Raw genomic sequence first — 144,179 nt, forward strand, 5'->3', positions numbered from 1 at the left:
GAAAACCAAACACCACATGTTCTCACTCATAGGTGGGAATTGAACAATGACAACACTTGGACACAGGAAGGTGAACATTACACACTGGGGCCTGTTGTGGGGTGGGGGAATGGGGTAGGGATAGCATTAGGAGATACACCTAATGTAAATGAGGAGTTACATTTACAGCAGGGAACATGTATACATATGTAACAAACCTGCACGTTGTGCACGTGTACCCTAGAACTTATAATTAAAAAAAAAAAAAAGAATGTGGAGGAAATAATAAGCAAAAAAAAAAAAAAAAAAAAAAAATGTGGTGGAAAAAAAAAAAAAAAAAAAAAAAAAAAAAAAGAAAGTGTGTCTTCATTTATGCTAAGTTATACATCTAATAGTTAGGCAACTGTGGTAAGAATGTATTCCTGGTTAAGTGTCATCCAAAATGCAACTCCATGTTTGTGCTAAGTTCATCAATTCCAGAGAAGCACTAAAAATAAAATACTAATATTGAATGCAGGTTACCTGCACTATGCACATCTAGATTTTTGATGTTGCAGAACAAGGCCTCCGGTGGCCTTGCAACCCAGCTTTTCCTCTTTCTCTCACTTTAGAATAACTATAGAATGTGCTGCTGGGAATATAATATCTTGGACTAAAGAGGAATTGACTAGAATAGCTTGGACTCTGTTCTCACCCTCCTAGAACAGGATGGATGCTTGCAATGCTTTAGCTTAGCTAGTCAAGTTACCCCTGGGTATAAAACCCAGGGTAGAGTGCCTTTCAGGGTACCTCCGCTGTGCTGTGACATATAGCCCATGCATATGAGGCTCCATCCACCCTGGACAGTGTTCCTCAGCCTTAGGAGACCGGCTCACCATGGATTTTAGGCTTCTATTGTCCCTTGCTGCCCATCTCTGAGTAATAAAATTGCTTCACTTGTGTGAGTGTTTTACTGGAATCATGTGGATTGATACCAGTGGATGTTATTAACAACGTGTTTAGAGCCCTCCCCTAAGATTGATGCCAGTGCACAGTGAACCTGCTTCACAGGTGTCCAGTATGGTAGCCAGTAGCCACATGTATCTATTAAGGCACCTGAAATGTGGCTAATCCAAATTGAGATGTGCTGTAAGTATAAAATGCACACCAGTACAACAAAAGAAGTATAAAATATTTTGTTAACAATTTCTATATTGATTACTAAGAAAACAATACTTTGGATATATTGTGTTAGATAAAATATGCTATTAAAAATAATTTTACCTATTTATTTATTTATTTTCAGTTTTTTTTTTTTTTTTTTTTTTTTGAGACCGAGTTTCACTCTTGTCACCCAGGCTGGAGTGCAATGTCGTGATCTCCACTCACTGCAACCTCCGCCTCCTGGGTTCAAGCGATTCTCCAGCCTCACCCTCTCCAGTAGCTGGGATTATAGGCACACCACCACCATGCTTGGCTCCTTTTTTTTTTTTTTTTTTTTTTTTTTGTATTTTTAGTAGAGATGGAGTTTCACCATGTTGGCCAGGAGCTCTCGAACTCCTGACCTCTGCCTCAGCCTCCCAAAGTTCTGGGATTACAGGTGTTAGCCACCGTGCCCGACCTATTTTTACTTTTTAAATGTGACATGTAGAAGTTGAGGTGCCTGTGGAAGTTCAAGCCAACAGGAGATATCTAGTAGGTATGCTGCTATTTAAACCTGAAGCCTGCATGAGAATGCTGTTGGCATTTTAAATTTGGATGAACGTAGCCTTTAGGGAGCAGAGTTGAAACCATGTTGGATAAAAACACACAAGGAAGACTGAGAGTGATGAGAGCAACAGGAAACCTGCATTTTAGAGATATTTGGAAGTTGAGAAGCCTTCTACATTCACTGAAGGGGACTTATCAGAAATGAAAAATTGGGAGAGTAGAGTGTCTCGGGGCCAGGAAAACAGAACAATGATTTTTACACTGTGCTCCCCGAAGTCCCCCTGGGGATTACTACATTTTGTAACAGCAGAGAGGAATGAATAGTTGAATAGATGTGGCTCCACATCTCTCACCAAAATCAGAGTAAGGGTGCTTTTATTGATCAGTTTTCACTTGTCCATAGAATTTTGTTTAAATAAGCAGTTTATGATAAAATTACATTTAAATTTTGAGTAGAAACTATGATGTAGAGTGAATGATGAATGTCACCTGGTCACTTGACTGGAGCACACTGTAAATGTAGCCAAAAAGATGCAGCTACTAGGCTGGGCAAGATGGCTCATGCCTGTAATCTCAGCACTTTGGGAGGCTGAGGTGAGCAGATTGCTTGAGGTCAGGAGTTTGGGACCAGCCTGGCCAACATGGTAAAACCCCGTCTCTACCAAAAATATAAATATTAGCTGGGTGTGATGGCACGCACCTGTAATCCCAGCTATTCAGGAGGCTGAGGCAGGAGAATCGCTTGAACCAAGGAGGCGGAGGTTGCAGTGAGCTGAGACTGAGCCCCTGCACTCCAGCCTGGGTGACAGAGTAAGACTCTGTCTCCAAAAAAAAAAAGATTCAGCTACTAATTATGTTCATCAATTCACATAATTTTTGTTCTCTGTGTTCCCATTGCCTCTATACAGTGCTATATGGTGGTGCTTTTCATATCTATCTTCATTTTTATTTACCTTCCCTGTATCCCCCTCTAGACTGTGAATACACAAAAAAATCTCTCCGGTGACTTTCATCTTTGTATTGCAAGTGTAAAAAGATGAAGAAAACTTTATTCACTAGACCTGATCTTAAGGAGAAAACTGCCTGATTTCAGGAAGAGAGACAAGTCTCAAAAGCATGCTCAAGCAAAATAAGACGCTTACTGAACTACTTAGCAGGAGAAAGATAGTTTCTTTTGTTTCTCAGAAGAAAGAAGAAAAAGAAGAATGAATAAAGAATTAAGGGAGAAAATGGGTAGCGAAAGAGAAGGCAGAGCTTATGATGGACTCTGTGATTCATATATTGTCAATAATGTTTCTACACATACGAATTTTTTTCTTTGAATAACTGATAAAGCTTCTAAATTTTATATTGGTACTAATGTAAAGCAAAACACAGACAATGTGTGTAGGGCAAATATTTGGACGAAGTCCCATGAAAATAGACTATCTGGGAATTCAAAGAGATCATGAAGCGGCTTTGAACTTTCATAGGCCAAAGGTATTTGGAATAGGACTTTTTAGACTAGTGCTGGCTAGTAAAAATCTAATGTGAACCATGAAATGCAAGCCAGATATGTAATTTTAAATGTTGTAGTTGTCACATATAGTTGTCTACATGATTCAACATTATAGTCTTCACGCCTGAATGAGTTTCTTTCTAATATGCTTTGTCTCAGTAGATGAACACTGTCATTTTTTTTTCTTGTTTGTTTACTTTTTAATTTTATTTTTATTTTATTTTACTTTAAGTTCTGGGATACATGAGCTGAACATGCAGGTTTGTTACATAGGTATACATGTGCCATGGTGGTTTGCTGCACCTGTCAACCTGTCGTCTAGGTTTTACGCCCTGCATGCATTAGGTATTTGTCCTAATGCTCTCCCTTCCCTGGTCCCCTAACCCCTGACAGGCCCCAGTGTGTGATGTTCCCCTCCCTGTGTCTATGAAACACCTCTTTTCTTAAAATTAAGTAAATTAAATATGTGGGAATACTTTACTGTCTCCCTCATTCATTCCACACCATCTTCATAAATTAATAAATTCTCCCAAATACTTTTTGCATGTACTCCCTATGATAGACACAATAATGGCCCACCAAAGATGTCCACATCCTAGTCCCTCAAGCCTGTGAAAGTGTCCTCTTAGGTGACAAGAAAACACTTTGCAGATGTGATTAAATTGAAGTTCTTGGGATAAGGAGATTATTCTGGATTATCTCAATGAGCCAAACCCAATATAATCACAAGGATCTTTGTAAAAGGAAAGTAGAAGGATCACAGTCAGAGAAGGAGATGTGACAACAGAGAAAGAAGCCAGAGGGACTCAGGAAAGAGGCCTTAAGGAATGCAGGAAAACTGGAAAAGGCAAAGAAATAATTCCCTTTCCCAGAGTAATGAGAAGAAACACAGCTCTGCTGATACCTTGATTTTAGCCCCATAGATCCATTTCAGACTTCTGACTTCCAGAACTGTAAGATATAAGTTTATGCTATTTTAAGCCACTAAGTGTGTGGTAACTTATTTTAGTAACTATAGTCAACCAATACGTCCCCTCATTACAGTCTCTATGTCCACAGACTGGGTTTGGTGCTTATCATGTTGTAACCACCCAATGGATTCACCTTGCCCACTACCTATGGAGAACCGATTTATCAAGACAGTGCGATTGCAATAGAGAAAGAGTACTTCACTCAGAGCTGGCTGTACAGGAGACTGGAGTTTTATTATCATTACTCAAATTAGTTTCTCTGAGCATTAGGGGATCAGAGTTTTTAAGAATAATTTGGTAGGTAAAGGAAGGCCAGTGAGTTGAGGGTGCTGATTGGTTGGGTAGGAGATGAAATCATAGGGAGTTGAAGCTGTCCTCTTGCACTGAGTCAGTTCCTGAGCGGGGGCCACATATCAGATGAGCCAGTTTATCAATCTGGGTGGTGCCACCTTATCCATCAAGTGCAGAGTGCAAAATATCTCAAACGCTGATTTTAGGAGCAGTTTAGGGAGGGTCAGAGTCTTGTAGCCTCTAGCTGAATGACTTCTAAACTGTAATTTCTAATCTTGTGGTTAATTTGTTAGTCCTACAAAGGCAGTCTAGTCTGCAGGCAAGAAGGAGGTTTGGGGAAAGGCCTGTTATTTTCTTTGTTTTAAAGTATAAACTAAGTTCCTCCCAAAGTTAGTTCAACCTACACCCAGGAATGAACAAGGACAATTTGTATGTGAGAAGCAAGATGGAGTCGGTTAGGTCCGCTCTCTTTCACTGTTGCAGTTATAATTTTGCCATGCTGGTTTCAATGTCTTGCCTAGAACAATGGCCACACACCTCTTTATTGTCGCCCTTCTTATGTGTTGATCCTCTATGATCTACTCTGTTCAAATACTCAGGGTTTTTGTAGAGATTTTCCTTGCTTGTCACCCAAAGAAATCATATACAGCTTCCTCACCAAGTCCTATATGGCGCCATCTGACCTGGTCTTCGCCTGCATCTGCAGACTATGTCTCTCTCCTCTGCCTCAAACACTGCTTAAGATCCCTGTGTACTTTGTACGGTATTTTCATTCTAACTTTTCACGTGTTGTGCCCAGCACGTACAACAGCTGGAATGCTTTTCACAATCCTAACCCTCCCATACCCCTTTGCCTGGTTAGTTTTTAATGCCTTGTGTATAAATCATACCTCTAGAATCTCATCTCTATGCTCCCTAGATAGGATGAGGTATTACTATACGATGCCCCATTCATGCCACTATCAGGCCCTTAAAGCACTGTCTTATATCTGTTTACGGGTCTCTCTTTCATCAGACTGTTAATTACTTGAGAAAAACTGCTTCATGTTTGAATGCACAATACTCAATCTGGGACACAGTAGTTTTTTGTTAGTTGAATGAGTTAAATTATTGAATTAAAGTATATAATATGGTACATCTATTAAAAAGTTTGGTTTCTAGGAAAAATAAGGAAATTCTTTACCAGTAAATTCTAATAATGTTAAGAAACAGTGAGAAAAACATATCATCAGTAAAAGAAAAGTTAATGCATGTTATAAAACATCACAAATTATTTAGTTATTGATAATCTGGAAAATCCATTTATAACAGGAAATGTTATATAGAGCAAATCAGGGTTTCAACGGTACATTTCCAGTTTAAAAATACAAATTATCATTGGGTTTGTATAATGCAGATAAGAATCAGGTTGTTAAATGAGGGAAAACAATTTTATAGGATAAACCAATGATTTAAAATCTATATTCATGTTGAGATTCAATGAACATCTCTGGAAGGATCTTTCATTGCCACATTCATTTTATTATGTAGCTAAAAAGCTAATAGGCTCATCTCAAGGCTTCTTGTTGTAGCTTTATTTACTAAAGAGTTAAAGGTGGCTGGGCGTGGTGGCTCACGCCTGTAATCCCAGCACTCTGGGAAGCCGAGGCGGGCAGATCACGAGGTCAAGAGAACAAGATCAGCCTGACCAACATGGTGAAACCCCGTCTCTCCTAAAAATACAAAAATTAGCTGGGCGTGGTGGCACATGCCTGTATTCCCATCTACCCAGGAGGCTGGGGCAGGAAAATCGTTTGAACCTGGGAGGCGGAGGTTGCAGTGAGCCGAAATCACACCACTCCACTCCAGTCTGGGCAACAGAGTGAGACTCTGTCTCAAAAAAAAAAAAAAAAAAAGTGTTAAAGGTAAATTGTGGAGAGTATCTTATTTAAAAATTACACTGCCTGGACACTGCAGATTATTAGGTTATAGATTCTGCTAGAAAAGCAAGAAGTGAGAGAATCTGTCCTATACTTGTTTATTCTCAAACCTAAAAAATAGTAGTAAATTCTCTGGACAGTGAAGCAGGGAATTGCAGTACTCTATGGACGAGACAGACTTTTCTTCCTAACGTGGAATACTAACCATCGTTCTTCTTTTTCTTCATTTTTCCTCTCTCTCATTTAAACCTCAGATGTATAAATAACTGAAGAAGTTGTGCTATTTTAAAACATGCCGTGATGATTTTTCACTGGTACATGCATTTCTATCACAGTCTTTTAGCATCATTGTAATTTGCTGTTTAATAACTCCCCTTTCTAAAAACTGACTTTAATGGAATACATTATTGCATTTAACTTGTTCAAAATTATTATTTTTTAACACTATTAAGCATTTCCTCAGTTCATGATCCTTCTTCTTGCTGAACCTGTGCAGCCCCTTGCCTGGTTTTGTTGCTGCTTTGTTGTTTGTCATCGTTATTTTCCTTCCCGTGGCCACAGCTCCATTCCCTCTACCTTCTAAATGTCCCTCTAAGAACTGCTTTAGCTAGAACCTAAAAATGTTGACTTGCTGTTTTTTCATTATCATCCTCTTCTAAGTATTTTGAAACTCTTTTTTCCTACCCTAAAGTTTTACTTTTTTTTTTTTTTTTTTTTTTTTTTTGATGGTGTCTTGCTCTTACCCAGGCTGGAGTGCAGTGGTGCTATCTCGGCTCACTGCAACCTCTGCCCCCTGGGTTCAAGCGGTTCTCTTGGCCCAGTCTCCCTAGTAGCTGGGATTATAGGCATATGCTACCTAGCCAGGCATGTAACACCCGGCAATTTTTTTTTTTTTTTTTTTTGGAGACAGAGTCTTGCTCTGTTGCCCAAGCTGGAGTGCAGTGGCGTGATCTCGGCTCACTGTAACCGCCACCTCCCAGGTTCAAGCAATTCTCTGCCCTCAGCCTCTCGAGTAGCTGGGATTACAGGCACCAGCCACCATGCCTGGCTAATTCTTTCATATTTTTAGTAGAGATGGGGTGTCAACATCTTGGCCACACTGGTCTTGAACTCCTGACCTCGTTATCCACCTGCCTCGGCCTCCCAATTACAAAAATTTTTGTATTTTTAATAGAGATGAGGTTTGGCCATGTTGGCCAAGCTGGTCTCAAACTCCTGACCTCAGGTGATCTGCCAGCTTCTGTCTGTCAAAGTGCTGGGATTATAAGTGTGAGCCACTGCACCCAGCCAACAATGTATTTTTAAGATGGCAGATATGCAGGATTTTAAACTATCCTTTTGTTGTTGATTTATAATTTTACTATAGTATTGCCACAGTCTCTCAGATACTGAATTCTTGGAATTTAATTAGTTTTCACTGAGTCCCAAGAGAAATTCAGTTTTTGTGAATGGCCCGTGGTTATTCAAAAACTATATTTGCTTATTAGGTATTAAATATATATACTAATATATTAGATAAATATATATAAATATGTATATCAGTAAGCTTAATTATGTCTATACATGTTAAAAAATTCTGTACTTACATGTTTTGTCAGTTTGATCTAAACCATTTTTGAGGGAGTGTTAAAATCTCTAACTGAAATTGGAAATGCATCCCCATCTGCCTACTGTTCTGCCCACTGCTCATGCCACTCCTGACAAAACAGAAACTTCTGAAACCAAGGGGAAAGGGGAATTGTTAATTAGAAGTAAATAGTAGCTAGTAATCATTTTTACTAGCTATGACCTCATGGCAGGATTGTTGAAATGAGGCCCATTATTTGTCTTGAATTGCTTTACTATTTGCTGGATTTTCCCTTGGTGAGAAAACCTCCCAAATTGTAATTCACCCCTAACATTCATCTACAGCTAGGCGAGGCAAATGCCAGTATGCCCTGTGGTCAATGGATAGCATGAAGAACCAAGTAATATTCATCATCAATTCTCCCATGATGGCAGTTTCTTCTGCTTTTGTCCAATAAGCAAAAAAATTTCAATATTTATGAATAGATGAACAATAAAACAATTGGTGGACAAAAAACAGGAATAATTTTAAGAGGCTTTTATGTAAAGGCGTCTAAAATGTGCCAGACACTCACTGTGTGCCTTTAGACAAACTACTTAACTGCATCTTGCTTCATAGCAGTGTAGACCTCATAAAGTGGCATGAGGATTGAACAAATTAGCATACTGTTCATGCTTAGAATGATAGTCATTGGATATTATTGGCTGCATTTCACTTTTCATATTCTTTCCACTTTCTTGATTTATTCATGCTTTGTGTAACTGTGTATGTGGTGTGTGTGTATGTAGAAGAAACCTTTTATAGGCATTATGTTCTCTGGGAATTTTACTTCTTCAAAATCATTCACCTATCTACTTGTGCAAGGAACTTAGAACAATTTTTAGACTCTATTTGGGGTTAGAACTTAGTATCTGTTATTGTGACTAAAGATTTGAATCTTTGAGTTGTTCTCTTGATTGGGGAAGCTGTATAGCCTAAGGCATTGCAGAGAGAAAGTCAGTATGAGGAAGAATAGAGGTATAATACAGTCACCCAGGGACATAGAGATAAGAAATGGAGAGAGAATAATGCCTGGTTTCATATTGCTTTCCATTTCCAGATTTTCAGCCCTTCTGAGGCCAGATGGCATTCCTGACAAAGGGTTTTTCAATACATTACTATATTCTTATCATAACTCCTCTTTTGCTTCAATTACTTGAATTGGTTTCTATTATTTGCATCTAAAAGAGTATCAAATAGTACAATCTAATAGACCATAACAAGCTTGGTAAGGCTGAAAATTGTGTCCTTGACTGCTTCTGGGATCCGAAGATAATACAGAGATCATTGTTTGACATCTTTTCACTCACCACATATCTGAAACACAAAGCTCAGGATGTCTGCCATCCATCCAACTTGAACAAATTTGAGAAATAAAAGATGACATCAATGAAGGTATTCTGAAACTACAATAAATTGTTTCATCATCTAAAATAGACATTCATCTTAGATCCAAAGATTCTTAGTAGATGCCCACTGCTCTTTTCCCTTTTAGTTCTTCTCCTCATTTCATTTCCTACCCAACTCATGCAAGCTTATTCCATGGGGCTATACGCTTCTCACTGATGGAAAACCATCAATTCACATCATTGTCAACTGGCAATTTCATTTAATCAAAAAGTATATGTTGAGACTAATATTTTCCAGACAGCCTATTGAGTTAGGTTGTGGCTACAAAGTGCAATAGACATGGTTTCTAAACCCAAAGTATCTCTCTCAGAGTATGCCTAGGTGTGATAAGGTGGGGAAGAGGAGACGGTTCTTTCGCAAATAACATGCCTGTTATTTATTTTCATTAAGAGCTACGTTAAGGAAATACTCTTGGCCTCTTTTTAGAACAGTAGTGTCTTAATCTTATAGATGAGTTTGGTAGAAAAAAACAACAACTAATGATATGTATTTTCTTCTTGGGAAGCAGCCTGACCACAGAGGACATCAATTCTGCTGGGCATTAATTCACACTATAAGTTTTACAGGGTCAAGGATCCGTGGGAAAAAGCTTGAATGGTACAAGGCTGCCTATAGTTAGACGGGCAAATTTTTTTAACCCTAGAGTTCAATATTAGAAAGTCCACTTGTCCATAACTATGAGTCATATTCTCCTGTGTTAGCTATATCTGCGTGATGGTGGTATTTTGTTCTTCTATCTGCCTTATAATTTCGATGTATGTCTTAATTGATTAACAGACCCAGTGGAAAACCTGAGCTTTTGCCCTGTAATCTAATAATCAAGGCATATATCCAGGTGGAACTTTTTTTTTTTTTTTTTTTTTTTAAGATGGAGTCTGTCTCTGTTGCCCAGGCTGGAGTGCAATGGCAAGATCTCGGCTCACTGCAACCTTTGCCTTCTAGGTTCAAGCAATTCTCCTGCCTCAGCCTCCTGAGTAGCTGGGATTACAGGCGCCAGCCACCACACCCAGCTAATTTTTTGTATTTTTAGTAGAGACGCAGTTTCACCATATTGTTCAGCCTGGTCTTGAATTCCTAACCTCAAGTGATCCACCTGTCTTGGCCTCCCAAAGTGCTGGGATTACAGGCATGGACCACAGCGCCCAGTCCCCGATGGAATTTTCACCACCCCAAATTCAGCACTTCACAAATGAAAATGTGTGCCACTCTCCAATCATTCCATAAAGGAAAATCAGAAGTTTATCACCAAGCATGCCTGTTTCAGTCACACACTTCTCTAATCATCAACTCATTCAGCTGAAACCTCAGAGTCCCAATGACTCCTCCTCTTCTTATTCTAGTAAGTTAGGCATAAAGTCCTGTTGGTTTTTGCTTCACAAATGTTTCATTTATCTGCTTTCATCACTAATCCCAAGCTAGACTTCTTCATACCTGCTCATTGCAAAAGCTCATCAGCTATATTTTGCTGATTCTAGATTTTTTCCTTATAATCTCTCTGGCAGAGCTGACAACATAACCTTGCTTAGTTGCCACTTTGACCACATTATTCCTGCCGAAAATACCTTCAGTGACTTCCGTCTTCAGATCAAATTATTTTTCTTGTTTTAAAGGCTCTGTCATAAGTGAATATAATACAACCAACTTCTTCGTATTTGTTATTCTCTGGTCTACTTGGACTTAACTCTTTTATAAACCAAACGCGTGGTCCACTTTTACTATATGTCTTTACTGAAATTGTAAACCACACATATATCATCATCCAAAATTAACTTCTACCACCCTGCCAATCACTTCCAAATATTTAAGGACTAAAGCAAAGCCCAGCATCTCTTATCCATTAACTTATTTACAATTATAACCTAAAGTTTCCAGTTAATCATACACTATATTAAATTGTTTGTGTATTCCTGTAGTTTTATAGATTCATCTTTATCCAAGCTGTATTACTGTGAGTTCCTAGGGCTGAAGAATCATGGTACATTTCCTACATCATAAAATTCATTGTTAATCATATAGTAGATAAAAAATAATATTTAATAATTGATTGCCTTATAAATAAAACTAAGTAATTGCCTTCACCTAAGAGATGGCTTGATTCAACACTTTGAAATTTGAGTCATTTGATAATCAAAATCTGCTCTGACCTCTGATTTTCTCTTTTGCTTTAGGCAAGCCATTTTACTTACTTTGGACTCATTTTCTTAATCCAAAAATGGAAGTAGGGCTTGTCATCTGTCTTATTCATAGTCACAGGTGAGGAGTATCCTAGTCAATACAAGGCACATAGCTAATACAATGTTTAATAAAAATGATAAATAACATCTATTACAAAATTGAACCATTGTTCAATTTCTTCTGCCCTTTCAGTTCTTTGATTCAATATTCTTTCACTGAAATCTGAAAGCTTTAATTTGAAAAAGTGTTTTACTAATAATTGTAGACTTTCTACATTAGCTTTTTCTTATCATTAGGCACAACTGGATGATATCAAATTATTCTTTTAAGGAAATCAATATATCACTAAAAATGCATAGAAAAACATCTGGCAATAACATTTCAGGTAAGAGAAATTTGGGTATGAGATAACTATATCATAGCATTCCCTGTTTTCCATGGAAACTTTCTTTAAATAATTTAAAATAATATTTTCTCTATTTTTTAATCCCTTAAGCAAAATTATTCTTCTTTTGCTACAGGAGCCACTTTTATTGTAAATTATGAAGAGCAGAAAAAAATGAAAAAAAATCATTCTCTGGGTCTCTAAAGAATCAGAAAAAGCTTTAAATAATTTTATTATATTGAAGATTTTCATAGTAAACCATTAAAATCAAATAAATGCCTTGAGAGACAATAACTTTGTTAACAGCACATCATATTAATTAGATTTTTTTTAGTGTTTTCATGTGTGCAAAATATAAATTTTAGGCCGGGCATGGTGACTTGTGCCTGCAATCCCAGCACTGTGGGAGGCCGAGGCAGGTGGATCACTTGGGATCAGAAGTTCCAGACCAGCTTGACCAACATGGTGAAATCCCGTCTCTACTAAAAATACAAAAATTAGCCAGGCATGGTGGTGCACACGTGTAATCCCAGCTACTTAGAAAGCTGAAGCATGAGAATCCCTTGAACCTGGGAGGTAGAGGTTGCAGTGATCTGAGATTGTGACACTGAACTCCAGCCTGGCCAATAGAGTGAGACTGTGTCTCAATAAATAAATAAAGAAATACATTTTAGAAGTTAAAATTAGATTAAAAAATCAAAATACTAGAAGAGTATTTATTTTTTAAAAATCACAAATATTAGAGGTAATAATCAGTGAGTGTTTAACAATGTAGATCAGATATAATCTAACTTGGAAGAGAGGAGAGAAACACGCTAAGGAGAAATGATGGTAAAATTCCTAGAAATAAGATTTCCCACATTTCTTAATTATATAATTCCTTCAATTATTTTCTCTTTCCAAATATGTGTCTTAAGCCCGTTGCAGTTTACAAAGGTAAAATGTAAGAGTTTTTAAAAATAAATAAAACTTAAATCTTTTTTTTTTTTACTATTTAAAAAAATTCTATGTACATGTGAGAAGGAAATATTTGAAATTTTGATAAAGTTCAGTTTATATTAAATGTATATTTCATTTGCCTATGCTATCTCCATTATATTGGTAAATACTGAACTCTAGACTATTGCCTAATAAGTACTCTATGCTTCTCCTCCTAGAGTGAACCCTGTACTTTGCCCCTATACTCTAGTTGTGCTGGTCTTTCATTTATTTCCTTAAACAAGCCTGGATTATTCTGGCTTGGGGCTATTGTCACATCATTCACTTTGCCTGTAACACTCCTCACCCTGCCTCCTATTATCTGGTTAATGCACTCATCCTTCAATAGCAACTCATACTACATCTTCAGGAAAGTCTTTGCCAACTTCCCAGGCCAGATCATATCCACCTGGCTGTACCATCTTACAGCACCTGAGACTAATCCTAATTTGTGACTACACATTTGACTGATTAAGAAAAAGCACCTCTCCCCGCAACTAGATGGTAGGTTCATGAGGCAGAGGCACTACTTAAACTGTTAGTCATTGCACTTACAATATTCGTTTGGCATACGGGAAGTGCTGAGTGAATTTTTGCTGAATTAATGAACGAAGAACTAAACTTTGACTGTAGATCATTGAGTAACAAATTATGAAAGGAACATGGCAATGTGAGAATTAAAAAGAGAACATTCAGAACATGAAATAAATTTTTATGGTGTCCTTAGATTTCAGGAAACAAAATATATGACCATAATGACATGTTCTATAGTTACAATGTTAATTACATAAAGTAAAATTAGTTTATCTTATTTTCAATAAAAATGAAAACTAGTGGAAAATAACTTTCCCATACTTCTCTTAGGGTTATCTTCATTTACACTTACTAAGTTATTTTATCATAGCTGGAGAGTTATTTCAATGTTTGTAGTGTTTAGCCTGCATTAACACCTCCAAAATCCTGTTTTATGCCTTTCAGAGATGAATAAATGTTAGAAGCTAAAATTCGTAAGGAATTGAATCCTAATTATATTTTTATTTCTGAAAGCTTTCAAACATCACATGTTTTTTAGATCATAGTTTTAGCCACTGCCCACTGATGACCAGGTGTTCTTAAGCCTAAGAACATTGAAAAAAAAAAAAAAAAAACCGGCCGGACTTTCAAAGTCAGATCTCTAGGGAGTCTGCAAATGTAATTGTTAGGGCATGTGGAGACAAAAGCAACAGTACACTTACCCATCCAAAGCCTGCTTGTCCCGGCATGCATAATCATCTCAAATCCTTATAAATTAGACATTGCCTAAAAGTTTAAGAAAAAATGTTTAGATGTATTCCAATTACAAAAGTCTATCTGAACCTGAACCGGCATGTTTAAAAGCCTAATGACAATTTAAAAACAAATTACTAGACATTATATATTTTCATTCAATACATGCCATATTTATTGATTTTTAAATAAATATATCTACATATCTCATGGCTTGCATTTATTTTCAAAACTGTAAAAATTTAATAGGTGCCAGAATTGTTGGTTTCTTTTTTCATTGTTCTCCCAAAACATTTTACCCAGGGAAAGTGCTATTTAATCTCCCATGTCTATTTCCAAGTAAAATTTGGTCATCAAAAATTTAGGGTTTTTTCTGTTCTACATATCAGACCATTTTTTTTTCAAGATATATGAAAAAGATACTGTATCAAGAATGTAGGGACCTAAATGATTCATAATAGGCTATTTGTCTGAGTATTTCCCTCATCAGGACCTGCCTACCTGGGGTGGTAGAGAAAAAGAGAGACTGACTCAAATTTCCCAGTCAGCTTGCTTTTGTTCTGCTGGTAGGTTTTATAGAAAATCTATTTCCATAGAATCCAATGGATTGCTTAAATTTAGGAGTAACAAAACCTGTTTCTATGTGAATCATGAAAAAGCTTATCCTGCAACCTAATGAATGTCATTTATTCATGCATGCACTTACTGAATTTATACATTTAATAAACATTGAGCACCTACTACGTTTCAGTTGGCAAAAGACAAAAATCAGCAAATTCAGGCAGAAAAGTGAGTCCAGCAAATCAATTACAGCAGTATACAATGAGTTCTACAAAACAGATGGCCTCCAGATGATGAATGAGTTCAGGTGTCAGGTCTTAAAGCAACTTGGGGAAGGCTTCTGGAATAGATTACTTTTGAACTTAATTTTAAATGTTGGGTAGAAGTTGTCTGTGTGTGGAATAAGGAAATGGGAGTTGGGGAGGAAAATATAATTCCTATAAGAGTCTTCACTGTGTAAAGAGAAATAATGGCATCATATTTTGTTGCTGTTGAACTACTGTGAACACATTTAGTATGGCTGCCGAGAATGTGGAAAGCTGGAAAAAGAAAGGGGGACAGGTGATGGAAAGCCCTATGTGTTATATGGAGGAGTTTGAATTTTATCCATCCACAAAAAATAAATATATAAATGTGAAACCATTGAAAATTTTGACCTCATTTGAGTTTCAGGAAGAACATTCTGGGGAAACATGTGAGAGTGTAAAGAGACAAAAGACAAAATTCTTGTTAAAGGCATGAAATGAAAAGATTTTGAACTTGTACAGGTGGAAATAGAACAGGAGCTAGATATTTCAGACCAGAGGACAGACGGATGTAGACCATGAGAAAGAAGAGTGTTTCCAGGAGACTGGGTCTGCCAACACTTTCAGTTTTTAGTACGGGAAACTGGTGTGAAGTAGGATGCTCCAACAAATTCATGGAATCAGTGATAGATAAATTCGGTCACTAAAACGAAGGCCTTCAATTTAAATGAATATACACTACTTAAAAAGAAAGCAAAACATGATATTTATTATGTAAACTAACAAATGTTTATTTAAATTTCCATTTAAAATATTTTCAAGTAAAAATATGTACAAAAATGGTTATAAAAAGGTTGAAGCAACTAGAAGCATGACAGGTATAATACATATAAATACAACCAAAATTCAATTCAATGCAAAGTTGAATGACATCATATTGCACCAAAATTTATTCCATACAAAAGTACATGCATCAAGAGTTTCCATAAGATGAAAACACACTCATTTCATAGTATCTTACCACTTACACAAATAGCCCATAAACACCATCTGGCATTGTGATTGCGGTACCAGAACTCTCCCCAGAGGGGAATCATTTAGCTATAGAAGAATCCATTTTATTCACATATCACATGCTTGCGCAGGCATCAGTGCCAAGGAACCGTAAGAAAGAACGCAATCCACAGATGAAAGTCTCTCTGCACTGTTTATATCTTCATAGATAAATATCTTAGTTCTACTAATATGATTGGAATGTAGATGCAGAAATAAAGTGCAGTTTCGCTCTTTAAGAATTTATCAATCAATGTAGGACATTGTATTAAATTTGTATAAAATATACACAATCCCCTTTACTAAGTTTCATGATCGCAATGCCAGAGTGAAGAAACTCTGCCTGAGTTGAGGACCAGTCAGGATATTGAGCATCACTCTTTCTCAGCTGGATCTCTCTGTTCTTCTGTTTTCAATCATTAGACCAAACCCACGATGCCCCTGAAATTCTGGGAATGGTACAAGGTCATAGCTAATGCATTCCAGATCCAAGTTAGGGATTTAGCTTGTCTATAAATTACAGTTTAAGCACAGATCAAAGAGATGGCTGCCAGCATAACCCTCAAGGGTAACCTGAGTTCCAAGACTTTCCCACTGGGCTAAATGGACTCCACTGTTGCTAATTATAAATGCTTGTCACAGAATATGAAAGATATTGAAATACATTCATAGATAGTACCTAATAATATGTTAATATAAACATAACAACACACGTATTATTATTCTACCCCTTGGCAACTGAAAATGAAGTCACCATTCCTAGGTCAAACTTTTAGACAAAGCTTTCTAAAACCATCTTCATAAAGTAAATCCAGATATGCTTACAATAAAAAGACATAAAAGATTCATCCTGAGATGAATTCTCAGTCAATAACTAAAAACCATTTCTACCAGTGCATCACTACCATGTAATCCATTCTACGCAAGCTCTACAAATATTGAGTCAAATCCTGTCAGAAAATTAAGACCCAATAAGTTTGCCCAAGTATTCAGTACAAGAAGCCATTTGTCTTGCCTTTTTCTGACATGTGCATACTATAAAATCACAGGTAGCCAACATTTAGTATCAGTAAAAAACAACTACGTTTGTTCACCTGTTTGGCATAGGGAGAAAACAATGTATCTCATAGCATTAAATGATACAGTCTTAACACATATGATGCTTATATTTGCAAAGTTCCCAAATGTTGAGAAGTTCTAGTGAAAACTCATTACTATTGTGCAAAGATGAAAATTTGGAGCCAATGTCTGTATTCAAAATAACCAGAATATATTTTAAAGCAAAATATATCCTGATACTACTATAGATTCTAGGAACTGTCCTAAAAGAGTAAAGTGTTATTTCCTTTCTGAACATGAATAACATCAAAGGAAGAACCCAGTTCTCAAGACTTAAGTAGGAAATTTATAGAAATTTGGTTTATACCAGTAGTAATAACATTCATGAGGAAAAACTATTAGGTAACAATTTTCTCCAAGAAGAGGATCAGATTACTTAAAATTGTTGGAGAATTCTGGTGATTTGTGCAATAATCATAGTGATTTACATTGCTTTTCTTCTTTTCAGAGCAACAAGAAAGTTCTTTGGGGTAGTACTTGAAATAATTCACATGCACAGTCATTTAACATAGATCGTTTCAAGTGTAAGCATACATTCATGGGAACAATCTGTTTCCTTCTTCAAAGTATGTTTCTACTTTGGAATGAAGGAGAAATTCTGGGGAAAAAATTAATTCAGAAATCCTTTGAAATAAGACAGTTCAAACCTAGGACCAGGGAACCGCATTGCATTGCCTCCCAGTGTGATATGACTGTGCTTCTAACTATGCATCTAATAAAGTTCATTAGAAGGAACATTTGATGTCTAAATTTTATAATACACACTTCAGTCAGACCACTCACAACCCAACAAATTATACAGCTTTAATATGCAGAGGCCTAATAGGTTTTCCCACAAGATGCTGTATGAAATACCCTGTCACACAAGGTACTCAAAATACAGTCACCATTGCAAAAGAGATACCTGTGCATTACTCTTTTTTTCCCCTTTGGCTTTCAGCATGGCTTTTTAAGGCTTCAACAAGAGGTAATAAGGACTTAGCAAGCAGTTCTCCTAACCAATACACTAATTCACTTGAAAGTCATACTTTTAAAAAAAATCAGTAGTGTATATGTTGAGGAAAAAAAAGTATGTTCACTTTGGAACAAGTGTGGCCCTCTGTATGGCTCTCAGATGCCTAATGCTCTACAGTTTTGTGACAGAATTGTTAGCTGTAAAGCTGTAAAGGTGGTTATTGGTACTATAAATGTACGCTTGATTCAAGTACGCTGAAACACACACATGTAACAGATAGCTATTAGGAGACTGTAACGATCCTCTGTGTGTTTTAAGGCCAATAGTAACAGAGAGGAGAGAGAAAAATAACTACCAAGAAAATAAAACTAATTGGTAGATTCACCCTAAGAAAATCTAGGTAATTATATAAATTCATTGTTATGAGGTTGTAGAAAGGACAATTATCTCATAACATATGGAAAATTGGTGAATTTCCTGTGAGACCATGATTTATGCTTTTGTGATCTAAAATTAGACAAAACATTATTTTTAGACACCAACTAATTTGAAAATACAAGGAAAGAAATAATTACATCCCAAAATTGACTATTAAAAATCATTTTTAAGTAGAGTACTAATAAACTAAGGACTACCTAGAGATCATACTTTTAGCTATTATTTAAAATTTTTTTTTTTTTTTTTTTTGAGATGAAGTCTCACTCTTGTCCCCCAGGCAGGAGTGCAATGATGCAATCTCAACTCACTGCAACCTCCGCCCCCTGGGCTCAAGTGATTCTCCTACCTCAGCCTCCCGAGTAGCTGGGATTACAGGCGCCTGCCACCATGCCTGGCTAATTTTTGTATTATTTTTAGTAGAGATAGGGTTTCACCATGTTGGCCAGGCTGATCTCGAACTCCTGACCTCAGGTGATTAACCCACCTTGGCCTCCCAAAGTGCTGGGATTACAGGCATGAGACACTGTGCCGGGCTTATTTAAAAATGTTTTTAAAGTACAGTACTAATAAACTAAGGACTACCTAAAGATCACACTTTTAGGTATTATCTATTTTAACATAGATTAAAAATACTGTTTATGGGAAAATTAAGCTTAAATACATGTATAGGTAATCATTATTTTGCCTATATACAAGTAATGTAAACAGAAACTATCAAGGTGACCCATTATCTACTCTAATTTATATACACTATGAACTTCTTCCCAGTTATACAATGCCATATTTTAATTCCTGACTTTGAATGGTTAGGAAAGCAAAATATAACTCTGTAAACTTGATCAGCACTAATGTACAACATGTTATGGAGGGTAAAGTGAAGCAAGAATATATTCAAGTAAAATTAAATGTCTTTCATGGGCATTCAAATCCCACATCTCTCTGTATTTCTTTCCAAATTAAGAAAAAGAGCTATAATTAAAATCCCATTTATTATTTTTCTATAGTTCAGAATCAACATATAAAATATGATGAAAGTGAGACTATCTCCCTATATATCACATCATATATATTATGAGAAAGTCACTTGTTATATATGGACATTCAATTAACTCGTAACTTACATTTTAAAAAATATATTCTCCATACTTATTTCTAATAGAAAAAAAATAATAGGAATTATTTTACTTTACTCACACGGACAATGCAGATTTTGTGGGGGTAGAAGTATACACAACCTTGCTGGTCTTCTTCAACAAAATTAATACAGAATTCCTAATGCAAAGTTAGGTTCAGGACCTCGAACGGAACATGTCTAAGTGAGAGGCACTGAAGCTTAGGTTTCATTAACTTCTTGGGAGATCCACCTATGCACAGCAAACAACTAATTTTTAATATTTCTCTGACTATATTGCATAACATTAAAATATTGTTACCTTCAGTCACATACTATCTTTCATTTCCTGATTCTCTGGCCTTCAGTTTTTTATCTTTTCATAACTTATACCTCAATTACAAAAGGTCAACTTTAACAAAGGTCAGCGTTGCTCCCTTTCTTAGCAGTATATTCAGCTGCAGAGCGAGATAAAATAATGATTTTCCTGTAGACTGATCACAGTTGATGAGGAATTCTGTTATGTAATTATACTCTTGTTAACCCTCTATCGATAAGTCAGATTGTAACTGGGGAAACAATTTTACCAGACACATAAGATGAACAGGAAATCTGCTTCAACGTGAATATCTTAGTGTTGGAGAAACCACCATGCATTGATAATGTGACCTATTAAACTGTCCAAATTTTGTGTCCACGGGGCTGAGGAGCTACAGTCTAAATGCATATGCGTATTTTGAACTGAAGTCAGCCATCTTCCCTAGGACAAATCTTTACTCTTCTAAAGAAGGACAAGAATAGGGTCTACTTTCAGCTAACCATCTATAATGGTTCAGTTTTCATTTGATCAAAGGAATATAATCTAATACTTTTTAAATGGGGTCAAAATAGTACTATGAGGAAAATATTTACTGCAAATATTTATAATTGTGTAAGGAGAATCATTCTTTTTAAAATCAAATTGTGTTTTAGCTTTAGAAGTCTTTACTGGATCTTTTAAAATCACAATTAAGTATTTGAGAATCCATCCCCACAAAAATTAAAAAATGCTATATTAGTTATTTTAAACAGTATTCTTTTTACTTTTTATGTTATAATAAACTTATATATATAAACATTTGAATATGCATGGTACAAAGTACAAGTACAGCGCATGTAGTAGTATGTGCATGTGTGTGTGTGCATATTGTATAAAAATATGAGAAAAAATTTACTTATATAAAAACATACATATATATAAATAAGTGTGCAAGAGAGTTTTTGAATGAGAATCTGCTTTACATACTACCATTTTGAATGAAAATTATGAATATTAATTTCCTGATTAAAGGAACTCTGTGTCTTCTCATGATGAGTCCTAAAAATAAGCCAAAATACTACTTAATTTCCATCACTTTTTTTCTTAATTACTGGCTGACTTTTTTTCTGCTTGAAATGGCATTACAATGGCAGGGAAATTTCATAATGTAAAAATCACTTTTGAAAATGAGAAAGAATAATTCTAGTTACCTTTTAAATCAATACTTTTAAAGAGAAATTCAAATCAAAAATAAATAAATTAAATTCTGAGACCAATTTGCCGCCGTGAATATTAAGCACATTAACCCCAGGAATAGCCAAGAACTGCACAAACCTCTCTATGAGAATTTACCAGTCTTCTTTCATTTGGCAAGAAAAAGCTCAGGAAAAGTTTGCTTGTTTAAATTCTATGAGCCTAGTCTATGGGGGAAAAAAATAGGAATATAAAAGAAATTCTTACCTCCGGCAACACATGATAGGGAGAGATGTGGACAAATGAACAATATTTACTAGAAATAGGAATTATAGATCAAATTTTGAAAACTCTATGCTAAGGAAGGAAGGAGTTATTATAAATTCACTTAGAGACCCAAACGTTAGGTTCAGCTAAAGAAATGTCAGTCTTCGATATATATTAAATATTTTCAAGAGCAAAATTGAAATTACTGAATTGGAAATGCTCCAAATTATAGGTCATCATTTATACTTTGGACAATTTTCTATGAACTCTATGTTTGCCTTTAATAATTTTAATTGGTATAATTCTTTCAAAAATCCTTATTTTCAAATGGACAAAAATTAAAGGATGAAACATACTCTGGCCATGACTAACCATTCTACCTTACATGTTTATAAATAACAGTTCAAAATTTCATCATTATATTGCTCTCATTTGTAAGTTCCACCATACACACACACACACACACACACACACACACACATACACACACACATATATACTTTTTGGAGATGGAGTCTCTCACCCAGGCTGGAGTGCAGTGGTACAATCTCGGCTCCCTGCAACCTCTGCCTCCTGGGTTCAAACAATTCTCCTGCCTCAGCCTCCTGAATAGCTGAGATTACCAGCATGCGCCACCATGCCCAGCTAATTTTGCATTTTTAGTAGAGACAAGGTTTCTCCATGTGGGTCAGGCTGGTCTAGAACTTCTGACTTCAGGTGATCCGCCTGCCTCGGCCTCCCAAAGTGCTGGGATTACAGGTGTAAGCCACCATGCCTGGCCCACAATATTTTCTAATACTGGCATAACAACATCTTCTGAACACAAACACTCATCCACAGATTCTGATTCTTTCAATTTTCTTCTTATCAGTTATCTCTTTTGCAAGTTGAATGATAATTAAGGTGTGGAAATTACTGACAAAGACTAGATATAGAAGTGGAAATTTTCTAGAAACATCAGTTGTAAATCTTATTTAGCGGTGACATTTCTTTCTCAATTTTTATGTTAATATATGCCTTTTCCTAATTAATCTGGACAGTTTCATCTGAAGAGATATTTTAACAGAATATAAAATGTATAAAGAAAATGCACAAACTGTCAAAATTCATCATGATGTAAAAATAGCCATAAATTTAAAAAACTGTTCAGAATTACTAACATTGCATGTAGATATCATTACAGATGTGGGACTATTATTTTGCACATTTTCTTTGTTGGTGATTTCTCTCATGTTGACAATGTAATTTGAAGGTTTAAAAATGCGTATGTTTAGATATACTCATCAGGGGTAAGTTATTAGTGAAATAGGTGGTTGTTCTTAAGAGGATTTAATACCAAACTTACTCTTGCTCTAAGATGTGTTATACACTTTCCTGATCAAACTGATGTGAAAAAAAATGACAGATAACTAAAACTTCCTGATAATGAATGACAAAACATCTGACATAATAAATTCTCAAGGATTTTTTACTCAAACATAATTCCTGGATGTGTCTCATAAACAGTAGCCCCTAGAAACTCTTCTTTAATGTATTCAATAATCCCCTCTGACCTTTGTTCAAAATGCTCTGGGTATAATCCATTAAAGCATGAGTGTTATCTAAATTGGTATCTAAGGGGAAGCAATGCAATGTCAATGTAAAATAAATTTCTTTCTCTCCTCTTGGTCATAATCATGATGTATGCTTTTTTTCAGAATTGAAAACACTTTTCACAGTATAGTCATCTGTAGTGTGTAAAACCATGTTTACAGAACCCATATATACAGAAAAATCTCGGTCTTCAATTTGAAGGTTATTTGCCATGCTAATATATGTTGTAAAGAATGACCACATAGTAACTGTCTAGTCTTTTCTCCTAACCCCAATAGGTAGGTATCAGAGACTCAAGAATTGTGACTCATAGAACAACTGCATATTCTCTTTCTATAACTACATAGAGTTGTAACTAAATTTCTTAGAAATTAGTTTGAATATGCTAAAATATATGAATAGAAATAACTGACTCCTTTTGTTTATCACCGAAGTTGTAATTCTCTGGATTTTCAGAAAATGAAGTAAAAATCCCTATTATGTGTCTCCCGTTGGGCAGATTGCCAAGATCTCAAGTCCATTAGTTCATAACTTATCTTCTTCTGGTACAACTTCCAGTATTATTTGTAATGTTCTGGTTATTCTCTCTACAAAGAAAGAAAAATAAATTAAAAATGCATGGAAATCAGAAATGCATAAAAACAACAAAATAGGAATTATTTTGGGTTGAATACCAAAAACACACAACTGTCTACTTCATAGAGCACTTTCAAGAATTTTTTACTTCATTAGAATCCTATCATGCTCAATTAATTTATTTGTCACTTCTGTAACTTCCCATGATGGCTTCTCAGCAAGAATACATTAATATTTTGCATTCTAATAAGGATTTTTATTCATGGACCCAAAGGGTGAAAATATTTTGGGACAGTAGGACCAACATATAAATAAATGTTTAAAAATACACTTCATATTCAGCTTAAAATTGGTTTATTCTTTTTGCACCTATGAGATTACAGTCAGTTCCTCAGAAGAATCAGAAGGAGAATCAGAATATAATTTTCATTCTCTAACTTGTAACATATTATTGAGAATATTGTCTTATCTCCTAGGGCCTAATATGCCTAATCAGTAGAATGAGAGACTAAATCAGTGATTCTCAAAGTGTGATCCCTGTACCAACAAAATTAGCATCACCTACCATATTAGAAACGCATCTTTGCAAGCTCAATCCTAGACCTACTAAATTAGAAACTGAAGATGGGACCTAGTAGTCTGTAATTCTGATAGACACAAAAATGTAGGAACTGAGGACATCTCAGGAGAGTCTGACTCCAGTATTCAGAAGGAGGCCTACCTTTTTTCCTTCAGAACCATTGAGTTAGATAATTTCCAAGGTCATTTTATCTCAGCAGTTCTAGAACTCTATGACCTTGGTTTCTGGGGACATTAATTATTGTTTGCCTCTTTTTTTTTTTTTTTTTTTTTTGAGATGGAGTTTCACTCTTGTTGCCCAGGTTAGAGTGCAATGGTGTGATCTCAGCTCACTGAAACCTCCACCTCCTGGATTCAAGTGATTCTCCTGCCTCAGCCTCCCAAGTAGCTGGGATTACAGGCATATGCCACCACACCAGGCTAATTTTGTATTTTTAGTAGAGACAGGGTTTCACTATGTTGATCTGGCTGGTCTTGAACTCCTGACCTCAAGTGATTTACCTGCCTCGACCTCCCAAAGTGCTGGGATTACGGGTGTGAATCACTGTGCCCAGCCAGTTTGCCTCTTATCTTTGTAATGAATTCCTACAGAATCTTTTCAATGTCCTGCTAGTCCTGGAGCCGTTTAGAGCCTGACCTCTTGATGGTTTCATACCCAGATAGTCTTTCATCTGGACGTAGAATATTTCTCCTCATTCATGGCTTGTTATCTGTAATAGCTCCTTTCAAGCCATATTTAATGACATTTAAAAAGGTGTTTTTTTCAGGTAAGGCACAGTGGCTCATGCCTGTAATCCCAGCACTTTGGGAGGCCGAGGCGGGTGAATCACCTGAGGTTGGGAGTTCCAGACCAACCCCAGTAACATGGAGAAACCCCGTCTCTACTAAAAATACAAAATTAACTGGGTGTGATGGTGCATGCCTGTAATCCCAGCTACTTAGGAGGGTGAGGCAGGAGAATCACTTGAACCCAGGAGGCAGCGGTTACGGTGAGCCGAGTTTGCGCCATTACTCTCCAGCCTGGGCAACAAGAAACTCCATCTCAAAAAAAAAAAAAAGGTATTGTTTTCATCCTTTTCTTTCTGTGTTTGTCAAAGATGTTGTCCTTAGCGCATTAGTTTTACAGTCTACATTAATTGTAAAGGGCCCAACACAGTCTTGGTAAATTATAAACTCCATGTGAATGTTTCCTAAATAAACTGTATTTTACACAGCCCACTCTTTACATTGAGATGTAAGTGCAGCATAAGGGAGCACTCAAGAGCAATTAAAGCCCATATTTTCAGAAAAGGGAAATGACAAAATTATTCTATAAAAATAGGCATTTTTGGGAAAAGGAAATATTAATAAATTGTAAAGAAAATGTAGCTTAAACAGAGAAGGGGCTAGGGATATGTGACAGTAGTTTAAAACAAACGAACAGAAAAACAAGAGATCTCAGGCATCTGCAACGGCCAAATGAAAAGCAATGATGTTAAAGAGACATCATCTCCAGCCCTGCCTCCCTAAAGAGATCCTGCCCATAGCCTCCTGAACTAATCTCCATGACTGCCCTCCACACCCAACACGAAAGCCTTTTCCAAAAGTGTCTCTCCATATTCAGGGATCCCCAGATGTCTGCTATCTTAGACATCTTGTTTCCGCATGTCATAACACTGCCTCCATTCAGACAAATGAGGAGCAACTTAGATCCTGCTGCTTCCCTAATGTGTCATTCTCCTTCCTAAAAGCTTGGTTTGGGTCCATTATTCAGTAGCACATGGTCATAGAATCTCTATTCCGGTTTTGCACACTTTCTGCTATCTTTCCTCTTCCTTTGTGTTCAATCAGCCCCGTTGACAATATCCAATGTATCTTGCTTATGTGATCTCTCTTGGAATCTCAGGATTTGAATGACTTTCATCGTAATGAAGGCTTCTACAGAGTAATTGATTTTAACCATGAGTACCTGTTGGAGTGACACCAACTTTTCCTCCTTCTAGATTTATCTTACAGCAGTGGACCAGACAGCGGTGCTCAAGAGAGTCAAGTATGTCTTTAAGGAAGCTTCCTGCATGCCTGGGAAAGCTGCAGAGCATGTGGCATTCAAGTGCCATGTCTACATCCATGTTCAAAAACAGTCTTTCGGCTTTAAGGATAATCAACCCATGGTACTCTTTCTTTAAATAAAGGTGTGTTAATGAGTCTGCATTTGGTGTTTTCAGTAACTGTAAGGTACAGGACCAAATAACAGTTGTAGTATTTTTAGCTTTACCTTTCATGTTCAGTGTTAGTCTTGAAATAATTTGAAACAACAACTGGCCCTGCAAAATTTGATTTACCCAACCATACCTGGTACCAGCATGGGAACTACAGCAAAAATTGCCTACATTTTTGATGTAGCACAAGTCTATTTTTTTTCTGGACGTGTTCATAAGAATAATAGTATTTTTTTAAGGCTACAAATATTTTCACAAGCATGATCTCATTTTATACTTACAATGAAGATAGTTTGGACCCCTAAGAAATGCAGGCAAGCTTAATTAATTTGCATATCACACCACAGTATTTGTGAACAGTCTGTTAAATGCATTATTCAGCTTTCAGTGACTTAACATAAATGAAGTTATCTTGACTGACTGTATGCAGCATATGCTTTTAGGACTCTCGAGTTGCAAACTCGCTGTCCACAAAGATGCATTACAGTCATTCTGCTGGTGTTTCCCAATCTGATTTTTTATAATTAAAGATTTTGTTTAAATAAGACTGTCCTCTATCTCTCTCCCTGAGCCAGAGGGACCCACTTCCAGTCACCCTACTCAACCCCGTGACAAGGTGTGGCTGATAAATAGAGACAGCCAAGTAAAACGGCTGCTGTGAGCCCTGGCCCAGGTTTGCTAGGTCTTGCTATCTTTGTGTATTTGCATATGTCATTGGGGTATCTGCCCCTTTTTCCTCGCGTGAGAAGCTTGTGTTTCTGTAAGTAAATAAATAATATAACTAACCCACCAGAAGAATAAACCACTCTGTCACAGACGGCAGAAAAAAGCTTTCTGTGTATCTCACCATTCCCTTAAGAGCATGTTTTCTTTTCTCCCTAGAAATGCTATCAAACAAAAAGTGGTTCAATACTGGCATCCTGTGGCTGGAGAGATTTATCAAATCTCTGAAAATCTCAGCTCCTCGAATTCTGAACATTCCCTGGCTGTCAGTTCTCAGCAGCCTTTCACCATTTTCTGAGTGCTATTTGGTTACCTCTCATTTTTCATGGAAACAACCTAGGTAAAATGTATTTTGATAGACTATCATTTTCACAGAGCTAATCTATTCATGCATTATCAGGGTAAAAATAAATGATAATATAAAAGTTATGGAATTTTACCAAATGAAAGGACATGATATTAAATCATTGAAAAAACTGCTCCAAGCACAGGCTCTTGGTCTCTAAGTTCACACTGAGTTTCTCTCTAACAAAAAGATCATAGAGTAGTTGGGAGAAGGGTCAGGGCACTGCCTCAGGATTCTGTTGTTTGTGTGTCTGTGTGTGAGTGTTTTGTTTTGGCCAAAGGCTAAGAAAATACTTCCTATTGCAGCAATAAATATTATGAATTTTCTTTATTTTACTACAAGAATGCTGCCTCAGAGAAAAATCAAACAAAATTACGGAGGACTGTTGCTTTTTGCTACTCACTTTCAAGGCAGCTATAAAGATAAAGAGTTACAATGATCGCAGTTTAAAAGCAGAATTGCCATGCTCCCCGGTAAGACTTAATGGCATTTTTGAGAACCAAATAACCATTATGGGACTACTCCATTGCTGCTAGTTTCACGAATGGCTAACACTAAATTTGGAGGCCTTGGAAATGTTCAAAACATCATTAGAGACAGAAAAATAGGAAAAAACTTTAAAATTACATGAACACCAAAAGACATCAATGAGGGATCAAGCACGAAAACTGCTTGTTGGGATGAACTGACAAAAAAATAATACAAAGTACACACGTGTTTGTTAGCAAGAGGAAAGGACTGTTAGATTTGGCTGACTCCAAACAGGAGGAACAAAATGCCTGCTAAAGTGGGATGGAACAATGGCTTTCCTCTTTAATCATACTCCCTCTCGTTCTAGTCTAATTCTAGGACCACCAGCTCTTTCTTCCTCAATTCTGTTAATTTTCTGTGCTGCTCAGGGGTTTTAACTGTCTCAGTTAGTATGGGAGACAGACATAGATCTCACAGCAATGAGTGCTAATCTGCCCTAAATGTTAGCAATGAATAAAGCAATCCTAATGGTAAATGGTATTTAGTAAGATCCCTTTTCCCTCCGAATAGGCTCTATCTTTAGTGTTTAGAACAAAGAGAACTTAAAAACATTCCACAGAAAACTAGTGTGATCTGAGAAGAAATAGAGATTAAATACTCAGTTAAGGCAATCAGTGTGCCTGTGTCAGCCATAAAGCACCTCATTTGTATAGTAACATTTCTTTGGGGAAATGAAATCCACATATAAATAGTAGTATAAGATCTAAAGATGCAAAATTCCAATTGAATGCTAATAAAAGGTATTAACAAAACTGCTTTAAAGGACTGACTTCTCAATGAGTCTGCACAGCACACTAGAGATTCAATATGCATATCAAGGTTTTTGGTTGTTTGTTTTCTAGTAACACTGCCATTATTTATTAATAATTTAACCAGAAATCTCCCTAACCTTTTAACTGGAATTTAAAAAATTAATTATGGTAAAGTAAGTAAATTAAAACAAAGAAAAAGTATGAAAGCTATGTTCTAAACTCACCAAATTCAGCAGCGAGCACAGATCTGCCCTTCTGGCTATATTTGTGACCTATCTGCCCCCCTCCCTTCCACAAGGGATCCAGTCTAGAAAGAGCATGAACTTAGAAGTCCAGCAGATGTGGGTTCAATTCCTAGTTCTATGGTTTAAAATACGTACACTCAAAAATAAATTATCCATTTTTCTGAGCCCTGGTTTTCTCATCTGGACTTGGGAATAACAACACCTAACCTTGTTGAGGATTGCTTGAGATGATCATGTAGGGGAAAGGACTCAGGAGTGCCTCTGACAGAGAGACAAGCTTGCAACACAGGCTATTCATAAGCACCCTTCTTACCTAATGATCTACTATGATTTCTCCTCCTCCAATTTAACTGGTCACCAAGTCTTGCTGGTTTTTCCTTTTAGTATATTTCACTTTCTCTCAGACCCTGCTGATACTGCCTGTCTTCAGAATCCCCCTCAATTCTCAACAGGATTGCTGCAGTAACCACCAAAGTCGATATTCTGTCTTCAGCCCCAACCTATCTTAATCCATCCTCACAACCCCCAGGGTGACTCTCCTAAAATATAAAACTGCCTGAGTTTGACTTTCAGCTACTCTACTTTATATCTGTATGACTTGGAACAAGGGACCTGAATTCTCTCATGCTATAATTCAAAGCCTATTAAATGGGGATAATAATTTTTCCTACCTCAGTAGGATATTATAAGAATTAAATAAAGTCTTGTTCCCCTCCCTGTGTCCATGTGTTCTCACTGTTCAGCTCCCACTTATGAGTGAGAACATGTGGTGTTTGGTTTTCTGTTCCTGTGTTAGTTTGCTGAGAATAACGGCTTCCAGCTTCATCTATGTCCCTGCAAAGGATATTAACTCATTCTTTTTTATGGCTGCATAGTATTCTACAGTATACATGTGCCATATTTTCCTTATCCAGTCTATCATTGATGGGCATTTGGGTTGGTTCCAAGTTTTTGCTATTGTAAATAGTGCTGCAATAAACATATGTGCACATGTGCCTTTATAGTAGAATAATTTATAATCCTTTAGGTATATACCCAGTAATGGGATTACTGGGTCAAATGATATTTCTGGTTCTAGATCCTTGAAGAATTGCCACACTGTTTTCCACAATGGTTGAACTAATTTACACTCCCACCATAGCACATGTATACCTATGTAACAAACCTGCACATTCTGCACATTTATTCCATAACTTAAAGTAAAATTAAAAAAAAAAATTAAATGAAGTCATACACGTGCACACACATGTGGAAGCTGCTATTGTTCTCTTCATTGTTCTTGTTATTATAATCCTTCATGAGGCACCCTTCCTTTTAAGGTACTGCACAGTCATAATGTTTAAGGCATTTGCAGGCCACTGCCTAACTCCCCAACAAATCTCATGTCACTCATCAAGTTACATGTTATGATATAGAATCACCAAACTACATTCAACCCAGAAGGAAAATAATTAGGTTAGTAAGGGATTCAAAGAGAGATTAGGTCGTTTAGAGAACTACTGATAAAATTTCATCTAAAACAAAGCTGTTTCTCCTAAGAAGTGATTAAGGAAGCCCAAACTAATATCCTGAAAGGATTCAATGGCTGTACCCTAAATGTCCTTCCTGCCAAAAAGTAGTTCCAATTAAAACGCCATAATGTTCTCAAATCATCAATTATGCCACTTACATTTTTAAATGTTAAGTATATTATGTATGTACACCTTTATGGGTTTTCTACATGGTGTTGCACAATGTCCTGAAAGTATTTAAAATTCTTACCTGACATTATTCTAAACCACTTGGGTTTCTTGTCCCATATAATAAAGAGATAATATGCAGGCACTCCAGTCAGAGTGATGATAAAGCCAATCCCTGTACTAAATGGGTCTGAATAGAGGGAAAGGGCAACCATGAAGAGGCATGTGAAGGAAAACAAAGCTGGGATGAACAGTGGAACCTGGAACACAGAACACAAAAAAAGTCACTTCAAACATGTTCAAGCAACAGAAGTTGGGTTTGAGATGAGCATGTCAGTCATGACATATACTTTAGTGATATGCTGTAGTCATGCGACCAGGTGATAGGCACCAACGTGCCTTACCTTAGTAGCAAAGTCTCTTTCATGGTGCACAGATAATGTATTAAATGTACTCCCGGCCGGGTGCAGTGGCTCACGCCTGTAATCCCAGCACTTTGGGAGGCCGAGACGGGTGGATCACGAGGTCAGGAGATCGAGACCATCCTGGCTCACACAGTAAAACCCCGTCTCTACTAAAAATAATTAAAAAAAAAAATTAGCCAGGCGTGGTGGCAGGGGCCTGTAGTCCCAGCTACTTGGGAGGCTGAGGCAGGAGAATGGCGTGAACCTGGGAGGTGGAGCTTGCAGTGAGTGGAGATCACGCCACTGCACTCCAGCTTGGGTGACAGAGCCAGACTCCATCTTAGAAAAAAAAAAAAACACACACACATTAAATGTACTCCCTTAAATGTCTTAAATGTAATTCAACTTAGTTTAAATTGTTTTTAATTCTTTGGATAGAACAAAATCTAAGGACAAAAAAAAGATATTTTATTAGAGATGTTCTGTTGGAATTATTTTACTAGTTAAATGCCATGATGATTATGGTTTTGATTTTAAAAGACTGGCTCTTTGATAATTATGATTAGAACCCACTTTAATGTGGAGTCAAGAGCACCGGCTGCTTGTTACATGTTAAAGTCTTCCAGTGCATATTGATTTTCTGTTGAGATTCACAATAAGAACTGAGAGGAATAAAACAAGCCAACTCCTATTCAACCGCTAATAAAGATGCCGCCAGCATTAGGCAATGAATATTATTAGAAACAAATCCTGACAACATGACTGACAACATTATCTATGCCATTTCTTAAAAACAAATAAATGATGAGGTCAAATCAATCTGTGAGTCAAGTCTGAAGAAGATGGCAAGCTTCTTCTCCAGTCCTCCAAAACGGAAATGCTTACTTATGGGAAATAGGTATTAAGTGGTAACTTCACAGATCTTCTCTTTCCCTGTATACTTTACATTTCTATTCCTTTTAGAGTGTATAATATAGAGAAAGAGCAATGTAACAAATCACAACATTTAAGTACTTAAAATGCCTATTTTGTAAGGGCAAATTCCTTTTTGGAATTGGCATTAATGAAGTATCTCCCTTACTCTTTCTCACCACGGCTGTCCACAACTCCAGCATAAAGACAGACAGAAGTAGCCCATACTTTGAGTATACCAGGTCATTGAACACATTCATGAAAAATCAACATACCAAACATTCATTCATACTGTCATTTTTCAAAAATGTGACATACAAAGTTCAGCACGTCACATAAAAAATTGGATGAACTATTTTTTTCCAACTTAAAATAAATCCAACAGGAAAGCACTGCCTGCAAGAGTTAAACATTTTTATTCCACAGATGCTGCCCCCATCCCAACCTCCCCATCAGTAAGTTATGACAAAGGGAGGACTAGGTATTAGGAGAAAGATTTATGTAAACCCATCAAGATTGCTGAGGTTACCTTGAAAGGACGATGCATATCTGGGCATTTGTATCGAAGATAAATCAGCCCAGCAACTGCCAGCCCAATAAAAAGCCACCTGGCAAAACTGAGGAAATTCAGAAGACTGTCGAGGTCTCCAGAGAAGAGCATTATCATTGTCAAAGGGTGCTGAGGGGGGAAAGGGAAGCAAGCTTGGTGAATTCAGTGAAAGCACAGATGATTAACAACAAAAACCTCACTAGGCATTATGACCGTTTTCAAATAATTATTTATACCAATAAATTATCATCATAGTTAAAACCTGGATTTGACTAATCTTTTTCCTATAATCTGCTGTCATAATCCATTTACACACCAGTAACAGTATGAGAGTGATATGGCCATTATATTTTATTCAAGTGGAATTCTGTATGAATGTTGTGTTTTGTTTTTAGTTCCTTTTGCATTTGAGAGAAGATAATATGTTTTCAAAGAGTAAAAGAAAGGGTACTCAATGACTCAAAATTGAAAGACTCAAAGATTGAGATGATTAGTAAATAACCAATAATAAACAGTAAAAAAGACCCAACTGGAAGATTTACAGAAAGCTCTGCAAATGCTCTGATGAGCTCTTGGCTATCCACACACAGGAAATACAGACACTCATGGGTGATTCTGTTGGCTCTTGATTGCAAAACATTGAACTTTTTTCCTCCACATTTACTCTCCTGGTGTGCTTGTTGTGTGTGACCCTCAAGACCACGGAGAAGAATGAAGCACAGAGATCAGCTTAGCAAGTCTCTGCAGCTGCACATGCCAAGGACAGCACGACTGATAGCAGAGGCTTAAAATGAAAGCCCTCTTCACGGAATAATACATTCTGTTCCCACAAGTGACGTTAAAGTCCAGATTCTGCACAGAGGGTACGCATACTTTTAAAAGAAATTTCAAGGAAATGTTCTGAAACAAATTAAATGCATGCAAAAAAAATGTTCAGTGCATTCTATGGTGCTCCTGACAACAGATTCCAGTTGAGAGAAATGTTACAAAATCACCAGTAAAAATGAATATAACATTGCCAATGGGTATTTGAGGACTTTTACACCTTATACAGTCTTTTGTAGCTCACATTTCACAACACTTTGCTCTGCATAAAGAATTTTACAACTCAAATTTACCTCATGGTGCTTTTATTTTATCCTGTAGGATAAAAGACATTATTTGCTCTCAAATGTCTCAAATGAATAATGGCACTGTCTAGGATTTTATCAATTCTTTCAATAATTTTGTGTGCATTTCATGATAAGGTGCCTAGATGGTATATCTGGGTACTTTTTGGGCTGTAGCTTTTTGCTCTACTTTCCTTAAGTAGTTGGGACTTAATACTCTACATTCTTTTCTGTGAGGTGCTATGTCGATGAGAGGAACCAAGCTAATCGTTTTCCTTAGACCGTACACATTTTTGCAAAGACGAAAGAGAGATGATGTGATTTTTGCCCCAAAGCATCAAATGGGCATCAGAAACATGGAGTAAAGGGAAGAGATGGAAGATATCCTGCCTCCCAAACTCCACCATGACATACATTAGCAATGAATGAGAAAGTAAAGTACTATCTAATGTCTGGTTGGAATTCCTTTTTGCTAATCTATTATTCAAGGTTATATCTAGATACACTTGTTAATATGCATTACCAAAACAATAACAGCTGGCAGAGGAGTGTGCTTGCGGACATGAATCATGGAGAGGATTTCTGGAAGGTGACCCTCTCGAGACGCAACATAGAATAACCTGATGGGAGAGAAATGTGGGTGGAGTTGACTGTATGATTGATCATTTCAAAGGGAAAATCCAGAAATCCCAGAGAAAACTTGCATCTTTTTCATACCAAATGGTCAGGCATTTCTCAGGTGATTGCCTAAGTTCACTTTTCAAATAAGGTGAAGAAACATCATAGGAAATCTAAATCTGAATTTTACAAAATCTGCCAACATTATATTATTCTTTGAAGAGAAAGAATAGCAATATCTGATTCGGCATAGCGCTCTCTACATATGAATAGCTGATGGGAGATCTAGTTCTAAATTCCTGGTATTTATATGTGTGTTGTCCATCCAATTCAACAAACACACGCACATGCACATCCACAGGTACACACACATGTATGTAGCATTCACATTTATCTGATCGGGTTTTAATCTTATATTAAAAGAAAAAGACTTTTGCATCAAACTAAACAAAGGAAATACAGATGGTAGGGGTGGTGATTTCTGATGTCTCTTACTTTACTTTTTTTCTTGGCATCTTCAGAGAAACAGAAAATTATATCACCAGAAATAAAATGCCATTGTTAGACTCTGTGGAAATACTATTTTTAAAAAAAGCCACATGTCAGGCTTCCAAATAAGCTATTAATAGGCAGGCAGTGCCCTCTAATGGACAGAATAAAACATGCTGTTGATACTTGGACCATTTCAATCTTGCATGTCCCTTTAAAAACAACAGGTTTGGAGGCACTATTTCTTTTCTTTTTAAAGTTATCCTTATCACATCCAATCTCAAAAACAGAAATGTGTTTCTGGAAATACATGAACTCACTCACCTGGAGACAGCAAACACACCACCATTCATGGAGCCAAAGCAGGAGAGGGCAACAAAGATCGGAACTGCTAATGAGAAATTTCCCAGTAGCCGCTCAGAAAAGGTCTAGTGAAAGAAAGAATGAAGCAAATTAATGCCTTGCCAGAAAGTGGAATAAAATGAAACAATTTAATCCAAACTTGCTCTATGGCTTTCTACTAGCCTGGTGATACTTGTATGTTTTATAATTTCTCTCTTTGGTTAGGGTCAGACTAACTCCATAGACAATAATCAAAAGCAAGGACCATGGCATTGCTTGTTGCAAAACTGTAGTCAAAGGTCTAAACAGGCACCTTCTCTCTACTTTCAAAAAGCAATGATCCATTTATTGAATCTTTATCAACTATGATGTGTATTGTCTCTGACTCTGACAAGTGATAAAAGCTCAAATCAGAATTCTACTTCTGGAGATAGAAATCTTTCTGTATAATACCTTCTCTTTAGCCTGGAAAACCATATTTTATATTGAAATACACTGAGAAGTATCACAAATGTGTGTTTCATATGCCAATCCCATTGTTAGGAGGTAAATAAAATAACTGATGACTTAATAATTTATAGCATATACATGAGTAGCTCTGAAAATCTTTTTCCCAGAAAATCACACTAGCTAAACCTCTGTTTATAAGGTCACTCCGCCCCCCTCATGTATTTGTCAATTTCTTTTGTGGTTTCCTATAAAAAGCCTAGAACACAAATAAAAGTCCAACAAGCCACAGAAACTTAAAAGATAAACACAACTTCTAAAACATTATTTTATGCCATGATATGTGCAATATTGCAAATTTCCATGAAGGATATATTTTCCAAAAAAGAAAATGTGTTGGATTCATTAGTTGTCCTTGATGCAGCTGGTGCTATGTAATTAGTGGGGCACATTATGCTCAAAGAGTAAGTGCTGCCCTTTGTCTCGAAAGATGAGATGACTGACCTGACTTCAATAAGCTTTGTATATTTGATTGTCTGGTGGGACCTAGAGCAGTGGTCAAAGTCTTTTTCAATACAGTGAACTCAAACAGGTTCAAATGAAATGAGGTAATTTATTCCCTGTAGATGTTGCTGATATGAGGTTATACTAACTATTTTAAAAGGAACTGACATCAGGTAATGGAAACTTAATTTTTCACCATTCATTGTTATGAAGTCAAGAGTGAATGGTCTCTTACTAGCTGTGTTATGCAAAATAAAAGTATGAGTCACCAAGTCTTTTTTTTTTTTTTGAGATGGAACCTCTCTCTGTCACCCAGGCTGGAGTGCAGTGGTGTGATCTCTGCTCACTGCAAGCTCTGCCTCCCGGGTTCATGCCATTCTCCTGTCTCAGCCTCCCAAGTAGCTGGGACTACAGGCTCCTGCCACCACACCTGGCTAATTTTTTTTTTTTTTTTTTTTTTTTGTATTTTTAGTGGAGACGGGATTTCACCACGTTAGCCAGGATGGTCTTGATCTCCTGACCTCGTGATCCGCCCGTCTCAGCCTCCTAAAGTGCTGGGATTATAGGTGTGAGCCATCGCGCCTGGCCAGAATAACAGTCTTATAACATGATCGTTGGGGACAAAGATGGTCCTGGTGTCAAATAAATTTTGGAAAATGCTATAAAAGTATGTGTATCCACTTCTTAGGGAGTTAAAATTCATGGTGGTATCTTTAATATTCTGAGAAGTATTATAACAACAATATCTCTTTAACTTTGAATAACCCAGTATTTCCTAAATTTATTAATATCCCAGGACTAGTATTCAAAAGGATATACTAGGAAAATCAAATTTACATGGTCCACATCAAAATTCTTAAGTGACACTTGGGGAAAGGATTTTGAGTTTGCATTTGAAAAGTTTATAAATGGGAAAATGTACAGAACAAATTGTAATTTGCATACAAAAAATGCATTTATTTAGATTCAATAACTGTCCACCTATCTTTAAAGACATGCTGGGAGAATAAGCCTTGACAGATTTTCAAGCATGTTATGTGTGAAATTGTTTTATAAGAAATTAGAAATAATGGGAAATCATATAGGAATTTAGATGTATCAGTTAAATGGAACACGCTAAGGTATGCTCTAAATTTTTTTAAACATTCATTATTATTCAGGTCAAGAAAAGATTACAGAATTTCAAAACACTTTCTGCTAGAGGGAACTACTATAAAATTGCATCAACTCATTAACCTAAATTCCAATTGGCATTTTCCCAACTTGGACTTACCACTGCTACTGCATTTGAAAGCAACAGCTCCTCAGCATTAATGGTTGTAAAGTAGGCCACATTTGTCAGCACATAGCCAATGGTGACAATGGCCATGGATATACATATTGCAAGGGGAATGGTTCTGAAATGCACAAAGGAATCACTTATTCATTATCTTTTGTTAGTCATTCTCTGATACCGAAGAAAATAGCAAGCTAATTCAAATGAAGACTATAATGGTATCTACAATAATTATAGGCTCTGTTGGGTATGTATACACATTTCATCAGGGCAAAGAACCACATATTCCTTTGTAACTTAATAAGGTCCATGGGGGCAGATACTTTGTCTGTCTTGTCTATTGCTATACCCCAGAACATATGGATTTATGTCATTCATGTACTCCGTAAATGCTACAGCAGTGTTTCTCACACTTGAGATGCATCAGAATCACGTGCAGGGCTTGTTAAAACACAGACTGCTGAGCTCCACCCCACAGTTTCTAATTCAGTAGGATTTGCATTTCCTCATATGTTCCTAGGTGATTCTGAGGTTGCTGATCAGACTACACTTTGAGAACCACTGTCCTATAAACATTTCTAATATTAATTCACTGCCTTGACACCTTTCTAACACTAGTCCTTAAAAATGTTTTTCACGTTCAATATTTTTTCCATCAGTAGCTTTCCTTACCAACAAATAAACGCGCACTTTTGAAAGTATGATAGCGGGATATATCTACCTTTCTAAATGTGGCCATAATTTTGTATAAAACACAAGAAAGCACAGAAGTATTCACAATAATGATTTTGTACTGCCCTGCTGTGAGTTCAAAGGAAGCTCAAGATCGTGAGTATCTAATAATGCAACAGCACAGATAATCCCATGAAATTAGAGGTGACATGCTGTGAAGTACAGACGACCGGACAGTGCTGACACTATGTGGCATCAAGAAGTACCCGACACAAATGAATATTATATGTCTTCATTTAATGCACTGGGAAAGCCAGTAAGTTACTGACCCTAATAATTTGATTCCATGTTACCAATACACATTACTTGCTTAACATAATCGCCTCTTCAGACTCTCTCCAGTTCAGGCAGCTTAAACCTTCAACTGCCTGCACAAAGGCTGATCATTTTTCAGCCATAGTGCTTATCAGCCCTCATGGAGCCTTCACCCTGCTGGGTGCCACTAATGAAGACCTCAATATAATTTCTTCAAAGATGAAAATGTAGTTCAGAATCGGGGGGGAAAGGCACAGCCTGTCTCACTACCCAAGCTGGGTGTGTTTACCACACTAAGTCCCAGCACATTATACTGAACAGCGATATCCCCTGTTGAAAACATGAGAGCCTAGCCAGTCAGCAACTGTCATTCATTATGCTGCTTGGAGCCTGACACTTCCCCCGATTCCCAAAGCCTTCAGCCTTGATGGGGAAACACATTGACCTCTAAATGCTGACATCCTAATATGAAAGTAGCAGATGGTCCCCTTCCCCAGTGTGAAGAGGGTCCTGTGGAATTTTCTGCTAACACTATAACATGCACTGCTAGTTGTGATTGATAAATGCTAAATTTAAGTAAAGAATATCACTGAGCCAATCAAATATAAAAGGATGAATGGCATAAAGCAAATTAAAGATGAATCCTGTTTCTTCGTAAGAAGGGCTATTGTAAATGCAAAAGGGTAAGAAGGAGAACATGAAGGTGTACACACAGCTTTTCAATCACTCAGTGTATTATTTTGACCTTGAATCCTTTCAGCTTTTATAACATCCCCATATGGGGAGTAAATTCTTTCTGTGGAGGAGAGGGGAAGAGAGGAAAAGAAGAAGAGAAAAAGACTCCTTGTTCCTTGCAAGCATATGATTAAGGTATATAAAGGTTCCATTAATAAAAAATGAAGTGACATTATTAATTGCAGTGAAGTAACCTGTCCAAAACAGAGAGTACTGTCACATCACATGACGCTGCAAAATAGCAGAAAGAAATAAGTCTGAAATTTGGGATTGTGACTCTCCGAGCATAGAATTTATCTTCCCAGTCCAGCTCCTCCAAGTCAGCCGCCTGCCTGTTTCCTGCCTAGACATTACAGCCTCTCTGAGGGCCGTTTCCTAAATTGATCTAAGCAGAAGGGATCCCAGAAAATCTAACCTTCTAGGTTGGTTTCCCTTCATTCTGTTTGTTAATAACAAAAACAACAGGAGCAGCTGCTACCATTGGGCTGCTATGTGCCCAACATTTCATTAGGCACTTTACATGTGTGTCTCCTTTTGTCCTTAGAAAATTCTGTGAGTTAGGAACATCAGCACATTTTATATGAGAAAATAAAGTCTTCAAGAGCTTAAATAACTATTTAAGGATACAAAATTGGTAAGGGGAAGCCTCAGAATTCAGGTGCATGCACATTCTATGTTGAAATTCGGCCATTTGGACCACCAAAGTGTGTTCACTTTCAAGCATGTGGGTCCCTCAACTCTACTACTTTTAAGGAAAATCATAGTTGTTTAAAATAAAGTTTATTAGAGCTTTTTATCAAGCTAGTATTTCTCATGTATTCCTTGACACTACAGTTTTATCTATCATAAAGAAGGGGACAAACTTATTTCATGAGTTTTATCACTTTTCTGTGTAACATGAACTGTAATGTCAAGTGAATGCTTTCAAATAGTTTCACTGCTTAGGAAAGACAATTTTAAAATTATATATTATTTAAAAGAAAACAGAAGTTTACAATAAATTTCCCTAAAAAACTTTTTTTATAGAAAAAGAGGGAAGGTAAGCATGCCTCAGATAAGCAGAAACAGACTAACAATTTTACTATCAGCCAAATATACTATCCAGATATTAGTGAGAAAAATAACAGCTTAAAATATAAACAGAAGAGAAAGAGTCGAATCTTGCTGCAATGCACAGCATATCCAGTAAATTCTCTGTAATTATTCTTTTTAAAAAAAAAAACCTTTTTTTTTTTAAGACAGAGTCTCACTCTGTCGTCCAGACTTGAGTGCAGGGGCACAATCTCAGCTCACTGCAACCGCTGCCTCCCGAGTTCAAGCAACTCTCCTGCCTCAGCCTCCCAGTAGCTGGGATTACAGGCACCCATCATTATACCCAGCTAATTTTTTTTATCTTTATTAGAGACAGGGTTTCACCATGTTGGCCAGGCTAGTCTCAAACTCCTGACATCAAGTGATCCTCCTATCTTGGCCTCCCAAAGTGCTGGGATTACAGGCATGAGCCACCACTACCAGCTGATAATTAGATGCAATTAAGCAATGGCAAGTTGAATGGGGTATGGCAAAATAGCCACTAACTTCCATTCTTACGTTCCATTTCACTTTGACAGAGGGAAGTGGGTGGGGAAGCTCTCTTGGCTGTCTTGGCATAAGCAGCCATTATTGACAGTGAAGAGCAGTTGACTCCTTCAGAAGGGCTTGGCCCTACACAGTTAACTCTAAGTTTCAAGTATCAAAGTGTAAGAGCCACTGGGTGAGCAGATAAAAGCTATTAGGCCATGCCAGAGCAATTTCCTGGAGGCTTTAGATGCAGAAAGCAGATAGCATTGCTAGTAACCCAAGATTAAGGCAAATGGCACTTGATAATGAAGGGAATTAGAGGAAGGAACCGGTAGGCCATGGATATTTCAAATCCTCTATGTTCTTGTGAGGTATCCAGCAATCCTAATTGCAACAAAAGTATTATTTTTAAGCTGAGTAAAAATGACTCACTCTTAACAAAATTAAGTTCTATTCTTTCTCAAATGTTAGTACATGTTTGTTATGACTAACAAAATACCATTTACAAGACTTACTTAATCCTAAGAGCTTTTTGTCATAAATGCTCTTTTCAATTAACAGGCATTAACTATGTGAGAGTCTGCTATTTTTATTAGTTGTAAATGGTCTTCAATCAAAAAGGTCTTGGATAGCCTTCTTTCCTACAGGCTTATTTTAAATTGGCACTTAAAACCAGTCTATGTCACACATATTTGCTTTATTTGAAATTGTTAAATGGAAGTCTCCAAAACATGTGCTTAGAAGCACTTTTGTTCTGAGTGATAGGCTTCCCCAGAAATGAAGATGGCCCTATACTGACGGCAGGCAACTTATGTTTGTATAATCTACAAAGCACTGCCAAATACATCTTATTTTACCTTTAAATAGATGCATGTCATTTTAAATCATTTGTGGAATGAGAAGCAGCATGAGCAAACAAAATTTACAACAACCAATGGAAATAGGAAGTAATATCCGCAATTTTTTTTTTTTTTTTTTGAGACGGAGTCTCGCTCTGTCGCCCGGGCTTGGAGTGCAGTGGCCGGATCTCAGCTCACTGCAAGCTCCGCCTCCCGGGTTTACGCCATTCTCCTGCCTCAGCCTCCCGAGTAGCTGGGATTACAGGCGCCCGCCAACTCACCCGGCTAGTTTTTTGTATTTTTTAGTAGAGACGGGGTTTCACCGTGTTAGCCAGGATGGTCTCAATCTCCTGACCTCGTGATCCGCCCGTCTCGGCCTCCCAAAGTGCTGGGATTACAGGCTTGAGCCACCGCGCCCGGCCATATCCGCAATTTTTAAACAAGAAAACCAACGCTCAGCGAGGTTGAGCGACATAACCAAGGTCACAAAAGTAGTAAGTGGGAGGTCTGGAACCAGGACCCACATCTTCTGGCCCTGAGTTCCACACACATGGCATATCTTGTCACAATGTCATGGCTGCTTTGTGCCTGCTTTAACTCTAGGTACAATGCCCCCAGGACCTTTACATGCTGACAAACATGTACTATTTTTATATAAATGAGGCAAATATTAGAAGACCAATTGTCATGGTGTGACACATTTTAAGCCAAGTATATTTTTCTTCACACCTAATAGTACTAATAGTAGAAAAAACATTCACACCACAAATAAACTTGTAAATAATGCACAATAAGGTGCGTTTTTTAAAGTATGCTTTGCAACTCTATCATGAAGCATCAGAAATGACTATTGTTTCCAGTGCATCATTTTCACTAAAAGTAACCCTTGCTATGAAAATGAAATGAGTAAACCTAGTCTGATTCTCCGGAGAAGTCAAGGAGACCTGAAGGTTAGAAGGATTTCTGACATACAGCCCACATGAATAGTCTGAATTACATGAGTGATTCTCTAATCACCTGGATTTAGGATATTTCAAGATTATTTTATAACATGAATACAGTCTTCTGAGATTTGTGCAAGTCCAAATAGATCATATACACTCTCCTCTGTTGGACACATAGAATGGAGACTACAGAACTCATGGATCCTGGGGCACCTAAACTTGTCTTTATGCTGTGGGGCTGGGCATGATGATAGGCAGTTCTGTCAAAACCTACAGTTGTGTGTTCTGGAGAAAAATGGTTGAGGCTTCACATTTCTATTTAAAAATTCTAAACATTTTAACAAATATACTTGGCATTCAGAAAAAAAGAAAGAAGGAAAAGAGAAAAAATTAAGAAGAACAAAAACTGGCAAATACCTTAATATATAAGATGCAAAAACACAAAGGGAAACTGGGGACTATTTCTTTACATACAATTGAAATGGAACTGTAATTTATCTCAACATAAAGTACTTATATTAAGTACCTTTTGATTCAAAGCATTTATTTTTGAATCATACTTGTTTCACATTTTCTTTACAGTGACCCTGTAAAGGTAAAGACCTTGAAAGCTTTTCTGTAGGTCTGACCCGGAAATGATGCAAACATCTCTCACTTCTCCCTTTTCGACCCACCAATTTACTTTTTTGCAGAAGTACTCTATTTATCTTATTACCACAGCTGTTAATTTTATTCTACCCTTCAAACTTCAGTCATGTGTTGCAGACAAAAAAAGTAAATGAGTACATTTCAAAGAAAAGCTATCCGTGTTTTTCATTCACATAAGTTTTCTTCCATACATTTTGACATACTTTTCCTGACTCTTGCTCACACTAAACTCTCCAGAGACCCCTTGACATGGAACTGTCCTATCTGCCTCTCTGATTTCTGACATTTCTAGCAGGGATTGAATTATAAGAAAGCATTCAAGAAAACAAATAGTTTTCCAGACATGAAGAAACTTAGACTACAGATGACTGAGAGCATCTGTAGAAGAACACATATTTCTTTGTGTGTTTTCCGTGATTTTGCCTCATTGTCATTTAGTGCTATGCCGGTAACTCTAGTTTTCTACTGAGTGGGAATTGGGCTATTAAAAACATTATAAATGAAATGTATTTGAAGACATATAGCACATAGTTGCAGGTAAGGCATAGGTGGTCACTGAAAAAATATATAGCAAGAGGAAGAAAACATTCAATAAGCCTATTTATGAACATTTTTTAAAGGTCTATGGTTCATGTTCATGCTTAATGATGATTCTGGGCCAAGGCTGAACAAAGTGATGGGCCGAGCATATTGTTACATAAATGTACACAGTGATCTCACTGATTTCCAGCATCAAACACCTGCCCTCTGCTTCTTACTGAACCATGGCAAGGCTATGGGTGTTTTCACTGAGACATTTTAAATTTCAATACCACTGATGTCTAATCTAAATCTCACCATTCTCCATTGTCCACAGATGAAGAACTCCATAAAAGAAGAGAAGACAGAGAGACCTGTAGGGAGATGTAAGAAATGAACAGACAAAGATTAAAAGACGGCAGGGCTAAAGGAAGCTCGTGGAAAAATGTGCAGAGATGCATAAAGGAAGGAGAAAAGTGCAGCAAAGCCACATAGAAAAATGGCCAGAAGGGTCATTCTTAGCCACCACCACATAGAAAAATGAACTAAAATGAAAACTTACAACTCAGAACTACGGAATAATAAGCAATCAGAAACATACATATAAGCAGTTTTATCTATTCATTATTTTTATTCTAGTATTAGAATAAATTCATGACTAAATAAAATTATTCAGCAAAATGTAGCTTGAGAGTAAATTTTCATTTGCTTGCATTTCATACACACAAAAAATTTGCATTGTCTGCATCTCATTTTTTCTCATTTTCTAAAGATTTAGAGTGTGTCTTACAGATATATTACAGTTACCCACATTTATCATGGATAAACACAAACATATTTGTAGGGAAGTTCTAGTGTACAAAAACAAAATTGGTTTTAAATAAAATACTAGCAATTAAATAACTAAGAAGACAACACATTTTAATAGTAAAAAATTAAATTTTACACTGATGTTCAATTCTTCTATCTGTTAGGTTGTTATTAATTTTTTTAAATTTATTATTTTCTTCAGGATTTGGTCTACAGAACACTAAGATAATGCAACATTTCAGTGAACCATTTTTATAATAGTGTTTCTGAGATTCAGATTTACAGCTCAGACAACTACTCACCAAAAGTTTGTGTTCCCTTTCGAAAGTGTAAGTTATTTATGAGAAGCAGCTAACAAAGCAGACACCACATTTCCCAGCCTCTCTTGTGTCTAGGAGGGGAAAGTGACTCATTCTTGCAAACAGAAAGTGAGTAGATGTGTTCATTGAAGACCAAGGTGGTTAAGTGGGTCACCTTGTGACATCCTTTTCCTGAGTTGAAAAGGACCTATAGCATGACAAAGCCACATGATGGAAGGAATATGGGTCACAGAATAAATATGTGAAAGACAGCCTGCCAGTAGCCAGGGACACCAACAATGGACTGTTACATAATTTTTAAAAATTAACTTTTGATTGTGTAAAGACATTGAAATTTTGTGGGTTGTCTGTTGTAGCAATTAGCATTATTCTAACTAATAAGAGAATGAAAGACCTCATTATATCAAGACTTTTCTGTAGCTTTTAGTCCATACAAGACTCAAAATGGTTCCTCATTAAATTTTATTTTACAATATATTACTTGTTTTATAAGAGACAAATATATGACATAAAATTATTAAAATGATGTTCTAAATTATAATATCAAATAAAAACTGATTTCATCTTTAAAAGCTAGGAGAGATAAGCATTATTATTACTCACACTTCCCCAAAACAGAACAGAGATAGACCCCATTGTTCACTATTGTGAAATTTTAAAATATCTTGCACTTTTGAAAATTGCTACCCATCCAACAAAGAACAAAGTACCATTGCCTGTTGTTTTGCTCAAGGACACATAATAAGACAAGCAACATTAAGTTAATATACTTGTATGCTAAAAACAAGGCAACATAAAATAAATATACACACTTTGGCATGGTAAATGGAAATGAGAGTCAAAATTCCCTTAGACAGTAAACACAGGTCTTAGAAGGAACTGAGAAAACTTATACAATACACACACAAACCAGGTCCCATCACATTTCTGCTGCACAATAAGAAATGAAACAAGTAAACATGGAGACATTCAATCGTGCCAAATGACACTGCTTCTACCACCCAAAATTGCCTCCAACATTTCTGACCAATAAAGGCAAGTGCAACAAATGTTGATCATTTCACTGTGACATCTTGTGGTCAACTAAACAGCTGGCTTTCAAGTAGGGTGCTCTGGGAATTAGAATATAAGATGAGCAGTGAGATTATAGAGTACCCTGTTCTCACTCATTTCAACCAGATAAGTCCTCTTTTACTAGCTTCATGTATTGACATTCTGTCAAAGAAAGATGTGCTCCAGTAGTTGAAGTAGGTTTAAAATCACCGTTCTAGATGCTCCAAGTTATGTTTTTACATTGCTTTGTGGACCCAATGCTGGCTTCCTAAAGTATAGTTTAAAATATATATGAATTGGGCCAAGCATGGTGGCTCGCACCTGCAATCCCAGCACTTTGGGAAGCTGAGGCAGGTGGATCACCTGAGATCAGGAGTTCGAGGCCCGCCTGGCCAACATGGTGAAACCCCATCTTTACTAAAAATAGAAAAATTAGCCTGGTGTGATGGTGGGCACCTGTAATTCCAGCTACTCAGGAGGCTGAGACAGGAGAATCACTTGAACCCAGGAGGTAGAGGTTGCAGTGAGCCAATACTGTACCACTGCACTCCAGCCTGGGCAACAAGAGCAAGACTCCATGTCAAATAAATAAATAAATAAAATATATAAAAATTTGTTTTTATAAAATGCCTATATATAAATGATTACATAGGTATGTATGTACACATTTGACCCTAAAGTTGAAAATAATTTTTCACTGCAACAAATCTCTACTTGTACTCTTAGGGTAATTAAGGGAAAAATAACTTTAGCAAATGAAGCTAATGTTAGTAGGAAAAGTATAAAGTTGATAGCAAAGCCAATAGCAATGGCCTGGCTTTAGTAAAAGTAGTAAATACACATGCTAAGGCCACAGAGGACATGACATAGCAGCTGAATGGAGCAGAGGGAAAGGTGGGAAAGAGAAAAAAACAGAGTTGATGGGCTAAGCACCCTGCCAGTTCAGAGAGATAATACGTCACTGTCGAGAAAGTGATGATGAAGACTCCTGGTTGGAACAGTTGACAGCTTCCTGAAAGGGTCACAAAGGCTCTCAGAATGGCAGAACCTCCAGTAAGCCCTGCCTCTCCTCGCCTCAGGCTGTCAATTTATATTCGTATTCCCCACAGAAATGGAAATGTTGTGATCTTTTATCTTTCAGCTCAAAAGTTAAAACTTGTGAAAAATAAGTTTTTGTGCATTCATTTTATATTTACTAATGCCTTTTCTTAGACTACATAGATTCATGTCCCTCTCTCGAGCAACATTTTTCTCAAGTCAAGTGACACTATCTTATGGCTCAGGGACTCTCTGCCCAAGGGAAACAAAAGTGGTTCATACAGTTGTCCATCTCTTAATTTCCCTTTTCTTCCATCATTTCCCTCAGCTTTATACTCTAAATTCCTACAACCAAGAAAAATGTCTATATATACCATCCCAAATGTAAATTGTCTTTTGGTGACATCTTTTCTCTGGAGTTCTCTCTCTGGTATTTGTACTCACTTGATTTCACAGAATTATCGAAAAGTCTGGGTCAAGTTGTGTCCCCATCACTAGCAGAAACACAGATCACTAAATCTCTCTGGACTTACATTTCCCCATGAGTTGACAAGGGTGTTGAATTGGTGAAATCTAAAGTTCGTTTGCTTGAAAGTTCATTATTTAATAATTTTAGCACATAAAGCTAATCCCTAAAGATTGTTTAACAGAATTCTTTGAAAACTCAGTTAAGCCCACTTGCTCATGTAACAGGCATCCTAAGGAAGTTTCTGCATTTGCTTTGCTCTGTCAATTCACAGGAGAGAAGAGGATGCCAACTTTACAATCTCTTCTCCTGTCTTCTGAAGATGTGATTCTGTCCTCAAGCAGCAGTATAGCACATCAAAGTACCTTCCATCATTATAACTTCAAAGTGTCAGCCTGGCTGAAAAATAATGATCATTACAGAAGATCATTTAAAGGATAAGTGATCTGTTCACTCTTCTGCATTCTAAAAAGTCTGTCTGTGGGATCAGGTCAGACCTCTGGAAGGTCACATACATTGACCGTATTATCTTATGTAATGTTTTCATAAGTCACTGTATCTTATAACTTTAGCTTTTATCAAAACCTTATTGCAATAAATGTTTTTAAAATCATCTGAATTTCAGGAGGAGATTTCTCATTGCATTTACTAACATTCTTTATATCGAGTTCATTCATTTAATCAATATTTGTTAAATATCTTCTATATGCTAGACGTTTTAATAAGCAAAGGGATAAAGACATCAGCTACACACAAAAATTCATCCTCTCATGGAATCTAAAATTCAAACAGGACAAGACATGGAAGACCCTCTCTCTGGCATGCTGCTCCCCCTCGATCTTCACATGATTGCCCCATTTTTCTCAGATCAAAGTCTCCCTCCTCAGAGAAACCTTACCTTCTCCTAAGTAGGTCTCCCACCCTGGGACTCTCCATTACCTACTGTTTTTAATATGAAGATAAACTAAAACATCTTCTGACTCCTTATAGTCTCTTCAAATATCTTTACTTATATATTCATTATGTATTCATACTCACCAATTCCATAAAAATATTAAGATTATTCAATGAGCATTATTAAGGGCCCTTGAAGCGTTTCTTCTATATCTCTAGTGCAAACATTTTTGAGAAGGGTTGTCAGGACTGTTTGTCATCCTCAAGGATAACTCTGTTTTTTATGTGGCTTGTAACCACATGCAGAAAGGGTTTCTGGTTTCTTTGGCCTCTTTTGTTGCTGTTTTATTTTTTATTATTATTTTTATTTTTGGCAAAGACTTAAAGAAGACTTGAAAAAAATGGAAGCAGTGAAGAGAAAGGGGAAAAAGGAAGAAAGTTAAGAGGCAGCTTAACAGAGAAAGGAAATGTTTATTCCACCAAATCTTCATGTGAATTCTAAATTATTAAATCTCTGAGAATACCTGATTTATGAACAGGATAACACTGTCCCTAGCCAAAATTATGTACAATAAAAAGCAGGAAACCTCCTGAAGTTCATCTCAGATTTAATATCAAACACAGCAGCCACACATGAACATTTCTCTATAAAATACAAAAACAGCATGGTGTGATCAGCCGGCAGTCACCAGTGGGGAGTTGGGTACAAACAAACAGGGTGTGAGTGACATGGAAAGGATCAGCCTTCCCTAATCTAGAGAAACCAGCCAATGAAAAATAGTCACAGACTGAAATAATGTCAACACTTGGAAGGGAAAGGAGCACAAGGAAGACTCACTTCTAAATGTACAACGAATGGCCAGTTTACATTTGTTGTCAAAATACTGAGCTCCCTCTGTGACTACTGAAGTTGAAAGAGCAACACAGTTGTGTTTTGTGAATGCATATTTAGAATATGCCAAGTGAGGATGAAACACTATGGGGGAAAAAAGACTTGTTATGAAATAGGCTTACATTGATAATGCCTTTTTTTTTTTTTTTTTTTTTTTTTAGACAGAGCCTTGCTCTTGTCACCCAGGCAGGAGTGCAATGGCACAATCTCAGCTCATTGCAACTTTCACCTCCCAGATTCAAGCGATTCTTCTGCCTCAGCCTCCTGAGTAGCTGGGATTACAAGCAACCGGCACCACACTCAGTTAATTTTTGTATTTTTAGTAGAGACAGGGTTTCACCACGTTGGCCAGGCTGGTCTCAAACTCCTGACCTCTGGTGATCCTCCCACCTTGGCCTCCCGAAGTGCTAGGATTACAGGCATGAGCCACTGTGCCTGGTGATATTGCCATTTTGTAAGAAAAGTAGCAAACCTCTAATAATAATTTCATTAAAATTTGATTGAAATATTTTTCTATAGATAATTGGTTCAAAAAGAAGAAAGATGTCAAGAAGGAAAAGGTATCTTATTATTTTTAGTGTACACTTCTTAGGTAATGTGTACATTACCATTTTTATAATATATGTAGTGAAGGATTGTTTCTCAGGATTATCTATCCAACAATTTGAATACATATATAATAATCAAATTTATTCATGTTTAATCTAAGGCAATTTCAATAATTATGAGAATCATAAAGAAATATTTTTTGCATGTTTCCATTAATACTTCCATTAATATTTTGCCATTTGCTATGTTGTTAAGAAGTATTCTGAAAAGTAGAAAATCATATTAAAAAGTCGCTCTATTAATAGGATTTAGGGGGTAAAAAGAACAAAAGACAAAAAGAGGAAGATTAATGTCACTGGTAGGTATTTGGGAAGTTACTTTAATTAGTTAACATTTTTCAAATCTGAAAGAAGAAAAATAAGTCAAGTTAATAAACCATAGTACACAGAAAAATAAATTTTTGGACTATAAAAGACTCAGCCATACACATGGACTATATCTTTATATAGAACAGATTTAATTATGATAGCTAACACTACCAAGATAATTTGAAACACCATGAGCTTTAAATTTAAAAGCACTATACAGGTTTTCTTCATCCACATGAACAGCCAAGAGTAAAAACTACCTCCATGCAAATGTAAGTTATACTCAACGTCAACTTATTCAGAGAAAAATAATAAAAATTGAGGCTGCCTTTCCCTTCAGATTAAAAAAGAGTATTACAAACTTTTAATAAAATTATATACTAATTGGTTGATATATCTATAAAAAGGCAAGTGGAATAGATTACCTTGAAATATGACTTATTATATAATATAAAAATATATTAATATAATGATAAGTATCAATATTTATAATATAAGTATCATAAACTAAGGAGTAATATGACTATTTGCTAATACTGGGATATTGAGAAATTTGGGGGAAAGTCAAGAGCCTATATTATATCAGGTTTAAAAAAAAATCCATCCCAGATAAGGTAAAGAGTGGGCTGTAAAAAAGAAACCAGGAAAACAAACAAACAGAAAATATGGGTGAGATGAAAATGATCTAGGGATGTAAAAATTTGAGGATCATAATAGCAATACAGAAATTAAAAAATGGTTATTATATCTGATTACAAATTATAGAAACAAAACCACAAGTTTTGTAAGCTGGGATCATAAAGAAAATTGAGTGATATGAAAAACTGGGATAAACTTCTTACAAATAATATAATAAAGAATCAACATCCATAATATACAAAGAATTCTGATGAATCACCAATATTCATGCTCTAAAATGGTAACCACATGTAGCTACTAAAATTGCTGGAAGTGTTAAGCCTCACTGGTGATCAAATGAATGCAATTTCAAACCATGAGGTGCAATTTTTGCCTTTCAATTAACCAGGATTTTTTAAAATAATGACACCCAACACTGTAAGTATTCTTAGCTATTGCTGTTGAGAGAGGAAATTAATATACCCACTTTGGAAAGCAACTTGGTAATAGACAAACTGTTTTAAAGTTTGTTGCCTTTGACACGGCAATTCTCTTCTAGCAATCTATTCTAGATCTATTCTATGTAAGGATGTAAATCCTTACATATCCAATATGTATATATGAAATGTATAACCCAGAATTATTATTATTTTTGCACCAGCCTAATACATTAAGAAACATTAGGAATGTTTTCAATGTCCAACAAGAAAATTACCACAAGAATATTGGCACATCCCCCCAAAGAAATATTACACTAGCATTAAAAATGTTCTTTACTAAGATCTAGGTGATATAGGAAAATGTAATAAAATGACATGAAATGAAGATGGTGAGACAGATCTATACCACATAAACAGAAAGCACTGGAATTGAGCTTGAGATGCAGCAAATCTAAAGGGCAGGGCACACTTGGAGGAACTTTCCAGTCGTCAGAGATACAGCTGTAATGGCACAGACAAGGCTCTGGCCTTGGGAATCAGACAATACACGAACAAGTAAATACATTATATAACACCAAAGTTAGGAAGAAAAATGCACATTAACATTTATCTCAAGCAATATAATGCAATACATACATGCACATGCACACACAAATGATGGGGGAAAACAAAATATCAAAATAATAACAATGAGGACTTTTATTTGATATGATTAAGATATTACAGGTGATTTTTAATTTCATCATAATTTTTTGACATTTTAAATATGTCTATTATTATTATTATTAAAAGAAAGGAGGAAATGCTACATATTGTTACTGAAAATACTTACCACAATCATAAAGTTTTACTTTGATTTCCGACAAGGTACAGAATACATATAAATTTTCCTTTCTTCATTTAACTAAATGGATCATCGACCACAACGACTGGGTAGAGATTTGTGTCCCCGTCATTTAAAAATAGAATAAACAAATATGTGTTCATTATGAGAAATACTGAAACAGGATAATCAGGATATCCTGTGTTTCTAAGTGCCCATAGATCAGAGGCAGGGAGTGGAGGAGGCAGGGTTAAGCAGGGAGGGACTTCCACCCAGGTATCGCTATAGAAATGGCAACAATAGAATAGAACTAGCACTATCTTTTAGAGAACAGGAAATACCTGCTCTGCCTAGCCACAGGCTTGCATCATAAACCCAATGGTTTGAAAAGCACCTATGTATTCAAACTGAAGCTTTCTCCCTTGCTGCAGTTCAGAGTCCACGTTGTGACTTGGCATAACGACAAACAATTCCGTAGCTCAGAGAAAGACATCACTGAGTTCAATTTCTAGTGGCTTTCCCCCAACATTTGCCACTTGATCACTTCTCCTTGGCAAGAGGACACTGCACTATGAGGATTAAATAGCTAAACACTTACATATATTTAAAACACATTTAACCTTTTTCCATAAGACCCAGAGCAGCTACAGAATAGTATCTTAAAATCATGACTTCCACTTGCTATCTCACTCATTTCTTTTTGTCATTTTCTGGCTGAAAACAAAGTTAATCTTGTTTTCTATTTAAATTTCTCTTTTACTTGCCTCAGGCCAGAATATAGAAAGTGAGACTTTGTTTGAAAATATCAATAACAGAAAAATTAAATATTGCCTCCACAAATGATATTTAACCTATTTTAAGAGACAGTGTATCTGTAAAGATGTTAAAGACAATAAAAAGCAGCTATTTCCTTATAATATTCTAACATTTCAGCACTTCCTAATCGTAAACTTTCTATTTTAATCTTCTAACCAAATGACCTTCAGTAAACGACCGGAAATGTATTACTTACTTCAACTAGCCTAGCACCCTCTTTCATTATCTATTTGACTAACAGCTTTAGAAAGTCAAACGCAGGCAAATTTTAATGCTCTTACACATTTTTAAAAGCAGTTTTGTTCTATTCTCAAATGACATAGAGGTCACGTCTAATGATTACATTTCCCCCAGCTAATTTCAAGGCTAAAATCTTGCCATAGCCATCTTTCTTAGATTTCTATTCAACAACACTAAGCATTTGGAAAGAGTACTAGAAAAGGATCAAGATTTTAACTTATAAATATAGACAAATTAATCCATCTCTGTGGCTTCTATTTCATTAGCTTCACAATAAAAGGGTTGTGAATTTGAATGGTTCCTCCTCTTCTAACTTTAACATCACAGGCTTTGATAATTTATTTTCTCAAGGTCAAATTAATTGTGGTTTTAATTATGACAATGAGTCCAACACACTAAGCCAAGTCTATGTGTGAATAGAAGAAGGTAACCAAGTAGAGAACTATTTGTACACACAGGTAATATGATAATTGAAACCATTTTGAAATTTAGAGACATTACTATAATAAATCTTTTGCTATCTATCTCTTAGAGAATGGCCATAACCATAGAATATCAGGGAGGAGGAAGAAATAGCATCATGAAAAGCCAATAGAAGAGATTCTTTGGAGGAGGTGGGACTTGGGATACCAAGAAAAGCATTGCGTTAGGGGCAGTCTCCCAGGACCTAGAAGTGACTTTACTCATAAAATCAGACATTCTATTCTTTAATATCTCATTTTGTGCTATATGGCTATGTATTATAAGCTCTAGTTTTTACATATTATGGCATATTTTAGTGCTATGCCATGAACTTGATATCATAAACTATTTTTCATATAGTATTGTACAGATTGATATATAAAACAGTGACCTTTGTATTTGATCACTGCATTCTCAATAATATGTATCGGTATGGGTTATTGTTTAAACTTTTGTCACAGAAAGATGTATTTTTTCCACTTCTATAATTTTAAGACAAAGCATATAAGAAAGGGAAAGAAAGATAATATGGTACAGCACTAAATAGCAAGGAAAACCATGTGACTTAAAAAACATGAGCCTGTCTCCTTAGAAAACCAATTATAAAATATTATATGTTCTTGAAAAACAACCTCCAGCATTGGAGATTAGAAATGCTCCAACTCTGAGACTGAGATAACTGTCGTTTCCCATGGCGGGGTGTTTCAAGTAAGGGTGTCTTTTCCCTTGTGAGCATGAGTTTTGTCAAAGCCAACACTCAAGCAGTACAGAAGAAAAGAAACGGCTTCCCCATGTCCACAAATCCTGATCTGATAGTCCCTATAGGTGACAAATGAACTAATGACATGATGTTTAATATCAATAAAAAGCAAACCATCTACCATTAAATAAGTATCTACTATGAGCGAAGCATTGTCAGACACAGCCATAAATTATATCTAATTCTTACAAAGCTCTTAAGGTAAGCATTAGAATACCCACTTAGTTGGGAAAAGGAATGAATGAATGAATGCAGACTTTTGAAAGTCATGACAAGGATTGCTCCCTCTCTTTCTTTATGTACACAACATATTAGAAATATAGAAATGCAATCCTAACTAAATTATGGGGAATGTCTAATACTGAAATGTTGCAGACCCATCAGAAAAGATTCCTCTTATATAATTGCATCTATGGATACTTATGGGCAATCCCATGTGTCTATGCTATTGAGAAAAATAATGAATCACATAATAAAAGACTAATATAACCTTCTGGACCACAGAGGCTACAGATCATTTTATATCTTCTGTGGGCATATATAGTAAAAGTAGTAAATAGGATTAGGGATTCGTCATTATGCCACATTAATGGCACTCTTAACAAGCATTTTTAAAATCTGTATTTTTCCTGGTACACTCCATATGTCTACAAGACACTCTACTTAAGGTGATCCCTTAAGTAGAATTCAATTCTATAGGTTGGATATGATCCTAGATCTTCAGATCTAATAACTAAATTTCCACTTTGAAGGGATGCCAATTTGGACCCATTTCCTCCATTTACCCATTCAAATTTCTTAACATTTTCTGAGACAGCTGAGGAAACTTTGGTCCTGCCTAATCTCCTAACCATCATGGGATTTGGAAAATGGCCATAGCATCCCTTTCTCTTGATTCCTGTTCTTGACACTTTTTCTTAAGTGTCCCTAAGACAGATATTCTGTTTACATTTCCACCCTTCGGCCATGCTCCCATAGTGATGTACTCTCCTTGTCAAACTAGGTACTCGTGTGTCATTGACAAGAATCATAGAACATGCTAGAGTTGAAGGGAGACTCAGAATTTGCTACTCTACCATTTCTTTTTTGCAGCTGATAACCCAGAGGCTCAGAGAGGACAAAAGATGTAGCTAAGGACATAAAATCAAATATTTACAAAACAAGAGCTAAAACTGTGGCCACCTGACTCCAAGTCCAGAGCTACCTTCATAAGACCAGTGTGATGCTCACTGTGCCTGGAAGTGCCAGTTGTCCCCTGGCTGACTCATATCGTGCACTGGCATTGCTATTTTACTCTCTTCCTTATACCTGCCCTTCACTTAGAATACGAAATGAGTAAAATCAAATCTTTAATACATCTTATTTAAAATATTTAGAAACTCTGACCTAAGATTTCTATTTGACCTTACTATACTTACAAGAATAAGGAAAATCTAACTAAAGATTTCCTTTACCTTACAAGTACGTGACACCTTCTTCCCTCCCCATCCCAAGAAAATAGGCCTGTAGAGTAAGGTGTGCTTCCCTACATTGGTTCCCATATATTCAGCAATCTAAAAAGATAACTATAATATTTGAGAACTAGAAGCACATTTAGGCAATAGTCTGTCATTTTTTCAACCTGAATATCCTCTAAATTGTGGCTAAACAATAATCCTATTTATCTCTATTTTGAGAATTCCAGTGCTTAACCAAATTCTCATTTCAATGCTTTTGAAATATAAATTTAATTTTAAAATGAACTATGTTCTCATTTAATTAAATCCCATTTGTTCTTCCATTGTCAGAGAAAATAAATGATAGTAAGATAGCTCTATATTTTTGCATAGTATGTAAACACTATGCTGATGCATCCTTCTTCTCTAAGCAGTCTAATCCATATCTTTGGGCTTGGACAGTGTGGAGATTATGATGCTGTTTGCCATAATTTCTGCCATATGATTTATCATATTGTTTGACTTTAGCAATGATGCAGGTGTATGAGACAATTAACAGAGTTACTTGCTTTTATTAAAAATAAACATGCAAAATAAAACTAAAACATATCTTCATAGACTATAACTTTTTAAAAACTGCATATGTGTCACAAGATGAAAATCCATTAAAATTGTCATAAAGTTAATTGTCTCCAAGCACTGCCTCCCATACATTCAAAACTTGCAACAGTTTTCCCACCCTCCATCCCACCATTGGCTACTGAATAAGATCCAAAATTCTGATAGTAGAGACTAAGAGTTGCTGTATCCCCTTATCCACATCCTACCACTATCTTGATTTTGACTGCTCTTCACAATCCTTTCCTTTAGTCAAAACAGTCTACATACTATTCCCTAAAACTAAGAATTCTTCTATGGCTGTATCTATGCTCACCCGCTGCCTGAGACATCTTCACTTCTCTGTTCTACTCTTTTAGGTTCTATTCTTCCTCCAACTTTCTCTTCCATAGCAAAATTACTTCCTTAGCCATTTAGCCACCTTGTACCCTCATGGATCAGCTTTTTTTTTATTTCCAAAAGACCAACTGTCATGTTAGAAAGAGTATGAGATCTAGAACCAGGCAAACGTGGATTGCAATTCTGGTCTTCTCATTGGCTAACTACATGGACATGAGAAGTCACTTCACTACTCTGAACTTCAGCTTTCTCCACCGCAGAATGAAGATAATATACAGTATATTATTAAAAGTAATCTGAGGTGCTACTTTTATGCTGCAATCAATCTACTTGTTAGAAAGCAGACACTGTTTGTATTTTTAATGATGGGCTTGTATTTTTAAATTAAACAAAAATTCATAAAAATTATCTGGGAGTGACCTTGTATTTATATTCTTCTGTTTTGTATCAACAGAATAGCTCCTTTTCTAGAAAAAGTAAAAATAAATATTAAAATACATGATGTCAGCCACTCAGATCAAGATCTTATTTGTCAGATTTCATAAAGGAGTTTCTTGGTAAGATAGTAAACCTAAAAATAGGTGACTTCAGTAGAAACACAAACAGTCCATCCATTATATCAGCACAACCAGCCAACAGTGACAATGGCAATAGGAGTGTGAGCATACAAATATTTGGTTAAGAAGGAAAAAAAAAATCTGCCAGGAAGTCATTCTGATTACGATGTGTGAGCATATTGTCACCTGAGGGAGGTTAGTAGACTATAAAATAAATAGCGATTCTCATCATCTTCTGAACCTTTTAACTACTAGTAATTGGGCACTTTGCTGATGATGCAGAACAACTTTTCAAGCTGATTAATAGGTCATGTATGTGAAAAGGCACTCCCCGTTCATAAAACAATTATGTTAATCCTCTAATTTTTTCAAAGATTATAAAATATTCTAATCTTTGAAGAATATAGGTTTTGGTTGCAGATGGTGTTTGTGTATTACTTGTAGAGCTCATTAACATTTTTGAATTTCACATATTTTATCCTCACAACCCCATGAGAACTATAATATAGGGATTATCATCTTCCATTTAAAACTGGTAAACAAAGATTCAGAAGCAATTTAGAGGTCTGTCCAAGGTCAAACAGCTAGTTAAAAAGAGACAGGATTAGAATTTTGATTTCCTGAACCAGTGCTATTTTCAAAGACTCAGCAAGTAGATGTTTTTATAGTTCATAGAATAAAATATTTTTTTCACCGGAAAGTCTCAACTTCATTGGGTTCATTTTAGATGTTTACATTAGTAATACAGTTTTAGCTTGTGCCTATCCAAATTCAAAAGTTGCTCATTTTCCCGAGCAGATCAATAATCTAAGTCAGTGTTGGAATGTGACTAGAATAAAGTTACCAAAATAATTTCAGTGCATGGTGTGTGTAAATATAATAACCTGAACGCATTTTGTCTCTACCCTTAGTGAACTACATGTGACATTATCCTATTCCAGTGAGAATCTTAAACAACATTGCATCTGCATGAATGCCCAGACAGCAGCAGACCTTGGACTAGATTTTAGTTGTCCAAGAAGTTTTTCACCAAGTATGACACAGAATGTAAGCTTTACTTGTGAACCTCATTTTGGGCACAAACACCTAACTTTCAAATCCAGACATAAAGAAAAGAACAAGGGTAGCTTACATGCATAAATAAGAATATGGATGAGGGGGTCGATATATGTGTGGACTCAAAAGCTGGAGACAATCTAATAGCTGACTTACTGCTTCTGATTATGGAAGGTATTTCTTTTCAGATAACAAGATTCTAACTCTGGAATCTCTGGCATATTTTATTTAACTCTCATTTTGGTTGTATCTATTGCAGTCAAACTATTTGACCCATCGTTTATGCCAGCTAACCAAAAATTTATCTAGGCTTGAAATAGTCATAGCAATTAGCAGGTTGCTACCCAGCATAAGGAAATAAAAAAGGCTGATAGCCCAGTTCAAGGAAGTTATATTAATAGTTTCTCAATTTATCATACATGAATTATTGTTGTGTAAAGGTATTATAGAGAAGATCTCTGCATCTGGTTAAAAAGGATTAGATGGACTTCAAGGTACCCTCAAATTTTGAAATTCTGTGATTCTATCACTCTACTCATCATGCCACTTGTATTCTCTCTCTCTCTCTCTCTCTCTCTCTTTTGCTCTCTCTCTCCCCCCACCCTCTTTCTCAGCTCGTTAAAGAGAACAGAAACATAGCATAAAATTAAACCAGCCACCGTTGTTGCTCCTAAGACAAGAGTTTATTATTCTAGCCTCAAAATATAAAACTCAATGAGATTAAAATTAGAACTTTGAAACAACTACTATGAAAGAAAGTAAAGCATTGCCCTTCAAATTTTGCCTCATAGTGGAATTAAAAAAAGAATCCTTACAATTAAAGAAAAAGAAAGAAAGAAAAGCTAAATGGCTTCCACAAAGCACTTGAAGGATTAATATCTGTCTTCTTTGATTACCCCATGATAAAATATGATAATATAATCCTATAATTTCTGCACCACTTATTTGACACTTCAGCCTTATATGAACAAACTGTCTTTGAGCAAAATGTATTTTTTATGCATATGTGATGCTGAGAAATGCAAGAATTTTGATCCCAAGGTACATCAGGCCGGGCGCGGTGGCTCAAGCCTGTAATCCCAGCACTTTGGGAGGCCGAGACGGGCGGATCACGAGGTCAGGAGATCGAGACCATCCTGGTTAATACGGTGAAACCCCGTCTCTACTAAAAAGTACAAAAAACTAGCCGGGCGAGGTGGCGGGCGCCTGTAGTCCCAGCTACTTGGGAGGCTGAGGCAGGAGAATGGCGTGAACCCGGGAGGCGGAGCTTGCAGTGAGCTGAGATCCGGCCACTGCACTCCAGCCTGGGCGACAGAGCGAGACTCCGTCTCAAAAAAAAAAAAAAAAAAAAAAAAAAGGTACATCAACCACATGTTCTATTAATGTGAGAAATTTTTCGAGTGAACAAAAGCAAGGAAGAGCAATTTGGTGACCTTGTTCTTTGAACATAGAATCATCTCTTCTCTGTGACATCTGGCCAAATACCGATCTTTTGTCTGCCTCAGTGGCTCAACTAGCACAATTCTATTTCTACTGTAAAACATATTTAAAAATGGATTCACCAAGCTTTATGTATATTTTCTAAAGAAAAGCAAAAAAAAAAACCCAGAAGGATTCTAATTTAAGTATCAATTATTTCAACAATTGAAGAAAAGCAGTGTCATATTTTAAGATAATTCTAATGATGTCATATTGTCATTAGTACAGAGATGCCTCATTTTGCCCCAGGGAAGATCTTTATAAACTTGTAAATAAATTAATACATATCTTAAAAACATACAATTTGAGTATTTGTAACAGAAACTTTGGAAATATTCTTTAAAATAATATTCAATGTTGTCTAAAAATGTAGATAACATTGCCTTGTAATAAAAAGATTACAAAGTACAATATTGCTGTAATCTGCACATATATAGTTAAGATATTATACGTTATTTTCTAGCAACTATTAAGTTAGAAAACTATAATGCATGTAAAGATGCATTCTTGGCTGGGTGTGGTGGCTCATGCCTGTAATCTCAGCACTTTGGAAGGCTGAGGCAGGTGGATCACTTGAGGTCAGAATTTCAAGAACAGCCTGGCCAACATGGTGAAACCCCATTTCTACTAAAAATACAAAAATTAGCTGGGCATAGTGGCGCATGCCTGTATTTCCTGCTACTTGGGAGGCTGAAGCATGAGAATCGCTTGAACCTGAGAGGTGGAGGTTGCAGTGAGCCAAGATCACACCACTGCACTCCAGCCTGGGCAGCAGAGTAAGTGAGACTCCGTCTCAAAAAACAAAAAGAGAAAGAAAGCAAGTTGCATTCTTAAGTTGTCAAAATGCAAGATACAAGACTTCAATTAACCTTTAGTCTTTAGTCATGTAACTCTGCTACAACACATTTGGGCAAGATATTTTGTCTATTTTGTTTTCTTATGTTTTTTACTCAGGTAACAGTTATAAAACTGTCCTACAAGCAATAGGCCTTATAAAACAGTATCGTAAAGAATTACACAGTCAATAAGGAATTAATATAGACACACTAAGAATTTAAGACTGCAACATCCGAACTGAATGCAAATAACATGATTGTGGACCATTTGTAGACCATTCTGGTTGATCACACTGCATTAAAGGTCTTTGGGCATTTTTCCCAAACCAAGTTTCACTCCTTCGAAGTTATCATTGGTACAAGGTGTGCTGACTTTGAGGCATCAATTAATATAAATTGGAAGTAGGCAAAGTATTAATTAAACATGAGACTCTGATTATTTAAAGCTTCTATTAAAGTTGATAATTCAGAGTGTGTTGATAGCCTGTTTTTCAAAAATGACTGATGATATCAAGGTTTACTGACTTCCTCTAAGTCTACTATTTCCATCTCTTCAAAACAGAAGGGATAAATGAAGTGAGAAGAACACTGGAACAAGGCTAATAGACAAACTGGCTAATCTCAGACCCCCAAGGTCAAAGAAAAGCAATTCATTTCTTGGCTTTCATCAACACAAGACATGATTTATCAATCTAAGAGCAGGATTACCAACATTATACATCTCAATGATATGTTCTTTGCACTGTGTAACTTTTTGAACAATGACAGATTGCATAGTCACCACAAAAGTCACGTCATAAGGCAAAATTCATTACACTTGCACAAGCACTGTGGTTTTTTAAAACAAATGTACACAGTAGCAATTATTATTACTATATATGCCATTTTGGGCAGGAGAGAAGCCTTTTAAAATTCAGTTATTCCTTGGGATTCTATCATCTTCATGGTCCAAACTTTGGACATTCATGTCCCTCAAAATACAATCCTTACTCTAATATATTAATTTGTGGAATCAGCCGTCATGTTATAGATAATTGGTAAAGGCAATATTCTTATGTTATTATAAAAGTTCAATAGCAATTGTTGTGTTTGAAAGATTGCTACTTCCATAAATTCAAAGCTATTCTTGGAGAAGAAAACATTGTAAAAAGATCATGGGAAAATTTCTTAACATTATAAATGTAATCACACAAACAGGAATTTCGCCCACCTTTGTCTCTCATTAGATACAACACTTAAGGAACTGTCCTATACCACCTACTTATGATAGCAGCTCAGAAGCTATTTCATAGAGTAATGGTAGATAATTTGAAAGATTTCTCAAAAGGAAATTACACCTAAAGTGTAGTCAATTGAGATCATGGAAACTTACTCTGCATTCGATATATTTTAATACACATTGGTATTTTCACTAATCTAAATTAATTATCATCTTTCTATTAGGTCACAGATTTAGGAAGATTTTATTGTCTAGGTGGAGGAAGACCGTAAAAGTGTTGTATCTTCAGTGGATGATTCATTTCACCAGCTGCCAGAAAGTTGCATGTTGCAGCACACCTGGACACATGCATCCATGACTGATTAGGAAACACAATTATCTTGGCACATCACAAAGGAGATGGAATCATAATTATTCTCCCTTGTAACTAAAGGTATTTTGGAGCTGTATCTACCTAAAAAATGATGCAAATTACACAGCTGGGCTAGGTCCACATAATTTTACCATCTGCACTTGATATTCACCTATAAATATTTCTGGAAGCATTCTCTGTGTTTAAAACAACTTCAGTAAAGTTTCAAGATACAAAAATCAATGCATGAAAATCAATAGCATATCTATACGCTGATAATATTCAAGCTGAGGGCCAAATCAAGAATGCAATCCCATTTACAACAGCCACACAAGCAACAACAAAAAATACCTAGAACTACATCTAACCAAGGAGGTGAAAGATCTCTGCAAGGAGAACTACAAAACATTGTTGAAAGAAAATGTAGATGATACAAACAAATGAAAAAATATTTCATGCTCGTGGATTAAAAGACTCAATCTCATTAAAATGGCAGTACTGCCCAAAGCAATACACAAGTTCAATGCTATTCCTATCAAACTACCAACATCATTGTTCACATAGTTAGATAAAACTATTCTAAAAGTCATATGAAACCAAAAAAGAGCCTAAATAGGCAAAGCAACCCCAAACAAAAAGAACAAAGTCAGAGGCATCACATGACTTGACTTCAGACCATACTATAGGGTTACAGTAACCCAAACAGAATGATACAGGTACAAAAAAGGACAGATAGACTAATGGAACAGGTTAAAGAACCCAGAAATAAAGTCACACACCTACAACCATCTGATCTTCAACAAAGTCAACAACAATAAGCAACAGTGAAAGGACTCCCTATTCAATAAATGGTATGCTTGGATAACCAGCCAGCCTTATGCAGAAGGATGAAACTGGACCCCTATCTTTTATCATATACAAAACTTAACTCGAGATGAATTAAATATTTCAATGTAAGACCTCAAACTCTAAAAACCCAAGAAGAAAACCTAGGAAGTACGACTGTGGACATTGGCCTTGGGAAAGAATTTATGACTAAGTTCTCAGAAGCAATTGCAACAAAAACAAAAATTGACAAATGGGACCTAATTAAACTAAAAAGCTTCTGCACAGGAAAAGAAACTATCAACAGAGTAAACAGACAACCTACAGAATTAAATAAATTACTCACAAACTATGCATCTGACAAAAGTTTAATATCTAAAATCTATAAAGAACTTAAACAATTCAACAAGCAAAAACCAAGTAATCCTATTAAAAAGTGGATGAAGGACATGAAGAGACACTTCTCAAAGGAAGGCATACAAGTGGCCAACAAACATATGAAAAAATGTTCAACATCACTAATCATCAGAAAAATGCAAATCAAAACCACAATGAGATAGCATCTCACATCAGTCAGAAGGGCTATTATTAGAAAGTCAAAAAATAACAGATGCTGGCAAGGCTGTGGAGAAAAGGGAATGCTTATACACTGTTGGTGGGAATGTAAATTAGTTCAGCCTCTGTGGAAAGAAGTTGGGTGATTTTCCAAAGAACTTATAACAGAACTACTATTTGACCCAGCGATTCCATTACTGGGTATATATCCAAAGGAAAATAAGTAATTCTATGGAAAAGACGCATGCGCTCATACGTTTATTGCAGTACTATTTACAATAGCAAAGACATGGAATCAACTTAAGTGCCCATCAAAAGTGGGTTGGATAAAGAAAATGTGGTACATATACATGTACTATGCAGCCATAAAAAAGAATGATATCATGTCCTTTACAGCAACATGGATGCAGCTGGTGGCCATTATCCCACGCAAATTAACAGAGAAACAGAAAACCAAATACTGCATGTTCTCACTCATAATTGGGAGCTAAAAATTGGGCACTCATGAACACATAGACAGGAACAATAAATACTGGGGACTACTAGAGTAGGGAGGGCAAGACGGGGGCAAAAGCTGAAAAACTACCTACTGGGTACTATGCCCCCTACCCAATAGTAACAGGATAATTCATACCCCAAACCTCAGCATCATGCAATATATCCATGTAACAAATAAAAAAAAGACTTTTATTTTAAATTCAGGGGCTTCACATGTACTCCCTGAATCTAAAATTCACTGTTGGTGGGAATGTAAATTAGTACAGACAATATGGAGAACAATATGGAGGCTCTCAAACCACTAAAAATAGAACTTCCATATGATCCAGCAATCCCACTGCTGGGTATATATCCAGAAGGGAAATCAGTATACTGAAGAGATATCTGCACTCTCATGTTTATTGCAGCACTATTCAAAATAGTGCTGCAATATAAATACATAATATAAATACATAAATATATATACTATATATAAATACCACATTTATATATGTGTGTATATATAGTATATATGTATATATACCACATTTATATATAGTATATATAATAGTATACATAATAATATAATAGTATATACACCATATATAAATGTGGTATATATACATATATAATAGTATATATATAAAAAATGTGGTATATACACTCTATATATGCCATATATAATACTATATATACTATACATATACTATATATACTATATATACCGTATATAATACTATATATACCATACATATACTATATATACTATATATACCATATATAATACTATGTATGCTATACATATACTATATATTGTATATATACCACATTTATATATATGGTGTATATATGGTATATATATACCACATTTATATGTAATATATGGTATGTACATACACCACATTTATATATATTATATATACCATATATACACACATATATATACACGCTAGAATACTATTCATCCAATAAAAGAATGAAATCATCAGTTATTTGAAGCCACATTTATTAACCTGGAGGACATTATATTAAACAAAGTAAGCCATGCACAGAAAGACAAATATTGTATGTTTTCACTCATGTGTGAACTAAAGAAAATTGACCCTATGAAGGTAGAGAGTAAAATGATGGTTACCTATGTTAGAAAGTATAAGGAGAAAGTAATGAAGTTGGTTATCGAAAACAAAAATACAGTTAGATAAAATACGTTCTAATGTTCAGTGGCACAGTAAAGTGACCATAGTTATCAAAAACATAGTATATTTTAAATTAGCTAAAAGAGAAAATTTGGAATATTCTCAATACAAAACAAGATACATGTTTGAGGTGATGAGTATTCCAATTATCCTGATGTGATCATTACACATCGTATGCATGCATCAAGATAGCATAGATATCCCATAAAGATATTTTATGGATCAAGAATGCATAATAGAGATAAAAAATGCATATGAGGTTTGGCACTAAAAGTTTAGAGCAAGCTTCAAAATGGTGTAATTTTTCACATTTCTTTCAAAAGCTCTGAAGAAAAATAATTGCTTGGAATATTGAATTCTAGAAAACACTATTCTAGAAAACACTATAATAAGTTACCTTGTTCTAATAAAGTATATAACAATAACGGTTGTAATGACAACCAATTATATAGAAATTTTAAAATGACAGTTACTAATCTAAGCACTTTATGCATATTAATCATCAATACAACCCAGTGAAATATGTGCTATTATTATTTCCATTTTTGAGATAAGAGAATTTCTTTGCAACAGAAAAAAAAAAAAAAAACACTGAATCAATACATCACCATCACTGTTCCTTAGTATCTGTGTGCACTAAATCATGGACCTTATCAGTGGTGTGCAACTAAAGCCCTTCATTTAAAGAAGAGAAGGAGACAATCCTTAATTGGAACACTAGTCTACTGGAATACACCAGAAATTTGGGTTGAGGTAATAATGGCGTAAGTAGCTTAAAGATATGCTTAATATTCACAATAGTATTACTGTACATGTGTCAAACAAAAATCATGCTTAAACTGTTAAATAATATTAAAGATAATATGAATTATATCTACACCACTGAGGTATCATACAATAAATATTATGTTATAGGTCTTGTCTGCAACCCTACAATTTGCCATTTGCTTATAAAAAATATTCTTATGTTAAATTCTAGTAATTGATGTCTTTAAAATGTCTTTAGACTTAACATTGTTACAAACCATAATAATTTATTCCCATAAAAGAAATTCAATAAATATTTTATATTATATCCAGTAAGAACTGTCTTTTCTCTATGCTGCTGCTTATATACAAGCTATTCTCAAAAACTAAAAAGACAGGCCAACCTATTTATCTCTGTAATCAATGGGTTTACAGTCATAAGGTAGTTTGCCATTTCCAAGTAATGCTTAGAAAGAACTAGCTCTTGGGAAATATGTGTTCTCGACCTACAATTCCAGTTATAAATATGACAATACTGGCATAAATTGGTCATATTTCTTAATAAAATAGACTTTCACATGTTTAAATTACATATTGATTTGCATAGCAGTTGAATCAGATACCAATTGCTGGCTTGTGTGTTCTAAACTCTGACATTCCTGGTACTTGGCCAGATCTAATCAGTTTACCATTTCCCAAGACTCCAGGTTCCAGAATTTCTTAGTCTATCTTAGTGTGAATTGTCAATCCTTAGGCATATTCTTTGATGTCCAGGCTATTTCATACTGATGCACCTTTGGACTTGTTCTTTTTCCTAGAAATCAGTGTGTGTTTGTGTTTGTGTGTGTTTCTCCTCTCTGTCTCTCTCTTTCTCTCTCTCCCCACTGCCCGCCCCATACCCCTCTTCTCTCTCACTTATATTTATATAAGGAACACCTACTCATCATTTGAGACACTATTATAAACAACATCTCTCTAGATACACTTAAGTATTTCCTTCTTTCCTTTATTCCAAATTAGATAAATAATCTATTTTGGTACCAATCACACTGTTACATTTATTTGTTTGCACATTTGACTCATTGACTAGTCAACAAAATACTTCAAGACAAGTCTTATGCATCATGAAAGCTGTTCCCAGCACAGTGACTGGAACATAGCAGATGTTCAATAAAGTAAAATTAATTAAATAACTTTATAATTTAGTCTACATTTTATCCTATACTATAGTTCCTAAATTTTCCCTCTTTTGCCCATGAATTATTTTTCCCTGTAGAACATCCAATGTTTATGAACATATTATAAGAATAATTCATTTTTCTCTAAGTTAGTTCATTTTGAAAATATTACATAAATCACCATCAAATCATCCACTTATCAAGTTGTTACCTGGAAAGAAAGAGTAAAACTTATCCAGCTCCCCAAATTTGTAAGTTCCTATAACATTCTGCAGGTATTTCTAGGTTTTTGTTAAGTAATCATCCAGTAATTACATAACTCACTTTAATTCTATAGTTATGAAAAAAGATTACATGAATTGTTAGAAATAATTAACTTTTTGAGTTCAAGCTATCCTGTGGGTAATTGAGAGTCCATATTAAGTTACATGTATGTGTTTATATGGGATAGGCTACTTAAAATATAACTTTATTCTTTCCTATGTTCAGGTTAAAAGACAACTTAGTATTGAAAGTAGACTATATAATTAAGCTATTTGTATATAATTATAATATATAATTATGTATATAATTTATGATAAAGTCAAATAAATCTTATCTAAGAATTATAGTGATGATGATGATGATAAGATTCACTAGCCCACACTGAATTCCTTCTTCAAGTCTGCTTTTCAAACTATGTAATCTTAAATTTTATTCTTCATAAAAATTTCAGGGTACATCTGGCTACTTACTTTTCAGGGTTTTCCACTTCTTCAGTAACAAAGTTGAGGTAAAACCTAAAAATAGGTAAATAAATTATAAACTATTAATATATTTTACCATTTTCCAAAGTCTCAAATTTTAAATATTTAACATTGAACCCAGAATTATGAAAACTATAACAATACTTATAGTAAGATGAAAATATCTAACAACTAAATACTCCCATAAAACATTTCTCTATTTAGCCATATTTATGGAGTTTTTATCACGTGTCAGAAATAGGCAAGTGGTAAGGCCATAGTCTCAAGGAGCTCATAGTTCATAGAATCTCCCACAGAATAGTGTGATACAGTGCAGATCCAATACTGGAGCAAGCATGTGGGAGCCAGAGGGCAGGTCTAGCCCAACCTGGTAGGTCAAAGGAGGTTTTCTAGAGGAGGCATCACCCAACTTGAACCTTTAAGAATTGCTTTATCTTACCCTGGTTAGGTGGTGTGAGGCCATTCCAGACTGAGAATAGCACACGAGCACAAAAGTGTGGCAGAGGGGTTAGGCACAGGAAAATGAGCACCTGCTTAGTATTCTGCAGTACGAGTGTGACAGAGGGATTACTATAGAAAGAGCCAAACATATGAAGGCAAAGACTTTTCTACCTTTTCGTTGTATATACTTAGAAAATTTTTGCAAAATAAAAAAATCACATACTCAATATAATCTTCTGTTATCTTATTACTATTAAAAGTAACCTTTTACATAGGTATGCAGGAGCACAGATTCATAGGTACAAATTCTCTAAAATCTAAAATCAAGTGGCTGGAATATTAGTCCATCAGCTCTTAACATACTTTAAGTATCTCTCCAGCTAAAACAAAGATGAAGAAACCTGTAGTCAGGCCTCTGAGCCCAAGCCAAGCCATCGTATCCCCTGTGTCTTGCACATATACGCCCAGATGGCTTGAAGTAACTGAAGAATCACAAAAGAAGTGAAAATGCCCTGCCCTGCCTTAACTGATGACATTCCACCACAAAAGAAGTGAAAATGGCCGGTCCTTGCCTTAAGTGATGACATTACCTTGTGAAAGTCCTTTTCCTGGCTCATCCTGGCTCAAAAAGCTCCCACACTGAGCACCTTGTGACCCCCGCTCCTGCCCTCCAGAGAACAATCCCCCTTTGACTGTAATTTTCCTTTACCTACCCAAATCCTATAAAACGGCCCCACCCCATCTCCCTTCGCTGACTCTCTTTTCGGACTCAGCCCGCCTGTACCCAGGTGATTGAAAGCTTTATTGCTCACACAAAGCCTGTTTGGTGGTCTCTTCACACAGAGGCGCATGACACCTGTCTTGCTCCATCTTTATAAAACCATCTAAATTCACAAGTAGTCAGTTGATGTTCAAGGTTAAAGTGTCTACAATTTTAAGGACTGTTTTAAGTAGAAACAATTGAGGAGCTGACAGAACTGTAACAATAACGGTGATCTCAAAAGTCAGCAGCCAAAGATTTTTTTAATGACTAGAAAATAAGTTTCTATAAATAGAGATTATAGTTACACCATGAAAGCAAGTGACAATCAGCACTTAGATCTGGAATATGCACTCTAAGAGGGGTTTGATGTGTTTGCTATAAGCCTGAGGCAATGGGAAGTAGCGGAAGAGAAAAGAAAAAAAAACATAAGCACAACAAAAAACAAACACCACCACCAATGAAAAATCACAACACCAAGAAATATTTCTAGGCTTCTCATGTCAAAAATAGCCAGTTCCTTCCTAATAGTTGTTTTAGAAAGTAGTCTTTTCCAACAATGTTAAAGCAAGAAAGAAAATATTTATGAAAAATAGAACAAAATTTCAAATGTTTGCCATACCTCCAGGGAGTGGAGAAAAGGAAAGGACTTGGAGCAGGGTGGTGGGCAGGAAAGAGAAAGCTTCTTGTTTTAGTCCAAACATTCACACATCCTGTGGGAAATCCACCTTTACGTTCTAGTCTCCAGGAATGAGTCCATGATATTCTCTTTGGTTTACAACACTTCAAGGCCTCTAGAGAATGCTCATAAGATCTGTTCCATCTTTTCCATGATTGTGCATAAAAGATACTGCAATGCTAGCAAAGCATTCCAATACCCAACTATGTGAATTATTTTTAAAAGAAGCTGCTTCTTTAGATTAGATTTGACACAATAGTACAAAATAATCCTAGTAAGTGCTTTAGAAAGACTAAATCCATTGAGGATAGGATTTAAAAGGAAGAGAAAAAGACACTGAAAACGATTTTCTATCACACAATTGAAAAAAAAGAAAACCCTACCAAGCAATGTTTAGCTTTGGATCAGGATATGGGACTGAGTTCCCCAGGGCCACATCGGGGACTGGCAGATGTATTTCTCTGAATGCAGACCTTGGCAATGTTATTAACATTGTTCTGACCCAACTGTGTGACCTGAGTTAATGATTTCTTTTCCCCTACTCAAGTTTCTGTGAAGTAGCTTTATCATCCTAGAAAGCTTCTGCATTCCTCAGAGACAAAAGCCTCCTCTATTCATATCCCCACCCTGGGCTTGGTGGTATCTTTTTCCGTGCTAGCAGAGCAAGGTCTCCAGGACAACAATGCTTTTGCTGCTTTTACTTACAGGCTAACAGGCTGGGCGGTAAGCTCTAATGACAATAGCTGTTTTGCTTCTGACTTATTCATTTTCAATGCCCTCACCTTTTTTAGGGGGGCGTCAAATATTGTCACAGCAGCAGCATAGGGAGTGGAGAATCATTTATAGTTCCCCACTGATAATTCTACAACCCAGTCTTGTAATTTTATGGAGAAAGGTCAGAAAGGCAGGGATCACATCTGGCAAGTGAATAAATGCCCCTCTCTTTGGAATTATTTTAGGCTCCATTTTGTTTCATTTACATCCAGATAATAACTTTTCCTCTAGAACTCCACACCAACAGACTATATTTTTTCTAAACACAGCTTCCTTTTTCTAAGACTGATGACCATAGATTAACAGCCAGATTACTTCTGCGTCTTCACAAAGCAGCATTCAGGTAGCACAACAACCTGTTATAGAAACACAGTTACTTATCTGTCCCCTACATAAGCCACTTGTATCAGATAACATTCCATTTTAAATCCTGGACTTATTTTCCAATACTGTGATTGAACCCTCAAGGAAATAAAGAAATCAATGGTTTCTTGGTCTTTCATATAGGGAGTAGACATGAGGATTATATGGGTAAAAGTATTAAAAAAGGTTCATGTAAACCCCTTTTACCTTGTAATCAGAGTAACATTTTGGGGTCAGCATCAATAAAGTTAAATATTAATACGATAATTCAAAATGAAAAGGGTCTTCATCCATGGAGAAATTCATCGGCCCTCAAAAGCCTACATAAGCGGAGAAATTTTGCTCTACATAAAGCAAGTGACCTGAATTTTTAGTTCTGGCTATTAGAAAAGTAAGGAGGGCAAAAGAATATTTTAAGATTGCATGGGAACAGATCTATGGTACTCGCAGGCAAAAGAAATTTCATTCAACAGAATTAATCAAATCTCCCTTGTGACTATCTTCACATTCCACACTCGTGATTGCATCTTGCCCAGCTCCCAACACTTGGCTGTAGCTGAAAGCTTTCTCTACCTCCCTGCTTTGCTCTGGTGTCTCCCAGTGACCCTCCCAATAGCTTGGCTTCAGCCCCAGGGCACAGAGCTCTGATCCAGGCTGAATAGCCATAGAACAGTTGATTCTGCTTTAACCCTGTGATCACGCTCAGTTCTTTTGATGTCTAGCACCACATTGTGCTTGGCACAAAAGCAAAAAGACTTCAAAAATATTGAGTGATTCTAAACTAATGCTTACATATAATGGGTATAAAAATATTCTGGGAATATACAAATATTTTACACTGATCTCCTTAGAGCTATAATCTTCTAACAATCTTCAAAAGTATTTTGCCTCACAGGCCATGTTAAGATTTTAAGTTCCCATACTCCCTAATTATCCTCTAATACTATATTTTCATAATTCAATGAGATTAATAGGGTAAACACTCCATTCATGTTGAAATATATCTATGTTCCGCGCATTGGCTAGAAGGTAAGATCTTAAAAACTAAAGAAACAAAAGAAATTATATTTGTGTTGGAAATGCATTCATATAATTTTTGAGCTAGTGTAGTTTCCTAATATTACATCATTCTCACAGCTAAAGCTGTATAACAATGAGATTTATAGACAATTTAAAAATAAATATTGCCATGATTTACCCCAGAACAATGAAATTTAATCTTACTATAATTATTTTGATAATTAAATAATACCGTGTAGGTTTTCTTGCAACCATCATCTAAACTAAATCTTACAAGGTCAATAAAATTTACTGAAGAAAAAGTCCCACTCTTATCCATGATTACTGGTTTTCAAGTATCTGAACAAACAAGGTACAAGTACAAAGTTTTAATGCCTTAACTAGAAAAGTAGGTATCACAGGTGGACATACATCAAAGGAAATATATCTGTGGCATCATGATTTTAATCATCTTTATTTTTTAAATTTTCAGATGTTGGGGAAATTTTAAGGGACATGTAAGGTCCTTTTAAATGTAGACTGTCTAGCAGAGTTGACTGCATTATCTTGGTTTCTCTTTCTCTGCCTTTAGATGACCATTACCTTCTGGGAATGTCATACTTATTTCTACATCTGAGTTACTTCTCTCATGAGAAGCTGGAAAAAAAAAATCAATTAATCACTATTTGGAAATACCCTTGGAGCTTTAGCTGAAAGGCCTTTTGACAAGCGAAGTATTATTCTCTAGTACCTTACGGCACTATTATGTCCTTACTGGTACATACTTGTAAGTAATTTTTATTGGATCTTAAGACCCAGCATTTGTTTGTTTTTTATGACATCAGGCTAAATCTAGCAGCCTTGACTGGAAACCTGTTATGTTTGTAGTTGTCATGCGCAAAGTAATTGGCCTGGTGGAGGGGACAATACCTTATTACTATTATGTGGATTATGCCTATTCACATTTGCCTGGCACCTTGGTTGGCACTTAATATGAGTGCATAATGGGATTAATGAACTACATAAACCACCAGACCTGGAGCTATCGACTTACCAGCCAGCATATGCGTACATTCCATAATAAAAAGCCAGTGGCAACCGCGTAATACTTGAATCTCTTCCTGAAAAGGCGTCTTTAAAGTTCTGTGTTTGACCTGTAATTAGAATAGACTGATTTTAGGATTTTTCAAAGAATTGGTTCTTATTCATTCTTAACCAGAAACATGGGGGTGTGGAGAACCATACTGTTTTAAGTCTAGATTTCTTACTCTCTGTTGATTACCATCTTTATCAATACTGTACCCATTCTACAGAAGGGGTTCCAAAAGTATATTGATCATTAACACTATTTCACATTTCTCTTTTAATAAATGTATAACAAAGATGAAAATATCATTGAAAAACAATCCTCTGTTTGAGGATGCCTCTGTTGTGACCATAAAAGAAGACTAAAGGGTTTTCTGTAAATTATAATCTTTATGAATACAATAGAATTCTTAAAAATGAAGATAATGTTTTGCTTGGCAAAAAAATGTGCAGAAGTATCCAAGGTTCTACCCTTAATAAGGAGATGGAAATAAATCCCAGGACTCCTTTCCTACACAATTTACCTTTCTGCTTTCTGTTTATCCCACGTTGTCCATTAGAGGCCTACCATCTAGAACAGAAGCTGGAAAACCCTGGACCATGTCTGCCAACCCAAACTGCAAGCCTTTTTTTTTTCTTTTTTTCTTTTTCTTTTTTTTATTATACTTTAAGTTCTAGGGTACATGTTCACAATGTGCAGGTTTGTTACATATGTATACATGTGCCATGTTGGTGTGCTGCACCCATCAACTCGTCAGCACCCATCAACTCGTCATTTACATCAGGTATAACTCCCAATGCCATCCTTCCCCCCTTCCCCCCGCCTTTTTTTTTTTTTTTTTTTTTTGAGATGGAGTCTCACTCTGTGGCCCAGGCTGGAATGCAGTGGCATGATCTCGGCTCACTGCAACCTCCACCTCTCGGGTTCAAACGATTCTCCAGCCTCAGCCTCCTGAGTAGCTAGGATTATGGGCGTGCGCCACCATGCCCAACTAATTTTTGTATTTTTAGTAGAGATGGGGTTTCACCATGTTGGTCAGGCTTGTCTAGAACTCCTGACCTACGGATCTGCCCGCCTCAGCCTCCCAAAGTGCTAGGTTTACAGGCGTGAGTCACCGCGTCCAGCCACAAGCCTTTCTTGTAGATAAAGCTTTCTTTATCTATAAGTTAAAAATGCATATTCATGAAGTACTGCCCATTCATGAAGTATTGCCTATGGCTGATTTCAGCCTATAATAGCAGAGTTGAGACCATACAGCTTGAAAAATTGAAAATATTTACTATCTTTTCCTTTACAGAGAAAGTGCACTCACCCTATGACCCTGTCCTAGAGAATGACAAGGTTTTTTCCTAGAAATATTGAAAAAATATTATAAAGAATTCTAAAATAAATAGGTTTCAATAAATTTTGCAGCAACATGTGAATTGAACACTTTTATTCATCACTTTTTTCTCTATTTTGTGAATCACAATGGAACTTTTTCTTTTATATCTTTTGAATAGTTTTAAAAGTCAGAAATTCAGATTCACTTTAGTCAGTCAATATTCAAGCTTAAGCGGAAAAAATGTTTCTACTACCCAAAGAAAATATCAAATGAGATTATCCAAATAGGAAGTGAGACTTTGTTTTAAAATAAAACTTCATGTAAATAAACATAAGGGGGACAGGAGATGGATGATGTGTATGAGGCACTCTCTCTTCCAAGTCAAATCTCAGTTTTTCCTGCATTCATTGCCCAGCCACAACATATATATAAATATAATATGTGTGAGTATGAAGACCAAAAGTGGAGAATGTTGAGTTACATACTAAACATTTTTTCCGTCAAAGTAAATGATTCCCAAACATAGCTCCCTTTTTAAATGATACGATAAATTCAGAAATGCCCATTTTACTAAGACATCGTTGTGTCCTTCCAGAAGAAAAATATAAGTAGTGTAATTAAGAGAAAAGCATCTGTTGAATATTCTTTTATCATAATCTGTGGTCTCTTTGGCATAAAGGCACAATATTTCTAAGAGTACAGCACCAAATAATCAATAAGAAAAGCCAAATTCTATAAAGACTGGGTCACAAGCACAGATCTTCAAAAGTGCCATTTTGAGAATATTACAAAAGAGAGGTATTTTGATTCTAGAATTCAGGAATATTTTGGCTATATAACAGAGGTCTCATGAAGATTAAAGTCAATATTCAAAGGACAGTTCAACAAACCCTCATAAGTGAATACATTACGTACAACTACTTTCAGGATATGATTAGAATAGAAATAAAAGCACAATCTGTATTAACAAAGTCTCTTACTAGAGTTTCAGATTAATGTGAAAAATGTGCGATCATGTGAGAGATAAAGAAAATCACAATTTTATAGTAATCGAGCAAATATACCTGCTAACAATGGTCTCTAAATGTTAACATTTACATTAAATGTGGTAATATTCTCAGGGAATTTCTCTGTTGAGTGAGATCTCTGAATAAGCCTGTCACATTAAGCACTGATATCATAATTATTGATTAAAATATCTCTGTATGGTAGCCACCAAAAAAACCTCAAGATATATCATGACCTCTGCTCTCAAGGAGTTTGTAATACAGTAACATTTGAGCAACCAAACTCTTCCTCATATACATATATAAATACCCAGTAAAAAAGGAATATAGTCTATAATGCTACCTATAGTGTCTTACATTACACCAAAAAGAAAAAGAAAGAAAATATATCTTAGTTTCAAGGGATAGCATATAATCTTTTGGAATCTAAACTAGTATTAAAGAACAGCCAATGACCCAGAGATTCTGCACTTTTCAAATACTGAAGAAACTCCTTACAGAAGACTGAAGAGTTAGCTCAGAAAAATAAAGCGCTAACAAAACAGATTATTGTGCCTACATTCCTAATGAATAAGATAGAAGTGAGCAGGCTAGCTCTGTGGAGGCCAAGGTGTATTAGAAGAGCAAGCTCCTGTCTTCTCTTCAGAGCAAGCTCTAATGGTCAAAATCTACATTGTGTTTATTCTGCATTGGCTGCGGTTGCCGGATTTCATAAAAGCATTTCCGCCAGCAGAGCTCTAAAATCTCCCGTTAGGCTTATTAAATGGGCAACAACAGCTCCCTTTCCCAGCTGCAGAGTAGCTGATCTTTCAGTGTTTGTCATTGTTTAATGCTTCTACCAACAGTGATGATTTTACCAAAAGTTGGCATTTCCTTTTGCCTGGTGCAATTCTTCTGCAACATCATTAAATTTCTCTATGAATTCCCTTTCTTGGAACAGACAATATCAATGTAAACATTAAATACTTAACATGCCCAAGTTATGTCATTCCTTTACAATCTCTTCTCACTTTCTTATTTCCTGCTATATTCCTGTTGCTAATTAAATAACACATGTGAATCTCTGTCCTCCAACAATTTCCACTGAATTCAAGCAACTGCACGTGCCTTCTTTCCTAAAACAACTAAAACTCTAAATATCACCTCTCAACTTCTTTTTTTAAATTAAATGTTAAACTCTATAAAGCAAGTAATCACAGAAATGCAAATTTTATATTAAAAATAATGTAACAATAAAAATTAAGTTTTTACAACTATTTTAGTGTGATATAATTTTGGTGTTTAGGAATGCTGTTCCGATATTGACTCCTCTTTTGAGGATACCATTCTCAATTTAAAAGGAATAATAACCAGAAAGTCAAAGAATTATTGATCATCTTTTATTATTTTCCAGATACCTTTTTCTCTTTGATTTTTATTACTATTATCAGACAATTTTAAAGTAAAAAAAAAAAAAGACATATTTATCTGTAATTAAAACTAAATGGCAGGTTTTTTTTTCCACTTTGAGTTTTCACTTCAAACCATTACACCTAGAAAATTCACTGATGCCTTATTTTGTTGCTTGGCCCAGTCTTAATCCTCTTTCTGCCATTCAACTGTAAAAACCAACTCACTCACAATGTAGCAGCCGTTCAAATCAATTAGATGACAATATAGACTTTAAGTTCCACAAGCAGAGACTAATTAAGGATTCTGCTAGTACAAGCAAAAGTTAGTGTTAAAAAAGACCAAAAGCAGATAAGTATTTTAAAAAGCATTTACTTCAGTCCATACCTTTAATTAGCTGCATAACTCCAGGGACTATAATTATCAGAATTGCTGTGAGCTTGCAAAAGGTTAAGAAAATCTGGATCCGGGCGCTCCAGCTGACACTCATGCTATTTAGGACCATCACTACAGCTGCAAACAAATAGATGAAGTTACAAAAGGTGAATCCTCAACGGCACAAAGACATTTTAGGTCCTTGTTACTCAAAGGGCAATCTATGAGGCAGCAGTGTTGACATTGCTGTTTTAGGAATGCAGAATCCCAGGCCCTTCCCCAGACCTAACGAATACAAATCTACATTTCAACAGGTTCCCCAGCTGGTTTCTATACACATTAAAGTTTGAGAAATGTGGATAAAACCTCTGGACAATAGGAATTCTTCTCTTGTTCTTTGTATGTAAGAGTGGGCATATATTGTAGTACTCTGACAATCCTATAAAAATGTCTTCTAACCAAACCCTCATCCAATCAGATGGCTGAATTTGACTCTCTAGCTTGATGTGGCAACTCTTTTCTGTCTCCATGACGGTATGCCTGCCACTGTGGATCACACTCAAGAAAGGGCAAGACATGTAGAAGTTGGTTCAGATCCTATTTTTCATTCTCAGGACTAGCCTCAGGCAGCACTTTTCTTTTGGTTTTCTTCTTTCTAATTAGCATGTCAAGGGGAGACTTTCAACCTACTGTACAAGAATCGTTTTTCAAGATATATTTTAGGGCTTGAGCACAATATTCTAAGTGATGAGTGCAAAAGACTAACCAGTCTAGGATGCACATTAGGTTCAAGCCAGCAGAATTTTTCATTCTTACTGATGCTATCCACAATTTCCCAAGCAGCAATAACTATTCACCTTCGACACCTTGTGGACCATGAAAACCTCAAGGATAGAGCAAGGGTTATTCATCGCTGTATTGCTAGTATCCAGCTCCATGCCTGGCCTGGGTAGCTTAATACATTTTTGTTGAATGAATGAACTGGGTCCTCAGTCAGAAAATCTAAGGCACAAGGGGAATGGTGATGCTCTAAGACCTTTCTCCCCTACTCTGCTGGGATGACTGAGGTTATTCTAGACAGTGGATTTCAACTTTATACTCTTTCCACAACCTTATGCTCAGTTTTAACAACCCAAAACATTACTTTATTCCTGACATTTACAGTTATTAACTATAACCTTTATATTTATAAAGGTATATTCTCCCTAAACAGATATTAAAAATGTAAAGATATTTCTCAAAGAAACAAAACTCCTACAGAATTCTTATTATTCAAATTGCAATTGGAAGTTTTCTTATGTATAGTAATGAGTCCGCCTCACAGTTTTCATTGCCTAATATAGTTACTAGCTCACTTCAGAATTTAACAATCAATGCAAATGTTAGCAACACATAATCTTTAATGGCAAAAAAATGGAAATAGCCTAAACCTCCTAAAGGAAGGCTAATTAAGGTATATCATTTTAATAGTTTATATGTAGCCACTTAAAATTATGAGGCAGTTAAATATTTATTATAAGAAAGGATATTCATGACATATTACTGATCAATACAGCAAGTTAGAGAGATGGATGGAAAGAGGAAGGAAGGAGGAAAGGAAGGAAGGAAGGAAGGGAGGAAGAGAGGGAGGGAGGGAGAAGGAAGGAAGGAAGGAGTAATAGAAAGATCTGGAAACATATTTACCAAAACATCAACAGCAGGTGTTTATAGGAATACTAAATAATTTTCAGTTTTTTAAATTTATTTTTAGGAATAGTTTAATAAATTTTATAATGAATATATACCTTTTTGGTGACTATAGTTTCAAATACTGAATTGTATATTTGAAATATACTTAAATGTTCTCACCACAAAACAAAACAAAAAAAGAGGGGTAACTAAATGATATAATAGATGTGTTAACTCACTTGATTGTGATAATCATTTCACAATATATATATAAATAAAATCATTACATTGTACACCTTAAAATTACAATTTTATTTGTCATATGTACCTCAATAAAGCTGAAAATTTTAAAAAGTAAATGAAGCAATAAAATACATTTTGTTTTTGGAAAAAACTCCAAGATGGGAAAAATAAGGGACCAGAAGATCCCATACCAAGTGAAATAGGGGGTTACTAATGAAGAAATATTTCAAAGGAGTAATTATGAGAATAACCAAAAAGGCCAAACCCCTGAATAAGCTACAGGGGCATCTAAGGGGGCATATTTCATCTGTGCTGGAAGTTGAAAACATGAAGGGATAGACAGGTCTGTCGTCAATCACAAAGTGCATTATTTTATCAGAGGAATCACAAAAATAAAATTATTTATGTCTCCCCAACATAAGGCACTTATATATGGAAAATGTTAGTGTAACTCTGCTCCCCACTCCATCATCCAGTGGTTCCTTTCCTTTTCTATGCAAATGACTGTGCGATGAGTCATTATACGATAATGACTATTGTTTTAATTAAGGAGATTCAACGTTGGTGTAAAAGTGAAAAAACTGTCTCATGTGGCCACCAGCAACAAAAGGGCAGTGTTTTCTTTCAAATAGGGCTCCTAAAACCCAAAGCAGTCTGTATTTATGAAAGTTCTTTCCGCAGTAGAAAAGAACTGTTATATAGAGAGAAAGAGAGAAAAAGAAAGGAGAGGAAAGGAGAAAGATAAAAAGAAAAAGAGTCAGGCAAGGAGGAAGGAAGGAGAGAGAGTGAGACATTCTTATTTTTGGAACAACTAGCCATCTATATGTTTGAAAATAAGAAAGAGGTTTGGTTACTTTCATAAAGAGTATAAGTACCTAATGCCTATTGAAATATTAAAAAAAAAAAAAAAAAAAACCCTGGGTATTTGGGATTTTAAAAAACACTTTGTAAAGTTTTCTTAGGCAAATGGAAGACATAATTCAACAGATACTATGAATTGATCATCTCATCCTGCTTTCCTCTCAGATAGCTTAACAAAAATTCTCATTAAGATGCTAGTACACTGCTGGTGGGAATGTAAATTACTATAGCCACTATAGAAAACAGTATGGAAGTGCCTTAAACAACTAAAAATAAATCTGTCATATGATCCAGCAATCCCATTGTTGGGTACTTGATTGTGGTGATAGTTTCACAAGGGGATACATACATCATACTTTATCAAACTGTACATTTAAAGCATGTATGGTTTATTGTATGTCAATTATACCTCAATAAAATTTTTAAGAAAAAAAAAGATGAATTTTTTTCAAAGAGTTCTCAAAGCCCTGCTTTATCTGAGCATCCAGACATTGTACTCATTATTTGGTACACCAAATTCCAGCTGAGATGCACCTGTACTACCCTGAAGGCACAGCTTAACAAGTAACAAGGCAGCCAGTGAGAGGCACAGTGAAGCATCTCCAGTGGCTATAACTGCTGTTTCATCATGTGTCTTTACAGTGAAATTTATGTCTATATATGTTGCTTATCCAACAATATCGAAAAGGGATTTGGGATTCACTAAACGCAAGAGCTTTCTGAGTTTCTGAAACAAATAATATGTAGTTTTAAAAAATACTACCTGCCCAAACTGCAATAATGAAAGAAATCTGAGCCAGTTCTCTGGTCCTAGTTTTACTTCCTTTGAATAACAATTTGCTAATTTCACACATGAGGAAATAATTATATCAGTTTGGGCATTTTTTGTGTGCTCGCCTTAAATTTTACCAGAATAAAAATACAGGGACATATAGTTTTTATTTACTTATTTATGATGCAGTTTCCTAAGAACTGAAATGTGGCAATGGAAGCTATATCTATAAATCCTGGAGATAAGAAATACATATTTGAAGGAAGCTATATTTGAAGAGGATGTTTAGGGGAATGTTAAGGACTAAAGCTGTGATTTAAGGACTGGCAAGTAGTTCTCTCTGCACTGTGTAATTCAAGTCTATCTTTGGGTTTTGAAGAGTGAGATTACAGAGTCTGGATATATTGGGTTTTCTCCCAGGTTCAGGTTCTTCTTGGCTTCTGAATTCTGAGTACTTTGTGCTAAACTGATAAAATATATGGATACTGTGTAAGTATGTTACACATTGAGATAAAGCGGGTTGTTTCACTGCTGTTTTGTAATGGCTGCCTGGATTCCTTTTATCTTTTTATTAGCATTCGTCTCCTGGATGCATTAATTTTAGAGAAGATATGTAGCAACAAACACTTTAAAAAGCAGAGTGACAGTTTATATCTAGGATCTCACTATTGGGAATAAAAATGTTAAGCAATATATAAATATGAACTACTATTTCATGGCAGACATTCTACAAACACTTTACATGAATAATGTTATTTAATCCTCATATCTCTATGACATAGTCATTTTATCGACCTTATTTTTCAGATGAGCAGCTGAGACTCAAGATATTATTTAACTTGCTTATGTTTGCATAGGTAGTAACAGTGAAGGTGAGTCTGGAGCCCAGGTAATCTAACTCTGGAGCCCACACTTTTAATTAGTTCCCAGGTAACAATGAGGAAGTAGTTCAAAAGACATACATGATTCCATTAGTGTACCTAGTTCTTTTAAACTCACGATGGCTCTTTCTCTCTGCAAAATTTCATATTTATGTTAGCTGGGATTTCAGGACCCTTTGTTTCCACATTTTACTTGTCATCCTCCGAAAGTATATGATAGTTGTTCTGCAGTACTTTAATATTTTAATACTATGTATATTTACCTAAGAATTGGTGGTGCTGGTAATTTACTTATGGTAGAAAAGAAGTAGGTATAGCCAGACTTCAAAGATGTAAACAGAGCCACTTCATATGCTATATTTGAAGTGTTAACACAGAAATAGTCCTAGATTTTCTTTTATGTAATTTAATGGTGCCAGGAAAATATAGATTTCAAAAAGAATATAAAGTAATACATTTGTAGAACTGGCTAACTTTTTTCACAATACAATCAAAAATGTTATTTTTGTTTGTTCCTCCCAATTACTTTCAAAAGTTTGAGAATTAGAATGGGGCTCTTAACTCATCTTTATTTTGTATAGATAAAATAAATTAGCAAGGAAATTGGCATTCAACAATTGATGGTGTTAGGGATGGATCTGGGACTAGATCTCATATCTTAAGGAAAATATTTTTATCATAATATTCTGATATTCAAGTGTATCATTATAAAGGGTTCAATTTCAGGAAAACAGAACAGATAAATATTTTAAATATTGAGCACACTTCAATGCTTATTGAATCTATAAAAGCAGTGAAAATTCATGAACTTCTACAGAAGGTAAAGAAAGTAATTACGGGTCGGGTGCGGTGGCTCACGCCTGGAATCCTAGCACTTTGCGAGGCCAAGGCGGGCAGATCATGAGGTCGGAGATCGAGACCATTCTGGCTAACATGGTGAAACTCCGTCTCTACTAAAAATGCAAAAAAATCAGCCGGGCGTGGTGGCGGGCGCCTGTGGTCCCAGCTACTCAGGAGGCTGAGGCAGGAGAATGGCGTGAACCCGGGAGGAGGAGCTTGCAGTGAGCCAAGATCATGACACTACACTCCAACCTGGGCGACAAAGGGGGACTCTGTCTCCAAAAAAAAAAAAAAAGAAAGAAAGAAAGTAATTACAATATTGGGCTATAAGAGAGCAGCCAAATGTGAATCTATAAGATTTTCCATATAAACTTCCATGCACTTGACATGTTTACTGGAATGGATAAAATTTGTATAAGCAAAAGCTTTTTTATCTTCATTAAATTTGACAGAAATGAAATACAGTACTTAAAAAAATGGGGGTGAATTAGTATTTACTTAACCCCCCACCCTTATCCCATTATCATCTCTCAAATGGTTGGCTAACATTTCACAAAATTTGATATTCTTTTTTTCTATGATGTAGCAAGACCCTTCATGTTTGCCCTTTTTCTATGCTTAACTAGAGATTTCAAATGACCACAAACTGTTTCCTTCCCCAAGGTTCACAGGGGAGCAATTCATGCAATTAAACTCTATTTTCTACATCTTGGTAACCTTCCACCCCTAACAGGTAGAAAATCACCTAGACTCACTTTGAAGAAAGCAGGATGTGAGAGATTTGCCCCTAGACAAATTTCTCCTTCTCTATCTCCATCTCCACCCCCTGTTGCTCCACTAAAGCTAAATTTTTCTTAAAGACAGTTTGACTTTCCCAATTAGGGCATCGATTTACATTACCTACCACTGAATCATAAGGATATCCAGTTTTCTTTTTAATTGTTGCTGATTATGGAAATACATTTCTTTCTCAGAATTTCAAGCTTGCAAAAGGAACATCAAAATTTAAAAATGAATGTAATAACTCATGGCAAAAATAGAAGGAAACGTCTGGGTTCATCTAAGATTTATTCAGGCTCCTTGTTAACTATTCCATCACCAATGTCTACTACAGAGGTTTTGTAAATCCCAACATGGTTATCCTTTCCTAGAACTGTTTTAATGTTTAGTTTGAGCAGTTTTCATTTAATCCTCTGAAATACTAATTTTCCCTTTAAAATGTTTAATTAAATTGGGATAAACAAGAAGAGAGTTATCTAGACTTATAAAAACATAAATATAGCATTATTATTAATGTAATTTTAACTCCAAAGTGAGTAAAGTTTGTGAATTTATAAATGTTTACATGCAATCTACTTAGTCTTCTGGTTATGGCTTTTAATTGATAACTATTATTATTAATTTACAGAGTTCTCAAAAATGCCACCCCTGCTCTTCTCTTTTTTAAAAATAATATTTGTGATATGATTCTGCCTCAGTCATTCGAGGAACAAGAAAATGGTGAATATAACAATGGCTGTTAGTCCAATCCCTTAGTGGAACAGTGGACTTATCAAGAACATTCTATAGACAAGGCACTCCGTTAATGGTCTTAAAAATCTGACTTTGATCATGTCTTTTGCAGGAAGATGGATGGAGCTAGAGGTCATTATCCTTAGCAAACTAACACAGGAACAGAAAACCAAATGCTGCATGTTTTCATGTACAAAATGGAGCTAAATGATGACAAATCATGAACACAAAGGGAAACAACAGTCACTGGGCCTACTTGAGGGTGTTTGGAAGGAGGGAGAGAATCAGAAAAAAATAACTTGGGTGCTAGGTTTAGAACCTGGGTGACGAGACAATCTGTACCACAAACCCCCATGACATGAGTTTACCTATGTCACAAACTGCACATGTACCCCGAACTCAAAATAAAAGCTAAAGAAAGAAAAAAGAAAATATAATGAAAAAGAATCTGACCTAAACAAAAAAATCTGGCTTAGTTTCATCTTCCTTCAGCCATTCAAGATATTAATAGATTATTTTTTCACAGGCATTTTCCTGTGAAATAAAATTGGGGCTTAAACAGGTTTAAAACTTAGCACAAGATCACAACACTAAGAATTGTAACACCAAGTTTCAATTCCAGGTTGTTCGCCTCCAAAGCCTAAACTGTAACCACTATGCTAAAATGGTTCAACCCACAAAAACTAGACTGCTAGATCTGAACATAAGACGAAGCACACTCTATTGCATTTTTATCATTTTCCCACTGCCTGGAAATATATCGAAGATGTCTAATCCTCCAAGTTTAACAAGTAAACAGACGATAGACTTTTCTGCTGGAGAAAAAAATTCTTAGACTTCTCAGAAAATCAAGTCAACAAATACTTATTGAGCACCAACAACATTTTAGGAGCTAAATGAGGGGCTGGAAATGCAGCAATGAATAGGTCTCTAGTCTCATGGAACTTCAAATGATGTTTTACTAAAAGTATAAATAGCTACCATTTTTATTGTGTTCTTAATAAATTAAATAAAATAATGCCTTTGCTGCAAGTAACATGGATGGAACTGGAAGTCACTATTTTAAGTGGAATTAAAGAAAAAGAAAGTCAAATACCATATGTTCTCACTTATAAGTGGGAGCTAAATAATGTATACACATAGACATAGAGTGTATAATAATAGACATTGGAGACTCAGAGAGATGAGAGGGTAGGAGGAGGATGAGGGATGAAAATTACCTAATTTCTACAATGTACACTATTTGGGTGATGGTTACACTAAAAGCCCAGACTCCACCACTACACAATATATCCATGTAACACAACTGCATTGTACCCACTAAATCTATTTTTTAAATTTTAATTTAAAAAAAATGAATTACAGGCAATAAGTAAATTACAGGCAATATCTCAGGCATTGTCCCACTGAAACATCTTAGCCACACAAACTAAAAATTCTTCCATGATTATGCAATTCAGTTAGTGTAGCTTTCTCTTTATAAGTAGCTAAAACTCGGTTAAATGTGATCATATTGATTAAGACAGTGATTCAAATGGCACCCAGAATTAAGTTATCCTTTCCCATATTTAAGGATTTAGTACCTGGCATCTTTTGGGGAATTAGAGTCATATATGGCTTCATATCACTCATGTAATTTTGTTCATGTTCTTTTTGTTTCTTTTTTAAATCAATGAATATTTGTGCCCATTGATAAAAAATGAACAACTTCTCAATTTGGAGACCATAAAGAAATCTAGTTGGAAAACATTATTAATAATCAATCTTGAAAGAAAACTCTTTTCATGACCAACAACAGGTAGCTAACATTATAACACTGGGAGTGACAGCTGCTAACACTACAAAATGTATAAACACAACTTACACACGCACTACATAAAGGTAACTCCACGAATACACATGAGATATAATTCAATATATAGCTAATTTCCAATTAAATAATCTCTAAAATAATTGGGGTTTCCTCTTTAAAAGTCTTGTTCATGTATAATCGACTTAATATTTTACTAGTAAGGTGATTTTTACTATTTAAAAAGATTAGCCATCATATCTATTGGCCAAATACAAAACTGGCATGGAATACAATATTGGATGTCACTCCAAATCCTTCCAGCAGAAATTTGGAACTGTAAGCAAGAAGAACATGATGTGAGAGGCAACCCCACAATGCAAAAAGTCTAAAGACACTTTGTATTCAATCATTTTTGTGTTGTTTCTTCCTTTTTTACATATATAGCTATAATACTCACTTAAGCCCACAGCTGTAATGAGCTTGATCGCAAGTTCAGGGATTTCACATTGAATAAAAAATGGTTCCAGAATGTAGCGTCCAAATGCCAGGGATATCACAGCTGTAGCTGCAGGGCTAAAAAAAAATGTATATATTTAGATTAACCACAGGGGGGAAAATAGCATTTTTATTACATTTAATTTCATTAGATTTTTCTACCTTGAGTGTATTTAGCATATGCAACATGTTAAATGTGAAAGTCTATAGTTTTCAGAATTCCATACTTGATTAGGTTGTCATAGACATTCCAAATGAAATATTTCCTATTAACATTGGTGGCTAGTTTTTAAAATTCACATATTCTTGGGAACAAGGGTAAGTACTACCAACTTTTCCCCTGCTCTCCCATATTTGACTTTTCCTTCAAAATCTGGCTTATTACATGAGATCTTGACAGAGCTAGGCTTACAGGAAGCCATCTTCTTTCTCAAAAAGTCAGTAAATAAACTTCAGCCATATTATGAATTAGTTAATGCCGTACAGATCTAATGTGTCAAGGCATAGTCTAAAGAATGAACACAGGCCGGGCGCGGTGGCTCAAGCCTGTAATCCCAGCACTTTGGGAGGCCGAGGCGGGTGGATCACGAGGTCAGGAGATCGAGACCATCCTGGCTAACATGGTGAAACCCCGTCTCTACTAAAAATACAAAAAAAAAACTAGCCGGGCGTGGTGGCGGGCGCCTGTAGTCCCAGCTACTCGGAGGCTGAGGCAGGAGAATGGCGTGAACCCGGGAGGCGGAGCTTGCAGTGAGCCGAGATCGCGCCACTGCACTCCAGCCTGGGTGACACAGCGCGAGACTCTGTCTCAAAAAAAAAAAAAAAAAGAATGAACACAATACTCAACCTAAAAAATTAGTATTAAGTATTCTCTGGAAATACATGCCTAAACACTTGATGTTGTTTTACTCTTATTTTTTCTGTACAGACAAAAACTCAAAGTCAAGTGATTATTCTTACTCCTATAGTAACAATCAGATATAAAGTATAAATTTAAAAATAATATATTTATTATAATCTTATACAATTAAGTAAAGATAAATGGGACAAGAATATGAAATAAATTCAAGTATATAGAAATATAGGTAATACATCTTTCTATTTTAATTCTTCAAATATTTTTATGAGAAAATTGCACAGACCTTTTCATTTTAGATGTATGTATATATGAATGCATATTTTTTCCATAAACATGCAAGTCTGTACAATTATCTAATTTCTTTTTTTTTTTTTTTTTCTGAAATGGAGTCTCACTCTGTTGCCTAGACTGGAGTGTAGTGGCACGATCTCAGCTCACTGTAACCTCCGCCTCCCGTGTTCAAGCAATTCTCCTGCCTCAGCCTCCTGAGTAGCTGGGATTACAGGCACAAGCCACCATGCCTGGCTAATTTTTTGTATTTTTAGTACAGACGGGGTCTCACCATATTGGTCAGGCTGGTCTTGAACTCCTGACCTGGTGATCCACCTGCCTCAGCCTCCCAAAGTGCTGGGATTACAGCCATGAGTCACCGCGCCCCCCGGCAATTATCTAATTTCTTATGTCAAACTTCCTTTTTAGCTTCTCTTTCTTCTCGTAGTTACCCAACATTCATGCCTGATCCATAGATTATCAGAAAACCAACCACCATTACATGTTGTCAACTTTGGCTGGCTGATACTGGAGAGCAGCATAAGGTTTTTGATTTTCTTCTTTTCCTAGACACCCTCCCATCTTCCCCAAACAAAACTGTTTATCCTATTCTCCATCATTTATACAATTTTTGATGTATAATTTAAAATCTGATCATGTCATTTTAGTGCTTTCAAAATATGTTCAGGAAATGCAAAACTCCTTCACATTGCATTCAAGGCTCCATCTGGTCTAAGCTCTCCTTACTTCTTCAGTTAGCTTCCTCCCACTACAAGGATACGAATCTTCTCTGCCTGCAGCCTCTGCAACTCATTGACTATGCTATAAACTTCAGATCTTGGTTCAATTTTCCTTTGCCAGGGAAAGCTTCTCCAACCTCTGACTGGGCCAGATCTCTTGGAGTATATTCATACTGAAGTCCTTTGCCTGTCTTCCACAGTGCTTATCACAGTAGCAATTTTATATTTACCTATGTGATTTCTCAGCTGATAATGATTTCCTCCCACTTGACTCGGAGCTCTAAGGGTACAAAATTGTATCTATCTTAACCACAATTTTATCTCCAGTGTTTAGCGCAGTGTCTAACATATAGTAGAAACCCAATATATATTAAATATATAGTGAACACGCAAATTCGGTTTAATGACCCCTGCTGTGTACGGATAGGTAATATTTCTCTCCTTGAAATCTGTGTTTTACAGATTATTTCTGGCAATACGAACTTAATCTAAAGGTATAATTTTAATGTGAAGTACTTAGGAACTATGGGTATTAGTAAAAGAAGAGAAATGTTTAAATACTTAGATATCTTGTCCCTCCTCATGATATTTGTTATTCTACATATTTAAAAGGCCAACTCAGCAAAATCAGTATGCTATGACAAAGAGATATATAAGCATATTTTAAATCTTCTAGAATACAAAAGTACTTTCCTCTGTCCACAGACACACACACACACACACACACACACACATACACACAGAGAAAAGTAGCTTTTTTTTTTCTTTTTAATTAAAGTAATAAGTGATTATCAGCTACCTGGGAGCAGAAATCATGACTGATTTCACTTTAGATCTCTTTTTATTGTCATTTACCATTCAGTGGCAGATTGTGGAATAAATAAATTAATAGATGAATATTTTATCTGTGCTACCATAAGATATAAGCTATATTTATATGGAATGATCGTGTTCATCATAATGCCAAGCAATGAGCCAAAGTTACACACTAATACATGGCTGAAGATGGAGCCAAGTCCAACTGTAGTAAGCTCCAAAGCCCACCAGCCTGACAGGTCAGCAGTATAAATAAGGAGTACATGTATTTGAATGCTGAGTATGTTATACACAATATATTGTAACTTTAAACTTTCAATTACTTATTCAAAAATAATTTAATATATGCCTAAAAAAGGGCACTGACCTAAGTGCTATACAGGTTACAAAAAGATCTTATCTTTATATGCTTGAAAGGTTGGCAGTTTTAAAAGGGAAACAAAATATAGACATCTAAAATATTAAGGAAGAATAGAAGGTATCATGTTCAATGTCAAATGTGAAGCAGAGATAGCATTTTCAGAAGAATTTAGAGATGAAAGAAATAACAAATTAGAATAAACAGGAAATTAATTATGAGAAAGATAGGATTTAAGATGACCTTTGAAGAGCAGATAAGATTCAGATAACCAAAAAGCAACAGAAAGTACATTCCTGATACAGGAATTTTAGAAAAGGAAAAAAATACTTACTATTATATCATTATAACAATTTTAAATAATGCAGAGTTGTTTAAAATGAAAAAGACTTCATGAAGTATATACTACTTTGAAGATATTTTTTCTGTTAAAAAAAAGACTTCTAACACTGTAAAACTCATGATTAGTGTTAAGTCAGTACTAACTAGCACTTATTGGCACTTACACTTATTGGCACTTAGCCATAAAAGCTCACATGAGCTCTCAATCATGTATGTTTGGTAAGTTTGATAAGAGCAAGTTTCCCTAGTAATATCCATTAAATTCTGTAATCAGAATGTCCACATCACATTTTATAGAAGTAATTAGCCTTAAGAAACTGTGACACTCTGAAATGCTCATATGACATCATAAGCTTCCCACAAAGTTGAAGGAAATTTGCTATTCAGAGTGACTTGGCACTATTTAGTTTGATTTTAAACTGAGACAAGCAAGAATGTAAACACATTGTTACAACAATAAAATCAAAAAAGGCGTTTGGAACTGTAGTTCCTGATTTGTTTAACATAAGGAAATGAGTCATTTGACTCTGTCATGCAAACTCTGTTTTTTATAAAGTATAAGCCTTGGTGACCAATTAAGTTGTCAGGCACAGAAGGGTCTTCGTCACAATGACTAAGTAAAATTAAATGCCTTAGTGATATAATCTACAATAAGAGAAAATTCCAATTCCTAGTATAATATTTAATTTGTCTAGTTGGTCAAAAGGTATCCAGGTGAATTTTCATGTTCATATGCTTTCAGGTAAGCATCTTTCTCCTAGAAGTGTCAAAGAGAATAGCTGAGGGTTAAAGAAAGGTAGATCCTTTTAATAGTTTGGCATTGCTGGTGAACTGCTTGTCAGTGACAAAAGTGCATCAAAAATATCTTAATCCAGAAAGGTATTTTATCACAAGCTTTATATCCTGAGGTAGACATGTTTACACATAGTCACATGACATGCATATGTTTAACCAGTTAAAAATAATCAACGTGATTCATAAGAATGAATTGGTTTATTTTTTCTTAATTCTTTCTACTATGTTCTTACCGTATTATGAGGAGTTCTACCCAGACTCGTACAAAAGCTGGTAATGGACCAAAGACTTCCAAAATATACGTGTAATGACCTCCGGATTTCTTTATACTTGTTCCCAATTCAGCATAAGACAAGGCTCCTGTGAAATATTTGTCACAAAATGGTACCAATTTAACACATTTTCAAGACACCTAGCATTAAAATGGATACAATAATGTTTATATGCTGCCTGAGATGTAACTATCTCCTTTGGTCTGAATGGCATCCTTATTCAAGACAAATAACCGTCATCTAATTGCTAAGACCCGCCAAGTTCCTCTTCTAACATCCTCACAGCTGAGATTTAGTTCACTCTATTTGAACACTATAATTTTACTTGAAATGACAAAGACACGTGTCTACAACAATATCATGTGTTCCAGAATTTTGAGATGAAAACCTGGAAATAGGGGAAAAAGAGAAGAGAGATGTTAATAATATCGACCTATTTTTAGAAGAACACAACCTCACTCCGAGACAAGGCATTAGTCCAAATGTTTGAGTTAGCTTTTAACTTTTTTTTGAATTATTTTTTGAGAACCCTTCTAATAAATTATGTTTCCGTGGAAAATCGAAATAAATAAGCTGTATCCACTCTTTAGAAAACTATGGACTCTATGCCTTGCAAGATTTCATTTAATTTGTAGGATATATTTTGTCAACAAAATGAATTCTGACTCCTTCTGTTTCTATAAAAGGCTATATTGAATGTTTTTTGAAGTGTACACTCTGGGTTTTTTGTTCTTTTTTTTTTTTTGAGATAGAGTTTCTCGTCACCCAGGCTAGAGTGCAATGGCGCTCTCAGCTCACTGCAACCTCCGCCTCCCAGGTTCAAGCAGTTCTCCTGCCTCAGGGTCCCAAGTAGCTGGGATTACAGGTGGCCACCACCACGCCCAGCTAATTTTCGTATTTTTAGTAAAGATGGGGTTTCACCACGTTGGCCAGGCTGGTCTTGAACTCCTGACCTCAGATGATCCATCCACCTCGGCCTCCCAAAGTGTTGGGATTACAGGCGTGAGCCCTTGCGCCCAGCCAGAATATACTTTTTTTTTTTTTGAGACAGAGTCTCACTCTCTCCCCCAGACTAGAGTGCACAATCTCTGCTCACTGCAACCTCTGCCTCCAGGGTTCAAGCTATTCTCCTGCCTCAGCCTCCTGAGTAGTTGGGATTACAGGTGCCTGCCAGCACGCCCGGCTAATTTTTTGTATTTTTAGTAGAGACCAGGTTTCTCCATGTTGGCCGGGCTGGTCTCGAACTCCCAACCTCAGGTGATCTGCTCGCCTCGGCCTCCCAAAGTGCTGGTATTACAGGCGTGAGCCACTGCACCCAGCCCAGAATATACTTTTTAAATGAGGTGCTATAATTTATATTTGTGTACTTCAGATCGAATTAACTATAAGCTAAATTTTTAATATTTAACGATACAATTCACATAAAATTGGACAAATATGCAATTCCACAAAACCTCAGTTTCACTCTCTGTGAAATGGAGATCTCAGTTTCTACCTCATAAGGGAATTATGTGTATAGATGTGGCAGTGGGTACCTAGGAGAGTACACGGCCTGACACATGGCAAGCATCACATGAAATACAGCTACACTTATTAATTTGAGTAATTAACAAGAAAATAAAAAATATATCCTGTCATTATGTGAAAAGTTCTATCTGTACTGCCAAGTGCTCAAATGTAAGAACACGACTTTTTTCCAAGCTACATCTGAGAATAAAAGTGTAGAGAAGTATTACTGATTAATAATAATTTAGACAGAACTGTCCAACATAAATATAATTTGGATATTCAGTGAAATCTTAGTGTTACATATTTTATATCTGATTTCTAAACTTGTCATGACATCAAAGTCACCTAGGAATAATTGTTTTGTTTTTTTTTTGAGAGAGGGTATTGCTCTGTCACCTAGGCTAGAGTGCAGTGGCACAATCTTGCCTCACTGCAGACTCCGCATCCTGAGCTCAAGTGATCCTTCCACCTCAGCCTCCCGAATAGCTGGGGCCACAGGCGTGCACCACCATGCCCAGCTAAATTTTTGTGTATTTTTTGTAGAGACAGGGTTTCGCCATGTTGCCCAGGCTGGTCTGGAACTCCTGGGCTCAAGGGTTCTGTCTGCCTCAGCCTCCCAAAGTGCTGAGATCATAGGCATGAGCCACCATGCTTGGTCTGGGAATAATTTTTAATTCGAAAACACTCAAATGAAAAACAGACTCTAATCAAGAGAGTGTAGATTGTCCACAAGAGAAATTCAAGAATCTCTATCATTTTAAAACTTGCACAAATAATTCCGAAGTAACTAGTCTGCAGACTGATATGTGGGGAACACTTATGTATTTCATCTACCTATAACTAATTACAACGAGTTGCAACTCACTCTCCATGGGGGAACATTCGCCATGTTGGTAGGCTGTCCAGAAAAGGATCCAATATAAAATGTTATTGGAAAGAGTCTTAAGTACCTCAGAATTTATTGTCAGAGAATTAATACCTAGACCTCTGTATGCTTTGCTGAAACTCCAGGATGGTTGCCCTAGGTTTACACTGAGTTCTGGGGGAATGATTTTCATTTAAAGGTCTAAAGCTTCATAACCATTTTGCCCAGATGAAAAAAGTTCAAAACAAGATGTAAAAATCCATGTATTGACCCTTCACTTAAAAAAAAAACTATATATATGTATTAAACCAAATGTACAGATTCTTTACAGTTGATCCCAGAGTTCTAGAGTCTTTTTAAAAAGAAGGATTATTTTTTCTTTACATTTTGCTTTGCTTACTGTTAGAGAGGCACTCCTGTCCAGAAGCTTCTGGTAACTTAAGTGACAAATGCAATGCAAATAAAGATAAGTAGATTAATACAAGAGCACACTCCCTTCAATTATTAATCAAAGAACACCAGCTCAAGTGTAATGTTAGCTAGTCTCCTTAGCTGTGTCTCTCTTTTTATTGTTCTTGAGCTTCTGCTTAAGATGATATGTAATACTTATGCATAAGCATATTTTCATAGTGCAAGTCAACATCACTTTAACTAGTTCAATACTCATACTGATCTACTTTATTACATCTGAATAATCTTTTATTATGTGCAAAAATTGAATCCCATAGTGGAAGCTGCATGCACATAAGTATGCAAAGTCCAGTAAACTGGTTGTGGTTTTTCTGATTAGATATTGATTTATTCTGAATATATAAAGTGCTGTAGGAAGATTTAAAGACTGAGGTGCACAAAGTCATTTAAGATGATCAACAATTAGGTTTCTCTTTATCTACAAGTGCATACACCAGAGCTATTTTAAAGTTAATAGTGGCTAAGGGTACTATTAGAGTTTCTCATAATGGTATTACTCCAAATTATTTTATAAAGATGGGAAGTAATACTGGGAAATAATGATACACAAATGTTACTGAATATTTAATAAAGCACAAGTTAGTCATGTAAATAATACCACAAACTCTTTCTAAAAACCCCAAATAATTCCTCTATAAATCTTTCTATACTATGACCTTGTTTTAACAAGTTTTATTTAAAATAAATAAATAACTTCTTCCTAAAAATGGAATTTGAGGACCAGGAGCGGTGTCACTGCTTATGCCTGTAATTCCAGCACTTTGGGAGACTGAGGCAGATGGATCATGAGGTCAGGAGATTGAGACCAACCTGGCTAACACAGTGAAACCCCATCTCTACAAAAATACAAAAAATTTGCCAAACGTGGTGGCACACACCTCTAGTACCAGCTACTCAGGAGGCTGAGGCAGGAGAATTGCTTGAACCTGGGAGACGGAGCCTGCAGTGAGCCGAGATCACACCACTGCACTCCAGCCTCAGCAACAGAGCGAGACTCCATCTCAAAAAAAAAAAAAAAAAAAAAAAAAAAGGAATTTGAGTTATCTAGATGAGCGTCAAACCAACGATTTAAAACATCACAAGGCCTGAGTGGAAAGAATGAATGGATTGGTACACATGGGAACAAGAGTTAGTACTTGTTAGTTAGTCCTAGAGTTAGTTAGTACTTGTTAGTGTTAGTCCTAGAGTTAAGACAAAGAGCAACTTTAAAGTATAGAATCTTTCCCAAGGAGAGTAAACAAATCTTCATAGCATAAATCAAATTTAATGTTTGACAGTTCACCAGTTTCTATCATCTTTACAACAAACTCAGGTAGCGCTCTAGTAATTTGCCTATTTCATAAGGGGCATTTATTTATCTCTTTATTATTAATTCTCAAATCAACAGAAGAGACATAAATTTTGAAGAAAAATTCATAATTATACTTCTACCAGTTCCCTTAGGATTAATTCAGTGAACAGGTGGACAAATTATCTGTGTCCCTGGAGAACAAGTGAAATATAAATGATAAAAACAGATCTGGGCAAGCACAGAAAACTGACACCCAACTGAAGTTTTAAAACTTACATTGCAAAAGTGTATGGGTATTGAGAAGAGATGAAAGGTTGAAAAGTAATTTGAAATTTGCTCAGGCCATTGCAATATGCCCCATTATGATAGGGATTGAGTTATGCGCCATCATACATTTCTCTCTCATGCCAAGGACTTTTGAAAGGATATTAAGAGGTGACAAGCATATGAACTTAAAAAATATTTTTAAAAAGACTGCCACCCATTTGTTTGGCTAATAAAAAGTCAGTAAGGCTTCTGCTGAACACTTCGTTCTATGTCTAAATAGGCCATGCCAGGTTCCACTTCACAGGTGTTTCATTCAACATGCCAGCTGCCAGAGTGCCCAAGCTAAGCACAACTGCCCGGCACAGAGAGTGTGCATGTTTTTTACTGGGTCATGAAAGTTAGTCTTTGCTCTCATCCCACAGGGAAAAGTCAGAAAATAGCCTGTCTTAAAAAGAAAGTACAGCCTGTAGGAAACAATTTGAGGGCGTTCCAGATCACACCAACAGTGGATTCTGCATCTGGGTAGTTCACGTACCTGAACAAAAATTTTAAAAATTTGGTGTGGCCTTTGCCATCCATTCACTCCTCAAAAATTACCATTTGCTTTCCCAGAAAGCAAGCTTTCCAGTCCCACAGCCACGCCCCCTCCCCCCCAGAGAAAAAGTTGCACTCACCAAATAGTGACAGGACCCCACACACCGTCCAGATGGTCAGAGACATGCCCACGCTGCCTGTGTTCTGGAGCACGCCCTTAGGAGAGATGAAGATTCCTGCTCCAATGATGGTGCCAATGATAATGGAGATTCCCCTCAGTAAAGTGACTTTCCTCTTCAGCTGCACTTTCTCCTGCCCAGGTGGCTCCTTGTTGCCCAGGGAAGGCAGCCTCCTGTTCACATTTCCCTGCAGGTAACCTCCTTTGGAGATGGTGGACACAACAGGCTTTCTGACCATAGTAGGGGCACACGGGGGAAAAATAAAACAGAGGGAAAGAAAACAAAACTTTCAACTTTGGTGTCTCTTGGTGTTACTGATCGAGGTCTTCCTCTTTGCTTTCTTTGCTTTCAGACTGTCTTTCTCAGCCCTATAGTGTTCACAGGTAAAAACCCAAAGGTGTGCTTTATCCTTCACAGCGGCTAATTACTAATCAGAAACACCTGTGTATGCATCGTGCTCCCAGTTCTCCACCTCCTCGTTCTACCGCTGCTGCTGCTGCTGCTGCCGCCCTATCATTACAAACCAGCTCAGCTTCCTCATGGGCTTGTATTTAAGCGCCTGCCTGTCACACCAACTTACTACAGCTAAATGATGATGCAAATTCTCCAGGTTTGCATCAGCCACATGAGAAGGCTCCAGCATTACTCAGCTCTTTTTTTAAAAAAAAAAAAACAGGAGGAGCTTGTTGCTCAACTGACCTAAGCTTTTTAGAGAACAAAGCACACACTTTAAAGAGACTCTGGCCAATCCAGAAGTAGTAAATTCGGAACAGACCTTCCCAGAGATTTAAAGCAACTCGTAGTGAGCAACAAAAGCTGTTCAAACAAAATGAAACAGGAAATAGTTACTTCATTTTAAGGAGTTTCTTTTTCTTTAATGCATGTATAAAAACATTTTACACGTGACTGTTTTGCGAGTAGAATGTATCCTAAAGCTGCATTTTTTATAACAACACAGTTTGAGTTTCATAATTTGTGTAATGCTTATTTTTATTTTTTATTTTGAGTTTCTTATAAGGCAATACAATCAAATCTAACATTTACAAAATTAAAAAGATTCTACACTTTATACTGTGTCACATACATACAACTGTAAGCCTTCCTCAACATTAAAAGATAAAATTATTTCTTACTACTCATAATAAACCAACATTTTAAATCACATCTGAGTGTGACAAATATAAAATTCACCATGACTCCAGAAAATAGTCATTTTCTGATTCTCATTAGCACAAGGTGATTTTTTTTAACTAATGTAAAAGATACATATTGTTCCTTTGAATTACCAAAAAAAATTTCTAAGTTCAAAATTACACAATTACAATTACATAAAAATATGCATATAGCAAAAGACTGTAAAGGAAAACACAGAATAGTAGTTACAGAAAGTAATGATATTATGTATGACTTTTTCCACATTATATAAACTATTGTTATATTATGATTATAAATTTAAAATGCATTAAACATGTAAGCTAAGATTAAAATATTTACTTTGTAATTGTCAAAAAGGCAAAACATTTTTAAACCCTTCTAACTTTCTCAACCAAGTGTCAAGAAAAAATAAATACGAAAAGAAAAGAAATCCTAGATATCATTTTTGGCTATAGTTACATGTGGTTTTGAATGCAGTGAGAAGAATTGAATGTTATCATTACCCTGAAGCTAGCTTTATACGCACCATTAAATATGCTTCTGAACCTTTGAACAAAAACCACAAACAAAAAGCCTGTGTGCGAGAGGTTGGCAGGGAAAGAAGGGAGTCAAGTATGGTCAGGATGATCAAAGAAGGAAATAAGAAATTGCCATTAGGAAAGTATCATCGAAAAGGTCAGACCATTTTCTGTTGTGTTGGCACCTGAGAAAATGACACCACCTCAATGCTTTGCCATCCAAATAATTGAGGCGACATTTTCTCCTTTTTAAATTATCTATCTAAATTCTATATAATTGGCTTTGGCTACACCAAGTTAAAGTTTTTATTTAATACTTTCTCTCACTTGTTATGTCTTTCAAAAAACAAAAATGGGTCATTTTCCTCATGCAATCTTGCTAAAACTCCTAAAGAAGGAAGCTAAACAGAGATTCTTTTCCTTCCAATTCTCTTCCTCCTCCTACATCTCCTTTCAACTCGCACAATTTTCCTGATTAATGTACCTAAGGGGGAGTGGCTTTTGTTTCCCAATAAGAGAAACATATTAGCTCTGAAGACATATGAGGTAAAAGTAGGACGCTAAGAATCACAGGGAACAGCAACTTTCTTTCTCTAATTAACACAGTGTCACACTTTAATTTTGAATTTTGTTATAAATAACTGAACTAATAAGTTGAGCCAAAGACCCCACTCAGATAGGAAGCTGAATGAATTCTAAAGGACGATTATTCTTTCAATATTAAATAACATTTTCCTCCTCACAGTATTTTTTTAAAATTGTGAAGAAAAATGGCTGATGTTAGACTAAAAACCAAAAGGATTATACTTTCATGTAAGATAGAGGCCACCACTCACAATGTTTGCAAAGCTGCACATTGCTACTAAGGGCAGCAGTGTACCTCTTCTAAGCACCCCAAAATCTGTAGAAAATGCAGTTTATAAAGAAAATGTTGAATTTTCTTGAACTCTTAAAATCGCCATTTCTAAGCTTGTAAACTAAGAGTTTGGATGGTCCTCAAATACTTGTGTAACATAAAAATGTGTTCAAAGCAAATGAATACAGATTCTTCGTCCTGTATTAGGCCTTATTTTAAGCATAGCTGTCAAATTATGAGACTATCCTAGTGCAATTCGCAAAAACTTATTTACTGCTTACTGTGTACAAGAAATAGTCCTAGCTTCCTCACAGCATCTCATAATAGAAATAGACATAATGTATAGTGGTAGCTACCATTTTCTAGTAATAATTTCTGTCCCATGGTTATAAATATAGGTATATAATCTAGGCCTGGCCAAATATAATCCATTGTTCTGGCTGCAGAGTACTGGAATATTACCTGAGCTTGGATATTTCTAAACAGAATTAGAATTAGCTTTTCTCATCTGTTGTTGGAGATTGTAAAGATGTGACCTGAGAACAACCCGGTGGCCATGTTCCTTGACGTGTTGCAAATATCCTCATGGAATAAGATTGAATATGCAGAAATTAGAGATATTCAGAAAGTCCAAGTACTATCATGCCCTATCTTAGTTCCTAAAGGACACAGATTGGCTCGGGATCCTGAAGATCTTCATTTGCTTCTGTAAGCTACCTAGTTTCCTTGCCAGGTATGCTACCTAATAACACATCAAAAGTCAATTGCACATGGATCATGGAGCTAAATTTGAACGGCACATCATGAACGTTTCTAGAAATGGGTCACCCAATATAATAGTAATTAGTCACATGTGGTTATCAGCTCTTGAAATCTGACTAGAATTTGAAGTCTTAAAGAAAAATAACAAAAAAGTTATTAATAATTTGTATTATTCATATTAGTTTTGCCTATTTTATTTTTTATTATGGCTACTAAAAATTAAAATCATATCTGTGGTTCAAAGTTGTGGCTTACTTTATAATTCTAATGGACAGTGCTGATCTAGAGTAAAATGCAGAATATATTTCTAAACTTTGTGTAAGCAGGGATTTCTTAAAAGGGACTCACAAACCCTAATATGAAAAAGAGAAAAATATAGTGTAATATATTAAAATTAAGAATTTGAGTTTATCAAAATATACTATTTGATTATAAAAGTGAATCTTAAAATGGGACAAAATATTTCCAATTTGCAAAGCTCTCATATCCAGAATAAATAATAAGTTTGTATAAATCAATAGGAAAATGACAGACAACCCAATAAAAAATGGCCAAGAAATTTGAACAGATGTTCAATAAAATAGTCAATTCATTTGTGAAAATCTACTCAATAGCGTTAGTTATTGGGGCAATTAAAACCAAAACCACAATAAGCCATCAATTCCCACTGAGAGTGGCTCACATGAGACAGACTAGCAATACCAGGAGTACTGACAGCATGGAGCAACCAGAATTCTTACACTGCTGCTGGCAGGACACAAATTGGTACATCCATTATAGAAAGCTGTTCGATGGTATCTTTTAAAGTTAAACAGACATATACCCTTTGAACAAAAAACACTCCTGGGAATATGCCCAATAAAAATGCAGGGCATCTATATGTCAAAAAGCATGGATGAGAACATTCCTAGTACCTTTATTCATTTGAAAATAACCAAATGTCCATTAACAGTATAACAGATATATATATCATTGTATTTATTCAGTGAAATACTGCAATGCTCTAAAAAAAGGACGAACAATGGTGATATAAAAAACAATATGGGTGATTCTCACATAATGTTAGAAGACAGAAGAAAAAAGCATATACTGCAGGGTTCAATTTATATAAAGTTTAAAAACAGGTGAAATGATTCTACAGTCTGAGAACTCTCTAGTTATCTTTGGAGATAAGATTTCTAGTGATTGCGAGGGGGAACCAAAACAGTTCTAGAGTCTTGGTATTGTACTATTTTATCACCTGGGTAGTAATTACCTGAATATTTTAACTTTCTGACAATTCACTGAGCTTTACATTTATTTTATTTTATTTTACTTTATTTTATTATTTTTTTTTGAAACAGAGTCTCACTCACTGTGTTGCCGAGGCTGGAGTACAGTGATATAATCTCGGCTCACTGCAACCTCTGCCTGCCAGGTTCAAGTGATTTTCCTTCCTCAGACTCCTGGGTAGCTGGGATTACAGGCATGCGCCACCATGCCCAGCTAATTTTTGTATTTTTAGTAGAGACGAGATTTTGTCATGTTGGCCAGGCTGGTTTTGAACTCCTGACATCAACTGATCCACCCGCCACAGCCTCCCAAAGTGCTAGGATTACAGGCATGAGCCACTGCACCTGGCCTACATTTATGTTGTTATACCTCTCTGTATTTATGTCATAACTCAGTTATTTAAAAAAAAAAGCACAATAGTTGAAAATTTGTGATGTTCTTTCAGAAACAGATTGCTCAAGCAAATAAGCAAAACTGTAGAAAATTTGGGGAGCATAATTGATCAACTCAATACAGTTACTTTATAGAGAATTTCCCATCCACCAAATACAAAATAAAAATTATTTTCAAGTATATATGAAACATTAACAAAACTATTCGTATCAAAGACAAAAATGAAACCCCAGCAAATTCCAGAGAATCAACATTATGTAAACTACACACTCTTACTATAAGTAAGGAAGGAGACCACCCTTCATATCATCTTATGCCCAATTTGTGCCTCCAAAGAAAGAAGAAGTAAAAACTAAAAGGCAGAAATGAAATCCACAGGCAGACAGCCCGTGGCCACACCCTGAGCCTGGTAGTTAAAGATCCACCCTTGAGCTAATCGGTTCTGTTATCTATAGATTTTTACAGGCATTGTATAGAAATGCACTGTGAAAATCCCTATCTTGTTTTGTTCTAATCTAACTACTGGTGCATGCAGCCCCCAGTCACATACCCCCTGCTTGCTCAATCAATCATGACCCTCTCACATGCATCCCCTTAGAGTTGTGAGCCCTTAAAAGGGACAGGAATTGCGGGGAGCTCGGCTCTTGAGACAGGAGTCTAGCGGATGCCCCCGGCCGAATAAACCCCTTCCTTCTTTAACTCGGTGTCTGAGGAGTTTTGTCTGCCGCCCGTCCTGCTACATAAATATGCAACAAAATTAGAATTAATAGTTGTAAAACTAATAAAATAAATGTTATATGTCTGGAAATTAAAAATCATACTACCAGCTGGGTGCAGTGGCTCATGCCTATAATCCCAGTATGAGGCTGAAGCAGGAGAATCGCTTGAGCCTGGAAGGCAGAGGTTATAGTGAGCTGAAATTGTGACACAGGGAGACTCTGTCTCAAAAAAAATAAATAAATAAAATTTAAAAAATCATACTACCAACTTATCTTTAAATTAGAAAATAGCCCTGAGAAAAAATTCACAAAATACTTAAAACTGAATAACAATGAAATCCTTGAGTTCAAATTCGTTAGAGTAGATTAAAGAAAACTTAAAGGAAAACTTAAAGCTTCAAGATACATTCATCAGAAAATAAAAGAGAAAATGAGCTCAATATTCAACAGAAAAATTTAAGTAAAAAGCATATAGTCAAAGAAGAAAAAAAGATAATTATGGAAATCAAAAAATTAAGAACAAAAGGGGAATAGAAAACATTCCCAATTGGAAAATCTAATTATTTAGAAAGAATAATAATTTAGATATAGGTTTGGCAAATGTACGTAATAACAAATTAGGAAATACATTAAATGTGAGTTTAAAAAAAGAGAAAATAGAGAGTTAAAGAGAATTTTTAAATAATACAAAGAGTATAGTGATCTACTACATGGAAAATAATTTGAGACTCAGAATAAAATGGATATATTTCTGGAAAATGAATCAATTCTGTTATGTCACTAGAAAAAACAGAAAAAGTGAATGGAAGAGCAACTACTTACGGTGCTAATCAAGGATATTCGTGGCTCAAAAAACAAAACCAAACAAAACTGGATTCTACTTGTTTTACAGGTAAGGTATACCAAATTTTTATGAAATAAATAATCTCCTCCTTAGAGAAATTATTTCAGAAAGTGAAAAAAGGAGGAAAAACTGCAGAACTCATTTTTGTGAGTTTAGTGTAGACATTGGCCAACTTCCTGTAAAAGGCCAAGCAGTAAATATTTTAGGCTTTAAGGCTACACATTGTCTCTGTCCATGTTCTGTGTATCTGTGTGTGTGTATGTGTGTGTGTGTGTGCCTGTGTGTGTTACAGCCCTTTAAAAACATAAATTTTTTTCTTAGCTCCTGTGTAGTTTGCCAACTCTTTGTTTAGCACTATCTTAACTGCAAATAAGGTATTACAAAGTCAGTGCAATGGGCACTGACAGGAAGTTTTATAAATAAAGTTTTATTAGAACATAGCCATGCCCACTCATTTGTATATTGTCTATGGCTGCTTTCATACTACAACAGTAGAGTTGAGTAACTGCAAAAGATACTGAATGGCCAAATAAGAAATTTTTATAATTTGCCTCTTCACAGAAAAAGTTCGCTAACTCTGGCTTAAGAGAACATACAGGAATTGACTATTTCCACTTTGATGTTCTCTGTTACTGGCAACTCTCCTTGCATATTCAGTGCTTGCTATTCCTACAAGATAGGAGTTAAAACAAAAACATTGTAAGGCAAAAACTATTATGTATGGAGAGAATCATTGTACAGATAAAACATCTTTATGCATCTAAGAACACAGCACAAAATATGTGAAGCAGATACAATAAAATAACAAAGAAAATTTGATAAGCAAATGTTGGAAAATTCAACACGCTTCTCTCAATATTAAATCAATAGGAAAAAATATCAATTGTAGGTGATAGTTGATGTTCTATGGAGATTTTCTCATAACACTTATCTTATTTCTGGGCATTTGTTCCTTAGCTTCTGTTTTTGCTTAAAAAGTCGTACCTGCGACTCTCCTGAGAGGATGGCGCTTAGATTGACGGAGCTATTTTTCCCATGGGACAGAGAGATGCCTGGGAGTTTACATCCCTTGTGGAATGTTAAGGGATGTTAACCAGTCACTCCTTGATTTGAGAAAATGACAGTCCAACACACTTGCCTTGAGTTGCGACAATCTCTAAAGTGTATTTTGCCCTCTAGAGTTGTTTTCTCAATCTGCAGGATCAGGCCAGGACTTTACCCGAAATTTCACCTTTCTTTGTCTTTCTCTTCCGTGTTCTGCTTCCTGCACTCCCTCCACAGTCATCATAGAAGCATTTCCTTATTTTGTGGTATTTTTCTAGAGAACTCGAATTAAGACAGTTGATATGGCACGTAGTCTAGAGTGCAGACTCAAAAAAATCTGTAGTTTATTCACTCACCTGCCAAATGGCAGTAACGAGCCCAACTCAAGTGACCAGCAGCGTATGTATAGCTCCTGTCAGGCTGCTGTATTGCAGTTACTAAGACTTTCACCTGGGATGAACTGGGATAGGGTACGGTTGAAAAGGGATGAACTGCTTTGTGCAATCTCTAGTATTTGGAAATATTACAGTACTCTTCTTAAAGTTAGAGATAAGACAAAGATATTGTCACCTCTATCATTTAGCATTTTCTACTGCTAGAATTAGACAAGAAAAAGCGTGAAGAATGAAAAAGAGAACACAAAAACTCATTATTTTATAATTAATTACCTGGAAAAAAATAAAACATTCAACAACAACAACAACAACAAAAATCTCTCCTACAATGAATTAAACTATTTTAAGGTAATGGTTACAAATAAATAAGTTTCCAAATCAGTACATTTTATATATACAAACAAGTTACATGACATAATGAAAGACATCATACCATTTACAACAGTAACAAAGAATTTAAAAGCTAAAAATAAAATCAACAAGACATTTGTAAATTGTATATTTTTTAAAAACAGCTTGACCAGACAGAAAGATATGTCATTTTTTTTTTTTTTTTTTTTTTTTTTTTTGAGACGGAGTCTCCCTCTGCCGCCCAGGCTGGAGTGCAGTGGCGCAATCTCGGCTCACTGCAAGCTCCGCCTCCCGGGTTCATGCCATTCTCCTGCCTCAGCCTCCTGAGTAGCTGGGACTACAGGAGCCGGCCACCATGCCCGGCTAATTTTTTGCATTTTTAGTAAAGATGGGGTTTCACTATGTTGGCCAGGATGGTCTCGATCTCCTGACCTCATGATCCGCCTGCCTCGGCCTCCCAAAGTGCTGGGATTACAGGTGTGAGCCACCGTGCCTGGCCTGTAAATTGTATATTTTTTAAAAACAGCTTGACCAGATAGAAAGCTATGTCATGTTTTTAGATAGTAATACTAATAACATAAGTTGTCAATTTTTTAAGTTAATTTATAAATGGAACATAATACAAATAAAAATGCCAGGAACATTTTTAACTAGGAAAAGTAATTCTACAACTATATGAAAATGTTAACTTTTTATGACTAAAAAACAAAGATTGAGAAAACACAAGGTCATCAAAATATACTACGATTGTTCAGTAGTTAAAACCTGGTGGTGTAGGTACATTAAAAACAGAATCTAAAGACTAGAAATTGGCCCAAATAAATTTTGAATTTTACCAAATGATAAAAGTATCATCTCAAACCAGAGGGAAAAATATCAACTATTTAAAAATGATGTGGGACTTGGTTATACCTCATGGACTACTACGCAGCTGTATAAAAAAGAACAAAATCATGTTCTTTGCAGAAACATGGATGCAGCTGGAGGCCATTATCCTAAGCGAATTAATGCAGAAACAGAAAAGTAAATACCACATGTTCTCACTTATAAGTGGAAGCTAAACACTGAGTACATATAGACATAAAGATGGGAATGACAGGTACTGGGGACTACTTTAGTGGAGAGAGATGGAGGAGGTGGGGACTGAAAAACTACCCATTGGCTACTATCGGTGACGGTTACTACCTGGGTGATAGGATCATTAATACCCCAAACACCAGCATCATAATATACCTATAATTTACCCATGTAACAAACATGCACATGTGTCCCCGAATCTAAAATAAAAGCTAAAATTATTTTTTAATAAATGAAGTGGGAAACCCTAAACTGTTAGAAAAACATAAAGTTGAATTAATTGTTCATACCATACAACAGAAATAAAATCATAATAGATCAAAGGTATAAATGTAAAAATAAAGTCACAAAAGTCCTATAATAAAACATGGTAGAAAGTCCTGTAATAAAACATAGTAGAATTCCTTTAGAATCTAGAGTGCAAAAGGTTTATCTAACTGATACAAACTCTAGAAGCCACGAACAAAAAAGAGATCATTTTAACAAGATAAATTATTGAAATCTTTCTGGCAAAAAGAAAAAATCATAAAGTCAAAACATAAAATCATAATGTCACAAAAATGTGATGTATTTAAAACCAAAGCCAAAGTTCTAGTCCTTTTAAATTTAACAAAGTTCATACAAATTGATAACAAAACAATGAGCAACCTAACTGAAAATGAGCAAAGGATATTAATAAATTCTTCACAGTAAAAAAAGAAATATGGCTTTTACACATATGCAAAGATGCTCAATCTTAATCATATTGAAACGCAATTTCAAAAATCAAGAATGTTCTCATTAACAAATAGAGTTGGTCAAAAGGAGAAGCTTTCTTGAAGCAGCATATTCTGGCCAAACTTGGAATAATTTGAGCACTAAGAAAGATAATGATTGCAATGAATTATTACACATTTTTTTTTAAAGGATGAGTGTAGTTTTATTAGAAGAGAGAAGAGAGAAGGGAAAAAAGAAAAGGGATGTTCTTTAAAGAATCACAGCTAATAAATGTAAAAGGAATGAAAGAATTAGAAAATCAATGATTTTGCAATTCTATTCAATAATTGATTCAGACAAGCATCATAATGAATGTGGAAACCACTGAGTGAAATCTTATTAAAATAGAAAATATTCACATACTTTTGAATTATTCATCCAAAGATCACTTATAAATTTCACAGGAAAATGTACCTTTGTAAAAGGGAGATCTAGTTGTCACTGCCTTAATTAAATGACCAAACCTAACATCACCAATAATGCCAGTTAACATAACCAATATTGATAACACAATATACTTCATGGAAAATTCTTGCCAAAAATGCTTACCCTGAATCCAGTGATAAGAAAACAAAACAATCCGAAAAATCCAGAATATGATAAAATCTATGCCACAGTTGGCCTGGAATTTTCCTCTCTCTCTCTCTCTCTCTCTTTTTTCCTTCTTTCTTTCTGTTTGAGACAGAGTCTCACTGTCACCCAGACTGGCATGATCTCTGCTCACTTCAACCTCTGCCTCCCGAGTAGCTGGGATCACAGGAGCCCAGCACACTGCCCAACTAATTTTTGTATTTTTAGTAGAGATGGAGTTTTGCCATGTTGGTCAGGCTAGTCTCAAACTCCTGACCTCAGGTGATCTGCCTGCAGGCGTGAGCCTCTGTGCCCGGCCTGGTCTGGAATTTTCAAAAACTCAGTGTAATAAAAAATAAAAAGGGAGCGAGAGTGTTCTAGATTCAAAATAACTAAAGGGATGCAACAACCTAATGCAGTTTGTCAAACTTGATTGAACTCCAGGTTTTTACATATATGTGATATATTTTGGAAAATTGAAAAAATATGAATAAGAATTGTATTTTAAATTATATATGGAATTATTGTTAATTTTCCTAGATATGACAATAAAATTGTGATTGCATAGGAGAATATCATTATCTTTCAGAGATGCATGTGAAATATATATGGGTGTCATAGTGTATGTAATTTGTTGCCAGATGATTCAGCAAAAATATATGTAAAGATAAGTCAGATGCAGTAAACTATTACCATTGCATCAGAGTTTATGATGGCAAAAGTTTGGAAAAAAGTCAATATCCATCAAAAGGGAACAGTTAAATAATTATCCAAATATACAATGAAATACTAATCAGCTTTAAAAATTTATTTAAATCTCACAATGTAGTGGTATAGGTAAATTTCTAAAATATAACATATCTGATATTAAGTAACAAAAGAAGGGCAATAATTGTGTGTGTGTGCATAAAGATAATTGTGTAAAATCTCTGCATAGAAATTGAGCAGATGGGGATAAAAGTAGGACAAATAGTTTTAGTTTATACTTCTTTTTAACACTGTTTTTAACCTTTGTGAATGAATACCGATTTTAATAACCACAAAAATGTAACAAACAATGAGGCAAGTGCCAAGAATGTAGAGAAAAGGTAGATAACATAACAGAAATAGATTTAAACATAATGATGAGAAATACCAAATGCGACAACTGTTTTTCTGAAAAGCTAATAAATTTAAGCATGCTTTTGGCAAGATGGCTCAAGATAAAGAGAGGTAGTCATGACTAAACCTTAAGAAAAAAATACAGGAAATAACTAGTAACAAAATACAAGTTTAAAAACCTTAATAAAGGGCCCAAATTTAGAACAATTTATTTTAAAATCAGATTAAAAGAGCAATTTTCTAGAAAAACCAATACTACCAAAATGACTCACAAATAAATAGAAAATTGGAATATATTTTTAAATAGTTAGAACTTAATCAACAGTTAAAAGCTACATTTAACAAAATAACCAACAAAAAGTAGACAGGTATTTTATAGGAGACATCCACAAACAGGTAAAGGACACATAATTCCTAACTTTTGCAAACTATTACCAAAGTAGTAAAAGCAGAAAAACTCCCAATTCTTTTCTATTACACTATTATAATTTTGGTATCAAATAATAGAAAAACACAGTAAAAACATGGAAAAAGGAAGTCCAGCCTTACCTAAAATATAAATGGATGCTAAAGTGTCAACAAAAATACTTAAAATATTGGCAAATCATATTTAATAATGTATTTAAAAATTCATAATAATCTAATATGATATCTTAGAATAGAAAGATAATTGAACAATAGAAAATAAGCATAGTCCTTTGTGTATTATTTATATGCAATTTTCTTGTATAAGTATAGAATTTACAATTCATATACTAGAATGTACATAATATGGAATTTACAATTTTTGAAATCCTTTAATGTGCAATCATGTAACTAAAAGATGGTAAAATGATAAATTTAATATATTTTATGTATATTATATTATTTTTATATATGCATATATAATAAGATGTATATTCACATATGCTATTAAACATTTTATTACAAATTTATTAGAAATTGGCCAGGAGTGGTGGCTTACGCCTGTAATCTCTGCAGTTTGAGAGGCTGAGGTGGGCTAATCATCTGAGGTCGGGAGTTAAAGACCAGCCTGGCCAACATGGCAAAATCTCATCTCTACTAACAATACAAAAATTAGCAGGGCATGGTGGCAGACTCTTGTAATCCCAGGAACTCAGGAGGCTGAGCCAGGAGAACTGCTTGAACATGGGAAGTGGAGGTTGCAGTGAGCCAAGATCCTACCACTGCACTCCAGCCTGGGTGACAGAGCAAGACTCTGTCTCAAAAAAACCCAAAAAACAAAACAAAACAAAAAAAAAGAAATTTTAGCCAACAAAAACAGACAAGAAAGAAAATAAATAAAATGGCTAAGTATTGTAAAAAAAAAGTATATAAAGAGTTTTTGTTATTCACATTTTTTTTGTTAATCACACTTTAGTTTATTGTCTAAATAGAAAGTCAAAGAGACTCTACCAACAAATATATTTAAAATAATGAGGATGCCCTGTAAGGTTGCTGAATATCAGATCATTATACCAAAAAAATTATATTTCCAAAAGCAAAAAAAAAAAAAAATCCTTTAAAAAGTATTAAAAGTTGAAAAATGTAGATTACCTAGAAATAAATGTAAACTTTATAAAATATTAAAATCTTCACTGAAGGATTTATAAGCAGACTTAAATTCATAGAGATATATGCCCTTTCCTGGATGACAAAACTCAATAGCTTGAGGACAGCAATCCTCATTAAATGAATTGACATGTGACAATAAAATATTTTTAAAAATTTTTATAAAACTAGATAAGTTCATACTCAAATATACATTTTAAGATGAAAAGCCAAGAATAATCAGTACAAATTAGAAAATAAAAACTAGTAAGAGGAGGAAAGAGTCAACTGGAAATCAAGACTTACTGCAAAAACACAGTAATTAAACTAGTGATCTCGGTACAGAAACAAATAAGTAGACCAATAGAACAGAATACAAAGCTTACTTTAAAAGGCTGAATTACATATGAAGCCAAAGGTGTACAACAGGCAGCATTACAAAACAGTGGAGATAGAATGGCCTATGTAATCCATGGTGTTAAAATAGTTGGCTTTCTGCATAGAAAAAGTTCAGATTAGATTCTTACCTCAAAATATACACAAAAATATTTTAAACAGATTAAAGACCTGAATATGAAAAGCCAATTTTTAAAATATTTTACAAGAACGTATAGGAGTAAACGCTATGTCATCAGAGCAGTGAAAAAATTTTAAACAAGACAAATATCTACATGGGTTGCTCCCTCCCTCGCCTAACAAGTTCTCTGCTCTAATCAAAAGGGCTTGTTTTTGGCCATCAGAAGTAAACTATGAACCTCCACACTTAATGCTTACCATTCACTATATCATAACCCTGTTTTACTTTTTTTTATATCAATTATTATCAATGCTGAGAAGGGAATAGGCACTTTGTCTATTGTGTTTGCTGCTGTACCCCTAGATCTAGTACCTGGCACGTAGTATTCTCTGAATAGAATATTTAAAGAATTGTGAAAATGAAAAAAGAAAATGAAACTATAAAGTATTTGTAAGTGTATGACATTAAATTAAAAATTTTCTGTACGTTAAAATTACTATAAATATAGAAATAGTCCATATCCAAGAGACCATATTTGTTTTGCATCTAAGAGGAAGTTGTAAAGTCCAGAGTGTGTGTGTGTGTGTGTGTGTGTGTGTGGAAATGTATAAGAAAAGCAAACAATTCAAGATACAAAGGACAAGGATTTAATCAGATTTATTCAAAGAAGAGACAATTTAATTGGCAGAACACATGAAACAGTGACCTTAGGTATGATAGCAACAGGAGACAGATGAATTCCTAGGCAGACAGGAGAGGTTCCCTGATGAAATCTGACCTTCAAACCAAAGACAGCTTGAAGCCTGAGAACCTGAGCTGCCAGTTCTGGGTGGAGTCCACAACTGGAGTGAAAACTTCCCCCATGCCTTTTAGCCAATTGAATGCTGCTTTTCCCAGGCCTGCCCGTGGACCAATTAGCATGCGCTTCCCCATTCTGAGCCCATAAAAATTGTGGACTCATCATCACAGAGGGCTACCCACTTTGGGTCCCCTCTTGTTGTTGAGAGCTTTTCTGTCACTCAATAAAATTCTTCTCTGCCTTGCTCGCCCTCTGATGTCCACCATACCTCATTCCTCTTGGTCATGAGACAAGAACCCAGAACCCGTGGAAGAGCAGGTGTAAAAGGTGCTGTTTACACACACTCCTGCTAATCAAGCTACAGGAGTGAAAAAAACCGCTGGGCACCACACACCCCCATTCATTGAGCTCCAGGCGTTGGGACCAAACGAGATGTGTGACATACCCACCTTCACCAAGTTGCAGGCAGCAGGAAGAAAGAGAGCCATAACACTTCCTTGGGGCTCAGACCTCAGGACTCCCTGAGCAAAAGCTGTAACAACCCTTGGGACTCCACGGTTGCTGGCATCTCTGAGTTTTGGGGTGCCACTCCCTCCCTCTTGTCCAGATGCCAGGGCCCAGTGGCCCTGACAAAACCTGGGCAGAGGTGCCACTGGCCGTGGAGAATTCCGGCTAGTGAAGCAGCATTAAAAAAATTGTGTGTCAGGTACATAACCACTTTGTTGACATTTGTCTATAATAAATATTGACTGGCACTGCTTGTGGAAATCAAGTAGTGTTTACTTACCCAAAGCACAGAGAGAAGAAAGCAAGTGTAGTCAAGGTATACCACAGAGATCTTAGCTACATTCTTCAGCACTGATGGTGTTTCCCTTTCACCACTTGCGGACCATAACATACAAGAAAGCTGAGGCTTTCTGTTGCCGTGACATTCTCTTTCTAGATCTGAAAGCAATCTACATCTAAGCAAATCTGGCATATGCCAGTGTCTCATCTGAGTCAGGTTTACCTCATCAATCTCAAAATTGTACAATCCACAATTCAATTACAAGTTATACGGCATTATACCTAGATATCAACATAGCTCCTCATCTGTTCCCTTGCACATTCCCAGGCTAATATAGTCTCATCAAAGAAAACACTGGTGGAAAAAAACATATTCCTCTCAAACACATATGGAAGAGTTATCACAGCTGACTACATCCTATGACATTTAAGAAATCTCCAAATACTTCAGATAAGACCTATTATACAATTCATGTTCTTTGACTGCAAAACAATTAAGTTAGAAACAGGAAAATCAAAATCCCCATTAAAACTCATTGGTCTAAAAGTAAAATAAATGGTAAGAAATGTTACAATCCTTAGAGGTGAATAACAATAATAATAGTATATCTAAATGTGTGAGGAATACCTTAGGCCACATTGAGAGGGGGATTTACAGCCTTTACTGCTCCCTTTAGAAAAGAAGAAAGACTAAAAATTAAAGAGTAACTGTCCAACATAAAAGATTAAGAGCAAGCAATAGGCCCAAAGAAAGTTAAGTAAAGAAGATAATTAAGATAATAAAATAGATGAAGATAAAATAGAAAAATTCAACAAATTCTAGCTATTTTAAGAGTAGGGAAATAAAAGCAAACTTCTGGTAATACTGATGAATAAAAAGATAGAGACAGAAAATGCAAATATAATAATATGAATGACAAAGGAGACAGTACTAATGATACAACTGAAATTATAAAGAGAACTAGCAAATATTATCAATAACTTTGTTCAAATTAGATTGAAAACATAGGTGAAATGAGCATATTTCTGTTAAAAGTTAACCTGAGAAAACTAACTTGTGAGAACATAGAACATCTGAATGGCACTATCAATAGTAAAGAAATTGAAGTGTTGCTAAAGTCTTACACAGAATTAATACAAGATCTGGATGAGTTTACAGGCGATCTTACAAAACATTTCAAAGACCAGCATAGTAGAAATTTGTATACCCCAAACCCACCAATTCTACTCATAGCAATTTAACTAAGCAAAAACTTTATCCATGTGCACCAAGAGATGTTGACAAGAATAATCAAAAAGCAAAAAATTACAAACATCCCAAATTGTCTTTGACTGGAGAATGTTAAATGAATTGTGTTTTATTCACACAAAGGAGCATGAAAAAGAAGAAACTACAACTGCATGCAAAAACGTGGGAAAATCTTAACATAATAAAACCCCCAAAGCAATTCAATATGATACTGTCTTTATAAAGTTCAGCAACAAGCAAATGTAAACCCCACACATACACACACACACACACACACAAATTCCTAAAAGGCAAACTAAACTTTAGGACTGAGCGATGGAAAGGGAGAGGGGTTTGAGAGGTCATGGGTGTCCACGGCATTATTTATAAACAAACAGATAAGCAAAAATATGGCCATGCCTGGACTAATAATGTTGTGTCATGAACCTAGGAATGTAATGAATGTCATTCCTCATGCCAGAGGTCTTACAGAAAAGAAAAAGAAGTAATTATATCTTCTGTTCTTATCGTAACAAATCTTAACCAACTACTTTACACGGGGAAAGAAAAGTTAAGGTTTCACCTGTCTTCAGTTGACAAATATTTAGGATGATTAACATCCACATGTTGGTGAGGATATGGGGAAAGGAAACCTAAATATTGACCTTCAAATGTAAATTTATACAATGACTTTAGGGAGCAATTTAGAAATATCTAGAATATCTAGAATATTATCTATTATCTAGATATTTAGAATATCTAAAGTCGCACTTGCCCTATGAGTTAGGAATTACACTTCCATATATCTACGTTAAATTTCTTTACAAGTGCTCAATGGAGACAAGCACAAGGATCCTTCATTGCAGTATTGTTTATCACAGCAAAAATGCAGAAACATCACAGAGAAATGAACAAACTGTGATATATTCCTACTGGTAAACTGTATGTACTAAATTTGCATGTATTAACAACTTAAAATCATCAAGTTAAGTGAGAAAAGCAAACCGCAGTCAGATACACAGGGTATGATACTATTTAAGTAAGGTTGAAAAGTACACAATACAATTTTGCATATTGTTTATGAATTCATTCAATACTTACTAAAAGAACATTAGGTTATTACCAATTCCTGAATAGCGAGTAGTTTACCTATGAGGCAAGAGAAGGGAGGGTTCCAGCAATAAAGCTTTGCTGGGATATTTAATGTATTATTTCTTTAAAGTAAAAATAAGCTGTGAACTCAAGAAACATGGCAAAATAGCATCTGTTAAACCTAAATCGCTCATCGTGTGTTTGTTACATTATTTTCTATTTTCCTGTAGGTTTTAATTATTTCATCAATAAAATTGAATTGAATTAAATTCTATTGAATTATGCAACAAAATAGTATGCCATCTCAAACTACCTTAAATGCCAGAGAACACCATCAGTTCCACAGCACAAGAGAATCATCGGAATCCTTGGAATGGTCTGATGTGTCCAGTCTTGCCTGTAATTATTTCACTCAGCTAAAGCCTAAATTCCAACATGAAAAAGGAAAGAGATTTTGGGAAGAGTACTTAGCCTTCTGTAATATAAATTTTTATCAGTTATCAGAGAATGCTGAAAGTGCTCTTTTCTAACAGATAGTTGAGGTTATAGTAAACCTAGACAAACTAAAATCATTCATAAATAAGCAATTTCAAAACACCTTAAATAAAGTCAATTAAAATATTTAATTTTTGTAGTATGTCTCTTTTAAAGAAATGTGTAAACAGCAGAGAAAATATATAGAAGCAAAGTAATAAAATTGTAAATACTTGTATAAATGTAAGTCATATGAACATCTGAAATACCATAATTATGACGCTGTTTCCATTTAAAAAATTCAACCTATCAAAAAAATGTGGTCCTTGATTTCAGTCATGATACTGAGTCATCAAAATGTAACCACAAGCAAGTCTCCACTTGGATTTCCACTCCCTGTTCTTTTAAGAAGCAGGAAATCATAATCTCTGAAAAGGACACACCCGTCATCACTAATGACAGCCTATCTACAGTGTAATTTACGTCAACATTCACTTGAATAATTTGTTAGAGGCCTTGTACTTCACACTTTGCAGTGGGGAAAGTGATTATTAAAGGAATTTGCCACAGGAAAGAGTTCAAATAAAACAAAAATGTTACTGAAGTTGGGGAGGGGGCAAGAATCTTAGTCCATAACATAAACAAATCCATGCATTTTAATCTATTAAACAAGTAATAAGCAATTAGTTCAAATCTAGTTAAATTCAATTATGAGTTATATGAAAATCTCAACATGAAATTCAGGGCCAGAATTCACTAAAACAATGTCTATTACAATGACTAACTCACCATAAGTTGTCACGGAGAACGCTAAATAAATTCTAAAGTTTTAAAAAATGCAAAATAATTTTCCTAAAATCAGATTGTTTTAAAAATCTGTTTATGTTAATAAATATTTGACTTAATTTTAGTAAGCAAATGCTCCTTACACTTGAACATCCTTAGGAGGCATATAAATGATATACAAAGTTGCATATAAATGATATACAAAGTCACATATACCTGATTGACAATTAGCCCTTAGGTGAGAATGTTCACTTTGGATAACCTGGGTCAGTTCATTGACCTCTTTAGTTTAAGTGTCTCCCCTCTGCATCTGTCATTTTATTCCTTCTTTAGGCAAACATTTAATGACTACCATGTTCCAGGCATTTTACTAGGTGGGGATATACAGAGGTTAATAATACTAATAAGAGTATGTAAGTGCCTATCACTGTATAAGCAATTTACAGTCCCTGATATCATAAAATTTACAATGTAGTAGAGAAGACACAACTAATAAACTGATTTCAATTGTAATAAGAGCCAACAAGAAGATCTATAGGAGTCTAAATAACAGGGAAATGGTCTGAAAGGCAGGGTTGGTGTCCTTGAGAAAGGATAAGAACACTACCAGTTTCCACCAATTGCTTATTATTTTGCCTCAGTTGCCCCATACAGCTTTTCTCTGAAAACCAATGCTGTATTTCTAAAAACTTTATTAAGCCCTTTCCTCATTCTTACCCACTTTTCTCCCACATCTGACGAGCTCTTCACTAAGAAGCCTACACTTGCCCTCCATATTTAGGTAAATATACTTCATCCCACTGAAGATTCGGAGACTCATATGAACACTCATTCACAATTAATTTCCTGCATGATGTTAGTAAAACCAAAGAGAATGCAGGTGTTGCTGATTAAAAGCTGCCTTTCTCCAAAATTGTTATATACCATTTCTACTGCAATCTGTTCTCTTTCATTGCCAGGAAGACAATGAGAGCAGGAGGGAAGAAAAGAAGGGAGGAATAAAAGAAGGTATATTAGTCTGTTTTCACACTGCTATATATAACTACCTGAGACTGGGTAATTGATGCAGGAAAGAGGCTTCATTGACTTACAGTGCTGCAATCTTAACAGGAAGCATGACGGGGAGACCTCAGGAAACTTATAATCATGGCAGAAGGCGAAGGAGAAGCAAGGACCTTCTTCACATGGTGACAGAAGAGAGAGAGTGCAAAGGGGGAATGTGCCACACACTTTTCAACCATCAAATCTCATGAGAAGTCACTCACTCTTGTGAGAACAGCATGGGAAAAATCCATCCCCATGATCCAATCACCTCTCACCAGGCCCCTCCTCCAATTCAACATGAGATTTGGGTGGGGACATAAATCCAAACCATTTTAGAAGGGAAATAGAAAATGAAGAAAAGAAAAGAGTTTAAAAAGGAAGGGAGGAGGAAAGAGGGGCAGTAGCAGAAAGTTCATGCTGTCCACATGAAGAGAACTTTGCCACATCTTTTTCCCGTCTTCCTTTTCCTTTTTTCTTCCTCTTCTCTTCTTTACCTCCCTCCTCCTGTTTCTTCTTATCTCCTTTGTCTAACAATACACATAAATGCACAATTTAAAACTGATATCATGGGATATCCTCTGAACTCTTTTCTAAATGCAGTTTATATTGTAATGCAAAAATCAGCTCCTGGATGCAATAAGCACTCCACAGTATTGAAGACATTTTAAATAAAGCTGTCAAATCTCACTTCTCATATTTGCTACAGATTTAGAGTGAGAAGTGGTGGCACTTAAATTTCTGCCAGCCACCATTGGCACTGAAATGTTACTTTTGCTGAAGTTTATATCACTACTCTGCCTTTGCTTCTTGCTTATGCCTTTGATTTTCCTCACCTCTTCACCCACTGTACACCGCCCCCAATCATTTCACACCCTCAAATAGCAACTACTCGGAGTTGTATATTTATCTATGACTAGCAGACTAGTGTGAAGTTTTGGTGCAAAGTGATTGGAGAAGGGTTGTTCCCATATTATAGTAACATAGGCAACAACTTGGAATTAAGAATTAGTTATGTCTGATTTTGAAGCTTCTTAGCCATTTCTGACATTGGAGACTTCACTCTTCTTTAATATAGAATGTCAACCATTGCCTAAGTTTCTAGATCTGTAGTTCCCCACCTACTTTCATCTTCTTTCTTGTTCTCAGGCTGCCTAGAGAAGCTCAAAATGCTTCTCACGTGACCATTCATAGTAATATGTTTCCCTTTGCGTCACTTCTTACCCAGCCTATTCCTATGCTGAAAGACATTCATTGTTCAACCAAACGGATGGTCTACCATGGTGCTGGTCTCAAGAAACATATTCATTTCACCTAAGAGGAATTCCTTCTCAGTTCTTAAATTAACAGGTTATTTTTTTCTTCTTTCTTACAATTTGAAAGCAGAGTTGTAAAAGAAAAGTAAACATTTAAAAAAAAGCACAAGCAAACAGAACAAAGTCTACAAGGAAGAGTACTGAAAGGTAAAATATGCTAGAATAAATGGTTTAAAAGTCCTGACTAGTGACTTCCGGTAACAGTGCTTTGTTGAAACCGTCATAATGGAATTCGCTCCAGCAAATAGCACAGTGCAACTTTCATTCAGTTTGTATGTGCATGTATGTGTGTGTATCCATCAGTTTCCAGAACTGTAGTAAAAAATCTAAGTATATGGTGTAATGCAATGTGAGGATGAAAGAAAAAGAATGTTAAGACTTTGGCTAAGTGGTAAAATCCATTAGCAGAAACCTCAAAAATGCAAGCATAATTATGACCCCTGAAAATCAAATCAATTGTGCATGTCTGTGTGGGGAGTCAGGGTGAGGAGGAGTGGGGCTGAGTTGAATGAAATGGGGAAAATGAATGTGATTGGTGAAAATGAGAAACTCTAAAGCAGCCACTCAAATAACAAAATACATCAATATGGTACATTTGTTCTGTCTTTTTCTAAAACTTTGAACTGATCATTCTGCCAAATAAATGAACAAACTGAAACTTAGCCATCTGTCCCATCCAGCCCTACAATGACTAAATGCACAACAGCTTGTGAAAGAACCAAAAAGGAAAGCCAGGCTGGAGCTAGCCAACAACATATATCATGTGGTAGGAAAGTGTCAATGAATATGGAACCAACATTTTTTTTTTTTGAAAAAGAAATGAAAAGAAAAAAAAGACTTGACAGTTGTTCATGAGAAGGCTGAGAAGGAGGGGGAAGATGATAAGTAAAGCTGACTCAGAGAGCACATGGTACAGTTTTGAAGTACAGCAGGTAGTTATGCAATGCTTGGTGATTACACCCTCAAATACAGCACGACAGGCAAGAACTTAATTTTTCAAACCTCCATGTTAAAAGCAAGTTTTGAATCTGGCAATGAGGCCTTTTCCTTCCACTAGTGTCAAGTCAGAGTGCAGCCATTTCAGTTGAATGCCCAGCTACAACATTCAGTGCATTTATCATAGCTAGTTATTTGGCCACATTTTTGTGACTTATATTTCTTGATAAGAATAGTAGTAAATTGGACAAGTTTTTGCTTTGAAGTCTTCATATTCAACAGTGGAATAAGGGTTCATCTTGTACCTATTAGTATCACATATCTTTTCCTAGCAAACTGAGACAATACTGGTTTGCATTTTAAAAACTGATATAAATGTAAGGGGTACAAGTACAGTTTTGTTACATGGATATATTATATATGGTGAAGTCTGGGCTTTTAGTGTTGACTGTCACCTGAATAGTGTACATTGCATCCCTAATTTCTTATCCCTCACCCCCTTTCCCTTCCCTGCCTTTCCAAGTCTCCAATATCTATTATTCCACACTCTATGTCCCTGTGTACACATTATTTAGCCCCCACTTATATGTAAGAACATGCAGTATTTGACTTTCTGTTTCTGAGTTGTTTCACTTAAGGTAATGGCCTCCAATTAAGAAAAGGAAAGAAGGAAGGTGTATTTGCCAGTGTTCACACTGCTATAAAGAACTGCCCAAGAGGGAGTAATTTATAAAGAAGATTTAATTGACTCACAGTTCCACATGACTGGGGAGACCTCAGGAGACTTTCAATCATGGCAGAAGGTACCTCTTCACAAGGTGGTGGGAGAAGAAGCAAACAAGAAAGGAGCTGCCAAACACTCATAAAACCATCAGAACGGCATGGGGCAACCTGCCCCATGATCTGCTCTCCCCTCACCAGGTCTCTCCCTCAACACTTAGGGATTACAACGCAAGATGAGATTTGAATGGGGACACAAAGCCTAACCAGATCAGAAGGTAAGGAGACAGAGAAGGAAGGAAGGGAGGAGAAATAAGATATATAGGTAGGGAAGGAGCAATAGAAAGGAGCCATTAAAAAAATAGATGTGCATGACTGAGTGTTTTATGGTCATTTTAATCAAGAGTATGCTATGGTCTGAAGTATATATCCTCCTAAAATCCATACGTTGAAAGACTAATCACTATGTGACGGTATTAAGAGGTGGGGCTTAGAGAGGTGAATAAATCATGAGGGCTCAATGGGATTTGTGTTCTTATAAAAGAGGCCCGAGGGAGCTGCCTTGCCCTTTCCACCATGTGAGGACACAGCAAGAAGGTGCCATCTATGAACGAGGAAATGTGCTCTCGCCAGACACCAAAAATGCCTGCAACTTGATCTTGGACTTCTCAGCCTCCAGAACTGTGAAAAATAAATTTCTGCTGTTTATAAGCTACTCAGTCTATGATATTTTGTTGTAGCAGCCCAAATGGACTAAGATAGAGTGCCATGAGAAAAACATCCAATTACAATAACTCATGTTTCTATGACACATTTTCAAATATGAGAGAGAAAGAAATTGGAGCCAACCATTTTATGGATTTGACAAAACCAAAACATTTTTCCTGTTTTAAAAGATAACATACAGGCAATCTGTGTCATGCAAAGTCTTACAAAGAGAAAATTTTCAGTGGCACACTTAAAATGGAAAATTACGAAAAATTTGTTGTTAGTATCATTTGATCATCCTTCCCTCCTCCTTTTTTAGCTGAATATTTTTGTTCTTTCTTGCACTGTTCCACTTCCCCAATTGTATCCAATTTTCATTAAAGTGCCCCATAACACAAAATAATTCCTTCTTCACTGATAACTTATTTTTCTTTACTTATAAAAATTTTTAAAAAGCAATTTTTGTTGGAGAACTTCATGCAAAGTGTGAATGGTTGCTATAAGCCTTAACCTCAAAGAAATACTTTCTAATTAAAATCAATTAGAGGTATATGTAGGATGGTTTTTTGTTTGTTTTGGTTTGCTGATTGTTTGTTTTGGCATGGAAGCCTTCAAAGTATACCTTGCTCATTCTGATAGAGTAGCCTTTTATTTCATGTGTTTTTAGAACAATTATATAACTATTCAGTAGACTTTCTAGTAAGTTGGGGACCTTTGGTTAAAAATTGACAACTTATCCTTTTGTTTGTAGCCTTGTGGCATCTTCTTGACTCCTCCCCTTATTTCTAGATTCACTATCATGGGAGGGTTTATTTCTCTCAAGTCCTACACCAGGGTGATGATGAGAGCAGATAGTGAATGATCAACCTCATTCAGTGACCAGCTTTGATTAGAAAGCTTTCTTACCCTTTCTCCAGTGGTCAGATCCTCAGATACCCCTGCTCACCTACATGCCCAGCCTGTTACTACTGTTCCAAGCCCACCACATGCTAGCCTAGTCTATGCTAATAAGTTTCTGTCTCAGTTTCTCTCCACATTCTCTTCTGGCGCTAGAGCCCTACCATCACTGCATCTCTTTTGTGAGACCTGGACCCTTCATCACCCTCAGGAACCAGGGTCCCGTAAACATTCTGCTCTACCACCTCGAGTCACTCACACACACTCAGCCCAGGTCTTCTTATCTGAACATAGAGCTAACACATCTTTATAAGGCTCTGAGAAATACATAACATAAAGAACCTAAATTACTCAGCCCAGTGCCTGACTGTAAAAGCTGAGTAAAATAGCTTTGACTATTTTTGCAAAAAGAGACAACAGAAGCCTAGGCCAGGCGCGGCGGTTCATGCCTGTAATTCCAGCACTTTGGGAGGCGGAGGCGGGCAGATCACGAGGTCAGGAGATGAAGATCATCCTGGCTAACACGGTGAAATCCTGTCTCTACTAAAAATATAAAAAATTAGCTGGGCATGGTGGCGGGCGCCTGTAGTCCCAGCTACTCAGGAGGCTGAGGCAGGAGGATGGCGTGAACCTGGGAGGCGGAGCTTGTAGTGAACCGAGATCACACCACTGCCATCCAGCTTGGGCGACAGAGTGAGACTCTGCCTCAAAAAAAAAAAAAAAAAGGTGTAGATCTCCTATTTCTCTGCCTCTCTGATCTTCTGCCTCTCTCTTAAAAGGATGCTTATGACTACATTGAGCCCACCCAGATAATCCAGGATAATCTCTCAATTTCAATGTTCTTAATTTGACGACATCTGTAAAGTTGTTTTTGCAATTTGTATGGCAAAGGTAACATGCTCACAGGTTTCAGGGATCAGGATTTGGACATCTTTAGGGTGGTATTATTGAGTCTATAATAAGCTAAGATGAGCCTCTCTATATGAAATGCGAGTGAGATGCGTCTTCTACTTACTTAAAGCTGTGGTTTGTTACTAAGTGCACATCTCCACTAACATTTTAAACTAGTTTTTTAGGGCTCTTGAAGAACGTTTAGTTTTCAAAACAATCACTGCACTTTGAACTTTAACCGTATCAGTGGAACCTGAGCAGAAGACATTTCAAAGAAGGTTTATATTTAAAATCTCTAATCTACTTTAAAATCTGCTGTTTTCCCAGAAAGACTTAATCAGGATTCCAAATCATAAATCAAAATGAAGAAAGGAATATAGTGTACATTTAAAAATCATATTTACCATTCATCTATACCAACTAAACACTGTCAAAATATACAGAGCCTACATTTATGACTCAGTGTTTTAAATACTCTACCATAGCTGATAATTCATTTGCTAATCTAAGTAGTATTTGATATGATTTACAGAAAACTGGTGACCATCAGTCCCTGCTACAAAATACAGTATGTGGATCTGTGAAGATATTTTCATTCACTCATGGTCATTAATACAAAAGGCAATGTATTTGATTAAACACTAATAATTAAACTACATAGTGGAAAGAACTGAATTTTTAAAAATCTATATACACACATAGGTATAAAATATTTAGATCTCATTTAATGTCCTGTGGGGGAAGACATATTAGAGTCTGAACTCTAAAACCAGATCTTCTCAATGTGACTCACTAGCTCTGTGATCTTAGAAAAGTTCCTTAACTCTGTAAACTCTTCTTCCTACCCATAAGATAAGGATAATATATGTACCATATGTCATATTATTGGAGGAAGTTAATGAGATTATATAATATTAAATCTATACAAGATAGATCTATACTTGGTGTATAGTAAAATTTGAATAAATATATGTTACTATTCTTACCATTTATTCTACCATTTCACATGTTAAGATTTTAAACAAACCGTCTTCCTAATCTCCTTTACAGATCACTGAGAACTTGCAACACAGAAGCCAGAGTGAATGTTGCTCTAAAGTAAGTCTTATCAGGTCTCTCCTCTGGCTTACCAACTCAGGCTAAATGAAAGCAGAAGTCCTTACAATGCATGCAAGGTCCCTCAGTTCTTTGATAGCAGCTGCTCCCCCACTCCCCACAGTGCCTTTCGTACTGTTTTTGAGGGAATGCCATCTTTCTTCCTGCCTAAATGCATTTACACTTGTTCTTGTTTCTGTTTGGAATATTTTAGTCCCAGAAATCTGCTGGCTTCCTACCTCTTTCAAATCATGAACATTGAGGCCTTCCCTGACCATGTGGGATAAAATAACCCTTTACTCCTCATAACATTCTCAATTACTTTCTGGTTGATTTTTCCAGAGCACTTATTCCTTTTCTGTCATATGTTATAAATTACCTGTTTTTCTTATCTATTGCCTGTGTTTCCCATGCATTTACAAACTCTAAGAAATCAGAAAATTTTGTCTCCTTTGTTCATTACTGCATCCCCTTTGCCTAGAATGATGCCAGGGAGATATAATATATTCTGGTGCCTTTGTTTAAATTGATGCTTTTATTTTCTTTCAAATGAGGGAGAGCTAGACCAGGGCCCCTCATTCACTGTAAACCTCTTCTACCATCCTTTGAACAGTATGCTCCCCTTTGCTGTTCTCCATTGTCAGGACCAGGTTGTTGATGGGGCTTCCTGTCTAATAATTTTTACACATCCCTGGCTCATTTCCTTTACCCCTCATGTTTCATGTGGCAAGAGCAAGTATGACTGGAATATATGATATAATGGGAACAGCTCCAAACTCTTTGTTGCCATTTGATAAAATTTCCGCCCTCTTTTTTTTTTTTTTTTTTTTTTTTTTTTTTGAGACGGAGTCTTGCTCTGTCCCCGGGCTGGAGTGCAGTGGCCGGATCTCAGCTCACTGCAAGCTCCGCCTCCTGGGTTTACGCCATTCTCCTGCCTCAACCTCCCGAGTAGAGGGGACTACAGGCGCCCGCCACCTCACGCGGCTAGTTTTTTGTATTTTTAGTAGAGAGGGGTTTTCACCGCGTTAGCCAGGATGGTCTCGATCTCCTGACCTCGTGATCCGCCCGTCTCGGCCTCCCAAAGTGCTGGGATTACAGGCTTGAGCCACCGCGCCCGGCCTTCCGCCCTCTTTATAATAGTCATCTTCCACTGTTGATGTTTTACTTTGCTAATCACACATGATTCCATTTAATGTTCATAGTAATCCTGTGACCTATATACTACAATCCATATTTTACAGATGAGGGAACAGAGTCTCAAGGAGTTTAAGGAAATCTGAAAATGGTGAGTAAGTCCCATGAGAAGTGACTTGGACTTAAAGATGTCTCTCTCCAAAATCTGTGTTTTCAGCATTCTGTTATATCGCTTCTTTAACTGTGGAAAATCTGACACCATTTTTGAAGTCTTGAAACCTAAAACTGCATTATTTTCTGGCATCCCCAGAGAAAAACTAGTAGTTGAAATATATATAAATGTATGTCTACTCCATACAAATTCCAATAAAGATAAATGCTTTCTTTTTATGTTTCTTAAATACATGTGAATTCTAGATGTAGTTTTGCAACAAAACATCCTCTGTGTTGTTGTTGAAGGTAGTCATCACTTCTGCTGATAAAGGATGGTATAAGAATAATCAGGATATTCACATGAGATTTAAGTCAGATCAGAGAAGAATCTGATTTATGAAGTTGACTAAGTAATAGAGCAGAGAGCCACGCTCAAAAGAAATAAACATTGAAAACAAACAGAATGCTGGGAAAAAACGAGTCAATACAAATTATCTGTCATAAGAAATAAATTAAAAATAAAACTGGAAACAACATCCTGAGTATGAAAAAAAAAAGTCTTCTGGATGAGTAATATCAGATCGCATATGTGCTCTCAGAGTTAAGAGTTGAATTGCCGTCAACAGATTCTAGAGGGGCTCATTTTCCTGACATCTCAATGTGCATATTGCATCTTCCTAAACAACAAATGCTCACACAGAAAGGACGTTACCTGGAGCTCAGCCAAGGAGGTTTACCAGTTTACAGGAACACAGTCTATATTTTATTCCTGCATTTTTATTGCAATCATTATTTTAGTCTCACAAATATTTTTCAAAATTTATTCCCACCTTTTTTATTTTTTGCCTATCTGAAAAGCATCAGAGCTTAACTCCCCACTTTTGCAATATGCTCTTCAGTTTAGCATATTATCTTTAACAATTATGTCTAAAAAATGCAACCTAATGATAACAGACAAAATACCACCATGTTGAGGTGAATGTGTTGCATAAATAATTCCTAATCATATTCAAGAATATTTTGTAGTTGAGGACTTGTGTCATTCTATTTTTTTAAAAAACTATATTGAAAATATATCCTTAATGTTTGCCCAACCATAGGTTCTTAAGAATCGTGATCATGTGCCTAGTTGACATATGACTGCATCATGTACTTCATATTGCTTCGGTGAATAAAAATTATTTTAAATGACTAAAGTAAAATATACAAATAAAATACTTGAAAACTAGGAAAAGCTAAAACTTTTAAGGTTACATTATATTTAAATCAAAACCCACAAAATCTAATAAAAAATACAGTTCTGTTTCCTCATTACCTAGGGTGAATAATCAGGAGGCATCAATCTTTTGCTCTTTTCTTTAGTTGCAATTGATACAGGCACCAGTTTTGCACGTTACAGGCATCAATATACCAATCTTATTTAACTCTAATTGCTCTATGTCACAGATGAGGGAGGGAGACATGAAAGCAAGTTTCAGCTTTAGCTAAAGTCATTAACTTCCAGTCTCTTAGAAACAGTGCCTGCTCCAACATGTTGAAGAAACTTGGGCCCCACTATTTCTACAAAGCTCTGTTAAGAAGGCTGAAATTTTGGGTAACCCTGGGCACGTGAGAAAAACATTCAAAACTGCTGTAGACAAGGGGTGGAAATTTAAGTAAATTCAACCAGAATCTGAAATTTTGCTGCACTCAATGGATTTTGTTATATTACATTTATTTTAAACAGAAACAGGCAGCCAAAACAAAAAATGTGTTCATTGAAAACCCATTCTCAAGGCATATCTATGTGCAGTGAAAATAGGCACCTCCTGAAAGACAATGAACAAATAAAAATAGTTGATTTACAAATGTGAAGCATCAGAACACTTACAAGATGATTTGTTCTGATCTTCAGATACTAAAATGAAGCTTGAATTCACAAATAACTTCAGCTGTAATGGTTCATTTACTCTCTTGACATTGGTGATATCACTAACAACAATGGTATAACTAGATCTTGATTAAACTTACTTTTTTTTCATTTGAAGAGCATTTCGTTATGATCATCCTAATTGCTAACTTTTGAAGTTCACTTAAGTTCTTGGCACTTATTTGTCCAGTTAATCCTCATAACAAAAGCGTTAAAACTTACTCCAATGGGTTATCCTGATGGCTAATGAATTTATATATGCAAAGTGCTTTGTTCCTGGCACAAAATATAAATTTAATAAGTGCTAAACATTTGTCAAGTAGAATTATTTTCCACATTTTACAGTTAGAGAGAACTTTTAAATTATAGAGCTGAGCTTCCAGGGTCATGCTCTTGTCCACAATTCTGTGTTTCATACAGTATGGACTGTACGCAGTTAGAAGTCACGTGCATACACATCTCTTTAACGTCTAATTCTCTTCCTTTACAGTTCTACACTGTCAATCTCATTTCTCACTAGCCTCTGCTTTATACTTTCTCTAGCAATATGCTTTTCTTGCTTCAGAGTGACCTTTAAATCCCAGAGCTACTTCTTACTTCTGGAACAATTTCCAGGAAAGCATATTGTATCTTATGTCTAAATGTTTGTTTCAGGTATATCTATTTTCTGAAGCTTTTTCAGGTTGACTCCATCTCTTTTCAACTTCTAACTTATCTATATATACCCTGACCTCTTAATATTCTTCATTTCTTTTCTTTGTATAGAGAAGTATGCTTAGGAACACATCTGTTATTCTCTCTTTTGAATTCTGGATTCTTAGGAAGTAGCAACTTTATCTGAAGCCTCTGTTGTTGTTCCATACAAAGTTCCAATGTATTATAAATTGTAACCTTCTAAGGACATCTACATGAAGAAGACTGCATCTTTGCCAACATGTCCCAAAGAATAATACGTCATCAATGATCAAACAAGACTATAAGAAAAATTTGATTATGAAATTCAAATTTTTAATATACTAAATATTGTACTATTATGATGTATATTCCAAAGATTCAAACTACTTCTTTTCCTCCATTTAACAGGTCTGAAGTTCAAAAGCAAAACCTTCTATCCATTAATAAATCATATGCTGTATGTCTAAGAACTGAAGTATACAATTACACAAAGAACCCACAATGTTCAAATAGTAAATCACCTTGGTATTTAGAAAGTATTGTGCCATGAATCAAAACCTTTATTAGAATCATAAGATATTTTACTTACGTTACATCAGAGTGACTATGAAATATTACACAGGTTTTTCAGTATGAAGTTATGTAAAATTTTTTTACGATACGAGATTTACACGATACATATTAATATGACAGTCTTGTATTCTAAAAGCATTCTTACACTTGGGAGTGAGTCTGATAAATTAAGAATGGTCCTCCATGTCTATTCTGTACCAGGTGTTAATGAGACAATAAACAAATGATTTATCTTATCTAGGTCTCAATTTTCTAATCTGCAAAATGGATGGATTGACACAATCCTGACTTATTTCTAAATTCTACCAAAAATTTCTAAATATTTCATACAATTTTTTTAATGATTAGAAATTATTATTCATAAAAATAACTCATTTAGTCATCATATTCTATATTAAATATCTATGGCATTCATACTTCACTATTGAAACTCCATTCTATGGTGCTACACTGCTGATGGAATTATATTATAAGCTGTGCTACTCTGAGCAGTTTTATAATTTATTCTACTTAGAATGTTTCCGTAATGAATATTGTCTTGATCATTATAGGAAAATAATTTCTCTATTAAGACAGCTTTCAGAGAAAAACTGATAAAATACAAATATTGCACATAAATTTTCAATTGGGTGCTTTTAAAAAATTAACTAATTCATTAAAGTAATTATAAAAATTCAACATGTTTTCGGAGAGGGAGAGGTAAGGATGGTGGTATTTTAGGGTGGTTTGTGACATTATTAGGATGTAAATATTCTTGCTAACTTCTCCCCCTCTCCTTTGCTTCTGAACTTCTGTTTTTCTACTCTCAACTTATAAATGCAAAGAGAACTAGGAGACCTATCAAAATACAAAGAAAAAATACATCATCTTCGTAAATCACACCCATTTTCCAAGCATGAACATTGGTACAGTTTTTCTGAAGAGTATATTTCTTTATAGTGATCTCTGTCCACATCAGCTCTGATTATCAATAGTTGTAGAAAACATATTCAGACAGGAGAGACATTCAACACTGAAGACCAGGATGCCAGAGGCAAATAACAACTTAATAGAAATAATTCATTTTAGATAACACCAGGGATTTTTCAAGTAGATGCTCCTGGGTTCTCGTGCCTGACAGCTGTGTGAGGTGCAGAAACGGTAGCTACTTTCTGCAGTGGCTGTCAAAAGTAACAACTTCTAAACTTTTTTTTTTCAAATGGCTTTTTGAACTGGAAAGGAAAATATCAGAGAGAACGGAAATCAGATTATTTTTTGCTCCTCCCTTCCAACAACTTTAAAATAGATTTAGAGGTTGCCTTGCTAAGGAATTTGCTAGCAACATACAAATAAATCCATTTCCAAAGTAAAATGAACAAAGATGGTATGACTATAAATACATCAGCTACCTTTCTGGATTTGTCCTTATTTATCTCATCACTCAGTTCTTTGCTTCACGAAAGCTTGATTATTCCTGTTAGGATATATTAAGGAAAACATCATTTGAAAGGAAAAGGCAGAGCAAAGATCCAAGTAGTAGAGTGTAAGAAGAAAATCTCCATTTGGCTTCACTGTTTTATTTTTTTATGATAGTGACCTTTACTATTTACTTACAGACTTTTAAAGCTAGAAAGGAAATGACACAATTATCTAGCTTACCTCCCTATTTTAAAGTAAATAAATTTTTGTTTCATTAATGAAATGCAAAATTCATTGCTGTACTATAATACAATATTTCCTAATATGAACATACTTTGATTCTGTCTCTACCATGCTGTTTATTCCAAAGAACATCCTTTTCAGCACAGTAACTCTTAAAATTGCAGAGCAATTGAAAACTTTATTTTCAAATATATTTGCAAGTAACTGTGTCCAATTTTGAAGCCCTAGACTTAGGAACATATGTGTAATTTTTTTAAGTTACCTGGTAACCTTAAGATAGGTTGCACCTCATCAAACTGGTTATATTATGTGCAGTTCAATGTCAGGCCTGCTGAATCAATTAGAAAAGACATAAACTGAAATATGAGCTATGCCTTGCTAGAATGAAAAATCAGATGTTATGTCTGTTTTTTAGTTTGATATGTGCCCTTGATCTTCAGCTGTCAGATCAACTTTGGACGTTTTGTTTTTTATGGTTTACAAAGTATTCACAGGTGTGAGACCGCAATTTTTTTCAACAAAGGGATTATTTCTTCACAATTCAAATAATCTTATATATAAAATACCTTGTCTATAAACTACATCTTACTGTTACCACTGAGATAGGATCATGAAATAGTAAAATAGAAATCTAGTCTTTTATGTTTCTATGTTTTAAAAATGTACATATACACACACATATGTATTTAATTATTATATACTTATATATATCCACCAACACTTGAATGTGTATCAGTTATAAGTCACAGAACTAAAAATCACACAGTACGTGTCATCTTTTGTTTGTATTCAAAATCTGTAAACTGAACACAAAGTTTGACAACTTATGGGGTTACAAACCACAAACAGGCATAAACGTGCCAGAAATTACGGTTTTTCCCTTTTAATTCTGAAATTAATTCTATGAAATTTATTCACAGTATCAAGATAAAGTTTGGAGAGATAAGGAATCTGGAACTACTAACAACATCTGTGACCATTATCTCTATGATATGGGGAAAAAAAAGCTTTAATAGAAATTTGTGAAAAAAATAACATTGTCAATATTATAACAATTAGGAAGGAAAGAATAGGGAGAAGAAAGATTAGCCAAGCTAATTATGTGTTTAAGTAGATTTTTATCTTATACTTTATTGCACTGTATTTATTTAAGGGTGCCCAGGAATATGCTTTTATTTACCTTTGCAATATTTTTCTCAATTAAAGATGTCTTCAAACATATGATTCACTAAAATCTGCATTGCTCCAAAGAAAATTATTTTCAGAAAATTGCATTCTATTCAGTGGGCATAATTAGAACCATAAGACTTCCAAGAACTTTTTAGAAAGTCCCCTTAAATCTTTGCAAATTTTTAAAATAAGAATTCCTGCCATGCACAGATTATTAGGTCAATATTTATATTAAAATAGAGAGAAACAGAATTGTAAAACATGAAATAATTATGTTTGGCTATAATAGTTTACATTCTCCAAAGTGTTTTAATATATTCAACCTTATTTAGTTGAAACAACTCTACATCATAGGTACTTAGTTATTATTACACGGCCTAAACTTCATCTGTATATCAATTTATCTCCGTGATTTCATCTTACCATTGTCTTTTGTACCCTTCCCATGGCAACAACAACAATAACAAAAAAACCATCTGAGCTCAACCTGGTATAAAGAATCCATCTCATATGCATCTGTATTTCAAATCCCAGTTGAAGTATTCACAATTTAACGTTAATCGCTATTTTAAATATCTGAACACCAGTATGCCCAGTTACAGGGAAAGACCATTCACTGTTGGTAGAGACATGGTATTGTCTTTGTCTTTGTTTGTGTTTGTCAAAATTCCTCAAAAACTAAGAATACTTTATATGCATTTTATATGTATAGCATACCTCTGTATATATCTGTACATGTGATAACTCTTTAAATTACAAGTTCAAAAGTGCAAAATAAGCAGCACCGGAAATCAATATGATGAAGAATATTTTATTTCTGGACTCAGAAAAATGTCTTTGTGACTTTGGTATACTACCCATCATTTGACAGAGTGGAGAAATACAGATTTTTATCTGAGGCCTTCAGTTGCTGGCTTCATTTAAAATTACAAGCATCAACAGCTCATTCAAGTGTTTTGATAATAAAATTGTCAGTAGTCCAAAAGTGATTTCAATATTTAATTATTCATCGCATGATTAAAAATAAAATTAGTATTAACATGTGAATGTGTAGTTTTCTCAACAATATTGGCCAATATTATTTTAAAGAACATCTCTGAAGGTTTTTACGTAAGAAAACAGACTGTCCCAGAAATCCTGGTCCCAGTTATCCTGAAGTTTCCTCTGATTCATCAAGTATTTAAGTTTCCAGGCCAACAGAAGCCTGGGGCTCAAATATTTGTAGCAAATCGGTGACTCAGGGCAACACAGCAGAACCCTGAGAAACAATCAAGAAGGAATTGCTTATAATCATGTGCTCAGTTACACAAAAGATACTCATTTCTTTTCACCACCACCCACCAAAGACCCCGGAGGACCCAGAGTCTATGATAATAGAATAGGTTACCAAAGGAAATACAAGATGACCCATTAAATTTGAATTTCAGATACACAAACAAAAAATTTAAAGTATGCTACAGGCACTATTTGAAGTATACTTATACCAAAAGAAAATGTTGTTTATCTGAAATTCAAATTTAACTGGGCAATTTTTATTTTTGTTTTTGTTTTATTATTTTGATAAATCTAAGAACATCCTTACCTCCACATACAATTCAAGGCTGATCAGTGAGGGAAGGATAAGAGTTTTAGACAAGAGGCTAGGCGTAGTGGCTCATGCCTGTAGTCCCAGTACTTTGGGAGGCTGAGGTGGGACAATTGCTTAAGACCAGGAGTTTGAGATCAGCATGGGGAATATAGCAAGACACCACCTCTACAAAAAAACCAAATTAGCTGGTTATGGTGGCAAATGCCTGTAGTTCCAGCTACTTGGGAGGCTGAAGCAGGAAGATTGCTTGAGCCCAGGAGGTTGAGGCTGCAGTGAGCCATGACTGCACCACTGCACTGCAGCTGAGGTGACAGAGCAAGACCCCATCTTAAAAAAAAAAAGAAAAGAAAAAAAGAAACTGAAATTCTAAACTAATCTAGGCCAGATTGGATTTTTTTCAATATAAAAGTGACAGGCAAGTTTTAAGTCTCCCATAAATCTCATTAAAGGGTGACAAGGAGAAAAAAAGTAAAACAGTTTCATGTTTTTATGCCCCTTCAATTTCAGATTTTCTCAATAAGACAATTAAATATCTAGAGCTTGATAATTGAGTTCAATTCTGCATTGTCATTAATCCTATCTTAGTCCACACAGAGTAATCATTACCATCCCTAGAAATAGATGCAACGGGCATTTTAGAATAATAGTTGTGACATCCTTTGAGGACAAATGCAAAAGTTCTGATGTGGATTCTCAGACATCAGTGCAGGTTTGGGAAATACCGACAGCCGAAATGGTGCTGAAAATGAGAACTCTCCAGCCTCTCCTTTAAAGCCCCTGGGCAGACATAAAAGTGCTTGGCTGGATGTTTAAAGTGGGAATCTCATGAATGCATTCTTGATAAAGCTTGCTGAAGATGGTGATTCCTGTGCAGTTTCCAGGGAGCTCTTGTGAAAGAGGGATGTCTAGAAAGTGACATTTAAACACAAACTCAGATACTGATTTGTCTTTTAAAAATTGAGCCTCTTCCTATAGAAATAAGGAGAAAAAAATGTATAAAAGTGGCCGAAGTCTTACATTCTGACATCCCTTCCTAAAGGGTTTGGGCATGCCATAAAAGAAGCAGGCTCATCTAGTAGAATGGGCAGAGCAATGTATGCTATCCAGCTACTTGGGGAAACTCAGAAGGCACAAAAATGCAGGGAATTCTGGACCTGTCCCAGGGAGACACTTTTCAGCCTTGATTAGAATAGGTCATTGAGATGCTTAGAAGACTAATAGCTGATATGAAAAAGAAAACATCTTTTCCTCTCTGTCCTAGGGACTGCCATGTGCCAAAAATGCCTCTACGTGAAAAGATATAAGAAATATCATGAGAGAGCTGTAGGAATGAAATGTTTAAAGATACATCAGAAGGAAAGGAAAATAAATTCTCCACATATATGTCATGGTTATAAACTTTGCTCCAAAACAATGTCCAAAAAGTGATTAAAGATAGCAGAAATGGTAATCAGGTCCAATTGACAAAAGTTGTTGGTGTGGCCATAGTTAACATCTTTGAAGTCAGGTATAAACTGCAGGAATAACAAAGGAAGCCTACTGTTATAGACCAAATGTCTGTGCTATGGTTTGAATATATCTTCCAAAAGTGTGTTGGAAACTTAATCCCCAATGCAACAATGAGGTGAGGCCTACTCAGAGGTAATTAGGCCATGAGGGTGGTGTCCTCATGAATGAATTAATGTTGTTATTGCAAGAGTGGATTTGTTATAAAAAGGGGAGTTCAGTACCCTTCTCTTTCTCTCTCTCTCTCTTTCTTTCTCTCTCATTCTCTCTCACCCTTTCTTACCTTCTCACAATCCACCGTGAGATGATGCAGCAAGAAGGCCTTTTCCAGATGCCAGTCCCTTGATCTGGGACTTCTCAACCTTTGGAACTGTGAGCTAATAAATTTCTGTTCATTATAAATTACCCAGTCTGTGGTATTCTGTTATAGCAGCACAAAATGGACTAATATAGTCTGTGTCTCCCCAAAATTTATATATTGAAGTCTTAATGCCCAATGTAATGGTATTAGAAGATGAGGCCTTTGGGAGGTAATCAGAATTAGATGAGGTCATGAGGCTGAAGCCCTGTGATATTAGTATCCTCATAAGAAGAGAAAGAGACACCAAAGTTTCCTGTTTTAATTGCATGAGGACATAGTAAGAAGGCAGCCATCTGTAAGCCAGGAAGAGGGCCCTATACAAGGACCAAATCTGCCAGCACCTTGATCTTGGACTTTCTAGCCTACAGAACTATGAGAAATAAATGTCTGTTGTTTAAGCCACCCTGTCTATGGTATTTTGTTATGGAAGCACAAGCTGACTAAGACATCTACCATTCTCCTAAAGCTAATGAAATTAATTTTGGAAAAGAAGGATAGAGAGGTCAAAGTCACTGAAGAGAGAAAGAGAGAAAAGACCAAACTATGTACAATCATGAACATCCCAGTCAGTGCTTTAAGGGAACAAATGACAACTTCCTGGAACATTGTCCATGTGATGACTTCAGAGACTTGGGAGTAAATCAGACAGACTGACCCTGTTTCCTTGAATGAGTGCTTAAGTATTCAATACCAACTTGGTAGGTCTTCTGCTCATGAACTGATAGGATTCTACCAAAAAGTTAAAAATAATACAGAAAGCCTAACTTGTGCCAGGCAAAGCGATAAACTGGTCAGCATAAGATGCTTAGAGAAGCCCCCTCTAAGAATGCAACATTTAAGATGAGAAGGGGCTAGCTTTGAACAGTGGAAGGCAGAAAAGAAGAGCAGTCCACACTGACGGGACAGTGCATGCAATCGTTTCAAGGTGAAAAAAATCTTGGCATGTCTGAGGTACTGAACAGAAGTCGGTTTAACTAGAGCATAATGAGGGAGCAAGTCACTCCAAAGAATTTAAAGAGGTAAGTTGTAAGTTGAACAGGAAAATAAATGAGTGCATAAATAAATGATTACTATGAAGAATGATTGCATTCCACTTATTAGACAGATTTGTGAAGGAAGGATTATTTAGGTACACAGTGAGTCATGGCAATTTTATAGAGGAAGCAAAACACAATGAATTTCTAAGACCTACAGAAAGAACAGCATTTGAAATCTTTGGGGAAAACAACATGTATGTCAGTGGACATGGAGCTCTGTGGTCTAAAGGCCCAGGAAGTAACAAATGGTAAGACAGACACACTTCTCCTGATGTGCCAAGAAAACTGATGGAGCAGAGATTCCTCATGCATGACCCCACGTTTGAAAAGTGCCAGTGCAAAGAAAAGCTCCAGTTGCTTTCCATGAAATTGCAAGATCATCCCTCGAGACAGGTGTTAAGCGATATCCTGTGTACTTACAATTTTCTTACTTAGCAAAGAATAGCTTGTAAAAACTCATTTTTGAGAAAATGGTGGTTATTCTCATTGACAATTATTAAATATGACATAGTTAACAGTGAGAAGAACTATCTAAATAACCATAACTGTCAATTTCTTGATGCTAAGTAGAATATAGTCTTCAAGAAAAGAGGTTTTTAAATTATTAAGGTTTGCAGCTAGAAAATAACTTGAAGCAAACGTCATTACTCTCTCTATTTTGCAAATTAGGCAAGTGAAACAAAGATGCATTAATTTAAGAATAGCGATAACGCATTCAATATTGACTAGTTTAGTGTACACTTCCCATTGTTCCTCTTTTGTCCCCAAAGTTAGCATAAACAAGATTCCTAAGAACTCAGGAGAGTGCAAATGGTATACAAGCACAAGTTTTTCATTACTAAATTAAGTAAATAGAATGGAATGAAGGTTTTTATCTATTTATTTCTCACAAGAGAGAAATTCGGGGGACTTGACATTTCCTCCTTTGAGAGTACACAGTCCTTTTTAGAAACGATGACCTCTAAATCATGCTTGTGTTGTTGCCTAAGGAGCCATGCCTTAGCTAACTCAATAATCTTGCTGCAAAAGTAATCAGTGATCAGATGAGAAGATAAGCAATACTCCAGTCTCAGAGACATGAGTCTCTAACAATTTTTTTTTTTTTGCCAGCAAAATGTATTTCAGCAAAAGTAATTATTAATTTTGAATTAAATCACTCTTTTACTTAAATGACAAACATATATACTTTTAAAGTATAAACAGTAAAAGAAATTTATCTATTTTTACAATACAAATTATTTTAGAAGGTGCAGTAATTCAGGAATAATTAGTAAAATGAATAATTCCAGAGTTTGGGACCATGTGAATTTTAGGATATCCAAATTTCAAAGAAAAAATTTTGAAATACTGTATCTCAAAGTATACCTACACATTTTTCTTCCTAGAAGGTGAAATTAAAAACAGTAATATATAAAATTTTTCTTAAAAGGTTTATTATTTCTGATTCTTCCTAATCTACTTAATTGTTACGCAACAAAACAATGTGGTAGACGGAGTAACGACCCCAAACAGATTCTTGCAGCTTAATCCTTAGAACTTGTGAATATGTTAGATTACTTGGCAAAGGGGAATCAAGTGTACACATGGAATTAAGGTTGCCAGTCAGATAATTAGCTAACTTTAAAATATGGAGATTTTCCTGGATTACCTAAGTAGGCCCAATTAAGCACAAGGGTCCTTAAATGTGGAAAATGAAGGCAAAACTCGGTGTCAGAATGATACAACGTGAAACAGACTTGAATGGCCATTGCTGTCTTTGAAGATGGAAGGAAGCCAAGAGCTAAGGAGCATGGGCAGCCTTTAAAATCTGGAAAGGGAAAGAAAATGCATTCTCTCCTAGAGCCTCCAGAAAAGAATATAGCCCTGCCAACATTTTGACTTTAGCCCAGTGAGACTGTTTTGGACTTCCAACCACTAGAACTGTAAAATGATCAAATTATGTTGTGTTAAGCTACCAAGTGCTAGAATTTGTTACAGGAACCATAGATAACTCACACACCAGACATAAAATCATCCAAGTTTGCAAAAAATGTTAAATAAATTGGAATTGGGAAAAAGTAATTGAATTTGGGAATTAACTTCTCAGAAATTTCATGCCACACATCCCAAAAGTAAATCAACAAATTCAGCTTCTAAAACAGTATGAGAAAAGTGACACGGTATCCACAGAACACGCAACTTGTTTAATGTTATTTTACGTTTACCACATCCTCTATTCTTTGGAACAATTATTTCTTTTATACCTCTAGTCATCTATTACACATTTAAGAAGAAAACTGTCACATTTTACTTAGGTATCCTAACTATTCACTCAATATTTCTCGAGTTCTCTCTGCCCAGCTGTTCTCATAGTACTTACAGTATAAGTTTAGAAACTAATGTTTTATTTTTAAACATAAAAGAGTGGTACAATAAAAATAAAAGTTGTACAACAAACCAGATGGAGTGATTTGAGAGGATTCTAATAAATTTTCATGAAAAGGTTAATAAAATGATGTTTTTACTCAAGAAAGGAATAGGATTAAGATTGTTCTGATATATTTGCAAGCCTTCAAAAGCCAGAAAAAAAATGATAATTCTTTTAGATGCGTGATAAAAATATAAATGCTTGTTTTATAGAAAAATAATTTGAATTATATTACGTAATAATGAATGTCATCTATAATTAATGAACAAATATAGCTGACAATTTGAACAATCTTATCCTTATAAGAGAAAACTACTATTACAAAATCTTTTATTAGTAGGAAATTTTTGCTTTCACATTTGTTGTGTTTATTTTTTATGCTGTATTAGAACTTACTTTCAAATTACAAAAGCAATACATGATCATTTTAATATAGAATGACGTAAGTCATGTAAAGAAAAAAATAACAAATCTTATCTTATCTTATCCTAGCCTTCCTTTATTACCTTTAAAGTACCCAATATTTATAGCTTCACACATGTTCTTCCTAACTTTTTCCTATTTTAATACAAGCAGAAAAAAATAAATTCCTGAGAATTAGAATGTGGTGGTGTTGTTTTCACAAAATTGTGTTTTGTTTTGTTTTTTTTACTATACAAATTAGTCTTTGTCTTGCTTTTATTTTCCTCTTACTAATATCTTGTGCATATCAATATGATTACCAGATGCATGATATTCCTTAGATTGAGTAGTAGCTATACTATAATTTTTTTAACATTTCTCACTTAATATTTTAGTTTGTTTGCAAGTTTTGTCACAGAATACAATGCTGATTCACATATCACTTCATATACACTCTCACATATTTATGGTTTATATCCTTAAGATAATTTCCCAAAATATACTGCTATGTCAAAGGGAACAAATACTCTTAATTTTAGTAGTTCTTGTTGGATTGCATTCCAAAAACTGTGGCAATTTAACTTCTAAGAAAAATGCATGAAAATATTCATTCTTGCACCCTCTAAAAAACTGAATGTTTTCAGTCTTCTAAGTTTTGACTATCTTATGGGTGGAAATGAAATAATCATTGATCTTTCAATATGTAGTTCTTTCAGATTAATATTTTTTTGTACATTTATTTTCTATTTGCATTTCTGTTTTTATTGGTGGCTTGCTTTGTCTTTTGTTCAATCTTGTACTAAATAACTTTTCCTTTTATTGTCTTCTTAACTTACAAGAACTTTTTGTTTTTAGAGTTGATTACATTTATTCTACCATATGACTTGCAAATATTGTCTCACAAATGATCTTCTATATTTTAATGTTTTATGGTATCTTTTGCCATGTAGAAAATTTCAGTTTTTGTAGACTCAAATTTGTCAATTTTATATACTCATTTTTTACTTCTGAAGTACCATTTTTTATTAATAGAAAAATACTTATTAAGAACTGAATTGATCCTACTAGCATTCTATTCATTTTTACTTCACTAAATTCAATACTAAAAGTGTTCTAAAACTTGCTTGTTTAAATACCAAATTTTCTTACATTATAGCTCAATGAAAATTCTTTTAAAAATACAGCACTTCTGCTTAAAATATTCTCAAATCATTTTTTAAATTGCATGCTTCTGTAAAATTTGAATTTTGAGGAGAGAGAGAGGGAGAGAGAGAGAGAGATATATCTATATATATCTATATATATATATTTGTTCTTGTTGTTCTTTTCTTTTCTTTTTTCTTCCCTCCTCTCCTCTCTTCCCCTCTCCTCTCCTCTCCTTTTCTTTCCTTTTCTTTTGAGACAGAATCTTGCTGTGTTGCCCAGTCTGGAATGCAGTGGTGCAATCTTGGCTAACTGCCATTTCCACCTCCCAGGTTCCAGTAATTCTCATGCCTCAGTCTCTCGAGTAGCTAGGATTACAGATATGCACCACTACACCCAGCTAATTTTTGTATTTTTTAGTAGAGATGGGGTTTCCCCATGCTGGCCAGGCTGGTCTCAAACTCCTGGCCTCGAGTGATCAGCCTGCCTCGGCCTCCCCAAAGTGCTGGGATTATAGTCATGAGCAACCGCGCCTGGCCAATATATTTATATTTGATCGTTTATAGTTAATATCTACTGATGTTATAGTCGTCTTACTGGTTAATTCTTTCTTACAATGTTCAGAGTATTCTGTCATTATCAATATAAAATTTTTCACCTGAAAAAAAGAGGAAATAAATTAATTACAGATAAATTAATAAGTAAATAAATAAATGTATGTAGGTCCATGTATTATTTTGCCTGCAAACAAATGAATACATACAGAGATAGGTTACTAGTCTAGGACCCAAGTAAATTAGCAGGCAAGGATAATATCATCTGCAATTTAACATGTGTAAAATTCAAGTTAGTGTAAATTGTATTATATTCTATGTATAGAAGATAAACCTCACAAGTAAACCCTCGCTATTAGAAATAAGTAAGATTTACAAGTAAATTGACAGGAAGTTCCTCAGAATTATCACATATTAGTTTGGCTATATGGAAGGCATAGAAACCATCCAGTTGCCAAGTACACTGACTTGAATCAAGTGGCTTAGAGAGTAATTTACAAATTTGAATGGCATTATATAAGAGATATGAATATGCCACAATTCCAAAAACTATTACACATTCCCATCCCATTCAATTGTATATTATCATTGAATGATCATTTTCTGTGTTCAATAACCACGATCTGTTTACTAATTAAATAATAATTATAGAAAGAAGTCAATATGATAACAATACATTACAAAATTATCTACTAATTTTTTATGTATAATAATAATACATTATAGAATGTAATAATAATATTCAATACCTTATCATGTTGGATAAATGCAGGAATCATTGTAAGTGCTTTTAATTAATTATTTAATTTATCACCCAAGCAAACCTTGAAGTAAAAACATTATCCCCATTTCACAGATGAAGAAAGTGAAGTCTAAATAGGTTAAATTACATGCTTGACTTCACAAAAACTAGTGAGTTGCAGGTGTGAGGCTTGAATGCAGAAAATATGATCCATAGCCCGTCTTAATTGTCATTCTATAGTACCTCAAAGTATACAGATAAATGGAAAAACGGCCTTTTCCAAAACATTGTCAATGTTTACTTTAATAGTTTTTAATATCAATCTATTAGTGTTTCCTTGTTATTAAAACATCTGTGTGTTATACATTTATAATATAAAATTCTGCCTCATTTATAGATATTATTGTTACAAAAACACAGGTTCTGATTTCAGTAAAAGCATATCAGGTAATCTTAAGAACAGCTAGAAAATTTGTAGTTAACAATTTTTCTTTTAATCTATTGAAGATGTCAAAGAGCTAGCAAAGCAGTCACAAATTTTAGGGCAAAGGTCTAGAGGATAAGGAGAAAACCTAGGGTGGCTAAGACAGTTATAAATTTGACCAACGTTATATGAGAGATTTTGGGTTCATTTCAATCACATCATTCTGAAGCCCTATTACATCATTCTATCCTGTGCAGTTGAATAGAATGTGAAGGGTGAGCCTGGCATTTAGATCCTCTTTTCTCCTAGTGGAATCCACCTAAAAATGAAATAAATGTATTTAAATAATCTAAGATTGCTGGAATTTTTATCTACCTGCCAGATGCCAAGGCAAATCTTCTCTGAATAAAGATAATTGTATCTTAAGCCTCAAACTATTTCTACTAATCTTAAAAGCTAATATACAACACTCAATTATAAAGAAATAAACACATGAAGTGATGAATTAACTTGATCAAGAACAAAATAAGCATAAATAGTAGAAACAGATCCTCAGAGAATCCAGGTAAGAAAAAGATAATTCAAAAGAAATATGCTGCCTAAGCTCAAAAAAACATAAACGACAGGATTAAGAATTTTGTCAGAAAACTAGACACTATAAAAAAATTTAGGAACTCTAACTAAAAGGTACACTAGTCAAAAAAGAAAACTTAATGGATAGATTCAACAGGAAATTAGACATGACTAAAGAACGAATTGGTAAACTAGAAGATAAGTGAGAAGAAAATAAGCAACCTAAAGCATGGAGGGACAAATGAATAGAACATATCAAAAAGAGTATAGAAGACATACAGGATATAGTAAAGAGGTAAAAGGGTCTATTATATGCATAATTGGAGAAAAGAGATAATAGGGCATAAGTAATACTTGAAGAGACAATGGCCTAGAACTTTCACTGATTGTTTCAGGCATATATTGGGATACTATAAAACAGTGAAAATGAATGGCCTCCAGGTACGTCAGAACAACATGGGTTAATCTACATGTAATATTGAGGCAAGGAAGCCAAACACAAAGAGTACTATATGATTATGTTAACATAAAATGCAAACACAGATAAAATTATATTGCAACTTGAGAAGTCAGAATAGTGGTTATATCTTGGACAGAGGGAAAGATACTGATTTGGTGGATCATGAGGCAGTCTTCAGAGGGTTGATAATCATCTGTTTCTTGGTCTCGGCACTGAATACCCAGGCATATTTACTTTGTAATAATTCACATATTTTTTGTTTACTTTATTGTATATATATTTTACATGAAAGTTTAAAAACAAAATAAAAATAATTATTACATGTTAGTGGGAGAAAAATTATTAATTCAAGAAATAAAAAATATTTTTTCATTCTTAAATCAAGAATTACATTTTAAGATTCATATTTTAAATATTTGATTATTGGCTAGGCATGGCGGCTCACACCTGTAATCCCAGCACTTTGGGAGGCCAAGGCGGGTGGATCATCTGAGGTCAGGAGTTCGAAACCAGCCTGGCTAACATGGTGAAACCCCATCTCTACTAAAAATACAAAATTAGCCAGGCGTGGTGGCGCGTGCCTGTAATCCCAGCTACTTGGGAGACTGAGGCAGGAGAATTGCTTGAACCTGGGAGGTGGAGGTGCAGTGTGCCAAGATCACACCATTGCACTCTAGCCTGGGAAACAAGAGCAAAACTCTGTCTCAAAAACATAAAATAAATAAATACTTAATTATTAATAAGGCTATGGATTTTTCCAATTTTCTATTCTTTCTATAATTTCTGTAATTTAGGACTTTCATGATTTTATAAAATGGTCTAAAACACTTTACTTTAGAAAAAAGAAACTATGATGGTGCATATACAATTTCTCTTCTACTTTCCATTTTTTCTGATTTCCAAAATAGTCAGATAGAATATGTGAATAATAAAAGCTACATGTGAATGTCTTCACTTTTTCAGAATCATGACCCTCTTTTAAATGGTAATACATGCAGGAAAAAAACTTCTAGCCACAATATTTACTCTAGTTTGGATATAAGGCAGCAAGTAACAAGAGGTGTTCATGTTAAATTATCTGATTAAGTCGAATCCTGATTGTTTGCTTGATATAGTATTCTTGTTGTATAATAATCTTTGTGATGATATCTGTGACCTTAAGTCATATTTGAATGAGGCTTGAAGAAAGTATATACAGTCAAAAAGAGTTGAAACTATTTGATAATTTTCACAAGAAAACATCAGTATGCCAAATATAAGTAAATGCATGAAATTATCTTCACATTATTGGCTGTGAAGGCTAAAATCAAGGGCTCATTTCACTGTTTAACAAACTCTTGGGAACAGGACACTTAATCACTTATAATTGAAACTGTAAATAACTGTTGATTATATAAGACGTGAATTACTCTGACACTTGCCGAGGGAGGTCTGAAAAAGCATTTATTCAATCAAGTATATGAAAAATAATACCTATCATCCTCAATAATAAATGGTGAAAATGCCAAGAGAAAAGTTATAAGAATTAATCTATCTATCTCTGCATTCTTTAAAAATTTACTTTTCAGAAGCAAATCGATCCTCAAAAGAATTAGGAAAAACAAATAAATTCCACTTTATAAATCAGTCATGGGTAGGATATCACCCACAATAATAAGAGACTTATAGAGGTCGCTCCTTTGTTTAAAACAAGAGTTTATCCACATGCTATTGTTTCTCTACACATTTTACTGGGAGAATTGGAGGGATAGTTTCTATTCTCTGTACCATTTCTCTGGTTATACATGTACCAAATTATTTTTGAAAAATCAAATTTATTTGTGATTGGTTTCATAGAATAATAGTGTTTTCCTTATATCCTTGGCATTTTTGATTAGCCTCCATAGTTCTTTGAGTCACAGAAATTTCTTTTTCATGCTTGGTAACTAAATTATCATATTTGTTTTGACAATTTGAAAATATCTGTTTTAAAATAATGATGGATAAATACACCAAAAATGTACCTTTTATGTAATCTTATTCTTTTAAAGAAGGGTAACTTGCAAGAAAATGAAATTTAAATGTACATCACTATAAGTTTTTTCATATAAATAAATCAATGAATGAGCAAGTGCTTAGACAGACAGTTGAACCTCTGTCAATGGGTTTACCACATCATCTTAAAATTGTTTATTTCTTTGTTCTTCTAATGCATGTAAGCACTCCATACATAGGAGCAATATCTTATTTAAATCCCCAGGACCTTATACAATATGGTGCTCAGTAACAATTATTGAATGAAACTGAGCCTTAAAAAGTAGTCTTATTCCTAGAATGCCCCAAGGTTGAGGCAATATCTGCTGGATGTGTTTTTACTTAAAATGAAGATTGAAGAGATGTAGAATGGCAATAGATAAGGCTATTGGGACAGGAACAGAAACAAATCTTTACTACATTCAGGCATAGACTATTACCAGACAGGTTAAACATTATATAGTTTCTATGAAAAACATTTTTATATTTTAAGAAAATATAAAAACTAAAGTGGAATTAAAAAGGAGGATCTGTCTGTAGTGTTCAGTAAATGTGGGTATTGACTAAACAGGAAAGAAACCACGACAGGGAGTAGCGGAGGAACAGGACTTCAAGGTATGTGTAAGTGGCCTGTCTACAGAAGTGGGAACCAGAGAGGGAAAAATGACTGAGTAATTATGAGTTTAGAGTGAAATGTCATCAGAATTCATGAGAGTAATAAACCAAGGGAAAATTTCCTTAGTCAAGGCATAATCTAGGAAAGGTATGTTGAGTTACTACTGCTGAGTGATGGTTATGGAACCTTAGGAGGTGCTCCTAGACCTTAAAGGAATTCCCTTTTAGATATTCCATTGAAAGCTCAGTGGTTTATTTCTGCCCTAAACCCCTTTCATCCTCACCTCCTCAATCTGTAGTTGTCCCAACATCCACAGATTCCTCTGCTATTTTACTTTCAAGTATTACTGTTCTGGTTTTCCATCTAAAGTTGGACTCACATAAGGATATCTTTTCTTAGGATCCATTTCCAAGTATGTGCATCGAGCATTTGACTTATCCTGTAGGTCTAGCTAGACTCTAATTTAATCTGTTCTTCCACTTACAATCCCTGGTTAAAGCTCCAAGTGAGGTTTTGGCTGCACAAGCTGATGCTAAAAAAGTGCATTGAGTCTAAAAGTACCATGGTCAAGTGAGATTGGAAATTCTCATTCTATACATGCCCAATAATCTGTCTTTGGGGTAATTTCTTCCTAACCCACATTCTTTTCTCCATCAGCTCTGTGCCAATCCTACTCATAACATGCATATACATAATTGCATTTACCGTATGCTTTGTCTTGATTTTTAAAAGTAGTGGTGTTTTGTTTGCTTTAGGTATATACTTATTCTTTTACTCTTATATGAATAAATGTCACTAGATTTTAATAAATCAAATGTCAAAAAACTTTAGTACTCACCCATAGTCTTTGATAAAATATATTTTGTGGAATGTTTCATCCTTTAAGAAATAATTTCTCATAAAACTAATATTTCTATCTGCATCTGTGAAAATAATCCAA

At 35.4% G+C, this 144,179-nt stretch overlaps 1 protein-coding gene across 1 annotated transcript; it reads right to left on the reverse strand.

Annotated features, from left to right (window-relative positions):
* Nucleotides 1-21,908: 21,908 nt before the first annotated feature.
* SLC7A11 (solute carrier family 7 member 11) lies at nucleotides 21,909-96,096 on the reverse strand. The gene is made up of 12 exons (XM_025385666.1): nucleotides 95,470-96,096; nucleotides 90,354-90,480; nucleotides 85,903-86,018; nucleotides 76,889-77,014; nucleotides 72,749-72,848; nucleotides 67,667-67,711; nucleotides 37,279-37,402; nucleotides 35,037-35,140; nucleotides 34,129-34,225; nucleotides 32,476-32,625; nucleotides 30,713-30,890; nucleotides 21,909-23,588 (listed from the first exon to the last, which is right to left on the reverse strand). Exons 1-12 carry the CDS (start codon nucleotides 95,744-95,746, stop codon nucleotides 23,527-23,529), a joined length of 1,506 nt encoding a protein of 501 aa, XP_025241451.1. The 5' UTR covers nucleotides 95,747-96,096; the 3' UTR covers nucleotides 21,909-23,526.
* Nucleotides 96,097-144,179: the final 48,083 nt, after the last annotated feature.

The sequence above is a fragment of the Theropithecus gelada genome, chromosome 5 (assembly GCF_003255815.1).
Source record: "Theropithecus gelada isolate Dixy chromosome 5, Tgel_1.0, whole genome shotgun sequence".
Taxonomy (NCBI): domain Eukaryota; kingdom Metazoa; phylum Chordata; class Mammalia; order Primates; family Cercopithecidae; genus Theropithecus; species Theropithecus gelada.

Bases quoted from the DNA above. Each gene is read 5' to 3' on its own strand.
- SLC7A11 (XM_025385666.1), bottom strand. From the start codon at position 95,746: ATGGTCAGAAAGCCTGTTGTGTCCACCATCTCCAAAGGAGGTTACCTG. The intron at 72,849-76,888 runs GTATGGACTGAA...TTCTAATTACAG, and splicing joins AGTTATGCAGCTAATTAAAG to GTCAAACACAGAACTTTAAA. The intron at 67,712-72,748 runs GTAAGTCGATAG...ACCTATTTTTAG, and splicing joins ATGTACGCATATGCTGGCTG to GTTTTACCTCAACTTTGTTA.